Source organism: Moschus berezovskii, chromosome 15, assembly GCF_049115385.1.
Source record: "Moschus berezovskii isolate FMDL1 chromosome 15, NW_MosBer_1.0, whole genome shotgun sequence".
NCBI classification, from domain to species: domain Eukaryota; kingdom Metazoa; phylum Chordata; class Mammalia; order Artiodactyla; family Moschidae; genus Moschus; species Moschus berezovskii.
In genome coordinates, this window is record NC_142474.1 from 55174234 (window position 1) to 55288530 (window position 114297).

Consider the following 114297-nt stretch of genomic DNA (forward strand, 5'->3'; position numbering starts at 1 on the left):
CAAGGCAGAAAGAACAACAGGTGACTTAGCCCCAGAGGTGAGGTGGTGCACAGTGATTCAGAAATCAAAAGGATTTGTGCATGGGTAGAAGGCGGAGCATGGATGTAAGTAAGAGACAGATTGTGGACAACCTTGTGAGCAAGCAATCTGAAGAATTTGGGACTTGGTCTTAAGAACAAAGAGAATGCATGAGAAGATCCAGTGACCTGCGTCACCTTTCAGAATGATGGCTCTGATAACAAGAGAATGTTATCACAGCAAAGATAATGTTAGGAGGCTCTTGTAATAATCCAGGAGAGAAAGGATGATGACTTGGGCTAACATTCTGACATTAAGAAACACTTACAGAACAGTTATTAAGGGCCTGGCATCACTCATACTTTTAATGTAGTGTCTTTTATTGTATTTGTTTATTGATTTGGCTGTGCTGGGTCTTCATTGCAGCACATGGGATTGATTTTTTTTTTTTTTAGTAATTTTATTTATTTAGCTTAGGCTGTGTTGGGTCTTCATTGCTGCGAGGGCTTTTCTCTTGTTCTGGTAAGCAGGGACTACTCTAGTTGAGGCGCACAGGCTTCTCATTGTGGTGGCTTCTCTAGTTGCAGAGTACAGGCACGGGCTCTAGGTGCGTGGGCTCAGTAGTCACAGCTACCTGGCTCTAGAGCACAAGCTCAGTAGTTGTGGCACGTGGGATTAGTTGCTCCGTGGCATATGGGATCTTCCTGGATCAGGTATTGAACCTGTGTCTTCTGCATTGGCAGGTAGATTCTTTACCACTGAGCTACCAGGTCAGCCCAGCACACAGGATCTTAATTGCAGTTTGCAGGATCTAGATCCTTGACTGGGGATTGAACCTGGGCCCCCTGCATTAGAAGCTCAAAGTCTTAGCTACCAGACCATCAGGGACATCCTGTGTTAAGTCTTTTAATTTTTACAATTATGTGAACATTCTTCCCCCTACATGATGAAGGTATTATTATTATAAAATATTATTTTTATTATTATAAAATCGTATTTGTGTATGTGTTTGCATGTATGTCTCTATACACACACATACACACACACACACACACATAAATACATATAGTTGCTGCATTGAGTGGCTTGTGGAATCTTAGTTCCCCAACCAGGGATTGAACCCACACCCCTGCAGTAGAAGCACAGAGTCCTAACCCACTGGACCACCAGGGAATTCTGAAGGTATTATTATTACCTACATTTTGAAGATAAAGAAACTAAGGCACAGAGAGGTTCAGTGACTAAGAGACATATGTTGGCAAGGAGTAGGCCCAGCTAATCTGGCTTGAGAAGCGCTTAAACCCCAGTGCCTGCCGCTACTATGCATTGTGCACCACAGCAGCCTCCTTCCCTGGCATCTGTGGGGTCTGGTGCCTTCTTAGACATGGTGAGTGTGGAAGAGCTACAAATAGCGTGACTCCCAGCTTTCTGACTTAGGCAGTGGATGGAGTATGTGGCGCTCTTGAGATGGAAAGGAGGAGGAGTGGACTGTGGGGAAAGGCGAGGTGTTTAGTTTCAGGTTGTTAAGTGTTAGTCACTCAGTCGTGTCTGACTCTTTGTGACCCCATGGACTGTAGCTCACCAGGCTCCTCTGTCCATGGGATTCTCCAGGCAAGAATACTGAACTGGGTTGCCCTATCCTCCTCTAGAGGATCTTCCCGACCCAGAGATCGAACCCAGGTCCTGTATTGGCGTTCCCAAGGTGGACTCCAGTAGGGCCAGAGGAGCCTGGCAGACTACAATCCATGGGGTCTCAAAGACTCCGAACGGGCTCAACAGCAGCATCTGTGAGGCACCCATGGGGGGATTTCCAGAGAGTATTCGGCCACAGGGATCTGGATCTCAGGAGCGTGTCTGGGAGTAGATTTGGAGATTGTCTGCATCCAGGGGAGGGCGAGAGAAGGCCTGGAAGAGGACGGAAAACAGTGGTCTCCACCGGGAGTGGAGATGGGGGAGGGGTCAGAGGCTGCCCCTCAAATCAGACGTGTACTGCAGACCCTCTTTCTAGAAGATATGCCCCTATTTTTTCTCATGCCTATTCATTGTATTGGTGCCTGGTGCCCTTGTGGGAGTGGTGGATGGGGTGTGGACCCCTCCCTCAAGCCCTCAGAGATTCTCTAAGGGTCAGTGGGTTTCAGGTTAAGAGTAACAAGAACATGGGCGAGGACACAGCCCTGGCTGTACTTGTGTTGAAGTGGCTGGCAGACAGAGAAGCCTGGATGGGGAGGCTGGGAAAGTGGGAGAGAAAGCGAGCAAGCAGTCACTCAGGCAGAGGCACAGTAGCCTGGGCCCAGCCTCTGATCAGTGTGTGGGCACAATCTCAGAAGGAAAATGAGGTCAAAGTTCTAAAAAAAAAAAGAAAAACCACCTACAAGCCAAGCTTTATAGGGAGAAATTTAAGATTCCAGCTTTCTTTTTTCTTTTTTTTAATGAGCTGCCCATATTGCCAGAGTGTGGAGGTGAGCGGGGAAGGGGAGTCATGCTACAGACATTTGGCAAATTCTCCAAGAATCTGACCTTCAAAGCCGTCACCACATTCCCTCTTAGTTACTGTTAATACCTGCTGTGTTTGCTCCTGAAATCTCTCCAATTCAAGTCAGGTTGCCAGAGCCTCATACCTCCTGTTTGCACCAAGGGGCTGGGGTGCCCCTCTCCTGATCCATCCAGACCATGAATTTGAACTTTGGCTCTCTGCCTTGGCTGTACAGAGGACATCTCCGAGAAGTCTTGCCTCCAGGCAAAGTTGCTGTCAGAGTAAAGACTAGCACGTACACTGAAGAGGTCCTTGAAGTTCAGTGCCTCCCAAATGTAGACACTCGGCCCAGGAGCTTTGGGCTTGCAGGACTCTCGTACCATTTCTTTGCCCCGCTCAGCTTCCCCACTGTCCATGGAGAGCTCGGGAGGAATGAGTTGTGTATGACGTCTTCCTGTGTAGAACTCCCTGCCCAAACAGTCACAATGACAACTAGTAATGTATCACTCTTTGTTTCTCTCTCTTTTTCTTAGTTACAACACGTATAGGATCTTTTAGTTGTGGCTCTAGTTCCCTGACTGGGGATTGAACCCTGGGCTCCCTGTGTTGGGAGCACAGAGTCTTAGCCACTGGGCCATGAAGGAAGTCCAATGTATCACTCTTTCTAATCATAATTCTTAAGGGATCTGACACCTCAGGAAATAGCTGAGACCATAATTAAATAGACAGGAATGTGACTTAAATGCATAGTTAATCAGCCTCTGGACCAGCCTCTGAAAAAATCCACCTGCAGTGTTTCCTAGTGGCCTCCTCCTCCCAGCCGACACCACTGTTTCAGCTTCTTGCAGCATCTAGGCCACCCTGAGGCCATGGGCCAACCACATACTTCTGTGGGCCTGAATCCCCCCCACTGCCTTACTTGGATGGGTATGAGATCTGAGGACTGTGTGAATAGGAAAGGAAGGGGTGCTGGGCCATGCGTTCTCCGAGGCTTGTGTTAGTTCTAACGTTCTTTGATTTGATGACTTTCCAAGTTGGAAAATGGTATGCATGTGTGCATGCTAAGTTGCTTCAGTTTTGTCCAACTCTTTGTGACCCTATGAACTGGAACCCTCCAGGCTCCTCTGTCCATGGGATTCTCCAGACAAGAATACTGGAGTGAGTTGCCATGACCTCTTCCCGGGGATCTTCCCGACCCAGAGATTGAACCTGCGGCTCTTAAGTCTCCTGCACTGGCAGATGGGTTCTTTACCACCAGTGCCGCCTGGCATGCAATGTGCTTGTGTTCCTTCCATCCCACAGGGGCAGTTTTACCTCTGCACTTTCTCCTGGGGTCCCAACGCAGCCCCACAGAAAGAAAGGGTGAGACACTTTTGAAGGGGAAGAAAACGTGGGCAGCAAAGATGATGTAGTTGATGCTGTTCCCAAGATTTGGAATGTCACCGACCTAAGAGGCCATGCTTTCTCTGGTCTGTGGCTTTTTTTTTCTCTCCTGTTGCTTTTCCATGTTCCCAGCCTGGTGCCTTCCCCTGCTGCTTTTCCTCCTGGCTCCTACTCAACTACTACTTTTGGGAAGCTTGGTGAAGGACCTTAGCCTTTTAACTCTCAGGGCTTCCCACTGGAAAACTGATTCTGCAGTCTCAGATACCCTGCGATTTCAGCAACAGCCACAGTGGTACCCAAGGTGGACTCCCAGGATGACGACTCATTAGTCTATGGTGGACAGTATCTGCAAGATCAAGATGGCAGGTCCACAGACTGCTTCCAGCCTCAGTGCACTCTGCCAGGGGCTAGTTTTCCTTCATCACCCTTAGACCCCAGAATGGCCTTGACTTTCTCCCGTCACTGCATCTTCTTTTGGAGTTCCTTGCCCATCAAAGAAGTTCTAATAATGTTGAACTTCAAAAAGGGTGGAGTCTTCCCTCTCTTCCTAAACGCTTCTTTGGCTCCTGTAAAAATGTCTTCACCTCTTTCTCCACTAGCAGTTCCACACAAGGATTACTGGGAGAGACAGCCTTCTCTGAGTTAGAAAACTTAACTAACAGGGAGGGCTGTTCATGGGCTTTGTTAAACCAGCAGGCTCCCACCTCCAGTAGCTTTCTTCAAGCATCCACCTTCCCCGTCCCTGTCTGTCTTTCTCCTTTACTATCTCCACACCTCTCCCTTCCCTCCCCTTCTCTTCTTTTCTCCCTCATTCCCTCCCTCTTTCTTTCTGTACATGTGTTCTTGATAAAGAAAGGAGACTGTCATGTCTCTATATACCTAGATTTTTACTCATGAAAGGATTTGGCCTTTTCCATCACCCATTATCTTGATTAAGCATGTCTACAAATCTGAATTTATGGACCTTAAAAATTAAGGAACCACCGAGTTCTAGCAGCTATTCTTGCTAAATCCGAAATCCAAAGTCATGAAAATTGCTCAACAAAATCAGTACGTTCCTTCCTTGATAGATCAGAATGAAGAAATCTGTTTTTCACACAAGATAGAGAGGTAGAGCGGGATTTAGTTTCCGCTTCTCTGAATTTAAGAATATACTGACCTATATACCTTCTGAGAACTACTTCAAAAATCCCTTCCTCTGCCAAAAATGGCAATCGTGAGATGCCTCATGCATCTGGCATTTTGAAGAGCAAGTCATAAATTTCTCTGTTAGGATCGTTTCACTTGCAGAGTATATTTGTGTTCTTGTCGAGCATCATGCTAAGATTTCTGCAAACTGCCTGTTAATGTCTGGGCAATAAGGCAACACAGGAATGCTGAGCAGTATCCATATGGCAGTTTTCATTCAACTGTTTTCATCCTTGTTTTATAGATTATGTGCAGTAACAAAAGGAACTTTGTAAACCACTAAAAATCATCCTGTGAAAGATATAACAAGATAACCAAACTTAAAATACCTTTTCCTCAATTGAAAAAGTCTAGGTAGCTATCATTTAGAATGAATAGGAAGGTATGGTGAGGGCTTTGAAGCCAAGGTTCCTGGTTCATGTTCTTACTCTACCCTTTAACCAGCTCTGTGACCTGGAGCCAGTTACTGAATCTCTCTGTGCCATACAGGGTTATGATGAGAATTTGTGAGTCTCAAATTTTATCTGTTGTCCTTTTGATTAGAAAGAAATACCATATATTATGAACCTTGTAACATATCTTGTATTTGAGCTCAAAAACATAGGTGACTTAACTTTTCCTACTCAAAATAATTTCCTAAATGTTGTTTATTTTTTATATTATTTATTTATGGCTGTGCTTTATTTATTTATTGTTGCCGTGTGCAGGTGTTATCTAGTTGCAGAGAGCAGGGACTACTGTCTTATTGTGGTGCATGCCTTCTCATTGTGGTTACCTTCTCTTGTTGCTTTAGAGTGCATGGGGTCAATAATTGTGGCACACAGCCTTAGCTGACCCACAGCAAGTGAGATCTTCCCAGACCAGGGATTGAACCCATGTCCTCTGCATTGGCAGACGGATTTTTAACCACTGGACCATTGGGGAAGTCCCTAAATGTTGTTTAGTAAACATGTATCAGTTTCAAATGAAAAAAAGAAAAAGAAATTTATCGCAAGTTTCCATTTTGGAATCCACTCGCGTTCCATTTTCCGATGGATCCAGTTTATTCTGGTAATAAATTATTCCTATCTTTGTATCATAGGGCTCTATTTAAGTTGTAACAACTTTTGTTAGTTATTAGTCATTAGTACTATTCTTAGTAGTTTGTTTAGTATTCGTATTATTCATTCATTTGTCCACTAGTGGCTCAGTTGGTAAAGAATCTGCCTGAAGTGCAGGTGACCTGGGCTTGATCCCTGAGTCAGAAGATCCCCTGGAGAAGGAAATGGCAACCCAGTCCAGTACTCTTGCCTGGAGAATTCTATGGACAGAGGTGCCTGGTGGGCTACAGCCCATGGGATTGCAAAGAGTTGGACATGACTATGCAACTAACTTTCACTTTCACCCATTCTTACTAGAACTTCAATGTGAAGACACACAAAGATGGATGAACACTGGCAGCTCTGCCTCCTTGAGCTCATATCTTGTAGAGCAGCAAGAGGAGTGAAAAAACAGACCTTTTGCAACAGTGTGTGACAAGTGCTGAAATAAAAGATGTCTGTTACTTAGGTGTCAGGGAAAGGACACCTACCCCAGACTGAGGGGAGTGGGAACTATGAGAAGAGGCTTCCTCTGAAATGTGACCCAGTTGAGCAAAGAGAGAAGAGTGGAAGCCAGCTAGGAAAAAAGCATCAGTCTAGCTTGTGGGGAGAGCAGCAGGCAGCCAATGAGATGCCTTAACAGTCTGAAAAAAGGTCAGTTAGGTGTGGAAGTTGGAAGCTTTCAGGGAAGATGCCCAAGGAATAAACAGTAACAAGGAAATGAAGGTCCATGGAGAACTTTGGGTAGCATTTATACTTCATCTTAAGAATGATAGGGAATTTCCAAGTGTTTGTGGTTTAGAAAGTTCACTCTGGCTATGGTAAGGATGATGGGCTGGAAGGGGCAAGAGTGGAGGCTGGGAAATCAGTATGGAAGTTACTGTGACGATGCAGGAAGAGTAGGTACCTAGGGTGGCAACATGGACACAGAACTTCTAGGGAGCTCGGAGAAACGTCCTGTTTGCGAGGAATCAATAGGACCTGGGGGGCAAGGAAGATCATGGAATCGAAATAGGCTCTCAGAACTCTCCTACATTGTTGGTGCAGCCACTATGGAGAACAGAATGGAGGCTCCTCAAAACACTAAAACACTAAAAATCGAGCTACCATATGATCCAGCAATCCCACTCCTAGGCATATATCCGGACAAACTATAATTCAAAAAGATACATGTACCCCAATAGCCAAGACATGAAAACAGTCTATACATCCATTGACAGATGAAGGGATAAATATGTGGTCCATATATGCAGTCATTAAAGGAATGAGATAAGGCCATTTGCAGCAACACAGATGCAACTAGAGATTCTCATGCTAAGTGAGGTAGTCAGAAAGAAAAAGACAAATATCGTGTGATATCACCAAATCTAAAATATGGTGCAAATGAACCTGTCTACAAAACAGAAATAGACTCACAGACATAGAGAACAGATGTGTGGTTGCCAGTGGGGGGGCGGTGTAAAGGGAGAGGGATGGAGTACGAGTTTGAGGCTGGTAGATGCAGACTATTACATTTAGATAAATGACAAGATCATACTGTATAGAACAGGGAACTATATCTAGTTTCCTGGGAAAAACCATAGTGGGAAAAAAAAATTTTAATATATGTTTGTATGTATGTATGTGTATAACTGAGTCACTTTGCTGTATAGCGAAGATTGGCATATTATTGTAAATCAATTATATTTCAATTTAAAACATACATTTTTGAGTTTAAAATATAAATTAAACTGATCCTCAACTGTGGGGCCTGGACAAATGAATGTTTCTGAGAGGAAAGTAGGAACACATTTTTGAGGTAACATTCAAATGATTTATTAATAAGTCCCTGAAGAGCTACTCATACCAAAGCAAAAGAAGGCAGGCTTGTTTTTGATTCCCTTTCAATTAAGATAATCACAAGGAGACAAGTCCATAAATAAACCATCGGAAGACTCTTTGGGCCACTCAATATTCCTTCCTGTCTTTAGGATTTTTCTTGTGCCCCGATAAAACTGTGGGGTGATCCACACTGGCAATGACTCTCAGAGCTCCTCTGAGAGCTTGTGAGTCCAACTCCTACAGCTACAAAGAAGGAAGGAACCATGCCTCAACACTGGGTTCAGCAAAGCCTGCGGGCAGGGCTGAGGTGGTGAGGATGTGCACAGACCCTGGGATGGAAGAAATGGACTTGGTCCAGGTGGCAGTGTTGCCAACATAGTCTCAAAGGCATATTTATAAGTGGCTCTAGGAAGGGAGGCTGGAGGCAGAGAATGACCCTCCACCATACTCACGGTGATCCTCAGCTACTCAAGTTTTATCATCCATAGCTGAGTGCTTGCTGGTGTCACCTTTAGCCCAGAAAGTTGTCTGCCAGCTCTAGACCCATCACTGCTGTACACCCTGATTGCATGTTCTCCTGTAGAGAAATGAACCCTGTTGGATTTACTTACATAACCTTTGTCCACCTAAATCTCTTCTCAGTGGCATTTCTCAGTATGGTAGTTCTGTTACCATCCTTTCTTTATTCATTTAACAAATACTGACTGTGTACTTACCACACATCAGTGCCTTGGGTAAAAACACAAATAAGCTGTTAGTGCTGCTCCCCAAGGAGCCACCTAACCCAATTTGACATTTATTTGGCAAGATTTATGTGCAGGTACAGGAAGTACCTGTTACAGGTTTGGGCATTCTGTACCTATGACTAGATCTATTCTGATCAGATTTTAGTCCTTCAAGATTCAGCTCATGTCCCAAACTCTCTAAAAAAGCTTCTCCTAATTTCTGCAGCCTACAGTATTCTTTTTCTTTTCTACCCATGCTTTGGTGTGCCGCTGGGCCCTGTTAACTCGGTTCATGTTGAGTTTATCTTCTTGACTGGACAGTGGCTCCCTGGTGGGAAGGTTGTATTAGTCAGGGTTCTTCAAAGAAATAGGACAACAGGAAATATAAAGAATATCCTATGAGGGGTTGACTCAGGCATCTATGGACCCTGACAAATCCCAAGCTCTACAGTCCGCAAGCTGGAAACCCAGGAAAGTGAATGGTATAACTTTCAGTCTGAAACCCAGCAAGCTCAGGGTCTAAGAAGAGCTGAAATTTCACTTCAAGTCAGGACGGAAAAAGACCATTGTCTAACTCATGTGGTTAGGCAGAAGGCGTTTCCCTGTCATTCCAGGGAGAGTCAGCCTTTTGGTTCTATTCTATTCTATCCCATTCTATAAGAGTAGGGCATGGAGGTCGCAGTTAAGAGTTCCAAGCATCTGCTCTAATTGGCCTGATGGTGGTATGTCTGAGAATCTGGGCCCCAGATGGTGATCTCTCTGGAGGACCCTGATTAAAATTGGAGTGTGGCTGACTGGGCCCAAGCAGTGGTTTTCAGCAGTTTTGACTTGACACATAGGTCAGGAAGAGAAGTACATTTCATACTGTAGCTCATCCATGTGTGCTCTCTTTCATTTTTAAAACTTAACTTTATTTTTATTGGAGGATGATTGCTTTACAATGTTGTGTTGGTTTCTGCTGTACAACAAAGTGAATCAGCTATATGTGTACATACATCCCCTCCCTCTTTCACCCTCCCTCTCCCCGACCCCCCATCCCATCCCCCTAGGCTGCCACACAACACTGGGCTGAGCTCCCTGTGCTATCATTAGCTTACTAAGCTATCTATTTGCGCATGGTAGTGTCTATCTGTCAATCCCAATCTATCAATTCATCCCACTGTCCCCTTCCCCCACCATGTCCACGTGTCCATTCTCTATGCCTGTGTCTCTATTCCTGCCCTGGAAATAGGTTCATCTGTACCATTTTTCTAGATTCCACCTATATGTGTTAATATTAATATATAGTATTTTTCTCTTTATTTTTTGATTGGAGGAGGGTTGCTTTACAATATGCTGGTTTCTGCCGAACAACAATGCAGATGAGTCATAATTATATATATATACATACACCCTCCCTTTTGAGCTTCGCTCCCCTCCCCAATACCACCCTTCCAGATCATCACCAGACACCAGGCTGGGCTCCCTTTTTTATATAGCAGATTCCCACTGCTGTTGATCAGTTGCTAAGTTGTGTCTGACTCTTTGCCACCCTAGGACTGTAGCCCACCAGACTCCTCTGTCCATGGATTTTCCAGTCTAGTATACTGAAGTGGGTTGCCATTTTCTTCTCCAGAGGATCTTCCTGACCCAGGGACCAAATCCAAGTCTCCTTGCATCATCTACATTGCAGGCGGATTCTTTACCACTGAGCCACATGTGATATTGATCCTGAGAAACAAGTCAATTGGCCTAGTGTTCAACCAACATAATGCTACAAAAAAGCCTGAAAACTTTAAATTCATACTATACCGCTACTGCTGCTAAGGCACTTCAGTCGTGTCCGACTCTGTGTGACACCATAGACGGAAGCCCACCAGACTGCCCCGTCCCTGGGATTCTCCAGGCAAGAGTACCGGAGTGGCTTGCCATTGCCTTCTCCGTCATACTATACTACTAAGTATTTTAAATGACCCAAGTTTGTTCCTTTTCATGGCTGAGTAATATTCTAATCAGTAGCTTCTTGACAGGCATCACTGAGTACAATTTAATGGCAGAAACCAAACAGGTCTCTGGTTCCCAAGAGAGAAATATCCCCCCACAGTGCTCATTCCTGGAGATGCTGGACCACAGCTGCACCGTCTGACCCTCTTGCAGCTTCAGGCTGAAACTGGCAACTGTGTGTTAGAACAGCTATTCCCCACTGTCCATCATGGAACAGGACTGGCCTTCTCTTGGCAGGGAGGTAGTTTCCACCATGGACCAAGGCCTGTGGGCCGAGTCCCACTACAGAACAGGTACCCTACTATGAGTGATTGTGAACGCTGCTCTCTAGCACCATGGTGGTCAGCTAGCACCAGCACTTATGAAGAGTGGCCAAGAAGAAAGTGGCTTTTGCGTTTGCTAAGGAAGATTGGCACCATCTGAGCTTACCATAAGGCATATGGGGAAAGTGCCAGTTACGTGGACTCTGTGAACCGAAACTGCGTGTCATAGTCCCTAGGGCCATGTTTGTGAAGTGAGTCTTGCTGCAGAGGTACTGTGGCAGTTAGAACCTTCAAGCTAGTTACTAAGAGCATTCCAGACAAAAACTGCCTGAGAAACTTCTTTGGATTGAATTTTTTTAAAAAGTTTGGCCTCATGCCAAACTTTTTGAAGTCATGTGGGATCTTAGTTCTCCAACCAGGGATTGAACCCACGACCCCTGCATTGAAAGGCAGAGCCTTAACCCCTGGACCACCAGGGAAGTCCCCCTTGGACTGAACCTTAACCTGAAACAAAATATCAGAAATGGCAGGCCATGGATGGTTCAAAACTATGGATGTTACTGGTTTTATCTATGCTGTGTCAGTGTCTGTTTCCTGATGCTCCTGTAATAAATCACCATAAACTGGTGATAGAACAACATGAGTTTATTCCCTTATAGGACTAGAAATCAGAAGTCTAAAAGGGGTCTTATTTGGCAAAACCAAGTGGTTTGCAGAGCTGTGTTTCTTTTGGAGACTCTAGGAGGGGAGAATAAATTTTTTTTTTACTTTTCTAGCTTCTAGGGGCTTTATGTGGTTTTTGGGGGGTTTTTGGCTTCTGCCTTACCTCTCTCAGACCTCTGCTTCTTTCATCACATCTCCTCTGACTCTGACTTGCCTGCTGCCCTCTTTAAGGACCTGGGTGATTTCATGGGGTCTGCTGAGATTTTCCAGGTTAATGTCCATATATCAAGTTCTCTATTTAATCACATCTGCAGTGTTTCTTTAGCCAGGTAAGGTGCCATACCCACAGGTTCCAGGGTTAAGGATGTGGCTGTCTTTGGGGTCAATTATTCTACCATGGTAAATTTTTTAAGAAGCATGATCAGGTTCAGAAGACCTCCTATGCTCAGCACCTAGTGGTCTGTCAAATCTGGAAAATGATAGACTGTGATCCTGACCAGAGAGGTACAGAAAAATGACTTGAAGCAAGTGGTAAATGACACCAGGCAGCATGTGAATGGCTTACAAGAGGCTTGCTAGTCTATTTATCCTTTCCATCAGGTGTAGGTTCTGAAAAGCCACAACTTTGAGGAAAACTAATGGAACTTCATGAGGACACATAGTTCTGGAAAAGGAGACCTGGAGCTGAATGAATTGATAAATATGAGCTTGAGAGAGTCAGTTCCTGGGTAGGCTGATAAGAAGTCTGGGGTCCCCAAGGAGGAGATAGGAGTCTAGAGTTCTCAGGAGAAAAGGACACATTTTTTTTTTCTACACTGCTTTGTCATATTTAATATATCATTGTATCCTGCTTGAGGACATGTTTCTCCTTTTTGAGAATCTTCTGACTAATTCTGTCATCTTAAAATGTATATTATGGGAGTGGGTCTCATAAGACCTTTACAACCTTAAGACATTCTTTTCATTTACTGTAATAACCAATTGAAAAAGTATACAGCTCCCTTGCTAAGACTAGCAAGGGGGCCACTCTCCGTCCCCCTTCTGATGTCTATGTCAGAAGCTTTCTCTGTCCCTTTTTATACTTTAAGAAAACTCTGATACATATAAGCTCTTGAGTGATCAAGCCTGGTCCCTGGTCCAAGCTAAATCTTCTTCTTCAGAGATCCAACGTATCCAACATCATTCACCCGTAAGCTATCAAGCTTATGACATGAAATCTATTTAATGGTCAGAACTTATCAATGGGGACAAATAAAAAGTCTTGTGCATGCATGCATGCTAAGTTGCTTTATTTGTGTCTGACTCTTTCACAACCCCATGGACTGTAGCCCACCAGGCTCCTCTGTCCAGGGGATCCCAGGCAAGAATATTGGAATGGGTTGCCATGCACTGCTTCAGGGTATCTTCCCAACCCAGGAATTGAACCAGGTGTCCTGCATTTCAGGTGGATTCTTTACCATCTGAGCCACTAGGGAAGCCCAGTGACAAAAATTTACAATAAAAGGCTATCTTTCATCTATTTAAATTCAAAGTCCTCAGGACTCACTGGTCTGGGGGCACTTCTTAAGTCTCCCAGGATAATAGCCTTCCTTGTACTTGGGCTATTTCTGCAGTGATTAAAGGAAGCACTGGAACATATTTTCTGTGGTGGTGATTCAAGGGCGACCCAGAAGCTGATCCAGGACAAGGTTTCAAGTCCAAGGAAGTGACTCAGAGGAAAAGGACCAGCAGGGCAGTGGGAGAAGGGGTGAAGAAGGGAGATAACCAATTGCGTACGTCATCCAGTGAGATGCTGTGGCATGTGACTGGAGACTAACCTCAGGGGATTAACGTTCCTCTAGAGTAAGCAGGTGGCTGGCACCTGTCTGCCCCAGGCACCATCATATCTTGGCAATTCAGTGAAAAGCAAAGGAATCTAGAGGCAAGAAAAAGCTCCTGGGCCACAAAATGCAGATCTGGCAGTTCAAAGCGATGGTCTAGTGAAGTGGTAAAGGCTGAGGGGCTGGGGGTGGGCCTAACCTGTACACAACCACTTGAATGGTTTCCTGGGGGGCTTTCTCTTCCCCTGCACAGCTGTTAACGTTACCACAGTTAAAACAGGAAGAACCAGACTGAGGCAGGCATCAGTGGTATGCTGCTGCAGTTATATTTTAGAACAAAAGGAGATGATTACCAGAGACCAACTTCTGGTGTCTCAAAACATTCCATCGGAGTCTGCACTTGGGGGTATTTTGTAAAATGACACTTACATGATGTCAAATGAAAACGGATTTTTTAAAAAAGATCATGACAATACTGAGAACAAAGGCTAGTAAGCATAAATTTTCACTTTGTGGACTTCCTTGTCGTCGCACTCCCTCTGTTTGTTGTAGTAATAGAAAGTATTGTCCCTTCTCTGAAGCTTCTTCACATATCCTGTCTCTGGCCAACGATCTACCTGTACATCCAAAACCAAAACACAAATATTGTAATGGTCCTTTCATATAATTGTTCACTATCAAACATTTAAAAGTGCAAGTCACATCAAACAGAGCTCTTAGTAATGTCTTACACTTGTAGACACACAGACACACATAAAAAACACACAACACACTTGTCTTACATTGTAACCTTATACTGAAGGACAACTAGTTCAATGCTTCTCCCTAGATCCCAATTTCTAGATTTAAATTTCTACTCTGCAGCCAAGATAAAACATTCAGAATAATCTAAACTTTATTCTTCTTATATTTACAAACTATTTTAGGCATTATTACTTACTAATTCCTGAAAATAGTACCTAAGGAGGGAATTAGGGCTAGGCCCAGGCAACAGGAAGAAGCTAGACTGGATGTCTCTAAAGGTGAATGTGTATTTCATGTCCATATTTCAAGTGCACACCTTGAAGCTCATTTTCATAGAAATTTGAGGTCATGAACAGAGTCTTCAGCAACCTCTTCTTAGCTTCTCCACCTTAGTCTTTCTCATTTGCCATACTGGTTTGCTTACTTGATTGTTTGGCCTGATCCAGTTTGGACCTTTTTTTTCCCTTCCTCTGTGAATTCACATTATACCTTCTTGCTCAGGCCAGTGCATTTCTGCTCTGGTTAGATATGTTGCTTCTGGATGGTGTGACATCTACTCCATCACTGTCAAAACCCGACTATTTGGGTTTTGTGTTCATGGCATTCAAAACCAAGTCCTGTTTTTCAACATCATCTCTATTGGCAGCTACTCATTCTCCAGACTTATAAATCACAACTTTCAAGTTCAGTTCAGTTCAGTTCAGTCGCTCAATCGTGTCCGACTCTTTGCGACCCCGTGAATCGCAGCACGCCAGGCCTCCCTGTACTTCACCAACTCTCGGAGTTCACTGAAACTCACATCCATCGAGTCGGTGATGCCATCCAGCCATCTCATTCTCTGTCGTCCCCTTAGAGTCTTTTCCAGTGAGTCAACTTGTCGCATGAGGTGGCCAAAGTATTGCAGTTTCAGCTTTAGCATCAGTCCTTCCAATGAACACCCAGGACTGATTTCCTTTAGAATGGACTGGTTGGATCTCCTTGCAGTCCAAAGGACTCTCAAGAGTCTTCTCCAGCACCACAGTTCAAAAGCATCAATTCTTCGGTGATCAGCTTTCTTCACAGTCCAACTCTCACATCCATACATGACCAAGGGAAAAACCATAGCCTTGACTAGACGGACCTTGGTTGGCAAAGTAATGTCTCTGCTTTTTAATATGCTATCTAGGTTGGTCATAACTTTCCTTCCAAGGAGTAAGCGTCTTTTAATTTCATGGCTGCAATCACCATCTGCAGTGATTTTGGAGCCCCCCAAAAATAAAATCTGACACTGTTTCCACTGTTTCCCCAACTGGAGTACAAAAGCTCCACAAATATAAATGAATGTACATCTTTTATTTTCTAACAATGTATTTTTGCTTTCTTCTGTCATCTCATTTATTTAGGAGTTAGCAAGAATGGGTAGCAGCCTATCCGATAAACCCTGGCAGGCTCTCTGACAGGTACATCACAGAGAAAAGTGATGTTTTCCATCACTTGGGTCAAGCCTGCTTGACTTCGTGGTTTCCATTACCCTCAGCGGAGAAAGGAAGATGTTCTCAAGATATCATTACCGCTCTTCTTCCTCTTGAGGCCAACAGCAGGCTGTCTCATTTATTAGGGTCCCCCAACCACCTCATTCAGTGAAGAAGCAGTAGACTGCCGCTGCTGTAGAATTACACACAGCACTTCATGTGGAGTGAGGAAGGAGACAGGTGGGCCCAGGCTGAGCAACTGCGGCCACTTCTCCCGCTGACACTTTGAGGTAAGAGACCAGCAGGATGAGAGCCCTGACGGGGGTGGAAGAAAGAGTGACCACGGTTTTCTCATTCTTGTGGTCAACGGGATTTCCCAGCTGGACACATGCACAGAGGAGGTCATCAGTCTCAGAAGGAGACAAAAGAGGGAGGAGCCACCAGCTCACAGTATGTCCTGCCAACCTCCCAGACACCTTTGCGCTAGAATCCATCTTGGGTGAGAGATGCACACACATCCACCACAAAGGACCTTGAGTCAGACCAAATGTGGGCACAAACAAGATGGCTAGTCAGAGATAACCCAGGTGACGGCCCCCATATCAGTGATCTAAGCCACCCCTATTGGGTACAGCTCACTCTGAGCCCACCCGGGTGTTCCTCTATAGGTTCTTTGCTTCCAATAAACACTTTATGTGCTTCACAGCCTCTCTGCTGAATCTTTCTTCAAGGAAGACAAGGACCGAGGTCCTGCTTCCAGCTGCCTTGTCCCCGGAAATCAGGAGGGGCCTCCAAGTAGCTATATTGGTTTTGTCTTATCAACCTCTAGGCTTGTTCCCTTCTACAGCCCTTTGCTGTTTCATAATTTTTCCTTCTTGGCTTTCTATCCATCACTCCCATTCAACCTAGGAAAACTTCATTCCTTAGAGAATGGTGGTGGGGATGGGGTTAGGGGGTTGATATAGTCCTCAAGTCAGCTCACCTTGGGCAGGAAATCAGTAAATACTGATAGTGTCTATAAAAGACATACATTTCAGATAAGAACAAAGACCATCGTTCAAGCCCTTCAGACCACTGCCAATCAAAGCAAGCCTTTGGTTACCATCCTGTCCTTCCTCTACAGCCCACTGAAAATGCCTCTTGGGGCACAAAGCCCTTTTGGAAGATTGTCCCTAAAGGAAGAAATTTTTATCTTCCTCTAATTTGGGGGGCGGCATATATTTTCACTCATGTAAGTTTTCATTGTTCATCACTCTTAATCTTCCACTCCAAGATATAAGAATAATAAGAGCTATCATTCACCAAACACCATTCACTCAATGAATTACTACTGAGCACCACAAAATCAGGTATTTCCAACACTTGATTTCATTTAATTTCTGAGACATTTTTCCAAAGCAGGCACTGGCATTGCCCTTTTACACTTGAACTCGGCAAGGTAAGCATTAACCTTATTCAGGGTTACCCAGCCAAGGAGGAGAGCCCGGATGGAAAACCTGGGCACACTGATTTCACGTCTGTACTCTTTCCACTGGCCCACTAAATTTCCTGAGGCCAGGCACTTTATATTTATCTTTTTAAAGCTCCTGGCACAGAAACTGGTACAGGGCAGGTACCGAAAAAATATACACGGAAGTGAAATACAAAATGTCTCTGTAATTGTCAAGTCATTCAATAGATAATGGTGTTCTTCTCTTCATTATACACACATACACACACAAATCCCTCAGGTGCTTTTCGGGGACTTCCTCTTTAAAGATGTTCTTTGTGTTCCCTTAAATCTGATCTTATCTCTGAGCTCAGTCCCAACAGTTTCTGGAATGGTGGTGTAGGTGTGGGAGTGCCTGTATGTCCTTGGGTCTTATACACCTTTCAGGGGCATCCCAGTGGGAAGGCAAGGTATATGGAGCTTATTTCTGATCTGCAGTAAAATGTTAATGCTTTTGTTTTGCCTGTTTAAAAGCCACAGATAATAAAGTAATGAAAACTCCCTTTTAGTAGTGTGGACCAAAGTGTAGAATGCTACTAGAATTGAAAAAATGGATATGGGAAGGTCACAGTCATCAGTCAAATCCTCATTTGATCAGTATTTTTAATTTTATACCTCACCACTGCTAATACTCTCTATTAAGTTAACGTCCATTAAACAAAAGAGTCTATTACACTTTACCTCTGTGTCACCTTCATCCTTTTTTTTCTGTCTAGTTTTTTTAGGAAATGTTGCGTAGAGATCAACAAGTAGAATGAAGAAAGAAAAAGAATAAGGGGGTCTGAAAAACCTGCCCATGAATGAGTCTCTGAAAAATAGTTAATAATAAAAAAACAATTTAAAAATAAACAAATAATAAATACTTTGTGGTAATATCAACTCTAAAACCTAATATACATTTATGAATGCTATATCATATTCTATCAGTTCAGTTCAGTTCAGTTGCTCAGTCGTGTCCGACTCTCCGCGACCCCATGAATCACAGCACGCCAGGCCTCCCTGTCCATCACCAACTCCCGGAGTACACTCAAACTCATGTCCACAGAGTCGGTGATGGCATCCAGCCATCTCATTCTCTGTCGTCCCCTTCTCCTCCCGCCCCCAACCTTTCCCAGCATCAGAGTCTTTTCCAGTGAGTCAACTCGTCGCATGAGGTGGCCAAAGTATTGCAGTTTCAGCTTTAGCATCAGTCCCTCCAATGAACACCCAGGATTTATCTCCTTTAGAATGGACTGGTTGGATCTCCTTGCAGTATAAGGGACTCTCAAGAGTCTTCTCCAACACCACAGTTCAAAAGCATCGATCCTTCGGCGATCAGCTTTCTTCACAGTCCAACTCTCACATCCATACATGACCACGGGAAAAACCATTGCCTTGACTAGACGGACCTTGGTTGGCAAAGTAATGTCTCTGCTTTTTAATATACTATCAAGGTTGGTCATAACTTTCCTTCCAAGGAGCAAGCGTCTTTTAATTTCATGGCTGCAATCAGCATCTGCAGTGATTATGATATTCCTCAAAACTCAGTCTCCCCATAGTCAGTAGAATAAATGAATTTTTAAAAACACATTATAAACTAGGGCCATATCTAGATTTTGTCTAGTCTTTGAAAAGTAAAACCATGTCTCCTTTCTCTCAAGAAAACCTGGAGTATACAGTCAAAGTCAGGAGATTTTGTTGCCTAAGGCAGAATTTGGTAGGTCAACTGATAAAGAATCCACCTGAAATACAGGAGAACCAGTTTGATCCCTGGGTTGGGAAGATCCCCTGGAGGAGGGCATGGCAACCTACTCCAGTATTCTTGCCTGGAGAATCACATGGGCAGAGAAGCCTGGCAGGCTATAGTCAATGGGGTTGCAAAGAGTCAGACGTGACTGAGCCAATAAGCATATAATTTGCAGTTGAAATAAAAAAATACAGAAAGGAAACGAACTGAATGTCTGATAAGAGAATTTATCTTATCAGAACTCTCACCCTAGTGAGAGAAAGACACTTGGGCTTTTATGGCCTACCAGAAAGGATTTGTCTGGTACAGCACAGTTGCTCAGTAAAAGCTAGAAAATTCTTAATGTTTCTGTGCTGAGACCTTTTGCTGCAGTCTACCTGAAAATCATTCTTCTGAATCTTAGTCTCTTTATCAATAAAATCAGGGGGTTAGGGTAGAATTCCCTTTCAGTATTCTCTAGTGCTTTGTTGGTGGTGGGTTTTCTGTTTGTTTTTATTCTTTAGTGCTTTTCACCCTCTAACAAATTCATTTTGAGTTCAGATTTGTAGAGGCATAAATCTTACCATAGAAACTTGCTTCACTTGTTTGTATTCAATTTCATCTCGATATCCTGCTTGTTGAAATCTGTACAGATTTTCTATCTCTTCTGACCATTTTTTGGCACGACTTATTGATTTTGGTTTCACATCAGAACTAGCCATGGCTACACAGGTCTTCTTACTAATTATTTCTGAAGGATGTTTAAAAAAAAGTTCATTAGATAACACAGTAGTGACAGTTTTGGAAACCCCTTTAAGAATGAACCAAACTAGATTTTTTAAAAATAAGAGTTAAGAATCCCATTAAATATGTTAGCTTTTTAAACATTCAATTCCAAAAGTAAGAAGGATTCATGTTCTATTTTGGAAATAAAGTCAATCCTGGAGTGATATCTTAAATGGTGCAGACTGATTCTTGCATTTCAAATAATAGTTTACACATTTCTGAAATCCCTTTCTTACTTTTGTTTTTAATTTTATTTATTCATGTTTTTGGCTGTGCTAGGTCTTCTTTGCTGTGCAGGCTTTTCTCTGGTTGCAGTGCAGGCTTCTCATCGTGGTGGCGTATTTTATTGTAGAGCATGGATCTAGGGTGTACAGGCTTCAGTAGTTGCAGCACATAGGTTTAGTAATTGTGGCTTCCGTGCAACTCAATAACTCTGGTGCACTGGCTTAGCTGCTCTGAGGCAAATGGAATCTTCCCAGATTAGGGACTGAACCTGTGTCTCCTGCACTGACGAGTGGATTCTTACCACTGAACCCCCAGGGAAGCCACCCCTCACTCTCTTATTTTTAACTGCTCAGGAGAAAAACATCTGTTTCTGCTTCATTGACTATGCCAAAGCCTTTGACTGTGTGGATCACAATAAACTGTGGAAAATTCTGAAAGAGATGGGAATACCAGACCACCTGACCTGCCTCTTGAGAAACCTGTATGCAGGTCAGGAAGCAACAGTCAGAACTGGACATGGAACAACAGACTGGTTCCAAATAGGAAAAGGAGTACGTCAAGGTTGTATATTGTCACCCTGCTTATTTAACTTCTATGCAGAAGTACATGATGAGGAACGCTGGGCTGGAAGAAGCAGAAGCTGGAATCAAGATTGCTGGGAGAAATACCAATAACCTCAGATATGCAAATGACACCACCCTTATGGCAGAAAGTGAAGAGGAACTCAAAAGCCTCTTGATGAAAGTGAAAGAGCAGCGTGAAAAGGTTGACTTGAAGCTCAACAATCAGAAAACAAAGATCATGGCATCTGGTCCCATCACTTCATGGGAAATAGATGGGGAAACAGTGTCAGACTTTATTTCTTTGGGCTCCAAAATCACTGTGGATGCTGATTGCAGCCATGAAATTAAAAGACACTTACTCTTTGGAAGAAAAGTTATGACCAACCTAGATAGTATATTAAAAAGCAGAGACATTACTTTGCCAACAAAGGTCCATCTGGTCAAGGCTATGGTTTTTCCCGTGGTCATGTATGGATGTGAGAGTTGGACTGTGAAGAAAGCTGACTGCCGAAGAATTGATGCTTTTGATCTATGGTGCTGGAGAAGACTCTTGAGAGTGCCTTGGACTGCAAGGAGATCCAACCAGTCCATTCTAAAGGAGATCAGCCCTGGGTGTTCATTGGAAGGACTGATGCTAAAGCTGAAACTCTAATACTTTGGCCACCTCATGCGAAGAGTTGACTCACTGGAAAAGACTCTGATGCTGGGAAGGATTGTGGGCGGGAGGAGAAGGGGACGACAGAGAATGAGATGGCTGGATGGCATCACCGACTCGATGGACATGAGTTTAAGTGAACTCCGGGAGTTAGTGATGGACAGGGAGGCCTCGCGTGCTGTGATTCATGGGGTCGCAAAGAGTCGGTCACAACTGAGCGACTGAACTGAACTGAACCTCTACTCTAGATTTTTAATCTTTGCTTTTTGGTATGTGTTATCAATTTTGTACCTTTAAGAACCCAGTCTTCAATACTCATCTTTACTTGGGATCAACATCACTGACCTGATTGCTCTCTCCCGCTTTGGACTCTCCTTTTTCTCCACCACGTTGCCTCTATCTCCTCCCTCCCCCTTCTCTTTTCTACCCAATTCTGTGGATCTCTTTGTGTGTTCCGGGCTGTGGGGAACACTGAGGGAACTGATTACTGGCTGGATCTGTCTCTCTCCTTTTGACTCCTCCTTTATCCTCCTGGCCACCTCTGTCTCCTTCCTCCCTCTTCTCTGTGTGACTCCGTGATCCTCTCTGAGGGGTCCAGACTGTGGAGAGCACATAGGGAACTGATCACTGGCTAGCATGCTCGCTCCCCTTTTGATTCCCCCTCTTCTCCTCCTGCTCACCTCTATCTCCCTCCTCCCTCTTCTCTTCTCCATGTAAGTCTGTGAACCTCTCTGGGTGTCCCTCACTGTGGAGAAACTTTTCATTATTAACCTAGATGTTTTATCATCAGTGCTGTATAGATGGAGAAGTCTTGAGGCTACTGTAAGAATAAGACTGAAAACCAAAGGCAGGAGGCTTAAGTCCAAAACCCGAGAACACCAGAGAACTCCTGACTCCAGCGAACATTAATTGATAAGAGCTCATCAAAAGCCTCCATACCTACACTGAAACCAAGCACCACCCAAGGGCCAACAAGTTCCAAAGAAAGACATACCACACAAATTCTCCAGCAACGCAGGAACATAGCCCTGAGCTTCAATATACAGGCTGCCCAAAGGCACACCAACTACTGGACACTTCATTGCACTCCAGAGAGAAGAAATCCAGCTCCACCCACCAGAACACTGACACAAGCTTCCCTAACCAGGAAACCTTGACAAGCCACCCTTCCAACTCCACCCACAGTGAGGAACCTCCACAATAAAGAGGAACCACAAACTGCCAGGATACAGAAAGGCCACCCCAAACACAGCAATATAAACAAGATGAAAAGGCAGAGAAATACCCAGCAGGTAAAGGAACAGGATAAATGCCCACCAAACCAAATAAAAGAGGAAGAGATAGGGAATCTACCTGATAAAGAATTCCAAATAATGATAGTGAAAATGATCCAAAATCTTGAAAACAAAATGAAGTTATAGATAAATAGCCTGGAGACAAGGATGGAGAAGATGCAAGAAAGTTTTAACGAGGAGCTAGAAGAAATATATAATGAATAATGCAATAAATGAGATCAAAAACAGTCTGGAGGGAACCAACAGTAGAATAACAGAGGCAGAAGATAGGATAAGTGAGCTAGAAGATAGAATGGTAGAAATAAATGAAACAGAGCGAAAAAAGAAAAAAGAATTAAAAGAAATGAGGACAACCTCAGAGACCTCTGGGACAAAGTTAAATGCCCCAACATTCGAGTCATAGGAGTCCCAGAAGAAGACGACAGGAAGAAAGACCATGAGAAAATACTTGAGGAGATAATAGTTGAAAACTTCCCTAAAATGGGGATGGAAATAATCACCCAAGTCCAAGAAACCCAGAGAGTCCCAAACAGGATAAACCCAAGGTGAAACGCCCCAAGACACATATTAATCAAATTAAGAAAGATCAAACACAAAGAATAAATATTAAAAGCAGCAAGGGAAAAACAACAAATAACACACAAAGGGATTCCCATAAGGATAACAGCTGATCTTTCAATAGAAACTCTTCAGGCCAGAAGGGAATGGCAGGACATAAAGTGATGAAAGAAAAAAAACCTACAGCCCAGATTACTGTACCCAGAAAGGATCTCATTCAAATATGAAGGAGAAATCAAAAGCTTTACAGACAAGCAAAAGCTGAGAGAATTCAGCACCACCAAACCAGCTCTCCAACAAATGCTAAAGGATCTTCTCTAGACAGGAAACACAGAGTGTATAAATTTTAACCCAAAACAATAAAGTAAATGGCAACAGGATCATACTTATCAGTAATTACCTTAAACGTAAATGGGTTGAATGCCCCAACCAAAAGACAAAGACTGGCTGAATGGACACAAAAACAAGACCCCCATATATAACAAGGGACACATACAGACTGAAAGTGAAGGGCTGGAAAAAGATATTCCACACAAATAGAGACCAAAAGAAAGCAGGAGTAGCAATACTCATATCAGATAAAATAGACTTTAAAACAAAGGCTGTGAAAAGAGACAAAGAAGGAAACTACATAATGATCAAAGGATCAATCCAAGAAGAAGATACAACAATTATAAATATATATGCACCCAAGATAGGAGCACTGCAATATGTAAGACAAATGCTAACAAGTATGAAAGGGGAAATTAACAATAACACAATAATAGTGGGAGACTTTAATACCCCACTCACACCTATGGACAGATCAACTAAACAGAAAATTAACAAGGAAAGACAAACTTGAAATGATACAATAGATCAGTTAGACCTAATTGATATCTATAGGACATTTCACCGCAGAACAATGAATTTTACCTTTTTCTCAAGTGCACATGGAAGCTTCTCCAGGATAGATCACATCCTGGGCCATAAATCTAGCCTTGGTAAATTCAAAAAATTGAAATCATTCCAAGCATCTTTTCTGACCACAATGTAGTAAGATTAGGTCTCAATTACAGGAGAAAAGCTGTTAAAAATGCCAACATATGGAGGCTGAACAACACGCTGCTGAATAACGAACAAATCATAGATGAAATCAAAAGAGAAATCAAAATATGCATAGAAATGAATGAAAATGAAAACACAACAACCCAAAACCTCTGGGACACTGTAAAAGCAGTGCTAAGGGGAAGGTGCATAGCAATACAGGCACACCTCAAGAAACAAGGAAACAGTCAAATAAATAACCTAATTCTACACCTAAAGCAACTAGAAAATGAAGAAATGAAGAACCCCAGGGTTAGCTGAAGGAAAGAAATCTTAAAAATCAGGGCAGAAATAAACACAAAAGAAACAAAAGAGACCATAGCAAAAATCAACAAAGGAAAAGCTGGTTCTTTGAGAAGGTAAATAAAATTGACAAACCATTAGTCAGACACATCAAGAAACAAAGGCTGAAAAATCAAATCAACAAAATTAGAAATGTAAATGGAGAGATCACAACAGACAACACAGAAATACAAAGGATCATAAGAGACTACTACCAGCAACTATATACCAATAAAATGGACAACTTGGAAGAAATCGACAAATTCTTAGAAAAGTACAACTTTCCAAAACTGAACAAGGAAGAAATAGAAAATCTTAACTGATCCATCACAAGCATGGAAAATGAAACTGTAATCAAAAATCTTCCAGCAAACAAAAGCCCAGGACCAGACAGCTTCACAGCCAAATTCTACCAAAAATTTAGAGAAGAGCTAACACCTATCCTACTCAAACTCTTCCAGAAAATTGCAGAGGAAGGTAAACTTCCAAACTCATTCTATGAGGCCACCATCACCCTAATCCCAAAACCGGACAAAGATGCCACAAAAAAAGAGAACTACAGGCCAATATCACTGATGAACATAGATGCAAAAATCCTTAACAAAATTCTAGCAAACAGAATCCAACAACATATTAAAAAGTTCATTCATCATGACCAAGTGGGCTTTATCCCAGGGATGCAAGGATTCTTCAATATGCACAAATCAAACAATGTAATACACCACATTAACAAATTGAAAAATAAAAACCATATGATTATCTCAATAGATGCAGAGAAAGTCTTCGACAAAATTCAACATCCATTTATGATAAAAAACCCTCCAGAAAGTGGGAATAGAAGGGACATACCTCAACATAATAAAAGCTATATATGACAAACCCACAGCAAACATTATCCTCAATGGTGAAAAACTGAAAGCATATCTCCTAAAGTCAGGAACAAGACAAGGGTGCCCACTCTCACCACTACTATTCAACATAGTTCTGGAAATTTTGGCTACAGCAATCAGAGCAGAAAAAGACATAAAAGGAATACAAGCTGGAAAAGAAGAAGTAAAACGTTCACTGTTCGCTGATGACATGATCCTCTACATTGAAAACCCTAAAGACTCTACCAGAAAACTACTAGATCTAATCAATGAATACAGTAAAGTTGCGGGATATAAAATCAACACACAGAAATCTCTTGCATTCCTATACACTAATAATGAGAAAATAGAAAGAGAAATTAAGCAAACTATTCCATTCACTGTTGCAACGAAAAGAATTAAATACTTAGGAATATATCTACCTAAGGAAACAAAAGACTTGTACATAGAAAACTATAAAAGACTAGTGAAAGTGATCAAAGAGGAAACTAATAGATGGACAAATATACCGTGTTCATGGATTGGAAGAATAAATATTGTAAAAATGAGTATACTACCCAAAGTAATTTATACATTCAATGCAATCCCTATCAAGCTGCTGCTGCTGCTAAGTCACTTCAGTCGTGTCCGACTCTGTGTGACCCCATAAACAGAAGCCCACCAGGCTCCCCCGTCCGTCCCTGGGATTCTCCAGGCAAGAACACCGGAGTGGGTTGCCATTTCCTTCTCCAATGTGTGAAAGTGAAAAGTGAAAGTGAAGTCGCTCAGTCGTGTCCGACCCTTAGCGACCCCATGGGCTACAGCCTACCAGGCTCCTCCATCCATGGGATTTTCTAGGCAATAGTACTGGAGTGGCTTGCCATTGCCTTCTCCGCCTATCAAGCTACCAACGATATTTTTCACAGAACTAGAACAAATAACCTCACAATTTGTATGGAAATACAAAAAACCTCGAATAGCCAAAGCAATCTTGAGGAAGAAGAATGGAACTGGGAGAATTAACCTGCCAGACTTCAGGCTCTACTACAAAGCCACAGACATCAAGACAGTATGGTACTGGCATAAAGACAGAAATATAGATCAATGGAACAAAATAGAAAGCCCAGAGATAAACCCACGCACCTATGGACACCTTATCTTTGACAAAGGAGGCAAGAATATACAATGGAGAAAAGACAGTCTCTTGAACAAGTGGTGCTGGGAAAACTGGTCAGCCACTTGTAAAAGAATAAAACTAGAACACTTCCTAACACCATACACCAAAATAAACTCAAAATGGATTAGAGAGCTAAATGTAAGACCAGAAACTATAAAACTCCTAGAGGAGAACGTAGGCAAAACACTCTCCGACATAAATCACAGCAGGATCCTCCAAGACCCACCTCCCAGAATATTGGAAATAAAAGCAACTATAAACAAATGGGACCTAATTAAAATCAAAAGCTTCTGCACAGCAAAGGAAACTATAAGCAAGGTGAAAAGACAGCCTTCAGAATGGGAGAAAATAATAGCAAATGAAGCAACTGATAAAGGATTAATCTCCAAAATATACAAGCAGCTCCTGCAGCTCAATTCCAGAAAAATAAAAGACCCAATCAAAAAATGGGCCAAAGAACTAAACAGACATTTCTCCAAAGAAGACATAAAGATGGCCAACAAACACATGAAAAAATGCTCAACATCCCTCATAATCAGAGAAATGCAAATCAAAACCACAATTAGATACCATTTCACACCAGTCAGAATGGCTGCTATCCAAAAGTCTACATGCAATAAATGCTGGAGAGTGTGTGGAGAAAAGGGGACCCTTACACAGTTGGTGGGAATGCAAACTAGTACAGCCACTATGGAGAACAGTGTGGAGATTCCTCAAAAAACTGGAAATAGAACTGCCATATGATCCAGCAATCGCACTCCTGGGCATACACACCGAGGAAACCAGAGTTGAAAGAGACACATGTACTCCAATGTTCATTGCAGCACTGTTTATAATAGCCAGGACATGGAAACAACCTAGATATCCATCAGCAGACGAATGGATAAGAAAGCAGTGGTACATATACACAATGGAGTATTCAGTTCAGTTCAGTTCAGTTCAGTCGCTCAGTTGTGTCCGACTCTCCGCGACCCCATGATTGACAGCATGCCAGGCCTCCCTGTCCATCACCAACTCCCAGAGTTCACTCAAACTCATGTCCACAGAGTCGGTGATGCCATCCAGCCATCTCATTCTCCGTCGTCCCCTTCTCCTCCCGCCCCCAACCTTTCCTAGCATCAGAGTCTTTTCCAGTGAGTCAACACTCAGCCATTAAAAAGAATGCATTTGAATCAGTTCTAATGAGGTGGATGAAACTGGAGCCTATTATACAGAGTGAAGTAAGCCAGAAAGAAAAACACCAATACAGTATACTAACGCATATATATGGAATTTAGAAAGATGCAAATGATAACCCTGTATATGAGACAGCAAAAGAGACACAGATGTATAGAACAGTCTTTGGGACTCCGTGGGAGAGGGTGAGGGTGGAATGATTTGGGAGAATGGCATTGAAACATGTATGTTGTCATATGTGAAACGAATCACCAGTTCAGGGTCGATGCATGTTACAGGATGCTCGGGGCTGGTGTGTGGGGATGACCCAGAGGGAGGATAAAGGGAGGAGGGAGGTGGGAGGGGGGTTCAGGAAGGGGAACTCATGTACACCCGGGGCGGATTCATGTCAGTGTATGGCAAAACCAACCAATATAATTGTAAAATAATTAGCCTCCAATAAAAAAAAAGAAAAAAAAATTAAAAGATTAAATTAAATTAAAAAAAAAACCCTCCAGAAAGCAGAAATAGAAGGAACATATCTCAACATAATAAAAGCTATATATGACAAACCCACAGCAAATATTATCCTCAATGGTGAAAAACTGAAAGCATTTCCCCTAAAGTCAGGAACAAGACAAGGGTGCCCACTCTCACCACTACTATTCAACATAGTTTTGGAAGTTTTGGCCACAACAATCAGAGCAGAAAAAGAAATAAAAGGAATCCAGATTGGAAAAGAAGAAGTAAAACTCTCACTGTTTGCAGATGACATGATCCTTTACATAGAAAATCCTCAGGACTCCACCAGAAAATTATTAGAGCTAATCAGTGAATATAGTAAAGTTGCAGGATATAAAATCAACACACAGAAATCCCTTGCATTCCTATACACTAATAATGAGAAGACAGAAAGAGAAATTAAGCAAACAATTCCATTCACCATTGCAACGAAAAGAATAAAATACTTAGGAATATATCTACCTAAAGAAACAAAAGACCTATATATAGAAAACTGTAAAACACTGGTGAAAGAAATCAAAGAGGACACAAATAGATGGAGAAATATACCGTGTTCGTGGATTGGAAGAATCAATATGGTGAAAATGAGTATACTACCCAAAGCAATCTATAGATTCAATGCTATCCCTATCAAGCCACCAACGGTATTTTTCACAGAACGAGAACAAATAATCTCACAATTTGTATGGAAATACAAAAAACCTCAAATAGCCAAAGCAATCTTGAGAAAGAACAATGGAACTGGAAGAATCAACCTGCCACTTCAGGTTCTACTACAAGCCACAGTCATCAAGATAGTATAGTACTGGCACAAAGACAGAAATATAGATCAATGGAACAAAACAGAAAGCCCAGAGATAAATCCACACATCTATGGACACCTTATCTTCGACAAAGGAGGCAAGAATATACAATGGAGAAAAGACAGTCTCTTTAACAAGTGGTGCTGGGAAAACTGGTCAACTACTTGTAAAAGAATGAAACTAGAACACTTTCTAACACCATACACCAAAATAAACTCAAAATGGATTAAAGATCTAAACGTAAGACCAGAAACTATAAAACTCCTAGAGGAGAACATAGGCAAAACACTCTCCAACATAAATCACAGCAGGATCCTCTATGACCCACCTCCCAGAATATTGAAAATAAAAGCAACAATAAACAAATGGGACCTAATTAAAATCAAAAGCTTCTGCACAGCAAAGGAAACTATAAGCAAGGTGAAAAGACAGCGTTCAGAATGGGAGAAATTAATAGCAAATGAAGCAATGGACAAAGAATTAATCTCAAAAATATACAAGCAGCTCATGCAGCTCAATATCAGAAAAATAAATGACCCAATCAAAAAATATGCCAAAGAACTAAACAGGCATTTCTCCAAAGAAGACATAGAGATGACTAACAAACACATGAAAAGATGCTCAACATCCCTCATAATCAGAGAAATGCAAATCAAAACCATAATGAGGTACCATTTCACACCAGTCAGAATGGCTGTTATCTGAAAGTCTACAAGCAATAAATGCTGGAGAGGGTGTGGAGAGAAGGGAACCCTCTTACACTGTTGGTGGGAATGCAAACTAGTACAACCACTATGGAGAACAGTGTGGAGATTCCTCAAAAAACTGGAAATAGAACTGCCATAAGACCCAGCAATCCCACTCCTGGGCATACACACCGAGGAGACCAGAGTTGAAAGAGACACATGTACTCCAATGTTCATTGCAGCACTGTTTATAATAGACAGGACATGGAGGCAACCTAGATGTCCATCCGCAGACGAATGGATAAGAAAGCAGTGGTACATATACACAATGGAGTATTACTCAGCCATTAAAAAGAATACATTTGAATCAGTTCTAATGAGGTGGTTGAAACTGGAGTCTATTACACAGAGTGAAGTAAGCCAGAAAGAAAAACACCAGTACAGTATACTAACTCATATATATGGAACTTAGAAAGATGGTAATGATAACCCTGTATGCGAGACAGCAAAAGAGACACAATGTATAGAACAGTGTTTTGGATGCTGTGGGAGAGGGCGAGGGTAGGATGGTTTGGGAGAATGGCATTGAAACATGTATATCATCATATGTGAAACGAATCATCAGTCCAGGTTTGATGCATGGTACAGGATGCACTGGGATGACCCAGAGGGATGGGATGGGGAGGAAAGTGGGAGGGGGGTTCAGGATGGGGAACACATGTACACCCATGGCGGATTCATGTCAATGTATGGCAAAACCAATACAATGTTGTAAAGTAATTAGCCTCCACTTAAAATAAATAAATTTATATTAAAAAAAAATTTTTAAATAAAATAAAACAACTTAGTTTCTGAAACTAAATTTTCAACTCTAGTTTAAGTAACTGTCTAATCACCAAACTTGTATAGCCAATTTTTCAAAGACACAATCTTGCACTTGTTTTCTCAGCTACTTCTTATTACCCCCAAATATCATTCATTTAATATTTATTATATATAAGATAAGAGTGAAAAAGCTGGGTTAAAATTCAACATTCAAAAAACCAAGATCATGGCGTCCAGTCCCATCACTTCATGGCAAATAGATGGTGAAAAATGGAAACAGTGGCAGATTTTATTTTAGTGGGTTCCAAAATCACTGCACCTAAAGTTAAAAGTTGCTTGCTTCTTGGAAGAAAAGCTATGACAAACCTGCTGCTGCTGCTGCTAAGTCACTTCAGTAGTGTCCAACTCTGTGTGACCCCATAAACGGAAGCCCACCAGGTTCCCCCATCCCTGGGATTCTCCAGGCAAGAACACTGGAGTGGGTTGCCATTTCCTTCTCCAATGTGTGAAAGTGAAAAGTGAAAGTGAAGTCACTCAGCCGTGTCCGACCCTTAGCGACCCCAGGGACTGCAGCCTACCAGGCTCCTCAGTCCACGGGATTTTCTAGGCAAGAGTACTGGAGTGGCTAACCTAGACACCGTATTAAAAAGCAGAGGCATCACAAAAGTCCATATAGTCAAAGCTATGTATGGTTCTTCCAGTAGTCATGTGCGTGTGTGAGAGTTGGACCATAAAGAAAGTTGAATGCCCAAGAATGAATGCTTTTGAACTGTGGTTCTGGAGAAGACTCTTGAGAGCCCCTTGGACAGCAAGGAGATCAAACCAGTCAATCAATCCTAAAGGAAATCAACCCTGAATACTCATTGGAAGGACTGAAGCTGAAGCTTCAATACTTTGGCTGCCTGATGTGAAGAGCCGACTCATTGGAAAAGACCCTGATGCTGGGAAAGATTGAGGGCAGGTGGAGAAGGGGGCAACAGAGCATGAAATGGTTGGATGTCATCACCGATTCAATGGACATGAGTTTGAGGAAACTCCGGGAGATAGAGAAGGACGGAGAAGCCTGGAGTGCTGCAGTCCACAGGGCGTAAAGAGTCGGACATGACTTAGTGACTGAACAATGAACAATAATATTTTATAGTACATTATATGTATATTACATTTTAATATTATAATTATTACATATCAGTATATATTATAGTCATTTATGAAAATAGTGCCCAGAATTTTCACCATGATTCCTTGGATTCAGTTTTCTATTTCAGTATGGTTCTATATTAGCTGAAATACATTAAAATCAGACCTAATAAAGTAGATCCTGTAAGTGAATTAGTATTTCAGTTATAACAATAAATGCTTATGATGTTAAAGCCAAGTGAAGTCTTTACCACTGTGCCACCTGCGAAACCTTCTTACAGCTTTCTATTTACTAAGAGTGAAACTAAAAATAGGAAAAGATCAACTTAAAATTCCTTAAAGATTTCAGTGATTCTCAGAAATTCAGTGACTGCACTAATTCTGCTGGTAACCTTTAGCACTTTGTAAGTTTTAATGATAGCAGTAGCAAAAAATAACTGATATGAAATACTTTTTACCTCTATAATACTAAATTGTATCTGGAGACACAGGAAATGGCAATGCCTCCCTACTATGCAAAGATCAGATTTTATTAAACAGTATTAGGATTTACATGGGTATTGAAAAATCCAACTGATATTAATTCCCTGATAATCTGAGGCTCAGATCTAACAGAAGAAGCATTTGATGTACTGTCAAACTCCTTTCTGTGCAAACATCTGTCACCTTCTTCTGGCTTTTAAAAATTGCTTTTACTTTTCAAACTCCAAGAGCCATCAGTAAGGCTAATCTCCCATCTTTTTGCCCATTTTATTTTATCCTGTTCCTAGACAAGGCAGGATACGGCAGAAGGGCCCTTTAACTAGCAAGTCACTTGATAACCGCTAAATTTCTCACAGTTCTCAAAGTTGTTGGTGTTCATTTGAACAACAAAACTGGTTCCCAGAGTCCAAGCCTTGGTGGTCCATCGTCCAGGTGTGCTGTGTACCTCTGCAGCATAAAGCCCCTCCTTTTGGGGACCCTGCCAGGTGACTAACGTGACTTCTCTGGTCCCTCAAACTTTTTTTTTTTTCCTGCCAGAAATCAGCAACCACGTCTGTAAGGTAAAATCTGCCTAGAGAAGGCTGCGATGGAGAAAGTATCCTCAACATGGTGATCAAATGGTCGCCCCGCAGGAGGAACTCAGAAAGGAGCCCCAGAATCGTGACCCCTAAAGACAAAGAGAGCACAGGACCTCTGGAAACCACCAAGAGATGAAATTAAAGGCCCTTCCATAAAAAGAGGAAACGAGAAAATAGAGGAGGGAGGCGGACAAATCTCAGGTACCCTGAAGAAGGGGTGACCCTGGATGGCTTCGGGGCAGGGCCTGGAGGGCTTCGGAGAGGGCGCACCCATCCCTCCGCAATGGGGCCTCTCACCCTTGGGTCCTGCTCGCAGGGGTAGCCCTCGCTCAGCCATCCTTGAGAGGCCGGGGCGCCCCGCCCAGGAGCTTGCAAGCAAGCCCAGCCACTCGGGATCCGCGGCCTGGGCTGGACCAGCCAGAGGCCAACTGTCAGGGCCTTGGCAACGCTTCCTTTACCTGGCAACGCCTTTCGCAGCTTACTTTGTACTCACTCAGCCCCCACCCTTGCGAACGGGCCTTTGTGCGCAAGCGCGTGGGCGGGGCCCAGTTTGGAGCTTGAAAGCTGGTCTCCTGATGGAGCCTTCCAATTGTCTCAACCCCACTTAGAGGTGGAGAGAGGACTGTGTCACTTGCCACTACATCAGTCATAGACAGCATTCCCTAAAAAAGCCGATCAGGGAATAGAGACCGCTGGGCTTCTGGTCCCTGGTACTAAATACTAAAATATCTCCTATCTGTCCCACCTCTTAAATTAACCAATCCAAAGAGCTGATCATAGTGCCTGACAATCTAGAAAACCTATAGTAAATTAGAGTAAATCTATAAATGACATCTATAGCTTTATTTTTTCCAACATTACCTTCATTATTGTATTTAAAATACTGCCTCTTTACTTACAACTCTCAAATTTATTTCCTTAACCCAGATCTCTAAACTCTAGACTTATGTAACCAAGGTGTATTCAGCATACATGTGTGTGAAAGTCACTCAGTCGTGTCCGACTCTTTGTGGCCTATACAGTTCATGGAATTCTCTAGGCTAGAATACTGGAGTGGGTAGCCTTTCCCTTCTCCAGGGGATCTTCCCAACCCAGGGATCAAACCCAGGTCTCCCGCATGGCAGGCAGATTCTTTTCCAGCTGAGCCACAAGGAAAGCACTATTCAACATCCATATGGTTGTCCAAAACAACTACCCTCCAAACACCCATGCTTAATTCTTCCCCTTCCATGGTCTCCCACTTTCAGTAAGTGGTCACTAGAGTCCATTTTCTCTTGCTATTCGTCAGCAACATATCCATCCATCTTCAAAATCTGTTAGCTTTACTGCTTCCATCCAGCCCAAGCCATCACTTTTCCCCTTCTGGTTATTGCAGTAGTTCCCAATAGGCTTCTCTTGTCCCCTGCAGGCTATTCTGAGCAAAACAACAGACTTGATCTTATTGTAAAATTATGTCATTTCTCTTCTCCTAATCCTGAAATGGTTTCCCATTTTACAGAGTAAAAATCACCAAAGCCCAAGAAGATTTGCACTCAATCACTCCTCCCTTGTTCTGTAGCCCTGGATCACACTGCTCGGCAACAGTGACCTGGCTGTTCATCTCCTAGCTACCACAATAAGGATTTAGTTGTAGCTGCCTCCTTCCATTTATCCCCTTGACTCACTGCTTTGTCTTCAATTCTTTGTTAATATCTCAACTCACCCATCTTCATCCACCTAGCTCGCTATTCCCATCGTGTTCTCTAATCCTCTTACTATGTTTTAGTGTTTCTTTTTTCCGCAAGTCTGATCACCTCCTCAGTTCAGTTCTGTTCAGTCACTCAATCTTGTCCGACTCTTTGCAACCCCATGAATCACACAGCACACCAGGCCTCCCTGTCCATCACCAACTCCCGGAGTTCACTCAAACTCATGTCCATCGAGTCGGTGATGCCATCCAGCCATCTCATTCTCTGTCATCCCCTTCTCCTCCCACCCCCAATCCCTCCCAGCATCAGTCTTTACCAGTGAGTCAAATCTTCGCATGAGGTGGCCAAAGTATTGGAGTTTCAGCTTTAGCATCAGTCCTTCCAATGAACACCCAGGACTGATCTCCTTTAGAATGGACTGGTTGGATCTCCTTGCAGTCCAAGGGACTCTCAAGAGTCTTCTCCAGCACCACAGTTCAAAAGCATCAATTCTTTGGCGCTCAGCTTTCTTCACAGTCCAACTCTCACATCCATACATGGCCACTGGAAAAACCATAGCCTTGACTAGACGGACCTTTGTTGGCAAAATAATGTCTCTGCTTTTTAATATGCTATCTAGGTTGGTCATAACTTTCCTTCCAAGGAGTAAGCATCTTTTAATTTCATGGCTGCAATCAGCATCCGCAGTGATTTTGGAGCCCAAAATAATAGTCTGACACTGTTTCAACTGTTTCCCCATCTATTTCCCATGAAGTGATGGGACCAGATGCCATGATCTTAGTTTTCTAAATGTTGAGCTTTAAGCCAACTTTTTCACTCTCCTCTTTCACTTTCATCAAGAGGCTCTTTAGTTCCTCTTCACTTTCTGCCATAAGGGTGGTGTTATCTGCATATCTGAGGTTACTGATATTTCTCCCGGCAATCTTGATTTCAGCTTGTGCTTCTTCCAGCCCAGCGTTCTTCATGATGTCCTCTGCATAGAAGTTAAATAAGCAGGATGACAATATACAGCCTTGACGTACTCCTTTTCCTATTTGGAACCAGTTTGTTGTTCCATGTCCAGTTCTAACTGTTGCTTCCTGACCTGCCTACAGGTTTCTCAAGAGGCAGGTCAGGTGGTCTGGGATTCCCATCTCTTTCAGAATTTTCCACAGTTTATTGTGATCCACACAGTCAAAGGCTTTGGCATAGTCAATAAAGCAGAAACGTTTATCTGGAACTCTCTTGCTTTTTCCGTGATCCAGCGGATGTTGGCAATTTGATCTCTGGTTCCTCTGCCTTTTCTAAAACCTGCTTGAACATCTGGAAGTTCACGGTTCACATATTGCTGAAGCCTGGCTTGGAGAATTTTGAGCATGACTTTACTAGCATGTGAGATGAGTGCAATTGTGCGGTAGTTTGAGCATTCTTTGGCATTGCCTTTCTTTGGGATTGGAATGAAAACTGACCTTTTCCAGTCCTGTGGCCACTGCTGAGTTTTCCAAATTTGCTGGCATATTGAGTGCAGCACTTTCACAGTGTCATCTTTCAGGATTTGAAACAGCTCAACTGGAATTCCATCACCTCCACTAACTTTGTTTGTAGTGATGCTTTCTAAGGCCCACTTGACTTCACATTCCAAGATGTCTGGCTCTAGGTCAGTGATCACATCATCGTGATTATCTTGGTCTTGAAGATCTTTTTTGTACAGTTCTTCTGTGTATTCTTGCCACCTCTTCTTAATATCTTCTGCTTCTGTTAGGTCCATACCATTTCTGTCCTTTATCGAGCCCATCTTTGCATGAAATGTTCCCTTGGAATCTCTAATTTTCTTGAAGAGATCTCTAGTCTTTCCTATTCTGTTGTTTTCCTCTATTTCTTTGATCACCTCCTAATATACTATTTTTATATTGCTTCTTTTTTCCTTTTCTTAGCATAATGTTTTTTATATTGGTTGTTTCTTTTTCAAAAAAAATTTATTGAAGTATAGTTGCTTTATAGTATTGTGTTACTTTTTACTGTACAGGAAAGTGAATCAGTTATGAAAGTGAAAGTGTTAGTCTCTCAGTCATATCTGACCCTTTGTGACCCCATGGAATGTAACCCACCAGCCTCCTCTGTCCGTGGAATTCTCCAGGCAAGACTACTGAAATGGGTTGACATTCCCTTCTCCAGGGGATCTTCCCAGCCCAGAGTTGAACCCAGGTCTCCTGCCTTGCAGTCAGATTCTTGACTATCTGATCCACCAGAGAATATATACATATATCCCCTCATTTTCGGATTTCCTTCCCATTTAGGTCACCATGGAGCATTGAGTAGAATTCCCTGTGCTATACAGTAGGTTCTTGTTAGTTATCTATTTTTCATATTGTATCAATAGTGTATATATGTCAATCCCAATCTTCCAATTCATTCCACCCCCATTGCCTCTTTATATTTTAGTATTTATCTTTCACTAGAATGTAGTTTCCATCAAGAGAGAGAGATTGTTAACTAAATTCCAAGAACAGTGTCTAGCACTAAGTAGGCACTAAAATAGCATATTCTGAATAAATATATTTCACCACCACTGCTACTGTGATGCTGTGGAAGCAGTATAGCATGGTGGCTAGGAGATACATTCATCTGTTGATTCCATGTCTTGGCAATTGTAAATAATGCTGCTGGGTGCTTATTCCTTTGAAGAAAAGCTCTGACCAACCTAGACAGCATATTAAAAAGGTGAGACATTACTTTGCCAACAAAGGTCCATCTAGTCAAAGCTATGGTTTTCCAGTAGTCATGTATGGATGTGAGAGTTGGGCCATAAAGAAGACTTAGCACTGTAGAACTGATGCTTTTGAACTGTGGTGTTGGAGAAGACTCTTGAGAGTCCCTTGGACTGCAAGGAGATCAAACCAGTCAATCCTAAAGTTGAAAGGACTGATGCTGAAGCTCCAATATTTTGGCCGATGTGAAGAGCTGACTCATTGGAAAAGACCCTGATGCTGGGAAAGATGGAAGGCAGGAGAAGGGGACGACAGAAGATGAGATGGTTGGATGGATCACCAACTCGATGAACATGAGTTTGAGTAAACTCTGGGAGATGGTGAAGGATAGTATGCTGCAGTCCATCAGGTCACAGAGAGTTGGACACAACTGAGTGGCTGAACAACAACAGTGAACATTGGTTAATTCTTTTTTTGAATGAATGGGTTTCTTTTTTGATATATACCCATGAGTGGAACTGATGGGTCATATGGTATTTTGGATATATATCCTATTTTTAGTTTTTAGAGAAACTTCCATACTGTTTTCCACAGTGGCTGCACCAACTTGTATTTCCATCAATAGTGTACAAGGGGTCTCTTTTCTCTACATCTTCACCAGTGTTTGTTATTTGTGTTCTTTTTGATGATAGTCATCCTGACAGCTGTAAGGTGCTATCTCATTGTCGTATTAATTTGCATTTCTCTGTTGATTAGTGATGCTGAGTATCTTTTCAAGTCCCTGTTGGTCAGCTGTATGTGTTTTTTGGAAGAATGTCTATTCAGGTCTTCTACACATTTTTAAATTGGGTTGTTTGGGGGAAGTTGCTGTTAATTGTATGAGCTGTTTATGTATTTTGGATATTAAACCCTTATGTTGTTGTTTAGTCGCTAAGTCATGTTTGACTCTTTTGAGATACCATGGACCTAACAGAAACAGAAGATATTAAAAAGAGGTGGCAGGAATACACAGAAGAACTGTACAAAAAAGATCTTCACAACCAAGATAGTCACGATAACGTGATCACTGACCTAGAGCCAGACATCTTGGAATGTGAAGTCAAGTGGGCCTTAGAAAGCATCACTACGAACAAAGCTAGTGGAGGTGATGGAATTCCAGTTGAGCTATTTCAAGTCTTGAAAGATGATGCTGTGAAAGTGCTGCACTCAATATGCCAGCAGATTTGGAAAACTCAGCAGTGGCCACAGGACTGGAAGAGGTCAGTCTTCATTCCAATCCCAAAGAAAGGCAATGCCAAAGAATGCTCAAACTACCGCACAATTGCACTCATCTCACACGCTAGTAAAGTCATGCTCAAAATTCTCCAAGCCAGGCTTCAGCAGTATATAAACCGTGAACTCCCAGATGTTCAAGCAGGTTTTAGAAAAGGCAGAGGCACCAGAGATCAAATTGCCAACATCCGCTGGATCATGGAGAAAGCAAGAGAGTTTCAGAAAAACATCTATTTCTGCTTTATTGACTATGCCAAAGCCTTTGACTGTGTGGATCACAATAAACTGTGGAACATTCTGAAAGAGATGGGAATCCCAGACCACCTGACCTGCCTCTTGAGAAACCTGTATGCAGGTCAGGAAGCAACTGTTAGAACTGGACATGGAACAACAGACTGGTTCCAAATAGGAAAAGGTGTACGTCAAGGTTGTATATTGTCACCTTGCTTATTTAACTTATATGCAGAGTACATCATGAGGAACGCTGGGCTGGAAGAAGCACAAGCTGGCATCAAGATTGCCGGGAGAAATATCAATAACCTCAGATATGCAGATGACACTACCCTTATGGCAGAAAGTGAAGAGGAACTCAAAAGCCTCTTGATGAAAGTGAAAGAGGAGAGTGAAAAGGTTGGCTTGAAGCTCAACATTCAGAAAACTAAGATCATGGCATCTGGTCCCATCACTTCTTGGGAAATAGATGGAAAAACAGTGGAAACAGTGTCAGACTTTGTGTTTTTGGGCTCCAAAATCACTGCAGATGCTGATTGCAGCCATGAAATTAAAAGACGCTTGCTCCTTGGAAGGAAAGTTATGACCAACCTTGATAGTATATTAAAAAGCAGAGACATTACTTTGCCAACCAAGGTCTGTCTAGTCAAGGCAATGGTTTTTCCCGTGGTCATGTATGGATGTGAGAGTTGGACTGTGAAGAAGGCTGACCGCCGAAGAATCGATGCTTTTGAACTGTGGTGTTGGAGAAGACTCTTGAGAGTCCCTTATACTGCAAGGAGATCCAACCAGTCCATTCTAGAGGAGATCAATCCTGGATGTTCATTGGAGGGACTGATGCTAAAGCTGAAACTGCAATACTTTGGCCACCTCATGCGACGAGTTGACTCACTGGAAAAGACTCTGATGCTGGGAAAGGTTGGGGGCGGGAGGAGAAGGGACGACGGAGAATGAGATGGCTGGATGGCATCACCGACTCTGTGGACATGAGTTTGAGTGAACTCCGGGAGTTGGTGATGGACAGGGAGGCCTGGCGTGCTGTGATTCATGGGGTCGCGGAGAGTCGGACACGACTGAGCGACTGAACTGAACTGAACTGAACTGGGCTATATAAGTCATATTACTTGTAAATATTTTCTCCCATTTAGTAGGTTATCTTTTGGTCCTGTCACTGGCTATCTTTGCTGTTCTATAGTTTTTAAATTTAATTAGGTCCCATATGTTTATTTTGCTTTTATTTCCTTTGCTTTAGGAGCAGACCTGCAAAAAAATATATATATTGCTACAATTTATGTCAGAGTATTACACCTGTGTTTTCTTCTAAGCGTTTTATGGTTTCTGTTCTTACATTTAGGTCCTTAATCCATATTGAGTTATCTTTGCATATGATGTTGAAAAAGAATGAAATTAGAACCTTTTCTATGTAGCTGTCTGGTTTTCCCAATACCATTGTTGAAAAGACTGTCTTTTCTCCATTATATATAATTGCCTACCTTGTTGTAGATTAATACACCATAGTGCGTGGGTTTATTTCTGGGATTTCTATCCTGTTGCACCGATCTATGAGTCTGTTCTTGTGCCAGTACCATATTGTTTTGATGATTGTAGCTTTGTAGGCCAGTCTGAAGTCAGGGAGTGTTATTCCTCTAACTCTGTTCTTCTTTCTCAATATTGTTGGCTATCAGAGTCTTTTGTGTTTCCACATAAATTTTAAAATTATTTGTTATAGTTCTGTGAAATATGCTCTTGGTATTTTGATAGGGATTGTGTTGAATCTTACTTTGGAAATGTGGAATCTTAACCACTGGACCACCAGGGAAACCTCATAGCTAGGTAGTGTCTTCTTAATCATTCCTATAGAGAAGGAATATCCCTACCAATCTTGTTTACTTTGTTTACATTCTCCTATGTGAGAGAGTGAAAGTCACTCAGTTGTGTCCGACTCTTTGCAACCCCATGGACTATACAGTCCATGGAATTCTCCAGGCCAGGATACCAGAGTGAGTAGCTGTTCCCTTCTCCAGGGGATCCTCCCAATGTAGGGATCGAACCCAGGTCTCCCACATTGCAGGTGGCTTCTTTACCAGCTGAGCCACCAGGGAAGGCCTATATACTCTCTAATTTTTTTTTCAAATCTATTGAGCTATAATTGAAATGCAATAAATACACATATTTAGCAGCATGTAATTCAATAAGTTTTGGCATATGTATATACCTGTGAAATCATGACCACATCAAGTTAATGAACTTGGTTCTTTGTGTACAAAGTTGACTGTTGATTGCTTTCTGTCACTTTAGATCGGTTTACATTTTTCTATAATCGTATATAAATGGCATAATATAGTATGTACTCTTCTTTTGTCTGGCTTCTTTTGCTCAGCATACTTATTTTGAGACTCATCCCTGTTGTTTTGTTGTATTAATAGCTCATTCGTTTTCCCTCCCAATTGTATTGTGATATAATTTATATATAACATTGCATAAGTTTAAGGTGAACAACATCATGTCTTGAGACATGTATATGCTGCACCAACATGGTCACTACAATAAATCTAGCTAACATCCTTCACCTCATATAGTTAGTTTTCCTTCTTGTGATGAAAACTTTTAATATCCACTTCAGTAACTCTCAAGTATACACTGAGCTTCCCTGGTGCCTCAGATGGTAAAGAATCTGCTTGCAATGTGGTAGACCTGGGTTTGATCCCTGGGTTGTGAAGATCCCCTGGAAGTGGGCATGGCAACCCACTCCAGTATTCTAGCCTGGAGAATCCCCATGGACAGAGGAGCCTGGCGGGCAGGCTACAGTCCGTGGGGTCACAAAGAGTTGGACACGACTGAGCGACTAAGCACAAGTATACACTACAGTATTGTCAATTGTAGTTGCTACGCTGTACATTTCATTCCATGACTTTTTCATCTTATAACTGGAAGTTTGTACCTTTTGATTACCTTCACTCATCTCTCCCACACCCCTCATCCTACTCTGGCAACCACCAATCTGTTCTTTGTTTCCAAGAGTTGGATTTCTTTAGATTCCACAGATCAGTGAGATCATATAGTAGTAGATGCCCACTAAATAATAATGGCTAATATTTATCGGAGGCTTCCCTGGTAACTCAGATGGTAAAGAATCTGCCTGCAATGCAGGAGACCCAGGTTGGATCTCTGAGTCAGGAAGATCCCCTGGAGAAGGGAATGGCAACCCACTCCAGTATTCTTGCCTGGAGAATCCCATGGACAGAAGAGCTTGGTGGGCTACAGTCCATGGGGTCGCACAGAGTTGGACATGACTGAGTGTCTAATATTTATTGAGCTCTTAGCATTTTCTGGGGCCTTGTGTGGGCTTTATTTTTATCTCCATTTTAAGATGAGAAAACTGAGTTTCAGAGAGGTTACCTTAACCAGAATTACATAAATAGTAGTGGCTCAGATGAAATGCTAATCAGGGCCTGTATTTTCTTTTCTAAAAGAATAGCATAGAACATAATATGTGTATAATGCAAGTTATTTATACTGTCAACTGGAAAAAAAAAAGCACAACCTAAATATACGGCTCACTCATCCTAAGAGTACACATTACATGCCTCTGGGCTATGCTTACCCATCTTCACTATTTTCTACCCTATCTCTTCTATCCTATCCTATCTTTTTATTCCAACTCTCTATTTGTGTTTATTCTCTTGTACTGTATCCATTGTGGAAAGAGAAGAGGATAAACACAGGGACAAATAAAAAAATAAGAATATGAGCCTTATCAAGACCTGTGGCCAGGAGCTTCATTGTCAGAAGCAGACACACTGGATTCTGCAGATATCATGCTCAGTGAGATCTGGTTTTAGGTATAGACAGCCTAGCCACAGCGACACCCTCTTTTATCCTATGACAAACCATCTTATACCAAATCAAAAATGTTCGCAATATATACTAGCAGAGTATTTTACTCAGAGTAGTGACAATGGTGTGTACTCCTTCCCCCTCCTCTCCCTTTCTCTTCTTACTCTTCCTCTCCTCCTCCTCCTAAGCACTTCATCAGAATCTGTATTTGAATAGAACTGACTGCTAGGGCTGCAGGAACATGCTAATATTCCCTGAGGGTGACATCCCGATTCTTGATTTCCCTGCTTAGAACGAATTGTTACTGGAATTATTCCTACATTACCTTGTGTCTCTGTGGAAGCATTTATTTACCATGTTCTGCAAAGGTCTATCTCCAAATTGATTGAAAGTGACTTGCAGGCACATCTTAGTCATCTCTGTCATCATGGCAGGGCTTGTACAGTGCTAGCACAAAGTAGTAGCTTGCACAATGCTAAGCACAACTCACAGGTGTTGCAGTTGTGATTAAAATACTACTGTGGTGTCTAAGGAGACTTACTACAAAGCGGATGCAGGTAATGCTATTGCGTCTATTTGGTGAATGTTAATATTTTCACAAGACTTCTCCAATGGCTCAGCGATAAAGAATCCACCTGAAGTGCAGGAGACAAAAGAGTCATGGGTTCCATCTTTGGTTCGGGAAGATCGCCTGGAGGAGGAAATGGCAACCCACTCCAGTATTCTTGCCTGGAAAATCCTACGGACAGAGGAGCCTGGTGGACTACAGTCCATAGAGTTACAAAGAGTCGGACACGACTGAGCATGTAGGCCCACACAATACTTTAGCAAACCTTTCCATAAAGTTGCTTTGATGTTTAAAAACTCCAGACCTTTCATCTATCACCCTACCGTTTTTTTCTTTTATACATCTTTCTAACTTCCAGAAAACAATAACAACAACAAAACACCTCAGAAGAGTTGGAGGTTGGGGAGGCTAGCAGCTAAACTTTCCCTGGGATCTTATCTACCCTAAGATCATGCATCTGAGCTTGATTGTAAAAGATTGTGTATTTTACTCAGTTTGTAGATTATAAATGGAAACGGGGACTAATAGTTTTCGAATATACCACAAGACTGATACAATTTTCTCACACAATCTTCAAGATTATCCCTTAAAGAAGACACTGGGAAGGGACATAAAGAAGAGAAGCCAAAGCAAGCTTTCGGGAACACAATGGACAAGAAGGAAGCGGAATGGAGTCCGATTTCAAAGCCAAGCTCCGCATCCCGCTTCGCATCCTTGGATGTAGTCGCCTGCTCTGGACGTTGTCTCCCTTCGCATTCTTGTTCCTGCACAGACCTAGGCAACTCTTCACCAAAGCGACGATGTGCTGTGCCAAGGTATGCAGAAGGCGCCCCACTGCTCGCGTTACAGCCTAGATTCTACCCAGCCTCTCAGCTGTAAAGCAGAGCAGCCCAGGTGGTTGGTTTTAACCCGCAGGTGACGCGAGGCCGGAACTGACGGGAAGCTCGTTGGCACCGCCCACCCCAGAAGCGGAGCTGCTCTGATTGGACTTTGCTGTGCCCGGCCGGCCAATGGTGAGGCGGTGGCAAGTTCCCGGAAGTGGCGGCGCGGCAGGCGGAGTCTGGGTCTTCCGCGGCTCACTCGAGAGGCGATTAGTCCGCCAAGGTTGACCGACGCTATGAGCTCCTTCGAGGGTCAGATGGCAGAGTATCCAACCATCTCCATAGACCGCTTCGACAGGGAGAACCTGAGGGCCCGTGCCTACTTCCTGTCCCACTGCCACAAAGGTGAGTGAGCTCAGCGCGTCGCCTCCTCCCGGGGACCCGGGCTGCGCGGGATCGGGCCCCTTGAGGAGGTCACCCGTGTCTGGAGAGAGTGAAGGCAAGGGTCTTACAGGAGAAAGTGCAGGTTTTGGGAGGCCATGCGAGAAACTAGCTTGGACCTTGTCCCAGCCGGGCTCTTCAGTCTATCCGAGGCTTTATCTTCTCATCCCTCATACTGCGGGATAGAACAGCAACTACCAGTTGCCACTGACCCACGCCACTTTGATCTGCCACAAATGTTCAGTTCTTTTGAAAGCTCTCCCAGTGCCCAATAGTCAGAGGTTGACCAGTATTAGTTCTTCCCGCACATCCTCGGGATTATGTTATAAAGACAAGTTTAGATGAAATTCTGCCATACAGTTCAGTTTAGTTGCTCGGTCGTGTCCGACTCTTTGTGACCCCATGGACTGCAGCACGCCAGGCTTCCCTGTCCATCACCAACTCCCGGAGCTTGTTCAAACTAATGTCCATCGAGTCAGTGATGCCATCCAACCATCTCATCCGCTGTCGTCCCCTTCTCCTCTTGCCTTCAGTCTTTCCCAGCATCAGGGTCTTTTCCAATGAGTCAGTTCTAAGCATCAGGTGGCCAAAGTATTGGTGCTTCAACTTCAGCAACAGTCCTTCCAATAAATATTCAGGACTGATTTCCTTTAGGATGGACTGGTTGGATATCCTTGCAGTCCAAGGGACTCTCAAGAGTCTTCTCCAGCACCACAGTTCAGAAGCATCAGTTCTTCGGTGTTCAGCTTTCTTTATAGTCCAACGCTCACATCCATACATGACTATTGGAAAAACCATAGCCTTGACTGGACAGACCTTTCTCGGCAAAGTAACGTCTCTGCTTTTTAACATGCTGTCTAGGTTTGTCATAGCTTTTCTTCCAAGGAGAAGCGTCTTGTGCCATACTCCTTACACACAGATTAGCAAGCATGCAGGCACTGAAAAGTCCTGTCTGTAAGCTCAACGAAGTGCAAACTCCCCTCCCTTATAGATGTTCTGTCTAGAGGTGGGATGCAGGTTTCTTTTATAGAGGGCCGGGTCAGGCAACTAGAATACTAATGTTTCACAGCTGGAAGCTGTTAGGAATTAAGCCTGGCATCACCCTCTAAGGATAGGGTCCCAAGGCTAACTGCTCCAGGCAAGGCTGGAGCATCTCTAAAACATTTTAGCTAGTCTCCAGGGCTGGGGTACTTGCTGATTTCACTACCACTTTCCGTTTTAACATCTGACATACTGACTGATAGGTCACTAACTTTACCAATGAAAACAGGCTCCATATTCATTGTGCTAATTAGCACAGCCTAGGGCATTGACCAGAGATGAAGCTTAACTGAAGTGGTCTGGAAGCTCTCTCTTGAGTGTGGACTTCCAGAGTAGCTTAAGTAGGATCCCCAACCCCTATTTTGAGGAGTGACTAAAATACTTATTCATGTACAGATCACACCATGTGATATTAAAGTAAACTGCAAATACCAAAACTTGCCCCTCATTGTGCGATTGGTGTGAAGACCAGCTGTTGTCTGTGTGTGAAATCAGTCACTTTAAGGTAGTGTAAATTGATGAAATTTCTGCTTTGGGGAAATGCCTCTGCTTTCCAGCTCTCAGCTCCTTTTTTTTTCTCTCTTTAATGAGAAAAGTCTGGACCTCCTTTCCTGATTCACTGAAGAGCATAGGAGCCTTTGTACAGTCTTTCTGTGTCTTGATAACATTTTTGTTTTGCCTTGTTTTTCATTAGGAATTCACTGCTGGGTGAGAATATTTTTACCTTTTCTGTTGAGTCTCCCCGGGAGGTGTCTGAACTCACATGTGGTAGCCACAATGAAAGAATGGATTCAGGGCTTGGCCTTTGTAGCGAGTTTGGAGAAAGAGTTCATATTCATCTAAAGGAATTTGTATGTTTGCTTGTTTTTGTATTTATATGTGTATTTATATCTTTACTTATTTTTTTAAATTGAGGAATAGTTGTGAAATCATCATCATTAGTTTGCACATTAACGAAGACTCTCCTGTCCAGCACTTTATAATAACTTTTCCTATTCTCTGGTCCCACGTGGATCTGTTTTCCCAATAAGGAAGTACACTCGTCAAGGGCAAGAACTCTCCTTCTGCTTTCTGAGGTTTGCCACATTGCCCACTGATGGTTTATAACCATTTTGGGAAACAGACTTCTTTGGATGTGCTATGGAGTGACTTGTGCACTGCACCCCCCAAACCCAAATTCAGATACTGAGTCCCTAACTCCCAGTGTGGCTGCATTTGAAGAAGGGACTTTTTGGAGGTGATTAAGGTTAACTCCAATGTTCTGGAAAATTCCATGGACAGAGGAGCCTGGTGGGCTACACTGCATGGGGTTGCAAACAGTCGGACACAAATGACTAACTAACACCTGAAGGTTAAATGAAATTGTAAGGGTGAGGTTCTAATTTGATAGGATTGGTGGCCTTAGAAGAAAAGGAGGAGAGCTCTCTCCCTCCATATGCACAGTGAGGAAAGGTGTGAGCACATAGCAAGAACATGGCTGTTTGTACGGCAGGAGGAGAGGCATCCCCAGAAACCAGTCTCATCACCTTAATCTTGAACTTTAGCTTCCAGAAGTGTTAGAAATGCATTTCTGTTTAAGCCATACAGACTCTGATATTTTGTTATTGCAGCCTGAGCTGAGTGATACAGTGTTAACACATGCACATACATCGTTAGCATCACATCTTGATAAAAGTAAAGATGGGCCATGGACCTGCATGATGCTTGTTTACGGCCCATCTGGAATCCAGTGCTGTGCTCAGGGCAGACTTGACTAAGCACCAGTGAGGCCTGGAGGACAAGAGGGAACCCATAGCCTTAAGACAGTGGCCCAGACTAGGGGAAGACCCCTTGTGGAGACAACTTAAGATGACTAATTCTGGTCAAGAAAAAACAAAAAAGGCCCTGGAAGAGGGACTCTGGGTGCAATCCTTGTTGTTGAATCACTCAGTTGTGTCCAGCTGTTGTGACCCCACGGACTGTAGCCTGCCAGGCTCCTCTGTTCATGGGATTTCTCAGGCAAGAACACTTGGAGTGGGTTGCCGTTTCCTCCTCCAGGAAATCTTCCTGACTCAGGGATCAAACCTGGGTCTCCTGCATTGCAGGCAGATTTTTTACCACTGAGCCACTAGCATCACAAAGTAAACTCATCCAGGTTCCCTTGACTGCCCATGAGGAAGGAGCCTGGGGTGGTGAGCTGGGCTGTCTTGATGGAACAGGGTGCTGCCCACTGAACTGGTTTGGGAACATGGAGCAGAGTCCTGAATCAGTCTTCTATTTGTGATGACTCAAACAGTTTAGAAACTACATAACAGAGAGTCCTGCTCTGGGATGCGCTCATTGTCCTGAAAAACCTGGACCAGGAGTGACGTGAGGAGATGTACCCTCTGAGGGGGCAGGTGGACTGTCCTGTAGAGACATGTGTTTGGTCAGTGTCAGCCACGTGGTGATGGCCTTGTTTTCATTAGTTTAAGGATCATTGCATACAAATTTGAGGGTGTGTTTGTTGGTAGTTCAGTTGCTCTGTTATGTCTGACTCGTTGTGACCCCATGGACTGCAGCACGCCAGGCTTCCCTGTCCATCACCAACGCCCAGAGCTTGCTCAAACTCATGTCCATCAAGTTGGTGATGCCATCCAACCATCTCATCCTCTGCATCCCCTTCTCCTGCTGCCTTCAATCTTTCCCAGCTTCAGGGTCTTTTACAGTGAGTCAGTTCTTCACATCAGCTGGCTAAAATAGTGGAGCTTCAGCATCAGTTTTTCCAGTGAATATTCAGGACTGATTTCCTTTAGGATGAACTGGTTGGATCTCCTTGCTGTCCAAGGGACTCTCAAGAGTCTTCTCCAACACCAAAGCATCAATTCTTTGGCGCTCAGCTTTCTTTATAGTCCAACTCTCACATCCATACATGACTACTGGAAAAACCATAGCTTTGACTAGACAGACCTTTGCCAACAAAGCAATGTCTCTGCTTTCTAATATGCTGTCTGGGTTGGTGATAGCTTTTCTTCCAAGGAGCAAGTGTCTTTTAATTTCATGGCTGAAGTCACCATCTGCAGTGATTTTGGAGACCTGGAAAATAAAATCTGTCACTGTTTCCAGTTTCCCCATCTATTTGCCATGAAATGATGGGACTGGGTGCCATGATCTTAGTTTTTTGAATGTTGAGTTTTAAGCCAACTTTTTTGCTCTCTTATTTTACTTTCATCAAGAGACTGTTTGGGTCTTTGCTTTCTGCCATAAGGGTGGTGTCATCTGCATATCTGAGGTTATTGATGCTTCTGGCAATCTTGATTCCAGCTTGTGCTTCATCCAGCCTGGCATTTTGCATGATGTACTCTGCATATAAGTTAAATAAGCAGGGTGACAATATTCAGCATTGTACTCCTTTCCCAATTTGGAACCAGTCTGTTATTCCATGTCCAGTTCTAACTGTTGCTTCTTGACCTGGATACAGATTTCTCAGGAGGCAGGTAAGACGGTCTGGTATTCCCATCTCTTTAAGAATTTTCCAGTTTGTTGTGATCCACACAGTCAAAGGCTTTGGCATAGTCAGTAAAGCAGAAGTAGATGTTTTTCTGGAACTCTCTTGCTTTTTTGATGATCAAGTGGATGTTGGCAATTTGGTTTCTGGTCCCTCTGCCTTTTCTAAATCCACCTTGAACATCTGGAAGTTCACGGTTCATGTACTGTTGAAGCCTGGCTTGAAGAATTTTGAGCAACACTTTGCTAGCATGTGAGATGAGTGCAATTGTGGGGTAGTCTGAACATCTTTTGGCATTGTCTTTCTTTGGGATTGGAATGAAAACTGACCTTTTCCAGTGTTGGTAGTGAATAGGATAATTAGATATTTTTCTTTTGGGTTATTGCCACGCTATTTAACATCGTCTCCCCAACAACCAAGGTTTCATCAGGGGTAGTAATGGGCAGTGTTTACATAGGTGCAAATGAAAGTCAGTTTTGGTAAATGATTTGAGGATGAAATTACTTTCAAAATAACCAACTTAGTTATAGTTTTAAGTAAAATTAATTTCCAGCAGCGTTTATGTATTAACCTTAAAAGAGCTGGAAAAAAGTTATCTAGAGAGAATACTTTTGTTTTAATTAGCTTTAAACTTACTAAACTTATTATCAGTTTTTAGAAAACTTATAATGAAGATTGTTACTTTGTGGTTAGACAGCAATTTTATAGCTGAATAATATCCTTTATGAATGTAAACCACAGTTTTCTTTATCTATTCATCCATTGATGGACACTTAGGTTGTTTCCATGTCTTGGCTGTTGTAAATAACAGTGCAATGAACCTGGGGTGCAGATATCTTTCTTCAGATAAATACACAGATTTGGAATTACCAGATCATATGATAGTTCTGTATTTTAATTTTTTGAGGAAATTCCGTATTTTTTTTATAAAATTGACTGTGCTAATTTACATTCCCACCAACGGTGCACAAGGGTTCCCATTTCTCTACATCCTTTTCAACATTTGTTACTTTTCTTTTTGATAATAACCATTCTAATGAGTATGAGGTAATATCTTATACTGGGTTTGATTTACATTTCACTGGTGATTAGTGATGTGGAACATCTTTTGATGTGCCTGTTGGCCATCTGTATGTCTTGGGGGAAATGTCTATTTAGATCTGCCCATTAAAAAAAAATCACATTGTATTGATCATTTGTTTATTTTTGCTTTTGGTGTCAGATTAAAAAAAATTATCATCAAGACCCATATCAAGTAGCTTACTGCCTATATTTTCGTCTAGAAATTTTATGGTTTCAGATCTTACATTCAAGTGTTTAATCTGTTTTGAGTTAATTCTTATGTATAGTATAAGACAGTGGTTAGGTTTTATTCCGAGCATAGCAACAAAGACCCAGCACAGCCAAAAATAAAAAAGTAAAGATCATATATATAGATATGTATACATACATATATATATACACACATAAACAACTATGGATTTGTATGTATATGTATACATACACATATGTATGTGTATGTATATATACATATATATATACACATAAACAACTGTGGATTTGGGAGTAATTAGTCTTAAATTTTGAGGTGGGCATGGTAAACCCACTCCAGTATTCCTGCCTGGAGAATTCCATGGACAGGGAAGCATGGCTGGCTACAGTCCATGGGGTCACAGAGAGTCGGACACAACCAAGTGCCTAACATTTTCACTTTTTACCGTAAATTAATTGACACTATATATGTGGGTTTATTTCTGGGCTTACCATTCTGTTTTGTTGATCTATCTATGTGTATTTATGCCAGTACCTTGTTCCTGATCTTAGAAAAATAGCTTTTAGCTTTTCACCACTAATTATGATATTTGCTGAGAGCTTGTCACACATGGCCTTTATTATATTAAGATATGTTCTATCTGTACCTGGTTTATTGAGATTTTTTATCATAAATGTATATTGAGTTTTTTCCAGTGCTTTTGTGCATCTGTTGAGATGATTATATGATTTTTATCCTTCATTTTGTTAATGAGATTATCATATTGATTGATTTGTGGATGTTGAAACAAGTTTGCATCCCTGGAATAAATCCCACTTAACCATGGTGTATGATCCTTTTAATATATTGTTGAATTCTGTTTGCTCATATTTTGTTGAGGATTTTTTATTCTATGTACATCAGGGATATTGAGCTGTAATTTTCTTTTTTGTGTGTGGTGTCCTTGTCTGGTTTTGGTATCAGGGAAATACTAGCTTCATAAAATGAGTTCTTTGAATGTTTGTAGAATTCAGCAGCAAAGCCATCAGGTCTGGGACTTTTGTTTGTTGGATTTTTTAAATTACTGATATTAGAAAGGATATTTAATATCCTTACTAGTAATCAGTATGCTCAGATTTTCTGTTTCATCATGATTCAGTCCTAGGTTGTATGTTTCTAAGAATTTATCAATTTCTTCTAGGCTGTCCACTTGTTGGTGTATAATTGTTCATAGTAGTCTTTTACTCTTTTCTGTTGCAACAGTTGTAACTGCTTCTTTTATTTCTGATTTTATTCATTTGAGTCCTATGTGTGTCTCTCTTTTTTTGTTCTTGAGTCTAGCAAGGACTTGCCAATTTTATCTTTTTAAAGAACCAGCTGTTTCATTGATTTTTCTATGTTGCCTGTTTAGTCCCTGTTTCATTTGTTTTTGTTCTAATTTTTTGTTATTTCCTTCCTTCTAATAGTTTTGGGCTTTGCTATTTTTCTAGTTCCTTGAAGTATAAAATTAGGTTGATTTTTCTTATTTCTTGAGGTAGAGATTTATCACTTTCACTTCCCCCTTAGAACTGTTTTTGTGCATTCCACTTATTTTGGTATGTTTTATTTCCATTTTCATTTGTTTCAAGGTATTTTGAAATTTCTCTTTTGATTTCTTCTTTGGCCCATTGGTTGTTCAATAGTGTGTTGTTTAATCTCCATATATTTGTGAATTTTCCAGTTTTCTTGTAGTTAATTTCTAGTTTTATACCATTGTAGTTGGCAAAGATGCTTGATATGATTTTAATCTTCTTAAATATATTAATACTCATTTTGTGGCCTAATATGTGTATGTCTTGGAAAATGTTCCCTGTGCATTTGAGAAGAATGTGTGTTCTATTGCTTTTGCATGGAACGTTCTGTATATATTTGTGAAATTCATCTACTCTAATGTTCGCTTAAGTCCAGTGTCTCTTTAATGATTTTCAATGATTTTAATGATTTTTAATGATTTTCAGCAAGCAGTCACAGTTGGCTGAGAAATTAATGAGACTCTTCTTATTCTGGCCTCAGCCTGAATGGTTTCCTCAAGGATTCCATGGAAGCAAACTTGAATTTCCAGATGGACTAACTTACTGACTGGAATTGAAGGGGTTAGAGAGAGCATGGTCTGAAGATGGTTGGATTGAAATAAAAGAGAGTAGAGGAAAATGATGGAAGTAGTTCCAAATGAGACCATTCTTCTGTGGCTACTCCAAGTGATTTAGCCTCTGCCCTAAGATCCAGAGGCTCATTCTCCTTTTAAGTGGCTTCCGTTGGCTCAGAGATGGTCAACTTTGGTGGTTCTTGTCCTATTTTCAGTGGATTCTTCACTTGCAGAAGCAAGGGCTCATACAAATCAATGCTTCTATAAAAGTGAAACTCTCATTTATTTTCTCTTAAAAGGAAGTCTGTAAAGAACAGACAACTTAGTTTCCTTGGGTCAAGGAATCCTCTGAAAAAATAATGTATTTATGATATCTGATTCTTTTCATGTTTTCAGATCATATGAAAGGATTAAGAGCCCCTAGCTTGAAAAGAAGGTTGGAATGCAGGTAATTTTTTCTTGCTATTTATTTGTGTGTGCTTTTTTAAGTAAAAATTTTAATTGAGCTGTAACATCTACATAGAAAAGTACTTACATCCTAAGGAAACAGACTGATGGACTTTCACAAGTAAACACATGTGTAGCTTCTGCCCAGCCTGAGAAATAGAGCGGCAATAACCTGGTACAGAACCCTGTCCCCCGCCAACTCAATCTTTCTCACTCACAGGTAACCTCTCTTCTGACTTCTGTTATCATTGTTTAGCTTTTGGTTGTAAATTCTATTTATAGATGAGGAAACTGAGGAACCAGAGGGGTTAGATTAGTTGCCCAAGGTCACACAGCTAGTAAAGTGGCAGGACCAGGATTCCCACCAGGTCTCTATGATTTTAGAGCCTGTATATTAGTTATCTATTGCTGTGTAACAAACTACCCACAAGCTCAGTGGCTTAAAATAACCCTAATCATGTATTCTCTCTCTCTCCTGTTTCTGAGGGTCGGGAGCTCTGACAGGGCACAGTGGGGATGGCTGGTTTCTGCTTGACTGGGTATTATATGGGGCTGATGTTCCGTCGTGGAGGCTTATTTATTCAATGTCTGACACCTGGGTTAGGCAGACTCAAACAGTTGGGGCCCTTTGGGTATCTCCACCTCTAAAAATATCCCTTCAGCATAGTGGTTTCAGGATAGGTGGAGTTTTTAAAGGAAAAAAAAGTGTACGTCCCAAATGAGAGCTGTGTTAGTCGCTCAGTTGTGTCCGACTCAATTTTGCAACCCCATGGACATAACCCACCACATTCCTCTGTCCTTGGGATTCTCCACCCAAGAATACTTTAGTGGGTTGCCAGTTCCTTCTCCAAGGTATCAATCCACCCAGGGATTGAACCCAGGTCTCCTGCATTGCAGGCGAATTCTTGACCATCTGGCCACCAGAGACCTATAAGAGAGAGCTAGCTCTTGCCTGGAAAATCCCATGGATGGAGGAGCCTGGTGGGCTGCAGTCCATGGGGTCACTAGGGGTCAGACATGACTGAGCGACTTCACTTTCACTTTTCACTTTCACACATTGGAGAAGGAAATGGCAACCCACTCCAGTGTTCTTGCCTGGAGAATCCCAGAGACGGGGGAGCCTGGTGGGCTTCCGTCTATGGGGTCACACAGAGTCGGACACGACTGAAGTGACTTAGCAGCAGCAGCAGCAGCGGCAGCCATATTGTCCAGAGATCTAGACTCAGAAGCCCTACAGTATTACTTCCATCACATTCTGTTGGCTAAGGTGGTGACAAAGGTCTGTTCAGGTTCAAGGGGAGGTCAACACAGACCCCTCTGTCAGTGGAAATTCCATGACCATTTTGTTAAGAAGACCATGTGTGGTTGGGGGGATATATGTTAACATGGCCATCTTTGGAAAGTATGATCTGCCACAGACTGTATTCCTAACCTCTAAACTGGAGTGTCCAGACTCTTTGTGACCCCATGGACCAATACAGTCCATGAAATTCTCCAAGCCAGAATACTGGAGTGGGTAGCCTTTCCCTTTTCCAGTGGATCTTCCCAACCCAGGAATTGAACTGGGGTCTCCTGCATTGTAGGCTGATTCCTTATGGTAGAAAGCGAAGAAGAACTAAAGAGCCTCCTGATGAAAGTGCAAGAGGAGAGTGAAAAAGTTGGCTTAAACTCAACATTCAGAAAACAAAGATCATGGCATCTGGTCTCATCACTTCATGGCAAATAGATGGGGAAACAATGGAAAGAGTAACAGACTTTATTTTTTTGGACTCCAAAATCACTGCAGATAGTGACTGCAGCCATGAAATTAAAAGACGCTTGCTCCTTGGAAGAGAAGTTATGACCAACCTAGATAGTATATTAAAAAGCAGAGATATTACTTTGCCAACAAAGGTCTGTCAAAGCTATGGTTTTTCCAGTAGTCATGTATGGATGTGAGAGTTGGACTACAAAGAAAGCTGAGCGCCAAAGAATTGATGCTTTTGAACTGTGGTGTTGGAAAAGACTCTTGAGAGTCCCTTGAACAGCAAGGAGATCCAACCAGTCCATTCTAGATCAGTCCTGAATATTCATTGGAAGGACTGATGTTGAAGCTGAAACTCCAACACTTTGGCGTCCTGATGCAAAGAAAGACCCTCATGCTGGGAAAGATTGAAGGCAGGAGGAGAAGGGGACGACAGAGAATGAGATGGTTGGATGGCATCACCGACTCAATGGACATGAGTTTGAGTGAACTCCAGGAGTTGATGATGGACAGGGAAGCTTGGCGTGCTGCAGTCCATGGGGTCGCAAAGAGTTGGACACGACTGAGCGACTGAACTGAACTGAAACTGGAGTGTTGAGGTTTTAAAGTTTGTCATGAAATTGATTTCTGCCCACTGAAAACATAAATGGAATAGATTCATATGAAGTGCAAGGCAGATATCTTCTGTCCCCTTGCCCCTTCTGTAGAGGTAGTTTACCCACGTATCTCTCCAGACACAGCTGATCTGTAGAATGCATGTCTTTAAGATGAGAATGGTGAGGACCAGCCTTTGAGGAGGTCAGAGGGCCCTGTCCAATCTGTCCTCTGCTTCTTCCCTGTCCCTTTACACCATCATGGGACTGAAGTGGTCATTGGACTGTTGACCTGCTGGGAACTATTCTAATACATTTGTATTAGCGCAGTTTCTGTTTTATTCGAGACAACTGACACACATTGAAACATATTTCCTAGTAACCCAGATGGCAGCTCATTTTGAATTGCACTCAAATGACTTTTTTCTTTTGTCTTTTTTCCCCAGCTTGAAGGTTTGCTTATACTGTTCACCTGTTACTAAAGAATTGTTGTTAACGAGCCCGAAGTACAGGTTTTGGGAGAAACGAATTGTAAGTTTTATTTTTTGAATTACACTAATTTTTTTTCAAGTGGGAAATATTTTTCGAGGTGTATTGAACAAAATATTGTCGTTATTCAAAGCCTACTTCCTCACACAATGTATGTATCCACAGTAACCCCCATGTCAATATTTAGCCTTTGCGATTCATTAGTTTAGAAGAAGTTGACATTTTATTGTTGTTGATTTTTCTTTCTTGTCCCCAACATGTTGACCTAGATGCTTAGTTTTGTCTAATCTCACAGGCTGTCTTGCTGAGTTGCATTTTAATGCTTTAAAGTGTAAACTGTTTATTGACAGAATTAATAAACCTTTTATTTAGATCACGGAATAGATTAGGAAAAATAACTTACGGTTTATAATAAGAAAAGTAAACATAACATGATTTATAATATAAAGAACTGAAATAAAAATAGAATGGGAAATTTTGAATCTGTCCATATAAAATGGATCTCTCCAATAGAAAGTTATAGTAAAGGGGAGAAAAACAAAGCATGGTACAAAAATGTGAAGATGGCAGGCAAGGTTATGTCCTAACAGTAATTGCTCTAAGTATAAATGGATTTATTTCAACTTTTGATCAGAAGACAAATTCTTGATTTAGGTTAAAAAAAATAGATCCCCAAGTTTTTGTCTACAAGACACATAGATAACACTAAAGGAAAAATGCAGGTTGAAGTGGGGGAATAAAAAAAGGAAAAGATATACTGAACAATTAGAAACTAAAAATGCCAGAGTAGCAACTATTATATCATGCAGAGAGTTGAAGGCAAAAAATATTAATTTCAAAGAGTGTGTTTTTACTATTCAAAGGGACAACCTCTTAAAAGTATCAAGAAGATGCCACTTTGTAGTTGGGGAGCTAAGATCCTGCAGGCAGCAAAGTGCAGCCAATAAAAGAGAGAAAAGATATATATGCAACTAACAAAATAGCTTCAGACCAGATATAGTAGTCCCTGATCACTCAGTGATTGATCAGAGAAACAACCAAAATGAGTAGATAGAATTAGGGGTCGTTATATGGATTAAACCATCAATAATTGGGGGAGCTAGCAGAGAGTTCTGAACAAGAGTCTGTTGGATGTCTGACTGCTGGGAACTTTCAGCTCCCATGTCTACCTATCCCTTCTGCCCTACATGTGGGCAAACTGACTTTTAAAAAGTCTACACCTTCCTTGGCACCTACATGGCATTCCAAGATGCCAGCCCAGGCCCACCCTGTAACCACAGTAAAAACCAGGACCACTCACTCCCATTTTCTCAGGCCACACAAGCCACTTTGTCCCCACCTGGGTTCCACCCTACCTACCATAGAAAATAAACTACCACAGAAAATAAAAAGGAAGATGACTAAAAGTAAAAGCTGGTCTGTAGAGAAATAAAGATAAACTTCTGCCAAGATTGAAAAAACAGATGCATATAAAAATAACAAATGATATAAAGGAAAGTAACTTAATGAACAGCAGTGCCTTGTTTTGAAAATTAGTATAGTATATTTGATAATATAGATAGAGTGGATAAATACCTGGAAAAGTAGGAAAATCCCAAATTGAGGCAGGAAAAGTAGGAAAATCCCAAATTGAGGCAAAAAAAATAGGTAAGTTGAATAAAGAAATAGCCATCAAAGACATTAAAGAAGTTTTCAAAGACATCTTCTTCAAAAAAAGCCCCAGGCCCAGATGGTTTTATCTTGCCTTTTGCCAAATATTCAAAGAACAAATAATCCCTATTGTAGGAGAAAATAAAAAGATAAGCTGCTCAACCTATCAAATGGATAATGATAATACATGGGGAAAAAGGCCATTTCTATATGAGAACATGTGAACATCCTAATACTGAATCTAACAGTATTAAAACAAATAGTACATCATGAATACTGTGTGTTTAATACAAACATGTAAGGTTCTTTTCACACATGAACCTCACTATAGATATTATGACATCAGTGGACTGAAAAGATGAAAACTTATCTTCATTCATCAACTACTTACTGAATGCCTCTCTCTGCTGCTTGCCATTCTATAAAGTGTGCAGATAGCTTCTTGAATCTGTGGATTAGGCCAGCACATCACAGACTGATGGCACTGTGTTCTGCAGCAGACAATCTAAATACAAAGAACACGTGACTACATGTTGTACAAAGACTCAAGTTCAATGGGAATGGGAGGGTTGAAGGGGGGAAATTGAATTCATACTAGAAATGCTGTATCTGAGAATGTACAGGTTTGTAAGGCATCCAATATGTACATGTTGCCACATCAACCTCAAGAAAGGTGTAATTTTAACTTTATCATGTTTTCAAGCTGTAAAACTGTTTTTATAGTGAAATCAGAAATTGTTCCACTGAGAGTCTGTAATATTTCTTAGTTCACTTTCTGTGTTTAGATGGCAAAGGCATATAAAGTCATGAAAGACTGTGTACAATATGATATATACCTGATGTCTTATTTTAATAGGTATCAATTGAAATTGAAACTCCTACCCAGATATCTTTAGTCGATGAAGCATCAGGCGAGGTAACTAAATATTAAATATTGTATTTCTAAAAATTGTTATTTAGCATTAAATGATTGTCTTTCTCCTTGATTTTGAATGCCGTTTAGCCAGAAATAAAATTTATAGTAAATGAATGAGTTTGTAAGGAAAAAAACATTTGTGATGTATTTATTTTCTACATCTAAGGGACTGAACATTGCTTCTGTTCAATTCTAAGGACAGAATTGCTTCTATTAGTGTCACATGCTAGTTATAGGAGTGCCATAGTAATGGTATGATTACTATGTAGTATGACGGTTACATGTATTAAGTTTATTATAATGTTAGGTATATAAAACAGTGTTTAATGTTTTTGCAGCAAATTTATGTATATTGTGATTTTTTTTTCTGAATCATTTTCTTATTCAAGAAAAAGACATTGTTCAAGTGGATCTAGTTTATTTTTTTGTCCTTAAATTCAGACACAGGTACTTTTATCTTGTGTATTCAATTTTTTTTTAATAGTAACTAGGATTGTGGACCCACCATTTATGTACGTATTTATTTTTATCTCAAATTATACATCAGGCTGTGAGGTGTTTTCCTGTCTTACAGCAAATCCAGTTAACATTTGTTATGTAGCCCAATTAGAACCTGCTTTGTTGACACGTTTAAATCTGAAGAGTGTCCTTGGTGGTGTGGCTGTCATGGGACAGGGATGGGCTTTTCACATGTCCTCCCTGGAGGAGATCAGACATTGAAGTACTTTTATAGTAACTGTTCCGAGGGAGAGGGAAGGGATGGCCTGAGACCCTCTTGAATGTCATGCTGAGCTCTGTTAGCTGGCAGTCTGGGGAGATGCTCTCAGTCCCTGGCGGCCTGTGTTAGTGAATGGCTTGCTCAGAATTGGGCAGCAGGTGGCCCCCCGTGGTCAGAGTCCTGCCTTCCCGCTCTGGTCCGTTCTCTTTCTTCTCACACACTGAGGTTTGTGTGTTTGTCTCTAGCTCCAACCAGTGGGAGAGCCTGTTTTAAAGGGGCCTAGGGAATGAACCATGTCAAACATAACTGGAGGAGTTACCATGATGGAGCATAGCCGATTAACAATGTTGTGATGGTTTCAGGCAAACAGCGGAGGGACTCAACCATACATATACATGTATCTATTCTCCCCCAAACTCCCCTCCCATCCAGGCTGCCACATAATATTGAGCAGAGTTCCCTGTGCTATACAGTAGGACCTTGCTGGTTATCCATTTTAAATACAGCATGTATCCATGTCCATCCCAAACTCCCTAACTATCCCTTCCCTTCCCCCACTCTTCCTCACCCGTAACCATAAGTTCAACTTTAAGTGTCTGAGTCTGCGTCTGTTTTGTAAATAAGTTCATTTCTATCATTTCTTTTTAGATCCTGCATGTAAGGGATGTTATATATTTCTTCTCTGCCTGACTTCCCTCACTCAGTATGACCGTCTCTAGGCCCGTCACTTCATTTCTTTCTTCCCAAGAGTGGAATTGCTGTGTTGCATTGGAACTCTACGTTTAATTGTTTGTTTTCTGAATGAGGATTCCACTTGTTTCCAGGATTTGGAGAGTGGGGAAAGGAGAAAGATACAGCAGTTCTTGAGAAGTACTTGTGTACTTTCTACTCAGGAGGGCTTTGTTTAGCTGGGTCCTAATGATAACTTCTATTATTTTTTTTTCTTTCTTTTTAGAAGGAAGAGATTGTTGTGACTCTTTTACCTGCTGGTCATTGCCCAGGATCAGTTATGTAAGGGGGTTCATCTATTTTGCCCATTTATTTTGGGTTGATATGTATTACATTTGTAGAAATAAACTTGTATGGTCTAGATAATAACATGTACCAGGAGATTTGCTTCTTATGATGGCAATTCCTTTAACCTTCATTTCCAGGGTTAAACTAGGGAGGGCTGGGGCACAGGTCAATTTCAAAACGTGGCTTTCTTACAATGGAATACTTCAGTAGCAATCTTTCCACGGGCTTTGCATTTTCTCATCATATGGATCTTTTTCTCCGTGAGCAGGGGTGATCTCTGTATACAGTCGAAGGTGCTGATGCATTTTAGGGGACATCTTTTGCAAACTCAGCGATATTTCCACCATGTTATTTTTTCCCTCTCTGGGAAGACGTGGCAGCTGAGAGTTCAGTGTGGTTTAACCCTTTGGAAATTACATCAGCACCATACCACAGCGGCTGTGTTTGGCAGGCAACATGAGCTATGTATATATTTGTATTTAGTATATATTTAGTGGGCTTCCCTGGTAGCTTAGCTGGTAAAGAATTTACCCGAAGGGCTTCCCTGGTGGCTCAATGGTAAAGAATCTGCCTGCCAATGCAGGGGACACAGGTTTGATCCCCGGTCTGGGAAGATCCCACATGCCACGGGACAACTAAGCCCATGAACCACGACTACTGAGCCTGTGCTCTGCAACAAGAGGAGCCACTTTGATGAGAAGCCCGCGAGCTGCAACTGGAGAAAGCCCATGCAGCAAGGAAGACCCAGCACAGACAAAAACAAATAAATCTAAAAAATTATATAAAAAACGAATTCACCGGCCATGCAGGAGACCCTGGTTTGATTCCTGGGTCAGGAAGATTTCCTGGATAAGGGATGGGCTACCCGCTCCAGTATTCTTGGGCTTCCCTGGTGGCTCAGATGGTAAAGAATCTGCCTGCAGTGTGAGAGACATGGGTTCGATTCCTGGGTTGGGAAGATCCCCTGGAGGAGGGCATGGCAACCCACTCTAGTATTCTTGCCTGGAGAATCCCCATGGACAGAGGAGCCCCGGGGGCTACAGTCTATGGGGTCGCAAAGAGTCAGACACGACTAAATGACTAAGCACAGCACATGCATTTAGTATATGGATTTAGAATAAATTCATTAGAATTTTGTACGAGACTTAGAAGCCACTGAGATCTGTTTTCTTTCCAGGTTTTTATTTCAGGGCAACAATGGAACTGTCTTGTACACAGGAGACTTCAGATTGGCTAAAGGAGAAGCTGCCAGAATGGAGCTTCTGCACTCTGGGGGCAGGTACTGGGCTTTGTGGAGTTCTGGAACCTTAAGACTGCATTGTTTTAAAGGTTTTATTGTTCGTTTCTCCCCACTAAATACCAGCCTTTGTTTCTGTTAGAAATCTAACTGGATTATAATAATATTTGTAACAGAAAGGCACATTTTTCCTCTTGAAGTGAGGGGATGGTAATATTCCATGTGTTGATCAAGGTGATAATTACATGAATTGGTCTAAATTCACTGAACCATATATACAAGAGCTGTATTATTTCATCATATGGAAATCATTTCCCAACAAAGTTGATATAAGAAAAGATCCAAATGACAGAACAAACTGTAAAATAAAGTATAGGCTTTGTATTTTATTTCCTGTGAAATGAGTCACACCCCTTGTTTCAATTTTATTTTCAGAGTGAAAGACATCCAGAGTGTGTACTTAGACACAACTTTCTGCGACCCAAAATACTATCAAATTCCTAGTCGGGTATGTCTCCCTGGAGCACAGCTGTATTTCTTAAGAGGGCGGTTTGGGGAGTAAAAAATGGGATATTAATTGTTCCTGTTGCCGTGGGTCTCTGGGAAGCCCGGGCGTGAAGCAGTGTTAACTGCCTTTGAACCTTCCTGCCCAGGAGGAGTGTCTGCGTGGAATCCTGGAGCTGGTCCGAAGCTGGATCTCACGGAGCCCCTACCACGTGGTGTGGCTGAACTGCAAGGCTGCCTATGGTTATGAGTATCTCTTCACCAACCTCAGCGAGGAGTTTGGACTCCAGGTACCTGAAGACTCTTTTCGGTTGCTCTGAGCTTCCATCCTCCTGTCTCCGCCTCTCCTCCCCCTCCTCATGCCCACTCCCAGCATCCGCCAGACTGAAAACCATAACAGATGGACGCAGTCTTTAACTGCTTAATTTATTTTTGGTTGTGCTGGGTCTTCGTTGCTGTGTGGGGTTTTCTGTAGCTGTGGCAAGCTGGGGCTGCTCTTCATTGCGGTGCATGGGCTTCTCATTGCAGCGGCTCCTCTTGTTGTGGTCGCAGGCTCTAGGGCATGAAGCCTTCAGTAGTGGTGGTGCACAGGCTCAGTAGTTGTGGCGCACGGGCTTAATTGCTCCGTGGCATGTGGAATCTCATTGGGTCATGGATCAAACACGTGTCTCCTGCATTGGCAGGTGGATTCTTCACCACTGAGCCACCAGGGAAGCCCTGAACACAGCCTTTGTCATCTTTATTTGCTTTCTCTTGGGAGAATTGACAGTGGGAAGAGCCCTTTGGTGAGAAGTCCCCTAAAGGATGTATTTTTTTTCAAAATTGCGGGTCATGAAATTTAGTCTTTGTGACCAGCAATGAGAATACATTTGAACTAGGAAATATCTGAGGGGGTTGCTTACAGTTAAGAGTAATCACTGTCATGTGAAAATTTACGTCAGGAATCAGACACATGCCTATCTAGACCTTCCTTGAGTTAACCACAGGGCTTTGTCCTACTAAGTCCATTGCTTATCATTAAGTCAAAAACTCCTTTAATAGCCGAGACCCACTGAACTTCATAGCTTAGCCTCATCTGCCTGAAATGTGCTCTGAACACAGATTAGCCTACAGTTGGACAAAACCATCTAACACAAAGCCTATCTTGCAATGAAGTGTTGGGAGTCTCGTGTAACTTATTGAATGCTTTAAGTGAAAATCAGAATGGTTGTGTGTTCTGGACGCACACAACCATTCTGGTTTTCACTTACAGCATTCAATAAGTGTGTGAGTTGTTCACCCTTGTGATTGCATGCCTGACCAGGGGCTGTGGCTCTGCCTCTGCCCAGTATCCCGAGAAAGGAGTGTGCCACAAATCTCCAGCTTAGGAAAAGATCACAATTCAAAAATGTATTTCTTAGTGGAGATCATGGTCAATAGTATATGGAGAATACTGTCCGGGGGCACTAAGCACCTTCCCCTTGAAGGAAACACATCAGGTCAGGCTGGGAGTCAGTGTTCACCTGTCCCTTCCATGGGAGCTGAGTGCTGGGCTCTTGGGAACCCCAGCAGCAAGGTGAGCAGAGTGCCTGCTTCTGGCAGCGCCCACGACCCCCGAGAGAAGATGGATTTTTGGTGGTGGCTCTGAACAAAACAAATGCTGGAACAAGTTGGACATTTAAATTCTACTTTATTTGGCATCTTTTATTATCGATCCTCTGGTTAGCAGACTTCTGCCATGAACTTAACACTTATATACAACATAATTTAGTAAAACTAAAAAGGTTTAGTGCTTTTACATTAGAAACTTAAACAATTTCTGCCCGCCCCCCACCCCCCACTGCCGCTCTCCATAAGCCTTACTTCCCAAGCCCTTCTTTCCTCAAGTTTTCCTGTACAAATATCTTTGGCATAAAGCTCCCAGTTTTCCATTTTGGGACAGATTTGCTTTCATTCTGACATTGTGGTGCCTGTGTGTTTTCGGTGTTAAAATGGCCTTTTAAATAAAAATCACAGTAATTATATGTTGTGTGTGTGTGTGTGTGCACACTTGCATACATTTTACAGTCTGCTTTTTTTTCTCCCCTCATGTCCTTTTTTGGAAAAATACAAAGCTAGCCACCACCTGTCAATCCTGAATTTGTTTTGTGAATTTCAGTGGTGTGTGAAATCTACAAGACTGGAAGCTCCAGCTTGGAGGCCTGACAGGGAAAAACCCTGAGCCTAGGAGGTGTCCAGGGATGGTGGAGAGGAGGCAGGTCCTAGGAAGGTGACCCTGGAGTGAGCCCTCTTGTAAGTCTCTTAATCCCTCTGTAGGGAAGAGAAACAACTTTAGAGACAAGGGAGTATAGGGACTTCCCTGGCGGTCCAGTGGTTAAGACTCTGCAATCCCGGTGCAGGGGGGCACAGGTTCCATCCCTGGTTGAGGAACTAAGATCTTACATGCCTGGTGGGAAAAGAGCACACAGAAAAGGGGGAGAAGAGTGAGGTTTTTTGACAGAGGGATCTGAGAGATGAGATGTTGGGGTCCTTTAATGGACCGGGAACTGGTGGTCCGGAGACGACGATTAGAAAGTGAAAGCGAGAAAGAGGCTGATATTCCCTAGTTTACGCAGAAAACCAATAAAGTCCTTGGCACAGGACTTGCATCTCCCACGAAGGCACCAGGCACCCTCTCGAGGGGGAGTGAAGGCACAGGGCGCCTTTTCGAGAGAGTCTTAGAAGCCCGGGCAGGAGAGTGGGCAAGACAGGTTTCTACACTCTAAGGAATCAGCCGAGGAGAGAGAGAGAGCGAGAAAGAAAGACAGACAGTGCTTTAATGATTTCTCTGTGAGTACATAAAGGCTGTGGTACAAGAAATTTCTTTCAACAATGATAAAGATCAGAAAACCAAACGTACAGTAACCATTACCAAGGGAACAAGGGATTAATAATGGTCACAAGGTCAGGAGACAATCCATATCTCAAGAAAGGGGATCGAGATTAAGCAGTTTTGTCATAAAGAGAATGTTTACTAAAGGAGATTCAAGCCTGTCTCACACAATGACCTCGTTCCTGGGAGCAGCCTGCTGCTCCACTTAAAAAGAAACAAAGGACTTGTGAGAAACAGCACGTAGGAATCCTCCTGTCAAACATTTCCTGACAATGAGATCTGAAGGATGATTTATAGCAACCTCTTCAAGCACCTTCATTTTTGTGAGGATGAGAGCTTCCCTGTGTCTCTCTGTACATCTCAGAATTTACCTCTTTTTATCTCCTTAGGCCAGAAAAATCCATTTGTTGTTTCTTCTTCTTAGTCATTAGGAAAATAGGCAGTGAGAGGAATAAGGCTAAGTCACAGTCAGGCTTGGATTCTTTCTACACCTGTCTGGGTATTTAATTTCCACGCTGATTTAACATTAGTCTAATCTGTTTTGTTATTCAGACTGCAAGATTAGAATGCTTTGGGGAGAGTGCCATTTCATTATCCTTGTATCAATTTAGGTACTTGTTATTTACTCTAAAATACCCAGAACCAACCGACATGTTGGTTTTAACAATTTAAAATGTATTAGCTTTAAAATTCTGAAGGTGGCTGAGCTTTGTTCTGTTTTGCTTTGTTGCTTTCTGGCAGCAGAGTCCTCCTTTCACCCAATAAAGAAGAGTGTGGAAAGGGAGGATCTGGGTCTCTGCTTCCTCTTCCTGCTGGCCTCCCTTCCTGCCAGCTGCCAGTATACAGCGTGTTGTGTGTGTTTTCGTGAGCAAGTGAGTCTTTTTCTAAACATTTTATTTATTTATTTATTGGTCATGCCCCACTGCTTGCAGACTCTTAGTTCCTGGACCAGGAATTGAACCTGGGCCCTGGCAGTGAAAGCACCAAGTCCTACCCGCTAAACCTGCTAGGGAAGTCCATGAGCAAGTGACTCTTTTTCTAAAAATTATTATTATTTATTTAATTTTTGGTTTAACTGGTTCTTCACCGCTGCACTCAGGATTTCTCTTTTGCAGTAAGCAGAGTGACCCTTCGTTGCAGTGTGCGGGCTTCCTAATGCGGTGCCTTCTCTTGTTGCAGAGCTTAGGCTTTAGGCAGGCTTCAGTAGCTGAAGCCCTCGGGCTCAGTCGTTGTGGCACGTGGACTGAGCTGGTCCGCTGGACGTGAGATCTTCCTGGATCAGGGATCAAACCCCTTTCCCCTGCATTGGAAGACAGGTTCTTATCCACTGTTCCACCAGGGAAGTCCAGCAAGTGATTCTGATTCTTGATTGTTTTTGTCTGCTGTGTACACTGCAATAAACCCAATGTTTAGAATAAAGCATGATGTAGAACAGATGTACAAGAAATATGAATTGAATGACTTGATGGATGGATCCAATGAAATCCACCAGCTAAGTCACCACACTTTTCACTGCCACCCACAATGGGCAGTGATGCTGATTGCAGGGCATGGGATCTCGATGCCCTGGCAGATACTAACAGGCACTGAAAGAGTTGAAAACTAGGCTTTGAGGAAGAGGAAAGAGTTATTTTCTAACTGGATGATTTACCCCTGCCCAACTTAACCTTGAATACTTTATTTACAGGAAATACAATTCCAATAACGTGCTTATTTGTGTTGTTTTCCTCAGGTTCACGTGGATAAACTAGACATGTTTCGAAACATGCCTGACATTCTCCATCATCTGACAACAGACCGTGACACTCAGATCCACGCGTGCCGACATCCAAAGGCATGCAGTGAACTCTGTTTCTTACTGTTTGTATGATTCACAGAAACCAGAATTTTAGGTTCAGAAGGAACCTCAGAAATCCCATTTTCTAGGCTCTTCAATTTACAAATGTGAAAAGTGAGGCTGAGATCCCGGTATTAGATCAGGGTCATGCAGTGGTACATCACTATTCCATTATCATAAACCTAATTAGTAAACAGACACAGATACTTGTAATTTCTAATGAAATATGTTTATAAAATTGATATATGTTTATTTGTAATTATGTAACGAACAATTTATTTGTAAGGAAAGTAGTAACATTAGAACTTATAATTTAAAATTTAACAAAATGTAATCACCATCTCTTGTGGTTTACTTTTGAAACTCATGACACATGCACATTTATAAACTTTATTTTTTTTCTCCTTTGAGGTAAATATCTAAATATAACTTTGCTTTGATTTTTTTTTTTTAATTTTTTTGCCACACCACGCGGTATGCAGGATCTTTGTTCCCTGACCTGGGATCAAACCCATGCCCCCTGCATTGAAAGTGTGGTGTCTTAATCACTGGAGCATCAGGGAAGTCCCTTAAATTTTGAAGTAGTTACATGTATTGGTGATCCAGTTTCAAATGAATGTTTTTAGTGTCTTTGAAACTCACTGGTAATTGATTTTCTGATGCCACCATAGAACTTCCTTCTCTTATTAACTGCCAGGGATTCAATTTTGAATTTGGCTCTAACACTTCCATTTTAATTTATATTGTCATTCAGTGTAACTTAACTACTAATTGCTGCTGCTGCTGCTAAGTCACTTCAGTCGTGTCCGACTCTGTGTGACCCCATAGACGGAAGCCCACCAGGCTCCCCCGTCCCTGGGATTCTCCAGGCAAGAACACTGGAGTGGGTTGCCATAACTACTAATTAGTGACTGTCAAATGCAGGGGTTCGTGTGATCATAATTTTTCTCTAAATTTTTAATCTTGGCATTCAAATGCTGAGTAATTTTTATTTTAGTAAATAGTACGTTTATACATTTGGATAATCACTGTAGTAGTAATACTATGTAACTCTATCAGCCAAAATCCTAAAATCTCTTTGCCCTAAAGTAAAACAAAATTTAAAAAAAGATTCTTATTCATACTATGGAGTATTCTATTTCAAACCACCACAGGAGAGATATGAGCTAAGAAATTCTTTTGATGATTGTTCAGCTGCATATTATAACTTACATCATGAATTTACTTCATCATTTTGTTTGTGTATGTACACACACACACACACACAGACACACACCATGCAGTTATTTAATGGATGGATAAAAATAATGTCGATACAAAGAACCTGTTTTGTCCTTTTTCTGTGGGACTTGTAGTCTTTTCCCCAACAACACCCCATAAATGTCTTAATTGGCAGATTTCTTTTTGCTTGGTGTAGAAAATGGCAACCCACTCCAGTATTCTTGTCTGGAAAATTTCATGGTTGGAGGAGCCTGGCGAGCTACAGACCATGGGGCTGTAAAGAGTCAGCATGACTGAGCAACGGAATGCTACTTTGTGTAGTTGATCTACAATATTATATGTTATAGGTGTAAATATAGTGACCCAGTTCTTAAAGGCTACACTCCATTTGTAGTTATTATAAAATACTGGCCCTATTTCCCCATGCTGTACAGTACGTCCTTATAGCTCATTTTATACCCAACAGTTTATACCTCCTAATCCTCTACTCCTGTCTGCGCCACCCCCCCCCCACCTCCCCACTGTTAACGCTAGTTTGTTCTCTGTGAATCTGCTTGTTTTTTGTTATAGTCATTAGTTCAATTTTTTTAGATTCTACAAATAAGTGATATCATATAGTATTCGTCTTTCTGACTTATTTCACTTAACATAATACCCTACAAGTCCATGCACATTGTTGCAAATGACAAAATTTCATTCTTTTCCTATAACACATTATCAGCATTAGTTGAGCTGATAATGCTCTTGTTTTGTATTATTTTTTTCTTTTCTAACTTTTTATTTTGTATTGGGGTATAACCAATTAACAGCATTGTGATAGTTTCAGGTGAACTGTGAAGGGACTGAGCCGTACATATACATGTATCCATTCTCTCCCAGACTTCCCTCTCATACCTCATGGTGTATATCTGTACCATATCTTGTTGCTTCCACACGTTGGCAATTATAAGTAATGCTGCTGTGATCATTGGGGTGCATATATCTTTTCAAATTAGTGTTCTAGGTTTGTTTTTTTTTCCCGGATGTATAACCTGGAGTGGAATCGCTGGGTCATATGAACACCTCGTTCTCTTCATCTGGATTCCACTGTGTGTCAACACCACCATGTCTTCTTCTTTGCAGCCTTATCTCTCTCTTCTGTGTGTGTGTAACCAGCACACCATGCCCTCAACCCATCTGAGTCATGACACTTCATCCTAAACAAGGACATTCTCCTATATGACCACAGTACAGTTCTCACACTCAGGAAATTCAGCATTGATACAACATTGTTGGATGCGATGTCCATATTCAAATATCCAGTTGTCCCAATCGTGTCCTTTATGGCTTGTGGGAGGGAGGAGCAAGGCTGTCCAGGATTTTAAAATATATATATTTATTTATTTGGATGCGCCAGATCTTAGCATGGCATGTGACCTCTTAGTTACGGCATGTAGGAGCCAGTTCCCTGACCAGATATGGAACCTGGGCCCCCTACATTGGGAGTGTAGAGTATTGGCCACTAGACCATCAGAGAAGTCCCCAGGATATTATTTAGAATCATGTGTTGCATTCACTCAGATCTCCTTAGTTTCTTTTGATGTAGATCAAGTAAGTCTCCAGTCTTTTGCTTTTCTTTCATTACACTGACATTTTTGAAGAGTCCAGGCCAGTTATTTTATGGAATGTTTCTCACTTTGGACTTACCTGTTTCCTCATGTCTGTCTGTCTATTATCTATGTCTGAAAATTCATCTATGTTTGAGACCCTGCCTACAAACAGATTTGTTGAAAATGTTCAAACTGTTTTTCTGTATTTTTAAAATGTTTTTAGGCAGAGGAATATTTTCAGTGGAATAAGTTACCATGCGGTATTACTTCCAAAAACAGAATTCCACTCCACACAATCAGCATTAAGCCATCTACAATGTGGTTTGGAGAAAGAACCAGAAAAACCAACATCATTGTGAGGTAAGCAAGCAGTGTATTTGGAGAGAAACCTTGTTGTTCAGTCACTAAGTCATTTCTGACTCTTTGTGACTCCATGGACTGCAGCACACTAGACTTCCCTGTCCTTCACCATCTTCCAGAGCTTGCTCAAACTCATGTCTGTTGAGTCGATGATGCCATCCAACCACTTCATCCTCTGTTGCTCCCTTCTCCTCCTGCCTTCAATCTTTCCTAGCCTCAATGTTTCTTCCAGTGAGTTGCCTCTTCATATCAGGTGGTCAAAGGATTGGAGCTTCAGCTTCAGCATGAGTTCTTCCAATGAATATTCAGGACTGATCTCCTTTAGGATTGACTGGTTTGAACTCCTTGCAGTCCAAGTGTCTCAAGAGTCTTCTCCAGCACCACAATTCGAAGGCATCAATTAAATCAATGGTTTAAATGCAGTCTAGCCTAAGCCCATGAAAAGGATACATTACAATTGTGGAAAATAACCTCTGAAATTTAAACTCTATTTGAACTAAAGAAATGCTGCTTCCAAACCTATCTATTGGCCAGTATCTCCCAGGGTCTACCTGTGTTAGACAGACAAGAGGGTTAGAGTTGGGGTGTCTTGCTTGGCAGGGAGTCATGAATGGATGTTGTAGGAAGTAGAAGCCCTTGGTGGAGTAGAGGAGCCCCACACTGATCATTATGTTTTAGCAAATTTCCTTAATGTTCGCTATTCAGAATGTCTACAAAAATTTATATTTCTGGAAAGGGTTCCCCCCTATGCCATGAAGAAATTACTGACGGTAGGATGATTTCACACTGCAGTAACCTACATGAAAAGACTTGAAGTTTAGAACTTAGTTTTGATTAAATGAGCTTTAATTTTGTGTTTGCATCTTCCACTAGGACTGGAGAGAGTTCCTACAGAGCCTGCTTTTCTTTTCATTCCTCCTACAGTGAGGTAAGAGGATCCTGTAAGCTCAGAACCTTGGCAGCCTTTGTGGCTTCTGGGGGCATCTCTTTTTCTACTGCTCAAGGTGGGTTGTGGCTTTTCCTGAAGAACTGTGGGGAAGACATCTCAGTGGATGAGGTATGTCACTAAGTCTAAAGGAAATTGCTGATCATCACCATTTTTAACCTAAACATTAAAGAAAACATATGATTAAGGTTTTCTCTGTGCCTTGCTTTCTAAATTTATGTGAAATTCCCCACTTCAGTTCTGTTTACTTGTCATAAAATCACCGTTAATCTTACACAGCACATGGAACTATATTCACTGTCTTATGCTGACCTATAATGGAAAAGAATCTGAAGCTGTACACCTGAAATGAACACAATACTGTAAATCAGCTATAGTTTAATAAATAAAATTTAAAGGCTAAAAGACAAAAAAGTGTCCCTAATGAAGTCATAGTTAAGGTAAAATACTCCATTATACAACACAAGGAATATAGTCAGTACTGTATAAGTGGAGTATAACCTTTTAAAATTATGAATCACTACGTTGTATACCTATGACATATAATACTGTACATAAACTATACTTCAATAAAAAAATTGAAAAAAATCTTAAATCTTCTTTGAAGGAGTACTTCAATAAAAAGAAAGACTGAAAAAATATCTTAAATCTTATTTGAAGGAGCACTGAAGATAAAACCTCATAATAGGCTGCCTTGTACTGGCCAGATTCTTGGCCCCTTCCGGATTTTGATTGTACTGAAAAGCCATTTACAAAACAGTCCTCAATATTCAGAAGTGTGGAAGAACAAAGCTGATTGGGGTATACACTCTGTCCTTAGTCAGGATCAGTATAGTAGAATTACTCAGTTGAAGAGGACTTAATATGGTTATGTGAGGATACTTTTTATATAGGATATTGACCTACTAGGATGGGAGACTGACATACATAATTTATTTGCAAAATTCTCAAGCATTTCCAAAGTAAATGCTAGCATCTTACAAGTGCAGGGGTTCAGTAATTTCATATATTGGAGAAAAAGCAAGATCAAAGCTGGCTTTTTATGATACTTTGTCATATATGATTTTAGTTTTGCCATTTCTGCACTTAATACATTTCCCTGATAATGGTTATTTTTTGTATTGGAGCTACACAGATACAGCTTTGCAGCAGTGAGCTATGGGCATGGTAATGATTTGAACAGCTCCAGGTAATGACATTCTTTTTTTAAAAAAAAATTTATTGAAGTATAGTTAGTTTACAATGTTGTGTTAGTTTGTAATGTATAGCAAATTCACTAATGTACAGTGATTCAGTTATATGTGTGTGTGTATATACACACACACACACACATGCATTCTTTTTCAGATTCTTCTCCCTTATAGGTTATTACAAAATACTGGATATAGTTCCCTGTGCTATACAGCAAGTCCTTGTTTATCTATTTTATACATAATAGTGTGTATCTGTTAATCCCAAATTCATAATTTATACCTCTGCCACCCCCTTTTCCCTTTGGTAACGACAGGTTTGTTTTCTATGTCCTTTCTGCCACCCCTCAAGTATTATTGATTCTCATTATTCGTGGATTCCTTATTATAAACCCACCTGCTCACTGACACATGTACGCACCCTTACATCAGTGTGCATGGTGCTCTGTGGTCCTTTGCACACATGTACACCTGGGAAGCAAAGGATTGGACTCATCTGACACGCACATTCCTGACTCGGGTCGCACATGGTGGCCTCCTGCCTTCGTGTTTCAGCTCGCTGACTATAAATAAGTGTCCTTTTCACTATTTGCTGCTGCATTTTCCACATTTTTGTGCTTTTGGGGTGATTTTGTTGTTTGAAAGAGCCCCCAGGTGTAATGATGAAGTGCTGGCAAGTGTTCCTAAGCATAAGGAGGCTGCAGTGTGCCTTATGGAGGAGGTACCTGTTTTCATTCAGTTGTGAGTTACAGAGCCACTGGCCATGAGTTCACTGTCCATGGACCAACTATATATTACGTAAGATATCTTTAAAGAGAAACTCATATAAAACAAGATTGTGTATCTGATTGGTTGACAAAGTGCTGTGACTAGAGGCTCACAAGAATCCTGTAGTTACTCCACCAGGAACAGCGGTCCACTGTTTGCAGTGACCTTATGGACAAGCAGGAGAGTGTACTGGGTGTCTGTCTCTCTGAACCATTTCTGGTGTGTAGGTCTGACCTTCCTTTCTTCATTCTTATTCCCTTCAAAAGCCTCAGATTTCTACCAGCCTCAACTGTGGATTGATTATACAAATCATATAGGTTGTGGGCAGGTAACAATGGTTTTTCATTGCATGCCTGCTCTGAAAGTGCAAATGAAATTGTTTATGAAAAGTAGCCAAAGAATGGATCTTTGTCTTTCCCCTAGGCTTAAGGTTCCTGTTTTGTTTTAATCCAGTTACTGATAATTGCTGAGTTCCTTACCTCTTGTGGTGCTTTACTTGAAAAAGTTGGGTGCTAATACTTTGTGCCTCAGTCTCCCCACGTGCAGAAAAAAATAAAAATCTGTGTTGTCATGACCAACTCCTAATAGTTTTATTGAATATTTAACCATGTGCTAGGTACCAGGCTAAGCACTTCACACGCATTATGTCATTTATACGCTTAGATGAAGAATCAAAGAGACATGAGGTAACTTGACTGAGATCACAAGCTCACCAAGATCTAGTAAGTGACAAAGCAGAAGACTGTCTGGTTGTTAAGAAATGTTTTGAGGAATGGTGAAAGTTCTTGTTTAGCATTCCGAGCTTTGCAGAGGGTATTCATGACATGACATGTTTGCATGTCATTGTCCTTGTTTAGAATAAATCCTGAGAACAAATTAGGCAGTCTCAAAGGTGTAGTTCCTCTTGGTGTATTGCTAACAATTACACGTCAGAGAAAAGGAATGCAGTTTGAAGATCTTGTTTCCTTGTGCATATTAAATACTCAGCTAAATTCCAACTTCCTGGAAGGAGAGGTATTTACTATGGGTGAGTGACCTAGTGGGTCAGGAAACTAATGTCGTATGAAGGACAGAATCTCTGAATCACAGTCATCAGTGTCTCACACCTTACTGGCAACCAGAATCACTGCTTCCCAGGCCCCACTGCAGCTTGGTGTTAGAGCATCTTTGGGGATAGGGCCTGCACCTTGTGCATCTCTTCTTGAAAGGTCCCGGACACTCCTCAGGTGCAGCCAGTGTTGGGAGCCACAGTCTTGAGAGACTTCAGCTTCTCCTTGCTTCACTCTTCAACACCCAGGGTTTTCATGGGAGGGATAACTGATGCATTTTGTTTTCCTTCTTCCAGATTAAAGATTTCTTGAGCTACATCTGTCCTGTGAATGTCTATCCAAATGTCATCCCATTAGGCACAACTATGGATAAAGTTAAAGAAATGTGAGTGGACTACCTGTGGCATTTATGTTGTTGAATGGGATGGACCTAGAGAATAGTTTGGGGCCGAAAGTGGGAGCAAGGGTTAGGAGCACATAGGCTTTTTTCAAGCAAGTGTGTTCTACATAATCCTAAAGGCTTCTGGGAATCTGGCAGAAGGAAGCTGTTGCGATACTGAATTCCCTGAATGCCAGAAGGTGTTCCTATATTAGTTACTAATTATTAGGTTAAGGACCTGCTTTTCTGCAGTGCAAGAACAAAGAGAAAAGTTTTGCTCTCCCCAGTCCTACAGTTAGATGGAGGTCTACTAGGTTGTTTAAATGCTTGTATTTACCACTGTTACAGGAAAGTAATTTTTGATTATTAAACATTGCTTTTCTACTTTTTAGTGGTATGGCTTTCCCCCCATAGTCAGGTTTTCATAATCTCTATAACACTTACATTCCAGCAGCTTTTCCAACAGGAAAAATAAAATGCTTGTATTATTTCAGCTTAAAGCCTTTATGCCGATCTTCCCAAAGTACTGAGCCCAAGTATAAACCACTTGGAAAACTGAAGAGAGCTAGAACCATCAACCTAGACTCAGGTAGGAAGAATGACCCTGGTGTCATGGATATGGGTTTCCCTGCAAGGCTGCTTTTCAGGGTGCTCTGGTCTATGGAAAGCTGTCTTTGTGGTGTCATCTGAAGTGTAAAAATTTAAATGTTGATGAAGTCCAATTTATCTAATTCCTTTTACAGCTTTTGCTTTTGGTGTGATATCTAAGAAAAACATTGCTTAGTCCAAGATCACGAGGATTTACTATCATATTTTATCATTTCTGGGTCAATTTTGACTTTTCCTTATTGTAGGTTTTATTTTCTTACCTTTCTATACATCTGTTGGATGCCATAACTACATAATGGTATATCTGATCTTTGTCATTGTACATTTAGGTTATTTTGAACTTCTTAGTTTTATAAATATTGTGATGAACATTATATGTTAAGTCTATTTCACAGCTCTCATTATTATTATTGGGTTAAATTGAATTGTAGAAATTACACTATTTATATTGTCATAGCATTGAATGGGAGAAGGCAATGGCACCCCTCTCCAGTACTCTTGCCTGGAAAATCCCATGGACAGAGGAGCCTGGTAGGCTGCAGTCCATGGGGTTGCTGAGGGTCGGACATGACTGAGCGACTTCATTTTCACGCATTGGAGAAGGAAATGGCAACCCACTCCTGTGTTCTTGCCTGGAGAATCCCAGGGACGGGGGAGCCTGCTGGGCTGCCGTCTATGGGGTCGCAGAGAGTCGGACACGACTGAAGTGACTTAGCAGTAGCAGCAGCATAGAATAATGTCAAAATAAACTTCTAATAGCATAGAAATTTTACTTTCTGACACATACAGGTTAATGTGAAAATGTTCTGACAGATTTTTATAGTTGAAACATACCATGATACTGATAGTCACTGATTCAGAAGAACATGAAACTGTCCAGCTTTAGAGGTGATACAAACACATTCCACAGAAAGGTAACTTTGGCACATTGTGAAGGAGCTCTAACAAATGTATTAATCCCTGGCTTAAAATGAAGCCATAACTTGGACATTAGGATGACTAGATACAGCAGCTAGACATCTTAAGTCACCCTAAGTCCTTTAGAAGATGAGTTGAAGATAAAACAGTTGCTTGTTTGAACAATTATCAGTTGTAAAAGAACCCTGGACTTCCCTCAACCCGCCTGTCTGGTTTCTTGACCTTCACGTTGTCACACACCTTCTCCAGGCCTGTCTCCTCAGTGGTAAGATGGGAAGCTCAATGATGGTTCCTATACCCCTCCACCCCGTTAAAGCAGCTTTAAAAAATGTAGGTTTAAGCTATACACTTTGTGTCACTGGGAAAACAGTTAACTTATAATTCAGTTCAGTTGCTTAGTCGTGTCCGACTCTATGCGACCCCATGAATCACAGCACGCCAGGCCTCCCTGTCCATCACCAACTCCCGGAGTTCACTCACTCATGTCCATCGAGCCGGTGATGCCATCCAGCCATCTCATTCTGTCATCCCCTTCTCCTCCCGCCCCCAATCCCTCCCAGCATCAGTCTTTTCCAGTGAGTACCTGCTTCTTAACACCAGCTTCAGTACTAGAATAGTAAGTTACTCTATCCAGTAAACAGTCTCATGAGCATTCCATTTCATTCTTCAAGGTTAGGTACCATTAGAAGGCAAGAAAATATTTGTTCCCCCTTTCCTAATTGCATGCCATGTCATTTTAACTTATGTAAAGTTCATTCTCTATTTAAGATTTCCTCATTTTCAGGATGTAAGTGGACAGGGTTCACTTCAGGCCAGTGCAGCATACTTGAGACAGTAAAATGACACCAGACATGGCTTATTCAGTATTTTGGTTAAAGTTGATCTGTTCCCCCCGCCCCCTCCATGTCTCTCATGGCCTTGTGCATTTGGCACAGGCTGCATAGCAACAAGCAGACGCTGCGTGACTACTCACGGTTCTGGGGGCTGCTGGGATGGCAGGATCAAGGTGCTGGCAGGTCTGGATCTTGGTGGGGGCCCACTTCCTGGCTTGTACCACCACCTCACTGTGCACACACGTGGCCTTTCCTTTGTGCATGGGCCTGGAGAAAGTGTGAAATCTGCTTCCTCTCCTCACAAAGACACTAATCCCATTGTATGTGTTCCTCCCCGACCCCACCATGAGTTAATTATCTTCTAAAGGTCCCACCTCCAAATACCATCATGGAGTTAGAAATAAAGAATTTTATAAGGACACAGACGTTTAGCCTATAACATGCATGAAGTATTAACAAATATCAAAAAATGTTCATAGAAGGAAAACTTTAGAAAAAACATTGTCTTTTTATTAAATCAGCCAATGCATTGAACATCTACTGGCTGCAGAGCACAGAGTTTGCAAATGCCTCTCCTAGTGTAGACATTTCAAAGCCGAACTGATGTAGAGAATCAGCTATAGAACTGAAAAAATAAATTATTCGGTCCTACTTTCAGGGACTCAGTAGGTCTGAAATGAAACGTAGAAAGCTATTTTACTTAAAAAGCTCCCCAGATAAAGAACCATTGATTAAGACTCTGTGGTCTTATTTGGGGAGCACAGATCTCTAGTCTCAACTCACTGCCTGGCTTTATGACAAGCTGAAGGCTGGTAGGTCAGATTGTTCAGAGTATCCCAAGAATAAATGGCCTTTTAAATTCTCCTGGAAGAAGAGTGAATTCCCATTATTTGCAACTCTGTGAATTAAAAAATGCAGCTAAGTGCTGCAAATTGGATCTTTCATTAAAAGCATGAATTGGTTCCTCTGCACTCTGTCACCTACACACCTGTTCTGTTTGTCTCACAGAGGACGACGACGATGGTCTCTTCGATGATCTTCTGCCGGCACCTTTAAGGCACAAGGTTCCAAACCAGCAGACTCTTCACCCTGAGGTATTTCCCACGCCTGCTGTATCACAAAACCAGCCCGAGAAACAGAGAGAAAGCTTTGCAGGATGCTTCAAAGCAGAGAGTATGCCAGCGTTCCTTTGGGCAAACTTTATAGATTGTGAGGAATCCAACAGCGAAAGTGAAGAATCAGAAATTCCAGGATCAGCTCAAGGAGACACGGGTCCCATCCTCCAGCCCCAGCAGAGAGCTGATGGGGAAGTACCGCAGTGGGAAGTGTTCTTTAAAAGAGATGCTGAAGGCACAGACGACTGTTTGGAAAACTTCCCATCTTCCACAGAGGCAGGGGGCTCCCAGTCCCCAAAGCTTTTCAGTGATTCTGATGGGGAGTCAACGCACATTTCTTCCCAGGCCTCCTCTCAGTCAACACACATATCAGAACAAGGAAGTCAAGGCTGGGACAGCCAATCGGACACTGTTTTGTTATCTTCCCAGGACAGAAACAGTGGGGATGTTACCTCCTTGAACAAAGGGGTCTATAGGCCAGGAATCAAAGAGAATATTCCTGCCCCTCAACCAGAACAAAATGTACTTTGCCTAAAGGACACTTACTCAGATTTCAAAAGCAGAGATCAAGAGGTAAATATAGTTCCTAGTGCTGGAGAAACCACCACTCTAAGCAGTGGGAAACAGATGCTTCAGGAGAAAAGGCCATTGACTCTTAGCAGCAGTGCAGATTCACAAAGCTCCTCTGATTTTGAAATTCCCTGCACTCCAGAAGCTGAGGTTCCTAAACAAGAACATTTACAGTATTTATATGAGAAGTTGGCAACAGGGGAGAGTATAGTAGTTGAAAAAAGAAAAGGCTTACTTCATTCTAGAGCAACCACTAAAAAATCTATACTAACAGATACCAGTCAAAATCATAACAGATAAAAATGGAATACTTAGGAATGATCCTATTACCTAAAAGGTGGCAGGAAAGAGGAAATGGATGACTGAAAAATAGAACAGAAAACATGACATAGGAGAACTAAATCCAAACATATCAATTGTTTTCCAGTCACTGAGTTGTGTGTGACTCTCTGCGACTGCAGCACCCCATGCTTCCCTGTCCTTCACTACCTCCCAGAGTTTGCTCAAACTCATGTCCAAAACATACCAATGATTACACGGGAATAGGGGGAAAAATAAACTATATACTGCCTATAAGAAACTGACTTCAAAAGACTTCAGTAGGTGTACCAGTGAAAGAATGGAAAACTTTACCCTGTAAATGTTACTTAAAGATGCAGTGTCTACATTCTGATGTTAAAAGGTCCAGTTCACTGAGACAGAGTCGAATCCTGAATGAGTAAGTGCCTAACAATGTTTAAATACACAAAGCAAAAACAACGGAAAGACGACAAATGAATTCACGATTACAACTATAATAGAATAAGTTTAGAAAAACAAGCAAGGATATGGAAGCACTGAATGGCACCCTCAACCAACTGGATTTAACTGATAGAAGTACACCTCACAGCAGAATACAAGCTTTTCAAGTTCACACAGGACGATGTTCACCGATGGATCATATCCTAGGTCATAAACACACTTCAAACTTAAGTAAGCTTGAATCTATTACTGTAAACTGATGGCTACAGAAGAAAGTCAGCCCGTTACTTCTACCTCAGGTGTTCCATCATCTTTGAGGATGTTGGCGGAAGACAGTGGTAAAATTAAAACCTACAGAAAATACTTAAAAGGCATTCAGCCTCTTTAAAATTCACCAGTAGGTTATGTTTTTGGATAGTTATGTATGTGCATTTAATATACTTATTCACAGATATTCATAAACACTTTGGTTTGCTGATATTTCATATTAAGAAAGCAAAAGCAGAGCTTTCACTTAAGTGGAGTCTTTAAAAACCAATCTGCAGATCAATGAAACTGAAATGCATTATCACCATGCTGCACTGTAGATAAACCAAAAATAAGCACTGAATCCACAAGACTAACTAAGGTTATAGGACAGAATCAGTGGGAGAGAATACACTGGGTGTTTGGGGAGCCAATACCAAGTGGACCTAGGAAGCCAGCCCTCTCACTTGTCCAGAAGGGAATTTTCCATTCCCAGGTGTTGGGAGGATAAATTAGCCCGTGTCCATTTACATGGGAGGAAAAGTGGACAGTGACTTTTAAGTTTCAGCTCAGAAACTGGCACCAGAGAGGGGTAACCCAACATGATAAGGCTCAGGGCTCAGAGTTGGAGGCCTGGTGCTATTCCTTTCTGTTCTTTGAGGAATATGTTGAACCATAATTTACAGCAAGTGTCTCTGTCCCCAGTCACTCAACAATTAGTTTATTAACATGTACACCAACAGAGACGGGGCTGAGCGTCATAATACCGCTGCTGGTGAAGGAGCTGGAGGACGCAGTTTTAAGGGGACGTGGAACCTTTTTTCTAGCTCAGATGCTACCCTGAGCTTTTGATGAAATACACTCTACAGACTCAGTGTGACTGGGGAAGAATTATGTATTATTCTACTTTGCACAGCTCCCCTATGAGTACCATTACCTAAATTCAACGTGAATATAAAGTCACTAGAGACGACCAATGGCAACTACAAAATGTTCAACTCTCGTAACTACAACTGGCCTATTACAGGAACCCAGAGACTTCATTTTTAATTTTTAGCTCTAAAAATTAATTATACTTCATTATCATAAGTCACATAATCAAATGTAACTACTGTATACATTTGTACATACTCACTGACCCTCAAGACTTCATCTTAACAGTAGAACTTATGATCCAAGGTGGGTGTTCAAAACATGCCTGTAAACATTCTTCTGAATATATTTGTAGTATTTTATAATCACCATCAATTTAATATTCCATATGGCTATATTTTTATTGTTTTATATGTGATTCTAGCATAATAAATGCTAGCTGAAAATTTAATGGCTAAGAGTACTAGAACAGATTTTGATCAAAAACCCTGCTGTGATCACCAAATATTTTACAGTACAGAATAATTACAGCTAATACTGATATATGGCACTTCCTCTGTAACAAGGCTTAATTCTTTCACACTCTTTACTCCTCACAACCACCCTATGAGGTAGGCACATTTACCATCTGCATTCACAAAGGAGGCGGCTAAGGCAGAGGGGTTAGTTCATTAGTAAGATGTGAAGCCAGAACTCAAACAAGGCACTCAGGCACCCCAGGCCTTGCTCTTAACCACTGTGCACTAAAGACTCTCAAAAAGAGCATAAAAGTGGGTAGGATTAATTACACTGGCTATCTGAGTTTTACTTCAAGAACTGTGATGTATAAAATAAGTGAAAAGTCTCAAAATGCCAAGCTATATTATCACAAAAAAACCCCCATGGCTAGCCACATTTCCTTAGGAATCCAGGACTTTGCAGTTTGTTTAAACTAACAGTAGAAACTGATTAAAAAAAACAGTCTGCCTGAAGTTGGTCAAATATGTTAAAAGCAGTCAAGTGTAGTTTCTGATTGTGGGGATGTTAATGTTAACGGCGGCAGTCTAAGCCCATTTCTTCAGTGTGTTTAGGGAAGACAGCACCAACCTCCTCGACTCATGAGAAGCATAGGAGGACGTACACAGGGCCCAAGACTTGCTCAAAGGTTATCAGCTCTAACTCTAAAACTCCTCTGCACTTCCAGGCAGATCTTAGCAAAATTGTTTAAGTACTTGGTGACTAATGATGCTCAAAAAATTTAAGCATCCATCTACCTTATGCTAAGTACAAAATGGTACTTTAATATTCAAATGCATGAGCCATGACAATAATAAAACTTTCTTAAAAGTAATATTTAAAAGAATGGTATAAACCTTTGGTTAATCTCAGTAACAGGTAGTCAGGAATGCATCAATAATTTTCTGCCCCTTTAGCTTTACTGAAAATGACAGTGAAATATTCAGAAATACAGCCAAGGCATAATAAAAGAAAACCAAATGCTAAACTAAATTTATTCTGCTAAGAGAAACTGCTTAACTATAAGTAAGTGCAGTCTAGATTTTGTGCATATGTGGGGAAAAAACCCTGAGCTTACCAACTGTGTGTCAGAATCCTTTCTTGTAGATACTGAAAACAGTGCTATCAATACAACTTGAACAGTGGATTAATTTACAGCATTAACTTGATCTAAATATTGTAAACTTGATCTAAATATTACCTTGCATATTTGCTTGATATTGAGAGAACAAATTCTCACAACTTAGGAAACAAGAAGCTAGATGTTGACTTAAAATAGTTAAAGCTCCTAACAGCTTCATTTAGTTTCTATTATTTTACTGCTTAAGTTCAGCTTTTTTAACGACTCACGGTTAATGCGGGTATTTAAAATGTCAAAAGGTCATTACATTTCTATTATAATAAGGACCAAATGTGAGTTTACCAAAAATAGTCATTTTTCCCTTTGTTCTCCAGCTTTACATTTCTTTAACACAGAGTAGACAAGATCAAATAACTATTCAGCAAAACACTGACCAATGTTACAACTACATCTCGAACCTGTGAGAATTATAAAGTAAGTCTGGCCCCTGGGAGCAGCTGTAAATTTGTGACTTTTTTTAAAAACCACTGACACCTTGTAACTTTTTTTTATATCAAGAACAACAACAAATGGCACTAAAAAATATTTTTTTCTTTGACACCTCCAAATTTTGGTAAGCAGATATACTCTGAGGCTCCAAACATGTAAACAGTTCGCCCCGTACTATGAAAAAGCAAAGTCCTGTGACAGCAATATTAACAAAGTGGAGCTTCTCCCAAGAAGAGAGGTTAAGGATTAAGAGGTGAAATGCTGCATTCTTGAAGTCAGTTCAGTTTTACCCAAGGGTTCTGTGGGTCAGAATACCAAAAGCCAGACTTAGCTGCTGCATTCACTGTCATGTTGGACACCATGTCCCAGGATCTGAGGGAGATGAAAATAGTTTTTTCCCCAACTGAGGTTTCACTATGTAGGAAAAAACAAAACCCCCCTGCCCTAAACAATAAATATAGTCACTTCAGTCTTCAGAGTTCAAGTAATAAATGGTCTCATAATTCAGACACACACTTTGGCCAAGCCAAGTTTAGCTTTATCACATTAAAAAAATTCACGTATAAAATAAGTATCAGTTCAAAATATAGATCACTTCTTGAGAAAGGCATGCAGGCCCTTTATTAATTATAAAAATAATTAAATTTAGTGGCAAGGAAATGTTAAAACTACTTGAAATTCAGAAGATGCAATGTTAACTATTGTGTGGAACATTATCATTACATACAGCTGCTCTAAAGATATATCTTGTTTTTACTGTGGAGACCAGAGGTATTCAGCAGAGATCGCCTGATTCATGGTACCAAGAGGGTCCTATAAAGTGCTCCATCTCCCCTGCTTGGCACTCCAAAAGACCCTCATGGCCCCATGCCCCATCCTTTCTAAGAAGCGTTATCAGCCAGCCATTCTAGAATTTTAGGAAAACTTCAGATACCTTTCTTCTACAAGATTAAAAAATCTTTTTACTGGTTCAGATATCCACCCCTCCTACTGGTCTAGATTGCTTCAAAATATTAAATCAAGCTGTACTTAAATTTTTTTACATTAAATTTTAGACCTTAAATTTCTATATCATTAAGATGCCAATGTTTTAATGAAAGTAGAAAATAGAGTATAATTCAGAATCACCTGTTTGTCTCAAATACAAGTACAAAGAGTTGCAAGTAGGTAAACAGGAATGACAATAACAAAAATAGAACTTGTGTATTTGTCCAATATGAATTAACTCTATTTCTCCATATTCAAGGTGTATGGCAAATTGAATGTTCAATCTTAGCAACTGTTACATCATCAGTTTAACACTTAAACACTGAAGAAGGCATTTCTCTATATTCACATAGATTTCCTCTTAAGTATATAGCTGTTGATTTGCAAATAGTTTTCATGTTTGGTATCTAACCACTGAATATGTATATTTAGAATTAGTCTATATGACCCTATGTTCCTCTCTTCAAAAGTAATGCATTTGGTCAATAGTCTGAAATGTGAATTGTAAATCATCGTCGTGTATAATCTTGATAATATGAAAACAGTCCAAAATACTTTTAAAATGTTAACATTAGAAAAAACACTAAAATTGTCATAAGTTCTATTTCCTGAAAATTCAGTTGAGGTAACCTCTGCAAGTCACAGCTCCACATTTGCACACAGTTCTGGCCCTCTTTTTGGCTGGGCTGTGGTCAATAGAATCTGAAGATACATCTCCAGAACCTGGACACATAGAAAAAGAAATACAGGAGAAAGAGTTAAGACAATTCACAATGAGTTTCAAATTTTGTATCAGTTATAAGTAAGTGTGAATATTCAGAGACAAATCATTATGAAATGTCATGAAAGGATGGTATAGGCTAGTCAGAGGTAAAGTGTTTATTACCTGGTATTTATGAGGATGGATTTGTGAAATGATGAAACTTTACTAGTAAAATTCAATATACAAGCATTCATTTCATAAATTTCTTAAGAGCCATAAAGCAAAGTCAAATAGTAACAATATGTAAAGGGCATCATAATTAGAAAAACAGTATATGTGTTTTCTTTCCTAAGCAAAGAAAATAGTAAAGCACATAAAATTAAGTGTTCACAGTGAAGCAAAGAGAATTCAATGTTCTTTTTAAAAGCCAGATTCAAGTAGGAATGGAATAAGCTCATATGATTTACACCATGTTTTCAATCTTTTGAATATACATTTTAGTAAACATTCAGAAATGTAAGGCTGAAAATGTTTTAAATACAAGTAATACTGAAAAAAGATCTTATAATAAATAAGCTTCTATATGGAAGTTCTGAAAAAAGCAGGCAGAAACATGATGTAAAGAAACAGCATTACTCAGCCCCCAAGGTCAGGCAGACCTGGATTCTAGCATTAGCTCTATCACATTTGCTTTGTGCCCTTGATTGAAAAGACAAACTCTTATAGCCTTTCTTCCCCCTTTCTATTTAGTTAGTATTTAGTTTGGTTCAGATGTTCTAAGGTCTTCTAATTAGATTTTTCACACTGAAGTTCCATCAAAGAAACTATTTGAAAACCATACCTTTCATTTGATAATCAAAAGTGAGTTCTTCTCCAGCATTGATAGTTCTTGTGGAAAATAATGCTATTCGGGGAAGACGGGTATCGAGGTTATCAATGAAAACATTGAACACCTGAAGGTTTGGGTCACACTAAAAAGGAACATGAGATCCCACTTAAGTAAAAATGACATGAATAAGCTCTTCTATACGCTGTGTGAAATCATTAATTTCCCAGAGTATTAGTGTTAAATTCTATGAGAAATTAAGTGGCTTACTGTTTAGAGGGTTTTGAGGCATGCACACTGAAAAACAGTGTTCCCTTACAGAAAATTTCAGACATAAACCTAGAGAAAATAAGTTCACATACATCCACTATGCAGCTTCAAGGACTATTAACATTTTTGTCATTCTTGTTTCATCTAATCCCAACTTCTTGTTTCTGGAGAATTTTAATGCAAGTATTAGATAATATTTCACATGTAAATATTTTAGTAAGGCATATATATATATATATATTGCTTGTTTCTAAAATTTTTAATATTTTTGGAGAATGTTTGACAGCAGTAACTAAAATCATGGGAAGTAAAACTGCAGATAACCAGGGACTACTGTATCAAAGTTTATTGAAAAGCCTAGAAACAGTCAAAAAAGGCCCACGCAGAACATCTAGAAATAGAAATAGATTATTAAAAGTAAAAGATGCTCTGCCGCTGCTGCCAAGTCGCTTCAGTTGTGTCCGACTCTTAGCGACCCCATGGACTGCAGCCTACCAGGCTCCTCTGTCCGTGGGATTTTCCAGGCAAGAGTACTGAGTGGGTTGCCATTGCCTTCTCCAAAAAGGTGCTCTGCTGCTGCTAAGTCACTTCAGTCGTGTCCGACTCTGTGTGACCCCCTAGATGGAAGCCCACCAGGCTCCCCCGTCCCTGGGACTCTCCAGGCAAGAACACTGGAGTGGGTTGCCATTTCCTTCTCCAGTGTGTGAAAGTGAAAAGTGAAAGTGAAGTCGCTCAGTCGTGTCCGACCCTTAGTGACCCCACGGACTGCAGCCTACCAGGCTGCTCCATCCATGGGATTTTCTAGGCAAGAGTACTGGAGTGGCTTGCCATTGCCTTCTCCGAAAGATGTTCTAGTAAGGCTTAAACAACTGCAGTAACTGTTCTTAAAAAATCAAATCATGCAATTTCATACTGCATGGAGTTTCATTTCTTAAAACTTTTGATTGGAATTATTCAGCATTTTGAGAACTCTACACTAAATTCTAGAATATGCAAGAAAGATCCAGTGAATCATACTAAGAAATAAAAATGACTGTTTAATTGTCCTTGAATAGAGTATCTATTTGGAAAGCATTTTATCATTAAGAAAAAAATTAAATGTTTAAGTAAACCAGAAAACTAAGATGTCAGAAGGTCTCTGGTATTTCATTACTCATCATAAACTAGTTTCTTGGTATAAAACCCACCAAAAGATTATCATGGTCTACCCTCCTTCTATGGTCAACTATAACACTGTGAGATACATTTTCCTCATATCTATAAAATAGACAATGCCAATCTCACAAGCCTAAAACTTTGTTATCCATCGAGCACTAAAGAGGTGTCTAGTAACTCCTAACCTCCCTAGTAGTTTTTATAGAGTGTAAGTTTCTGGAGTTAAGGTTCTAACTGTATTCTAAGTTCATTTCAAATAAGAATTAAGAATACTAATTCATAATTTGGAAAAGTAGCCCTAAATACTTCAGAACTCTAGAAATCCTAAAATTTTATAAAAACGTTAACATGTTTACATTTTAAGAGAACACAGCAATCTTTCTTTAGTCATACATCCTAAATCTAGCTGTGTTAACTTCTGCAACCCATACAGCTGTGTTAATTCTTCAACATTTTATCTCTTAACTCCTCTGGTGATTAATTGCCTTCTCTATATGAGGATAATACCTATCTTATAAAATTGTTGGAAAGGTTAAATGAAGTAATACATGCAAAGATTCTTAAAATGGATAGTATTTGTTAGGCACCTTGAATTTTCCTAAAAGAGCAGTAATACCAGGAACAGAAAAGTCCCTTGTATTAAAATACTTTGGAAATAATGAAAAAGTATATTATCCCTCAAGTACAATCTTTTAAAGCAGTACTAATTAGTCCTGTCTACAGTAAGTAGTCCTAGTCCTGTCTATAATAAGTATCTCTTACACTGTGATTCACAAAATGAGACACATTTCCGTATCGAGCTGCATCCACCGTGAATTCATCAGATTCATAGTCCAGATCAAAGAGATATGTGATTCCTTTGTTGTCATATAACTGCCCACGTCTCTCAGCTTCCTCACTGGTGATTACCTAAAAAGAAAAAACTATAGTATATTATATAGCTGTTGCTGAACTGAAGAAACATTCATCCATAAATTTATTTATTAATGGCCTTCAAGTGCATAAAAAGAAATAAAATATCATCAAAATAAACATTTGCTTTCAAAATAAACATTTACATAAACTAGAAAAACTAGATGAAAAGAGGTGGGGAAACAAGAGGAGAAAATGAGGGTGCTAAGTACGACCATTTAAATGAGAATTAGGACAACCCAAAAGTACCAAGCTGAAATAGTATACTACTTTGGTTCTAATTTATTTATATGTTCAATATATCAGTACAGGAGCCACACAAGGATAGCTCTTTGTAGAACACACCAGAATGTAAAGAGCTAAGTTTACAAGTATCTGTGCTCTAAAGCATAATTTTCCTATAATTAACCTATATGTAGTTACAAATGGAAATTAGTTGCAAATATAGGAGAGAAGGTATGTTAAATCCACAGTTAACTGTATGGCAAGTTTAGTTTTGTAGAACAGGTGGTTTTCATGAAATTCTGCAACTCACAACCATCATCTGTATAGTTCCGCTCTGAAGAACACAGCTTCACCACATGCTCAGATTAAGAAACCAAAAATGTCTCAAGTGATTCATGGTGGCAACCAACTTCAGCTGCATTTATTAAACTCAAAGAGAATGATTTGATTATATGAGATCCAGTCTCCTGAATAGTGATTTATAATAATCCGCCATTGTCTAAAAATTTAAGGATCAAAATAGGGATGCAATTTAACCTGAGAATTCTGGGTGAATGCAGATACTTAAAGGTGATCCAATTCCAAACAACTAAAATATCTGAGTTGACAACCCCAGATATGTAGTCACACTTGGATTTTTCTAGCCACAGCCTCTCCCACCATTCAGTCTGGGGAAGAATGGTGCAGGGGTCAAGGTTCTAGAGCCTTGGTTTTGAATCTTGGTTCTTTGTTACTATTAAGTGATCCTGGGTGAGTTGCTTAATTTTTCTCTGTGCCTCAGTTTCCTCCTGTATAATAATGGAGAGAATGCTGCCACGTCATAGAGTTGTTGACAGAATAGTATGCGGTAAATACTATTTTCTGTATATCTACATTGCATGTATAAAAACAAATTTGCTTAGTATTTGGTAATTTAGAGAACAGTCTTTGTAGCTGAGTTTACAAAGAATTTGGATGTTCCTTGCTGGAAGGTGCAATATATGTTTTTATGTGTATTTTACAGTACTTGCTCATAAAACGTCCATTTACTTCGCAATCTTTCCTCCTGATACAAAATTGAGTTTTGCCGACTATACAGAAACATATTTGGCCAAATGGATGAAGTGAATTACAGTTTAACAGTTTCCAGAGCCCAGCCTGGTACTCTGTGACGACCGAGGAGGGTGGGATGCGGGGAGGGAGCTGTCAGAGGGAGGGGGTAGGGACACATGTATATATGACTGTTTTGCGTTGTTGTACAGCAGAAACCGACACAACATAGTAAAGCAATTTTCCTCCAATTAAAAAGAAACCCCCCCCAGCCCCAAAGTCTCCAAATCAGGATGTATTTACAGCAGAAACCGACACAACATAGTAAAGCAATTTTCCTCCAATTAAAAAGAAACCCGCCCCCAGCCCCAAAGTCTCCAAATCAGGATGTATTTAGATCTGATTTTCAAAACTGTCTTAGGACTCTTGTGTAAAAACAGTTGTCACATTTTCACATTTACAAAGGCCGGTTTCAGTGACCGTGACTATGGGTGTTTGTTGAAAGGTGACTGCTACATTTGTCATTATGTATTTATATATATGTTTATATATATGTTCTGAGTCATATTCAAGTTTATATTTTTAATGATGCCAGTGAACCATTCTTTCAAACCTGAAATTTGTACATATTTCCAACGATAATATCGAAACATACCAAATGTTTGTCACTGAGGTTAAAAAGGTAACTTTTCAAAAGCATAAACCTTCCTTGTACATTATCTGCTGAGAAAAAGTGAACGTACCTCTCCAACATATTCCATGACAAAACTCATTCTTTTAATCTTCACAAGGGTTTTTACACCCCAGCCACAGCCATTGCTAGTTCGAAAGATGCAAAGTGAATACTGTGTGCCTTTCTGTACGATCCTGTTGGGACAGTCAGGTCCACATTGACACCTTGAGTTGCACTCGTAAATGGGGGTACCAGGTGGGATTTTAATTTGTTGATTTTTATTATAAGCCAAAAGAACTCCAGCTTCAGCAGGACAACATTTTTCAAAGAAGCAATCTGTGCATGAACAACCAAAGGTAGCTTCATTTACTAAGCTGATTCCAGGAGCTGGTTTGTATTCATTAATGTAGTAGAAGTCTGAAGGGGGCCCCTCTAAGTCCACAGTATTTTCAACAAAAATCATTCCTTTGTGAGTCTTCCTTCTGTTGAGTTCATCCTGCCATCTCTGCAGGGCTATCCTTTGTTTAGCCTTCTTTACAATGTATTCAGCAACAGCAGGTTTCAAGGCTCTGTGATTTTCTTTTAGAGTTATTGCTTTGCGTTTCTTTACCTGAGATAAATAATTATGCTTGTCATTAGAGAACTGCTGAAGTAGTAATGGGCACTTGAGATTTTGCAAAGGTTCCCAAGTATTTGTAGAATCTGGCCATCCTTTCCATTTTACAAGATAATATTCCATATCCTTAAAATATAAAAGAAAATGCAAATCAGATTATGACATATCCATGTACCAAAAATAATTTAATATCTTGAAAGGTATTCATTATTATTTTTTTCTTAATAAAGTTCATAGTACATAGTTACAGGTTAATAGCAGATGAAATACAAATCATAAAACAAAGCTGTTTTCCTTTATATTACATAAAATATGTACAGAAAACTTAGATATAGCATAATGTTTGACCACAGGCAAGAAAGTCACACCTGGAGAAAGATAAAAGTACTGAAATTCATGAATATGTTACCAGTGATCAAGTTAAACAAAACAGTATTTATCTTTATATGGAAATAAGCTATACCAAAACGAATTTATGACACAGGTCAGTGGCTTGCTTGGCCAGCACAGCTGCAAGCACCTTCTAAGGTCTGTAATAACCGATTCAATGGACATGAACTTGGGCAAACTCCAGGAGATAGTGAGGGACAGGGAGGCCTGGAGTGCTTCAGTCCATGGGATCACAAAGAGTTGGGACATGACTGGGTGACTGAACAGCAACAAGGTCTATAATTTAATATTTCACACTGGATATGAGGGTAGTTCTTTTTCATTAATGTCCAGGACACACCTCCCTAGATTTTCTAGGGTGAACTGTCTCGGTCATTCCTGGCTGCATGTTGCTGCTGAATGTGGCTGGTCCCAACTGAGATGTGCTCTATGTGTAATATACATTGCGCTTCAAAGACTAAGCACAAAAATAATGTAAAGTATTTAATTTAAAAAAAAGCATTGATTACACATGGAAATAATATTTGGGGTTAAATTAAATGTATTAGTGAAAGAAGTTTCACCTGGTTCTTTCCATTTTGTTTAACACAGTTATGAGAAAATTTTTTTTTTAATTATAGTTGTCTTTTGGTATTCACCAGAGGATTGGTTTCAGGACCCCTCTCAGATACTAAAATCCACTATGTTCAAGTCCCAAATGTAAAATGGCATAGTATTTGCATACAACCTACTTGTATACTTTAAATCATCTCTAGATCTAATATAATGTGAATGCTATATAAATAGTTGCCAGCGCACAGCAAATTCAAGTTTTGCTTTGCAACTTTCTCTTTTTCAAATATTTTCTCTCTGAGGTTAGTTGCATCCTGTGGTGTAGTACCTGGGTATCGGATACAGAGGGCCGACTGTATACACCTGTAGTTTGTATCATATTTCTATTGAACAGCACAATTCCAGAGACTTGCCTGTAGCTGGATTAGGTGACAGGCCCTCAAAGGACCAAAGATCAAATATTTTGATTTATCCTTCAGACTGCTGTTGGTCACCATGGTACCCGAAATCCTGCTTTCTCACCCCAGGAGTTGGCTGTGTCTTCTTCCCAATGCTATACTAAGTTTCTCTTTAAAAAGGTAGTCTAGTGTCTGTGCATGTGTGCTAAGTTGCTTCCACTGTGTCTGACTCTGTGCGACCCTATGGACTGTAGCCTGCCAGGCTCCTCTGTCCATGGGATTCTCCAGGCAAGAATACTGGAGTGGCTTGCCATTTCCTCCTCCAGGGGATGTTCCCAACCCAGTGATCAAACCTGGGTCTCCTACATCTGCATTGGCAGGCAGAAGTCTAGTGTACATACTGTACATAATAAATTATTCAAGTAAAGTCTCAATTTTCTTTGTTCTTTAGAATAGCGAACATATACCCATGAGTGCTAGGGTAAAATGTCTTCTGAAATATAAAGTAATTAAACTGCATTCTATATATATTTTATTATATATATATATTTTAAAATATATATTAATATACATTTTATATTTATATAATATTAATATATATATTATATATATTATATATATATTTTAATTCATAGATATTGATAAAAAATTAACTGGGATGATTTTATTTCCCCTGAAATTTTAAATAGAGATTTTATTATAAAGTTAGTTAGGGTGTCTTAGTAGTTCTAGTTTATTATGACCTGGCAGGTCCAGAAAATGTACTGAGGCACAATGGAGTAAGGAGCATTAAGGTAGCCTTGCAGGAGATCACCTGGCTAGTCAGAGAGCTTATCTCCATGTTTTATTATATTCTACTTAATACACAATAATGCTTGTTAATGAAAAGAGCTCTGCTTCTTTGTGAAAATGGTAAAATGTTTAGTCCAAAAAAAAGTGATTAAATTATGGCATGAACATATGCACAAAAACTGTACTTCTATGAAAATATATACTATGATTCCAGGAAAAAAAAAAGCTTAGACATATATTGAAGTGTCGTCAAACTGGCTTACTAAAACATAACATGGGTCTCCCTCCTGTCAGGTGACTACAATTTGCAATTGTTGTTAGCATATATATGCTCAGTAACAATGAGGACTGGAGAAGGCAATGGCAAGCCACTCCAGTACTCTTGCCTAGAAAATCCCATGGATGGAGGAGCCTGGTGGGCTGCAGTCCGTGGGGTTGCTAAGGGTCGGATACGACTGAGCGACTTCACTTTCACACATTGGAGAAGGAAATGGCAACCCACTCCAGTGTTCTTGCCTGGAGAATCCCAGGGACGGGGGAGCCTGGTGGGCTTCCGTCTATGGGGTCACACAGAGTTGGACACGACTGAAGTGACTTAGCAGCAGCAGCAGCAGCAACATTACCTATTCCCCTTAATTATAAATAAAAGTTACATTTTTCTGATTCCAAAATAAAACAGTGCAACCCTGGTCCTCTTTTTTTCCTGCTACAGTTTTTCCTACCTTAGCCCTGAGTTATACACCAAAAGTTGCCAGCAAACAATGAAAGAAACACTAAAAACACTAAGCCACTGAAGTCGGCTTTCAGAATAATATGATGAGTCATTTGCATTTTTAGTGATTATTTTGTATGTTAATCACATTGTACCTACTTAACTTATGGATGGTAAAGGTGCTTCTAAAGTATGAGTGCTATGTAAATATTAGTAACATTTTATTTCTACTTTGTAGATTTCTCTTTCATTTTATAAGCCTCATTTTACTTTTTATATAAAAATTTGCATTTTGAAAAATAAGATAATTTTATCCAGAAATCCATTTGACTTAAATGCAATGACTTCAATATCCTAAAGTCTCAAAAGTAAAAAATTTCTTAAGTCTCACAGGATGTCAATATCTTATTCAGACATGCAGTCAACTCTTGATTACCTATTAAAATGGAGTGGAGTCATAAAAATGATCCATTAATCACTCCTGTATAATTTGGAATGCATCATATGAAATTTTTTCTTCACGACATTTTCCCCCACTATGTTTGGCTTAGGTTAAATTCATTCAAATATTTTAGTGTTTATAACGAGCATATGGAAGTTCAGTCACTAGGGGGCGGGATGAGATGTAAGATACTATTAGCCTTTAGGTGTAAAATCTCACTGGGAAAGGAAAGCAGTAGTATGTAAAATAAAGAGCAGTGCAAGGTGGCACAACTTTAAAGGCCAAAAAAAGTAAGACAATAAATACCACTAAAACATAAAGAAGGAAATCAATACAGGTCAATGAGAAAAAGGCACAGATGAAGTAGAACAAACTACGCTGTGAAAGACTGATAGCGTTTGTTGGGCAGGCAGGATGAGCAACACAAGCGAAGCCTGGAGCTAAGATTTGCATGAAGTATCCAGAAAACAGTGAAGAGACAGATTTAGCTAGCTTTGAGGTTGAGAACACTGAAGCGAGAGATTAAACTGCAACAGCAAGGGAAGAGCAAATTTGGGACAGCCTTGAACACCTGACTGAGGCATCGGAGCTTTATTGTAGGCCAATGGTTTTAACAACTCTTAGAAACCATGGTGTTTCTGTAGGAAGTGTCATTCAAAATAAATACATTTAATTGTATCTTGTCTTATAGAACATTTTACCAATCTTCTAACTGCCAAACCAACTCAGTCCTCATCTGACCATTCCTTAGGCTTTGATATCATAGTTTTCTCTTCATTTTTGTTCCTTCTCTGCCTTCTTTGCTGAGATCTCTGCTCATCACTTAAAACAATGTAGTCACTCAGGATTCTGTCCTTGGTCCCTTTTCACACTAAACAAGTGTTTGTCTCTTTTGAGAATCTCCAGAAAGCTACAGACTTTACCCGATCAAAAGTTACATGTATGATACAATGGGTAATTTCAGGATATTTGGATTCTAAGAATTCTTCCTCTAAACATTCTCTCTGGGCAATCTCATTACTCCAACGGTTTTAACTGTACGCTGACACTCCCAAAATTTTAGCTGCAACCCCACAGAGTCAACGACCTACTGGATGTGCAGTAGGTTCTTAATCTACCCACAGGGGACTCACCACTGTTGTTCCTGAACAGTTTCCCTCTGTATTCTCATCAAAGCAGCCTTACCCCATCTACCTGGTCACACAAGTTGGAAATCAGGAGGTCAATCTCATGTCTTTCTTCCCTCCAATCCCCCATCAGCAAGCTTCCTTACATCCTTTCCTCCATCTCTAGTAACATAATGCTAATCACTTCAAACCTTCAGTCTTGCCTAGATTATGGCACTGATCTCCTACTGGTTTCCCTGACTCCAGACTAACAACAATCCATCTGTCCTTCTCTACTAAAGTGTAGATTTTTAATAAAAGCAAAAAGCACCCCCCCACTACAGTACCAGTCATTCTGTTATTTTCTTGCTTAAAAATTCTAATGGCTTCCCCACTACCTAAAGAATTAACTCAAACTTCCAATTATAACAAAGATTATTCTTGATTGGGTCTTTGATGCTCCCCCGACTCAGGGTTCCAATATGGCCCCATTCACATACCACCCTCCAGTCACACTGACCTGCTGTTTTCCTACCTTTATGTTGCTCTGTTCACACAGTTATTTCTAGTTACAATGTCTGCTTCCATTTGTCTATTGAACATCTATCTCAGTCTCATCTTTTCTGTGTAAGAAAAACTCACCCATTTTTAAAACTCAGCTCAAATGTCATCTCTCCCGTGGAGTCTTCCTTGTCACTCTTGCCCAAGGAGGACTGATTATTGCCAACCTGTGTTCCCATTTCTAATGGAAACTATTGGGTTAGCCAAAAAGTTTGTTAGGGTTTTCTGTACGATCTGATGGACAAACCCAAACAAACATTTTGGCCAACTCAATATAAGTCATTTGCAGGATGGAAGCAATCTTTTCCTGGTAGCCCTAGCACCAAGCACAATTCCCCACTATATCCTAGGCACTTACTAAACGTTTCTGAATGTATAACAAAAAAATGTGACTACTAATATGTACACAATATTAAAAAATCACAATAGTAACCATATGAATCCTTAAATACAAGCTGTTCAACTTAACCTGAAGATAACAATTCATGGTTTTTTTTTTTTAATGTCTGTTAGTATCTGTTACCTATTGCCTGTAGCCAGTAAGAGGTAACAAGCACAAACTCTTTAAAATGCATACATGTGGGAGCACAAAAAAGAAAAACAATTAAAAAAATCTACCTCTCATTAGCTAATTTTCCCCTGCAAGTTTTGAGATCATAATATTCAATATTAATGGTAGAACAGCAGGAATCTGAATATGAAAATCACACTGTTACACGGGAACACAGTTTGAGAATTATTCTGGTCAATGGAAAGTCACTGGATTTTCACACCACTAACTGAGATAGTGTATGTATTGTAAGGATTGGGTTAGAGGCCCAAAACTGACACAAATGAGCAACATGACCCTGGAAAAGTCTTCTTGGAGCTCTGTTTTCGTGACCTCTAAAATTTAAGTTTTAGTCTAATGATTTGTATTATTCCATTTCTTAACAAACCACCCTAAATGCAGATGTCTTTAAGGAATATGACTATGGTGAAATGTGGATATTTTGTTAACATGTGTCATTTAGTCTAGTGCTAGTCCTAGAGATAGAGAATGACCTGGAAACTTTAAGAAGTTAAACCTTTAGGTAATATTTCTTTACCATCTGATTCCTAAAGACTTCTTCTCTGATGAGCTGAGTTTGTCAATAAAGAGCACCCACAGTTTTGTTACAAATTTTTCTGCATGAAGGGGCAACATGGCAAACGTGGCATTAAAAAAAAAAAAAAATCACACAGCACCGAGACTCCAATTCACATCCTTTGAGTTCCACTGGACCCCAACAGGAGCCCACCATGGTTACCGTCCCGTTGTTCCCCCAGTTGGTATTCCTTCCCCGTTCTGAGTTGGCTATTCCAGACCTTCTCCCTTTTCTTCCGGGTCCCTATCCCCGCCTCCCCTATTATTTTCGGGAGCACACAGTCCTGACTTTCCATCCTTCCATGGACGTGGAACTAGAGACAAAGGAGACCGTGGATACAGCAGGAGAGATGCCCTTCCTCCATCAATTCCTTCCCTTTCCTGTCCCTTCAGTTTCTTGCTCTCTCCTGATTTTCACTAGCATCTGACTCACCCTTATTTTTTAAAAGCAAAATTAAAGTAAACCTCCTTTGAGATATAAATGCTTGTATAAAGAAGGGACCCCCTAAAAGATATGATACATTACTAAAAGTTTAGAGATCAGGGACTAAGATCATGGGGTGTAAGATTTTTTTTTTCCAGTATAAAATGCTTTATAACATTCAACTTTTAAAATCACATTATCTAGTCAGATTTTTTTAAATTAAATTATCAGCACTCTTAGACCCTACACATCCCTTCTTGAAAGCGAGAGTTCTTGAAAAGTTGCCCACATTACTTGACCTTACTTTCTCATTTCCAGCTTATTCTTTAATTCATTCTATTTTGGCTTCTTCTATCCAAACCACAGAAATGCTCTAAGGGCATCAGTGACCTGTCCACTGCTCAGTCCAGAGGGTAATGTTCTCCTTCTGCTTTGACCCCGCTGGTCATGACTCTGTTTTGCTGACAAGATCTGCTCCTCAGGCTTCTATGGTTTACTCTTCTGATTCTCCTACCTTTCTTGCCAGTTTTTGCCTGTCCTTGGACAGCTCTTCCCTGTGAGTACCCCTTCCTGTTCCTCAATCTTGGCTCCTCTCCCATTTTTTTTGCGTGGATTACTACAACGGCCTGATATCCTTTCAATCCACTCATGGTGCAACAGCCCCCTCCCTGACCCCTCTTCCCCCATGTCACTCCCCTGATCAGAACTTAAAGTCAAGAATTCCTCTCTCTGCCTACAAGAAGTAGCACTTTCTGGGCCCTGCCCCATCCTTCCAGCCTCATTTCAATCCTTCTGGCTTACTATGTTCCATCCATACTTCAAAGTCTTTGCAGGAGTCAGGCTCTCTTCCGACTCAGGACCTTTCCTCATTATCTCTACACCCTTTAGTACTAAGTCTGAAATCAGCTCCTCATAAACAACTGCCTACTCTCTCCAGGATGAGCAACAGCCTTCTGTTACACTAGCCTCATCTCAACTATTATTAAGTTCTTGGTACGATGATAGTTAAGGTTTTTCTACATTCACTAAAAGGCAAACTCCATGATGGCAGGGACCATACTTCTGTGTCATTCACCGCTGAGACTGCTAGTGCCCAGGGTGTGACATGATAGGCGGCAGAAGACTGGAAAAGTATCTGCGGGTTAACGAAGGAGTAAGTGTACCCAGTCCCGGGGCTTCAGTCCCCATTCTTCCACCAATCACTTCAAGGGCAATGTCACCAGTCAGTTCTCACTCTTGATTTAACGCCACATTTCCAACCACCTGTCTTCCTCAAGTTGGCTTAGAGGGTAAAGAGTCTGCCTGCAATGCAGGAGACCTGGGTTTGATCCCTGGGTCGGGAAGATCCCCTGGAGAAAGAAAGGGCAACCCACTCCAGTACTCTTGCCTAGAAAATCCCATGGTCGGAGGAGCCTGGTAGGCTACAGTCCATGGGGTCTCAAAGAGTCAGACACAACTGAGCGACTTAAATTCACTTCACTTCCAACCACCTACTGGTCAGTTCACACTTAAATGTTCTCAACCTTCTTTTCCAACCTCAATCTGGCCCCCTATCCTACTCCTCCTTATACAAGCCTCATCTTCCTGTATTCCTGGGTCTTGGTGAACAGGACTACCACCAACACCACTGCAAGCTTTCCAGTGCTGGATCCCCAGGCAACTCCGACTGCTAAACCACAGACTGAAATTTTACATCCTTGATAATTAAGCAAATCATCTACTTCTTTTCATCTTGTTACTACTTTAGTTCAAACACAATCACTTCTCGCCTACAACAGCCTTTCAGAACACGTAAGCTGTACATGTGTCATTTCCCTTCCTGCTAATCCGCTCTCTCCCTTACTGAGAAGAGAAAACCCTCTGAATATAGTGTCACACTTTTTAGACACTGCTCTCTACAGCAGGACGGCTGGAGTTCCTTCACTTGTCTCTCACCATCTCCAAATCCCAGCTCCTTCCCCTCCATTCTCTGTGCTAAAGCCTTAAGGAAAGACTCCGCTAGTCATTTATGAGGCCCCAGCTGGATGTTATCTTTTCAGGGAAGCCTTCTCTGAGCCAGCCTAGGCCTTCCTCCCACCAATCGTGTCAAGATGTCTGTCCTAGCGCTTATTAGTCTATACAGCATTGGATGGTTTACTTATCAATCTTGAGTTCCTTAAGGTTAGGGACCATTTCTCATTAATCTCTATGTTCCCGTTGCCTAATGTGGCACCTGATACACAGAAGAATCTCAAATGTTTACTGAGTAAGACTACAGAAAGATGAACCAACCAACATTAGTCAGTAAATTGGTGCTGTTATTTAAGCATGAAGCTATGACGACCTGGTCCAACGGTCATTGTGAGGACTGGAGAAACCACTGACATAAAAAACCAATTCATCAACCATGGACTAAATACCCACTGTATGCTACAGTTTATAGTAAGACATAGTCTTGGCCCTCAAATGGTTGATAGTTAAGCAGGGAAGGTATGAAACAAAGCCACAAAATGTGAAAAGGTTTAGAATAATGACAACAACAGTGCTTATCCTGAATATAAAGAAAGAAATTTTGCTGAGGGGCGGAAGGAAGGAGGCTCTGGGGTTTGTGTAACCTTGCAGCTGAACTTGCAGGCATGTAGGATTTTGCAAAGGAGAGAAGAAAAACAATGTTTCAGAGAGAGAACTGGATGAGAAAAGTCAAAAGGCACGGAGGTGCATGATGTGTTCAGGAGTTAGAATATAAGCTCTGTCTGTTAAACTAAATTCTCAATGCTCAGAAGAGTGCTCAGCTCATACTACACATTCAGTAAGCCTTAGCTACATGGAAGAATTTTATAGCATATCAGTGTGGTTGCAAGTAAGATATGTTATAGGAGATGAAGCTGGGAAGGGGGTTGGAGGCCCGATGACAGAGAACATCAGTCCAAAGGGACTCAGCTTAGATTGGCAGACACCAGGGAGCCACTGAAAGGGCTAAAGGAAGGTCCCTGTGCAATCAGAGCTGTGTTTCAGAAACTCTAATGACTCTGAAGAATATGGTGCTGAGACAATCTCTTTTATGAGCTAAATGGAGGGGAATATGTAAGAAAAGGACAGGGTCATAAGATCTCTCACCTGCCCTGACTGTAAGACAGAGAGACTGACAGAAAAGGTAGACATATACTGAAGTAATACTGGCTTACAGATTCAATAATCTGTGTTAGGCAGGAGAAGAAGTGAGGGACAGAAGTGGGTTGTGGAGGAGATACGTGTGGGAAGCGTGCTTATTCCAAAGTAAGAAACCAAAAGGAGAAGGTTGAAGGAGAAACTAACAGCAAAAGTTACCCAAACTGAACTGTAAGACTCAGAATTCTGAGTAAGAAAAAAGATTGGCAGCTCCTTCAATGTAAGCACAGATTCCTTGGTAATTAACTATTAAAGTGCAACAGGAGACATATGGTCTCTAAGAGGTAGAGACCATATAATCAGATGACCTATTAGATTTAGAGGGTAGGGAGGAAAGACTCATTTATAAGGATAGGTCACTTATAATTCTATGAAGCTAGATAGGGGACACTAGGTCAGGATGCAGGTTTGATGGGGAAACTGGGTACAGTTTTGAATATGTTCAATGTGGTTACCTACAGGGTGCCCAGTTTGAAATGAAGCTCAGAAAGAAAACAATGTCTCACAGAGATTTGAGGGTCACTAGCCAAATAAATGTAAGTAGAAACCACCGAGAAGAGGTCATCTACAGAGCAGCTTCCAGGTGAGAAGAGGGCCAAGGAGAGTGCCTTGGAGATGATGTATCGACATTTCAGAGGAAGGACAGGTAACAGACAGTAAAGGAGCTTCAGAAAGAACATTAAGAGAAACCGGTGGTGAAAAGGAATGGAGACTGAGGTGAGAAAGAATGACGACAGCACATGCTGCTACCACACGACCAGCACGGGTCAGTCTGCCAACAGAAACCCTATGAGGTTGGTACTTTCCACTCATCTCAGGGAAGAAACTGAAGGAAAGAGAACCAGGTATATATTGAAGGTCATGAACCTAGTACATGGTAGAGCTGGAATCTGAACCCAGGCAGTCTCTCCAGGACAAGAGGTTCAAGGAAGAAAGAGTGGCCAACAGGGGAGGATGTCACAAAGAAGGAGAGTAGACCTGAGGGCCACAAATGCAGCAATTGGGAGGCCACTGACAGGGGCGTAAGTCAGAATGGAGTGGGTTAAAAAGACGGGAAACTACAAGCAAGCTACAGCACAAATTTTTTGCAATCTGTGTATCTGATAAGGGACTATCTAGAATACATCAAGAACTAGTACAACTCAGTAAGAAAATGACAACCCAATTCAAAAAAATAGGTAGGGGCTCCCCTGGTGATATGGTGGTTAAGAATCAGCCTGCCAATGGAGGGAACACAGATTCCATCCCTGGTCCGAGAAGACCCTACATGCACGGGACAACTAAGCCCGTGCACCGTTAACCCTGAACCTGTGCCCTAGAGCCTGGCTCCACAACAAGAGAAGCCACCAGAGTGAGAAGCCAGAGCACCACAACTGGAGAGTAGCCCCTGCTCGATGCAACTAGAGAAAGTCTGCACAGCAGTGAAGACTTGGTGCAGCCAAAAATAAATAATAAATTTTTAAAAACTTTAAAAAATAGGTAAAGGATCTGCAGAGACAGTTCTCTAAAGAAGATATACAAATGGCTATAAGCACTGGAGAAGATGTTCAGCATCATTAGCCAAAAGAGAAATGCAAATCAAAAGAACGAGATGTTCCACACCCACTAGGACAGCTATAATCAAAAAGTCAGATAACAGGTATTGGTGAAGATGTGGAGAAATCAAAATCTTCATACACTGGTGGTGGGAAGGTAAAATGGTGAGGTCACTTTAGAAAACAGTTTGGCAGTTCCTCAGATGGTTAAACCAGAGGTACCATATGACCCAACAGGTCATCTCCTCAGTTTATATCCAAGAAAAATGAAAACATGCCCACACCAAGACTTGCACGTGAATGTTCATAACATTATCTATAACAGCCCCCAGAGAGAAACAACCCAAATGTCCAAGAAGTAATGAATAGATGAATCAAATGTGCTATGTCCATATAATGACATATTTGGCAATAAAGAAGGTACTGACATATGTTACAGTATGAATGAACCTTGAAAATATTATGCTAAGTGCAAGAAGCCAATCATAAAGGACCACATACATACTGTATGATTCCATGTACATGAAATGTCCAAATAGGGACATCTATTGAGACAGAAAGTAGACTAGTGGTTGCTGAGGGTTAATGGGAAAAAGATCTGGAGAGGTTTGGGGGGGTGATGGCTAAGCAGTACAGGGTTTCTTTTTAGGTTAATGAAAATGTGCAACCACCACTATAACCAATTTTAGAATAATTCTGTGAGTGTGCAAAAAGTTTTGAATTATACAGCTTTAACTTGTGAATTGTAGGGTATGTGAATCGTGTCAATAAAGCTGTATTTAAAAGTTGATGGGAAATGAGGAAGAAGGAAAAGAGGAAATGCTTGAGTGGGGACGCTAGATCAAAGAAAGATTAGGGAAAATCTGATTTATCAATTAAGATAAACCAGTGGAAAAATAGCACTTGATTAAAAAAAAAAAGACATTAAAGATTAAGCAAAGTTCTAAAGGGGATGGGCAGTGGAAAGAAAAGAAAAATAGGTGCAACCTCTGAACAAAGATACAGATAACTGGTGTGAAGTAAGTTGAGAGTTCATACTTGAAGGATCCAAAGAGGTAGAAGTCTGCAGCTGAGTATGAGAGGGTGAGGGTCAGAGTAAGAAGTCCAGAAAAGTTATAACTGGGAAAACTGATGACAAGAATGGAAGAAGCAAGCAAAAGATAAAAAGCTTGTCCAGTGGAACTGAGCAGTGTGAGAACAGAAATAATACGTTGACCCCTGCAGCTATACTGGTCAGGCAAGAGTTTATAAACCAAAATGGCAGATGACTGGGCTGTTTGGGGGCTGAAGACTGCAACCTTGAGTACAGAGAGTGCTGACAGTGTAGGTAAAATTGTGTTGTTGTTTAGTTGCTAGGTAGGTGAGTGAGGAAGCCAGTGAGACCAAAAGAAGATGGATGTTTCAAAGGAAGAATTCGATTTAATGGCAGAATCCACATGGAAGATGAAAGAGAAGGAAAACAAGGAAACAGGATTTCTGATTCATTCATCCAGAAGAACTGACAGATAAACAACCAGAGTTCTTACAGAATAGGTAGGCAATGGAGAGATGAATTACCCAAAAGTATATGGTAAAGTTTAGATTGTAAGAGCTTCTTGAAGAACAACCCTGTCATTTTCAAGAGAAACAGAAATACAGGGAGGCCCAGGGAAGTTAAATGGCTTTTCTGGAGTCACAAGGTACTAGGCGAAGGCTACAAATGACTGAACTCCAGGCTGTTCTACTGCATACCAAAACCTCATTGCTATCTGGAGTTTGAAAGGACAGCGGGAAATACAAATGGTGATGCTTCTTGAGGTTTGGTAACATTAAAATTGGCTTGAATTTCTAGGTTCATCTCAGGTGATAGTGGGGAAATATGATTCAGGAACAAAACGAATGACAGGAGAAGCCAATCTGCGCTAAAACATTCGCTCTGGTAATCCACATGGAGATAATCAAGAGTTGGATGTAGAATGACATAAGCACCTTGAAATATTTGAATGTAAGAACATTTTATGCTTCAAAATCCTCTCCATGTTAGTTGGCAAAACAGATGACAGGACATAAAAATTTATCATGGCTAAGAATTGTAACCATTAAGAAGAGCTTTGCAAACTTTTAAGGTTATTTTTATGTTACAGAAATATGAAATGCTAAAGGGAGGTCTGATTAGGTCTCTTTTAAGGGTCTAGATATTTGCCTTACCTTTACTACCTTGTAGTCACACAAGTATTCCACCTCATAATTGTTTAGATTCCTTTTGGTGATTCCAATCGATTTACATGTGAGCTTTTCTTTTCTACATAATTCCTGAAGAGTATCAAGTGAAACTAGGCAAGGCACACACCAAGCTACAATAAGAAAATAGAATTCTTTACTAATGAAATAGCTACTCAATTAAAATAAAATGAAACAAAAAATCTTGATTTCTATATCCCCACCCTTCAACTGGCAATTTTATAAGACTAAAAATTCAAGAAATCATTTACATGTCTAAGAAAATTTAACCACTGAAGAACTACTTTGGTAAATATTTCTTCCTGGATTTTCTCATGTGTCTCTGCCCTACCATATCAATTTCCACTAGGCCACCTGAACAAAATGCTTCATGTCTATAAGCTTTCATAAGATTACACATAGATAGGGTGAGATAGTATTTTTAACTTTTTCATTGTATTCTATATAGAATTGCTGTTTTAGTCAAATATAGACCTCCAGCACAAAATTATTAGTTAGAGGTACATCTTAAATATATTTAAAAATAATCTTACATTGTTAAAAAGTAATTTTCCCTTTCTCTTTGTCCAGCAATAAGAACTGAAATCTAATTCTATAGTTATATACTCGTGACATCATATGATCCACTTTTCCCATTTTGGAAGGTTGTATGAAATCTTAACTTCAATTTTGCCCATGCAGCAATGTAGTCTAGCAAGGTAAACTAACCCAAGGGCTACAATAAAATAATGAAGAGTATATTGAGTTTTGTAATACTCACTTCCTGTATTGTTTTCAAAGCCAAGGATGGCAGTACAGAGTATTCAATTTACACCAAGCCTGAAGAAAATTAGATACACTCATCATCAACCTTCTAGAAGCCAGTAACAGTGCTGTGGAAGAGTCTACCCTCAAATTCCTGTTAAGAGTATGCCACCACACTGCATTAAAAATAGGTTAACACAGGGTGGTGAGCCAGCGGAAAACTCCAAGCTCCCAATACAGGGGCCCAGATTCAATCCTGGTCAGAGAACTAGATCCCATATGCTGCATCTAAGATAGAAGATCCCGTGTACCTGCAACTAAAACCTGGCACAGCCAAATTAAGTAAATAAATATTTTTTTAACACAAACTGACGTTTAGAAACACAGAATAAACCTGGCTTTCTGGCTAGTGCCACGAGAAGCACCAGAGGATCAAGGGTCCTCTGTTCCAGCCCCCGCGAGGCCACCTAGCTACATGACTTTAGGGAGGTTTCCACCTTTCTGGGTTTCAGCTTAACTGAAAAAAATGTGAGGGCTAGAATAAACTGGGAGTAAACCAAACAAAATCCATTAGTAAACGCACACTTTACTTGGCAGCTCTCCAAGGTAGTTGTGATAACCTTTTGGGTTTGGAGGTAATTGCCCAGGAAGAGAGAAGAGCTGTTCCTAGTATACCCGTTCCTCGCCCTCCCAAACTAACCCAGGGGTCTCATGGTCAGGAAACCTGAAATATGATTTCCAGCCGCCCCTCCTCCTGCCCCGCCAAAAAAAGAACTCAATTCTAGATCAAAAAAGTGAAATGTATTTTCCCCTAAAAAATTTGAGGGGCGACTGAACTGAACTGATTGGGGGTAGGAGAGTGGTGGAAATACAAACCACCCCTTATATCCATCCCTTCCATTTAAAAAGCCTCAGGATGTTTTGTGTAGAGTTAGCCTCGTTATGCTGATCACCTGGACTTTCTACCCAAGGTGTATCTGTCTGCTGTTCCTACCCATTTCACTTAGTGCAAGTAACAGAAGAATTCAAGACGCAACTCTCCACGGAAATGGTAGTTTTGAGAGTAAGAAAACTTGAAACACACGACACCGCCACCCCCCTGGTAACCAATCTGTCTCTAATAACGTAGAAAGAGAATTCATTGGTTAAGAGTAAACATTTCATGACCACCACAAAAACTTGACGCTAGTTCACACTAACCCCTAGCGGAGGAAAAGTTGGGCGATAATGAGTCCATAATCCATGCGGAGAGGCGCAGAGCTGGAAAACACCTTTCCGTTTCAGAAGGCATTGAAAGTTCCAGTCTTGGAGCGCGCGCACAAACACACGTTCAGCACCCAATTCTTTGGCGACCACGGAAACAGCACGCACGTTCCCTCCCGGCGGGGATGACGATTCCCGTGAGCCAGGGGCTACCGCCTCCAGTACCCACTTAGTGGGACTTCCTCCAAAGGGGAAGCGGTCCTCCCCGTGCGTCCGAACAGGGGAACATCCTCACTCATCTCCTTTCTTAGCCTTCACACCTCTCTTAGCCCCGACCGCTCTCTGCTCCTCCGGCACTGAGGTCACACCCACACCACAGGGATCCTCCCGCTGCCAGTTCCAAAGCTAGCCCGACCGCAAACTTCCCGCTCAAACCATCACAAAGGAGTCGCGCCCGCCTCGTGTCCACGGACCTCGAGCCGCGCAAGGATCCGCCGGAACCACCCGGAAGCCCCCAAACGGCGGTCGGGCGGGGTGGGGTTTCGGGGCCGGCCCGCGGCGGGGGCTGGGCCGCCGGGTCCGGGGGACGGCCGCGGAGGGCGGGGGCCGGGCCTCGCGGGGGCCGGGCGCGGGAAGAGACTGCGGGCAGCAGGCGGGCCGGGCCGCGAGGGTCAGCGGCCCGGGGCAGGGAGGGGCCCGCGGCGTCTGGGGGCCGCAGTGTCAGCCGCGCGGAAGGCGACGTCTCGCCGCGCGGCGCCGCGGACGGCCCGCGCGTTCCGGCCCGCGCGTTCCGGCCCGCGCGTTCCGGCCCCGCTTCCCGGGCCTCGGGAGTTTGCCCGGCGGATAGGGGACAGTGCGGGGCGCCGCTCTGCAGCCCTCACCTCCTGGCGCCTCGGCCCCGGCCGCCGCCATCTTGAGGAGCTTTCATTCAAACTGGCGCGGTCAGACGGGATAGCTCAGCTGGCCCAACGCCCCGCCCCCGCACAGCCCGCGCGGAACTCGGGAGCCCGGGCGGGGGCCTGGAACCCGCGAGGCGTCCTGACGTCAGCGGCGGCCGTCCCAGCCGCGGCGGCGAGTGCGCCTGCGCCCCAAGTCTATCGCGGGGACCGCGCGGACGGGGGCGGAGCAAGCGGTCGGAATCTGGGAGCGCTCGCCTAGGTGAGCGGCCACCTGCCCTGGCCTGGCTGGCTGAGCGCCTAGTTCAGGGAACGGGCATCAGTCAGGCTTTCCTACGGTAATTATTTCTTCTGCTTGGGCGCTGCGTGTGCAGAATTCCAAGCGCAGTGTACGTTTCTCCCCATCATAATTGTTCCTCAGCCACCTGACCCAACAAACCCTTGTTTCCTAGGCTCTGCCTCTAGATCACACGTTCCCAAAATTGCCTGTACATTGGGACCCCTTGGAGGTTTTTTTTGTTTCACTCTCGGAGATTCAATAGGAATGGGGTGTAACCGGGACGTTGGAATTTTTAAAGCTCCCCAGGTGATTGTCAGTGTGCAATTTGAAACCACTGGTCTAGATCAGTGCTTCTCACATCTGAAAGGGCATAGGAGTCATCTGGACATTTTGTTAACATGCAGTTTGCAATTGCGGGTGGGGGACGGGGCCGAGCTGGGCTGAGATCTGGAGTTCTGTGTTTCTGACTAGCTCTCGGGCTACGCCCCACGCCTGGGGGTGGAGCCACATCCTTGTAGCCGGGCTGCAGGACGCCCAGGTCCTCTACATGGACTACACAGGTCTCCACTCCCACCCCGTCCCCATCCATCCATCCATCCCACCGCATCCATGGTGACTGTTCTAAACAATCTGAAGCAGAAATCTTCCAAGAGTAAACCGCAGAAGTTCGGTAGAAAGCCGTTTGACGTCTACCAAGGATTTTTAAAAGAAATTTATGTAAAATACAAAAAGATTTTAAAGCATCCTATGTAAGTTTGCGATGTTGGGAATAAACAGAACATTAAAGGAATTAACTTGTTTTGATTAAATTATGAAATACTGTCAAGCCATTAAAGATGTTTATGAAGCCTTTGCTGTCATGGAGAAGTGTTTAACAAAACTTCTTAAAACAAAACAACCAAAAGCTGTAAAATATACAGTTTCAACTATGTAAGGAAACGTATAGGAAGATAGATATAAAGACTCAGGGAAGTGGTTTCCTTTTTTACTTCTTGTTTTTACGAATTTCTGTAATGAACATCTTGTAATGGTTTTGTCGCTAAGTTGTGTCCAACTCTTGTGACCCCAAGGACTCCAGCAGCCAGGCTCCTCTGTCCAGGGATTTCCCAGGCAAAAAAACTGGAGTGGGTTGCTATTTCCTTCTCCAGGGGATCTTCCCAACCCAGGAATCGAACCAGGGTCTCCTTTATTGCAGGTGGATTCTTGACTGAGCTACAAGGTTATGAGCATCTTATTACCTTGATAATAAGGAATTGAAATTCCTATCCAACCCTGCTACATGGAGGTGGTTCCTGCCCACTTCTCAAGCCTCACTGCTCATTTCCTCCTGTTTTAATTGTAACTTCCTCGAATATTCAATCTCCTGCTCCTTGTCTGCAGGACTTCGGTCAAACCTGTTCTCTCTGCCTAGAAAATGCCAACTCTCCCCCTACCTATGCTAGGATGATTCCTACAGACCCTTTAAGATCTGGATAGCATCTCACCTATTTCCCAGGGCTAACCCCCCTCCGGCCCCCTCCCCACCCCCGTGTACTTTCTGCTTCCGTTTTCAGAGCACCCCTACTCAACAGCACCCAGCCCCACTCAACTGCCCTCTACTTCCCTCTTGGTTTTCCCCCATCTCACTGGCCACTCTTCACTCCTATGTTGGCTCCCTTTCCTCCATCCAACCTAAATGCTGGTGTTCAAGATTTGACCGTGAGACGTTTCTCTTATGCTCTTTTCCTAAGTGACTGCCTCAATTCTTATGGATTTAAATATCTTTCTAGTTAAGAGTCCCAACTTTCTGTCTCCAGTCCTGACCTCTGTTCTCAATTCCAGACTTGAATATCCACAGTGCCTAGCTGACATATCCACTTAGGTGTTTAAACCAACATATCAAATTGTATATATCCCCTTATTTGCCTGGAGTATGTTCCAAGACTCCCAGTGGACCACAGCCTGAGACCACAGATAGTACTGAACCCTATATATACTATGGTTTTCCCTAAACATACATCTATGATGAAGATTTAATTTACAAATTAGGCACAGCACCATCACTTCATGGCAAATAGATGGGGAAACAGTGGCAGACTTTATTTTGGGGGGCTCCAAAATCACTGCAGATGGTGACTGCTGCCATGAAATTAAAAGATGCTTACTCCTTGGAAGGAAAGTTATGACCAACCTAGATAGCATATTGAAAAGCAGAGACATTACTTTGCCAACAAAGGTCCATCCAGTCAAGGTTATGGTTTTTCCAGTAGTCGTGTATGGATGTGAGAGTTGGACTTAAGAAAGCTGAGTGCTGAAGAATTGATGCTTTTGAACTGTGGTGTTGGAGGAGACTCTTGAGAGTCCCTTGGACTGCAAGGAGATCCAACCAGTCCATCCTAAAGAAAATCAGTCCTGAATATTCATTGGAAGGACTGATGTTGAAGCTGAAACTCCAATACTTTGTCCCTCTGATGCAAAGAACTGACTCATTTGAAAAGACCTTGATGCTGGGAAAGATTGAAGGCAGGAGAAGGGGACAGCAGAGGATGAGATGGTTGGATGGCATCACCAACTCAACAGGCATAAGTTTGAGTTAACTCCAGGAGTTGGTGATGGACAGGGAGGCCTGGCATGCTGCAGTCCATGGGGTCGCAAAGAGTCAGAAGTGACTGAGCAACTGAACCGAAGGGATTAACAACAATAAATAATAATAGTAGGACAGTTATGTATATAACTGTATATATGTATATAGTAATGTATATATTATGTATATAGTAATGAAAGTTATATGACCAAGGTCTCTTTCAAAATACTGTACAATTATTCAAAATACTGTGTACAAACTGGATCTTTTCCATCTTAATGAAGCACTTACTTATCACTTGCTGTGGTGGTAAATTTTTCAGTTTGAGGTGTGACAGCAAAACTTGCATGAATTTTTTTCCTTCTTCACAATTTTATAGGACATTTGTTTTTACCAAAGAGCATGGGAATCTCAGCAGATGACTTTTTCCCTTTCCTTACTAAGTCGAGAACTTTCACTCTTTCACTTAAATGAAGTACTTTATGTCTTATCTTTGGCATATCTGAATTGCCACATCACTCCTTGTGTGTTTTGGGGTCATTATTAAGGGTGTTGTTCAGTCACTAAGTCATGTCTGACTGTTTGCGACCCCATGAACCATACCTTACCAGGCTTCCCTGTCCTTCACCATCTCCCTGAGTTTGCCCAAACTCATGTCCGTTGAGTCACTGATGCCATCCAACCATCTCATCCTCTATCACCGCCTTCTCCTCTTGCCCTCAATCTTTCCCAGAATCAGGGTCTTTTCCAATGAATTGGCTCTTACCATCAGGTGGCCCAAGTATTTGAGCTTCAGCTTTACCATCAGTCTTTCCAATGAACATTCAGGGTTCATTTCCTTCAGGATTGACTGGTTTGATGTCTTTGCTGTCCAAGAGACTCTTAAAGAGTCTTCTCCAGCAACACAGTTTGAAAGCATCAATTCTTTGGTGCTCAGCCTTCTTTATGGCCCAACTCTCACATCTGTACATGACTACTGGAAAAACCATAGCTTTGACTATATGGACCTTTGTCAGCCAAGTAATGTCTCTGCTTTTTAATATGCTGTCTACATTTGTCATAGCTTTTCTTCCAAGGAGCAAGTGTCTTTTATTTTGGTGGCTGCAGTCACCGTCTGCAGTGATTTTGGAGCCCCAGAAAATAGAATGTCACGGTTTCCACTTTTTCCTATTTGTCGTGAAGTGACAGAACTAGATACCATGATCTTCATTTTTTGAATGCTGAGTTTTAAGCCAGTTTTTACACTCTCCTCTTTCACCTTCATCAAGAGGTTCTTTAGTTCCTCTTCACTTTCTGCCATTAAAGTGGTATTATCTGCATATCTGTGGTTGTTGGTATGCAATCTTGATTCTAGCTTGTGCTTCATCCAGCCTGGCATTTTGCATGATGTACTCTGCATGTAAGTTAAATAAGCAGGGTGATAATATACAGCCTTGATGTACTCCTTTCCCAATTTTGAACCAGTCCCTTATTCTATGTTGGGTTCTGTTGCTTCCTGTCCTGCAAAAAAGTTTCTCAGGAGGCAGGTAAGGTGGTCTGGTATTCCCATCTCTTTAACAGTTTTCCAGTTTGTTGTGATCCTGAGAGTCAAAGGCTTTCACATAGCTGGGTCATAGAAAAAGCAAGGGAATTAAAAAAATATATATATCCTTTTGCTTCACTGACTACGCTAAAAGCCTTTGACTGTGTGGATCGCAAAATAAGGGTGACCTGAACACAAGTACTGTGATACCATGACAGTCAATCTGATGATGACTACTAAGTGACTGAGGGGCGAGACAGATACATTGGACAAGGATGATTCAAGTCCCAGGGCAGCCAAGATGCCATCACACTATGTCGAACAGTGTGCAACCTAAAGCTTATTGCTTATTTCTGGAATTTTCCATTTATGGAATTCAGTGTAAGTGACTGAAACTTTGGAAAGTGAAAGCTTGTGTAAGAGGGGACTGACTGTACTCAGAAAAGCACCCTTGATTTTTGCCTCCCAGCCTGGTCTTCTCCACTGCAACCCCATGAACTGTCTCATCTCCATATGTTGAACCACCTGCTCAGGTGTTTAAGTAATTCCGGCATCATCTTGATTCACCCTATCCTTATTCTCCAAATTAACTCCGACCACAAGTCATGTTAGTTATAGGTCTAAAATACACCTTGCTTCTGCCTCTCCTCTCCATCACTGCTGCTATTAGTCCAGGCCGTCATTTCACAACCAGAGTCTTGCAAAAAGCCTACCTGATGTCACTCCACTATTTCTCCCCTCCAGTCCATCTTCCATACAGCTGAAAACGTGGACTCAAACCTAAGTGGAACATGGCCTCCTTATGCTTTAAATACCTCCCAATGTGCCTAGAATACAATCCCAACCTTCTAATAGCCCACACATTTTAGTGGGACTGGAATCCTGTCTTCTGAATCTTTGTGTCTCTCTCCTTCTGCTCACTATTCTTTAGGACTTGTTTTACTCATTCAGAAACTGTCATTATGGAACTCCATTGGTGGTCCAGTGGTTAGGACTCTATGCTTCCAATGTAAGGGGAATGGGTTTGTTTCCTGGTCAGGGAACTAAGAGGGCTTTCCAGGTGGCTCAGTGGTAAAAAATCTGCCTGCCAAGAAGGAGACGTAGGTTCAATCACTGGATCAGGAAGGAAATGGCAATACACTCCAGTACTCTTGCCTGGAAAATCCCATGGACAGAGGATGCTGGTGGGCTACAGTCCATGGGGTCACAGACAGTCAGACAAGACTTAGCAACTAAATAACAACAGGGAACTGAGATCCCACATGCTATGTGGTGCCGCCAAAAAAAACCAACCTGTCAATGTGTATATCCTACATGCCAGGTTCTGTATGAGGTGCTGGGAATGTAACAATGGACAAGAAAGAGAAAGACCCTGTCCCCCTTGTGGGAGGAGCAGGTAATAAACAAGGAAATAATGTAAGGTAGCCCAAATTACTTCCTAGTTCAGAGGACATGGTCCTCCCTCTCTTCACGTTGCTGGGTCTCAGCTTAAATGTCACTTCTTCAGAGACCTCTCCTGGTCACCCTATCTAAAATAGATTCTCTCTCCCTTGCACTCTTAAGTGTACTTATCACACCGTTGTCTGTTTTGCGGGGTCTTAATCAGTTTCAGTAGTAATTTATAGAATGTATTAGACTCATAAATCAACTGTTTGTTTCTTTAGTCTTGAATCCCATTAATTCCAAGGGACAGATTAGGCCTTTTGTCTTCAACACACATCACTGTGTCTACTGTCTAGAGCAGAAATTCTCAAAGTAAAGTACAAGGACCTCAAGATCCTTCCAGGGGGTCATAAGTTCAAACTACTTCATGATAATACCAAGATGTTATCTGCCTTCTTCACTTTCCTCTGATGAGTATACGATGAAGTTTTCCAGAGGTTACACAACTTGGACCCTGGAACAGACTGAATGAAGGAACAGATAATAAAATAGAGCTATCTTTTTAAGCCAGAAATTTAAAAGATTTGAAAAATATAAAACAATACCACTCTTGCCACTAAATTTGTTATTTTCAAAAATGTTACTTGTGCTAATGTTAATTTATAAATGAATGATTATTTTAAAAATATCTTGGCTTTAATTTCTATATGGTAAATAACACTATGGGGGAAGTTCGGGTGGCTCAGCGTTAAGGAATTTGCCTGCTAATGCAATCCCTGGATCGGGAAGATCTCCTAGAGAAGGAAACTGCAACCCACTTCAGTATTCTTGCCAGGATAAACGCATGAACAAAGGAGTCTGATGGGTTACAGTCCAGGGGATCGCAAAGAGTCAGACATGACTGAGCAACTGAACAACAAATAACTATATATACATAACAAGTACAAACAGAAGTTCCTTAGGTTTTCAATAATTTCAAAGAGTATAAAGGAAATCATGAGACTAAAAAGTTGGAGATGTTGGTAAATCCTGGCTGTAGATGAAGGAAATAAAGTCACTAAACAACTTAGTGACTGACAACAAACATACAACAGTGTCCTCAAGAAAAACAAATACAGAATTATGTCTCCACCACCCAATTTTTTTTTATAAAAACCACGGAAAACATACTTCTGAAGATCCGTGGAACATCTCCTTTCCCATTTACATAAATTTTCTTCTTTGAGAGTTATAGAATAGTAGCAGAATGGACACCAGAAAATGTGAATTTAAATGAAAAAAAAAAAGCACATAATGTGCTTAGAATAGTAAGCAATCAAGAAAAATTAAGTATACCAAAAAATCACTTGAATATTAGTTCAAAACCCATTTATTTGCTCTGAGACCTTGGGAAATTATTTAACTTCTCTGAATCTATTTCCACATCTAGAACACAAAAATAATACATGCCATATTACTCTCTATATATTGCAACTACTCACATGGAGAGAGATCACAATTTAAAAAGAAAATAATGAATTAAAGCAAATAAAGAGCAATATTATTATAAATGTTACATGATCACTGTTATTTTAGAAATTCTGGCATTTGCCTCTAGTTTTGTGCTCTGACACTGTTTTCTCAATTTTTAAAAACTGTGATGAAATAGTTTGTGACCTCCTAAAACTTTCACAGTATTATATATACTGTGAATATATATACAGTATTATATATACTGTGAGTGTATTATTAGGTATCATACTGTATACAGGCATTTCTTTTTATATTTGGCTCTGTCCTTTAGACAATGTCAACGTCAGCAGGCAAAATTAAAGATTATCAAGACGTTCACCAAAAATATCTTAACATTTGTTACTTGAGGTGCTAGAATAGAGGATGTTTTATGTTTGTTTCTTTAATTTTAATTTATAATGAGTATGTGTCATTTTATAATCAGAAAAATGTTAAAGGTATTTTCACCTTGAAAAATTAAAAGAAAAAAAAAAGAAACACTAGGAAGTTTAATTAGCAAATCTTCCAGTTGTGGATGTAAGAAAATTTGGGAGTACAGTTGACTCTCGAGAACACAGTTCAGGGACTATTCTGGGGGTTGGGATACAATGTTATCTTAGACTAAGAGTCTCCTGCTCTCACAATGCTTAATAATCCAGTGGAGAAAGCAGTCAAATAAGTAAAGTATTACCTGGATATGGAAGGAAAGAAAACTCTTGGATAAATGCTTATGATATTTTACTCTGTAAATTTCACTCATCTATTTCAGGGGCTGACAAACATAAAGGGCTAGACAGTAAATATTTAAAGCTTTGTGGATCGTACAGTCTCTGCTATAACTACTCAATGCTCCCATTATAGTGAGAAACGGCCGCAGACAATATATACACGATTGAATGTGGCTATGTTCTAATAAAACTGTATCGACAAAATCAGGTGTAGGGTAGGACAGACACATTGCCAACAGTTTGTCAACCCCTGGTCTAAACAGCTAATTATAGCTACAAAATAAAATCCTACAGCACTTTTCCAAAGCATAACTGAAAGCAGATGTAGCAGTTCAACTAGTTCAGCTGGTATTTTCCTACAGTCTAGAAACACTTAATAGCTTATATATAATCATTTTATTTCAAAGTCTTTAAAAAAATTTATTTATTTATGGCTGCACTGAGTCTTCGCTGTTGCTCATGGACTCTAGATTGTGGTCTTAGTAGTTGTGATGTATGGACTCAGTTGCTCTGCAGCATGTGGGATCTTCCCAGACCAAGGGTAGAACCCATGTCCCCTGCATTGACAGGAAGATTCTTAATCACTGGACGATCAGGGAAGTCCTTATTTCAAAGTTTTTAAAACTTGGGACAAGATAATAAAAGATAACTAAGTACTTAGCCTTTAATCAAAGGACAGACCTTTGAGGCTGCCTCTTTGTGGACTTATTCGACTCATACCTGAATTTTCCTTAGTGCTTCTGTCCATAATTTGATGCAGAATAATAGATTTAAGTTTAGTTTCTCCATTTAAGAAATAGAAGATTACTGTCATCTGTCTCCATAAAAATCAACGGTAATAATAAATCACATTTCAAAGTCTTGAACAGGTGAAAAAACAGCAGAGATTTAAAATTTTACTGGGTAAAGATATTTCCCCTTCTCAAGTCCACTGCGAACCAAGGAAAGAAACGAGTGGAAAATCCTACGTTGGTAATGAAATCTAGAGTCTGATGCACATGGCTCACCTTCAAGCTCTCTCTTCAATACAGGCAGATTAGTTGTCTTGTTTTACTAAGAGAAAAAGCTTTTTCCTTAGTATCCGCCAAAGTATCCTCAATGCACTAGTCAGCACTTTCTGGTGAATAGAAAGTGGCTAGGCTTTTCTTCAAAATAAAATAAAAAAAACTTTCAATTTCAAATAAAAAACATGTTTGTTAGAGGGAAAAAAATCAACCTTAAGATAATTATAAAAAGTGCATCCCGTGTATTTCCCTCCACTGTTAAGAGTCTGGTGTTCAGTTGTCCATCCTTTTCTCTACATGTGTCAGATG

General features: G+C 41.1%; 3 protein-coding genes across 8 annotated transcripts; 1 reads left to right on the forward strand and 2 right to left on the reverse strand.

Moving 5' to 3' along the window:
* Positions 1-13730: 13730 nt before the first annotated feature.
* On the reverse strand, positions 13731-32806 carry MEIG1 (meiosis/spermiogenesis associated 1). 2 transcript variants are annotated; one of them, XM_088844066.1, is made up of 4 exons: positions 32675-32806; positions 20393-20396; positions 19390-19556; positions 13731-14033 (listed from the first exon to the last, which is right to left on the reverse strand). In XM_088844066.1, exons 1-4 carry the CDS (start codon positions 32804-32806, stop codon positions 13905-13907), a joined length of 432 nt encoding a protein of 143 aa, XP_088700192.1. In that variant the 3' UTR covers positions 13731-13904. The 2 variants fall into 2 exon arrangements, with proteins under 2 accessions (XP_088700192.1, XP_055285184.2); XM_055429209.2 differs by lacking the exons at positions 20393-20396; positions 32675-32806 and adding an exon at positions 22029-22100.
* A 10994-nt stretch (positions 32807-43800) lies between these two features.
* DCLRE1C (DNA cross-link repair 1C) lies at positions 43801-78007 on the forward strand. Of its 2 annotated transcripts, XM_055429103.2 has the most exons (14): positions 43801-43978; positions 52295-52346; positions 55129-55213; positions 57678-57737; positions 59411-59466; positions 60650-60751; positions 61145-61217; positions 61363-61503; positions 65797-65898; positions 68935-69071; positions 69945-69999; positions 73321-73409; positions 73898-73992; positions 76772-78007. In XM_055429103.2, exons 1-14 carry the CDS (start codon positions 43870-43872, stop codon positions 77746-77748), a joined length of 2133 nt encoding a protein of 710 aa, XP_055285078.2. In that variant the 5' UTR covers positions 43801-43869; the 3' UTR covers positions 77749-78007. The 2 variants fall into 2 exon arrangements, with proteins under 2 accessions (XP_055285078.2, XP_088700189.1); XM_088844063.1 differs by lacking the exons at positions 43801-43978; positions 52295-52346; positions 59411-59466 and having other exon boundaries at positions 55126-55213.
* Positions 78008-82949: 4942 nt separating this feature from the next.
* On the reverse strand, positions 82950-105157 carry SUV39H2 (SUV39H2 histone lysine methyltransferase). Of its 4 annotated transcripts, none has more exons than XM_055429145.2 (6): positions 105003-105157; positions 102142-102287; positions 88224-88895; positions 86077-86223; positions 83905-84034; positions 82950-83083 (listed from the first exon to the last, which is right to left on the reverse strand). In XM_055429145.2, exons 1-6 carry the CDS (start codon positions 105031-105033, stop codon positions 82977-82979), a joined length of 1233 nt encoding a protein of 410 aa, XP_055285120.1. In that variant the 5' UTR covers positions 105034-105157; the 3' UTR covers positions 82950-82976. The 4 variants fall into 4 exon arrangements, with proteins under 4 accessions (XP_055285120.1, XP_055285112.1, XP_055285129.1 ...); XM_055429137.2 differs by lacking the exon at positions 105003-105157 and adding an exon at positions 104119-104588; XM_055429154.2 differs by lacking the exon at positions 102142-102287.
* Between the last annotated feature and the right edge of the window lie 9140 nt (positions 105158-114297).

Bases quoted from the DNA above. Each gene is read 5' to 3' on its own strand.
- MEIG1 (XM_088844066.1), bottom strand. From the start codon at position 32,806: ATGGCTGAGCGAGGGCTACCCCTGCGAGCAGGACCCAAGGGTGAGAGG. The intron at 14,034-19,389 runs GTAAGATTTATG...TTGGATGTACAG, and splicing joins AAGTGAAGCAAGTTTCTATG to GTAGATCGTTGGCCAGAGAC.
- SUV39H2 (XM_055429137.2), bottom strand. From the start codon at position 104,209: ATGCCTTCTGAAACGGAAAGGTGTTTTCCAGCTCTGCGCCTCTCCGCA. The intron at 102,288-104,118 runs GTTAGTGTGAAC...TTCTTATTGTAG, and splicing joins CAACTTTTCCTCCGCTAGGG to CTTGGTGTGTGCCTTGCCTA. The intron at 84,035-86,076 runs GTAAGAGATACT...GTTCCTTTTTAG, and splicing joins CTCATTTTGTGAATCACAGT to TGTGACCCAAACCTTCAGGT.
- DCLRE1C (XM_055429103.2), top strand. From the start codon at position 43,870: ATGAGCTCCTTCGAGGGTCAGATGGCAGAGTATCCAACCATCTCCATA. The intron at 69,072-69,944 runs GTAAGCAAGCAG...ATCTTCCACTAG, and splicing joins AAAACCAACATCATTGTGAG to GACTGGAGAGAGTTCCTACA. The intron at 70,000-73,320 runs GTAAGAGGATCC...TCCTTCTTCCAG, and splicing joins TTCATTCCTCCTACAGTGAG to ATTAAAGATTTCTTGAGCTA.